The sequence below is a fragment of the Mustela nivalis genome, assembly GCF_964662115.1.
Source record: "Mustela nivalis genome assembly, chromosome: 1".
Lineage (NCBI taxonomy): Eukaryota > Metazoa > Chordata > Mammalia > Carnivora > Mustelidae > Mustela > Mustela nivalis.
The window spans coordinates 161,625,437-161,768,644 of record NC_139020.1 but is presented as its reverse complement, the minus strand read 5'-3'; the positions used below and the strand labels follow the sequence as shown (position 1 = coordinate 161,768,644).

The 143,208-nt window shown below is 44.1% G+C and overlaps 4 protein-coding genes across 8 annotated transcripts; 2 read left to right on the top strand and 2 right to left on the bottom strand.

Annotated features, from left to right (window-relative positions):
• Positions 1-33,814: 33,814 nt before the first annotated feature.
• On the bottom strand, positions 33,815-47,645 carry LSM3 (LSM3 homolog, U6 small nuclear RNA and mRNA degradation associated). Its single transcript, XM_082747993.1, has 4 exons — positions 47,539-47,645; positions 44,660-44,770; positions 41,964-42,059; positions 33,815-34,239 (listed from the first exon to the last, which is right to left on the bottom strand). The coding sequence occupies exons 1-4, from the start codon at positions 47,557-47,559 to the stop codon at positions 34,159-34,161; spliced, it is 309 nt and encodes a 102-aa protein (XP_082604119.1). The 5' UTR covers positions 47,560-47,645; the 3' UTR covers positions 33,815-34,158.
• Positions 47,646-47,686: 41 nt separating this feature from the next.
• XPC (XPC complex subunit, DNA damage recognition and repair factor) lies at positions 47,687-99,135 on the top strand. Of its 5 annotated transcripts, none has more exons than XM_082747915.1 (16): positions 47,687-47,737; positions 53,759-53,954; positions 62,059-62,177; positions 72,044-72,167; positions 73,118-73,202; positions 74,962-75,119; positions 75,616-75,736; positions 86,080-86,169; positions 87,034-87,903; positions 88,742-88,902; positions 94,402-94,483; positions 95,389-95,523; positions 95,608-95,777; positions 96,296-96,389; positions 96,946-97,035; positions 98,158-99,135. In XM_082747915.1, the coding sequence occupies exons 4-16, from the start codon at positions 72,070-72,072 to the stop codon at positions 98,368-98,370; spliced, it is 2,367 nt and encodes a 788-aa protein (XP_082604041.1). In that variant the 5' UTR covers positions 47,687-47,737; positions 53,759-53,954; positions 62,059-62,177; positions 72,044-72,069; the 3' UTR covers positions 98,371-99,135. The 5 variants fall into 5 exon arrangements, with proteins under 5 accessions (XP_082604041.1, XP_082604039.1, XP_082604040.1 ...); XM_082747913.1 differs by having other exon boundaries at positions 47,725-47,949; XM_082747917.1 differs by lacking the exon at positions 47,687-47,737 and adding an exon at positions 47,754-47,810.
• A 1,028-nt stretch (positions 99,136-100,163) lies between these two features.
• Positions 100,164-116,613, bottom strand: TMEM43 (transmembrane protein 43). Its single transcript, XM_082747977.1, has 12 exons — positions 116,375-116,613; positions 112,170-112,319; positions 111,209-111,343; positions 110,494-110,588; positions 109,729-109,778; positions 109,393-109,462; positions 108,559-108,629; positions 107,648-107,769; positions 107,286-107,360; positions 106,698-106,799; positions 104,023-104,140; positions 100,164-102,161 (listed from the first exon to the last, which is right to left on the bottom strand). The coding sequence occupies exons 1-12, from the start codon at positions 116,384-116,386 to the stop codon at positions 101,959-101,961; spliced, it is 1,203 nt and encodes a 400-aa protein (XP_082604103.1). The 5' UTR covers positions 116,387-116,613; the 3' UTR covers positions 100,164-101,958.
• A 33-nt stretch (positions 116,614-116,646) lies between these two features.
• On the top strand, positions 116,647-129,868 carry CHCHD4 (coiled-coil-helix-coiled-coil-helix domain containing 4; the record flags this gene model as incomplete). Its single annotated transcript, XM_082747987.1, has 3 exons — positions 116,647-116,956; positions 122,723-122,821; positions 128,738-129,868. 3 exons carry the CDS (start codon positions 116,647-116,649, stop codon positions 129,037-129,039), a joined length of 711 nt encoding a protein of 236 aa, XP_082604113.1. The 3' UTR covers positions 129,040-129,868.
• Positions 129,869-143,208: the final 13,340 nt, after the last annotated feature.

Below are 143,208 nucleotides of genomic sequence, written 5' to 3'. Positions count from 1 at the left end.
AGTCAGGCCAGAGCTGATCCTGGGACTTTTGCTGGAACTATTGGGGAAAATTGCCCTCTTTCTGTTGAGGCTACTAAGCACTTAAAAGGTTAGCCTAGAGGTGCTGGGACACCATGGCCACTCTATGGGGGAAGGATCTACTTGATATGGAGCCAAACTAGGGGAAAGTGGCACCAAGATGTGAAGAGAGACTAATTTCTGACAATATCCTTTGAGGCTCTGGATCCAGCCATGCCTCCATATGCTTTTACTTACACACTGCCCTTCACTCAGAGCTCATCACCTTCCAAAGCAGCCCCTTTTGTTCCTAAGCTGAAACCTACCTTGGTGGAGCTTACACTGATTACTCTAGTTCCACCAATCTGAGAGGCAGGGAAAGACTCTCATGGTTTCAAATCCTGATTCCAGCATTTATTCTTCAAATATCAATTTAAAGTTGGAACGATGATTCCCATGTGAGAGGGATGTTATAGGAATGAAAGAGCCATTACAAGTGCTTTGTTTTTGTTTTGCCATATTGTCGCTGCTCTATTTGTTACTGGACTGTGAGGCCCCAGACAGCAGGGATCTCGTTTTTATTTATTTATTTTTAAAAAATTTTATTTATCTATTTGAGATAGAGTGAGAGTGAGTGAGAGAGAGAGAGAGCACAAGCAGGGGGGAACAGCAGGCAGAGGGAGAAGCAGGCTCTCGGCTGAGCAGGGACCCTGACGTGGGGCTCAATTCCAGGACTCCGGGATCATGACCCGAGACAAAGGCAGATGCTTAACAGACTGAGCCACTCAGGTGACCCTGGGGAACCTTGTTTTATTCAACCTAGATTCCCCAGCACTTAGCAGTGGTTGGCAAAGAGTAAGTGCTCAGTAAATGCTTGTCAAAATAAATTTGAAGTACATTCTGCCCATCCACCTATAGTGAGCTACTTAGGGATAGTTGTTCTGTCACCCAGAATCTTCTCTTGTCCCTGCCCTCATCTTCACCATTTCTTTATGTAACACAGATGGCTTTCTTCCTGAAAAATGTACCAACTCAATTATTCTGTGAATATTTATCAGTTACAACCAAAGGAATGAAAATAAGCTCCCATGGTACAAAGAACCCAGATGTTTGGGGTTAGTTTTTTAACACAATGCACAACTTATTTCACTTATTTGATGTTTTTCTCAAGAAACAAAACAAAACCAATCTGCCCTAAAATTTGGAAATGAGATCCCTTTCTCATAGTGTCTCTCGCTCTCTGTTGGGAGTGGTGTGGGCATGCTTGGCAGTCACAACAGGCTGCTGAAATGGGACAAGCAGGTAATGGGAAACAGCTGCTTGGCCTGCACTGTCTCTAAGCCCCAAATTGGTGACGAGGTGCCGCAGACAAAAGACAGGCAGTTATGGTTTGGGTGGAGGCCCCACGAGCAACGATTAACTCCTCTTGCCAAGTTCACCAGGCAAAGCAGAGTCGGCTCGGCTGGCCACAGTACACCAGGCAGCATTCCCTGTGCAGACATCATCTCTGTCTTTAGAGCAGTGTGCTCTCAGAGTGATGACCCCACCAGTCAAGCCATATCTCTCTGATGTTGGAGAGAACATCAGCCAACAAGGGCAGATGCTAACTAAAGGCGTCACCTGGGGTGCCGGGTGGCTCAGTCAGTTAAGCAGCTGACTTCAGCTCGGTAATCTTAGGGTCCTGGGATTGAGCCCTGCATCTGCTCTGTATTCAGCAGGGAGTCTGCTTGAGATTCTTCTCTCTCTCTCCTTCTCCCTCTGCCTCTCCCCCTGCATTCTCTCTCTCCCTTTCTCTCTTAAATAAATAAATAACTTAAAAAAAAAAAAAAGTCCTCACCTTCCTCTGTGTCCTGCAGTACCTTGAAGCCTTATTCCATGGCCCTACCTCATAGAGGAGCTGAATAACCTTCTGAAAACATCAGTTAGATCAAGGGTTAGCACACTATTCTATTAAGGGCCAGAGACTAACCATTTTAGGTTTTGTGGGCCAGGTGGTCTCATTCCCAATTTCAGCTCTGCCTTTTAGCATGAAAGTAGCCATGGACAATATGGAAATGAATGGGTCAGTCTGAGTTCCAATAAAACTTAATTTACGAACAAATAGGCAGCAGACTGGATTTGGTCCGAGAGGGCTGTAGCTCGTTGCTCACTGGTGCCTCTGTTTGAAAGCCTGTAATGGCTTCTCATCCTCACAGAATAAAGCCTGAACTCCTGTCTTTTTTGTTTTCTTAGGTAGGCTACATGCCCAGCCTGGAGCCCAACCTGGGGCTTGAACTTACAATCCTAAAATCAAACCTGATTGGAGATCAAAAGTCAGAAACTTAACCTAGCCATCCTGGCACCCCCTAAAGGCCAAGCTCCTAACCACGGATGTCAAAGAGCTTCCTGGACTGGCCCCTGCCAACCTCTCCATGCTTGTGTAGGACCCAGTCCTCACTCACCAGCCCCCAGTTGCACATGGGCCTTTGCACTAGCTGTTTCCTCTGCCTCAACCAGCCCACCCTCATCCCCACTCCACATTGTCACATGACTCACTCATTCCCATTATTTAGGTCTCAGCAAGAATGTCACTTCCTCAGAAGGGCCATCCCTTCTACCCCCTAACATGACTGTCGCCTCCCGCCTTAGTCATTCTTTATCATAGCACGTGTTTTATTTTCTGAAGAACATCTATCCCAGTTTGAACTGATCTCTTTTCTTTGATTGATGAATTTTATTCATTTGTTTTCCTTCTGCCTTTTGTGCTACAGGAAGGTAGGGAGACTTATCCCCAGTGCCTTCTGCCCACAGAGCTGGAGTACAGCACCTACTTGGAGAATGAATGACTCTCCTCCTCACCACTTTCCCTCATCCGCTTGTTCCCTCCAGTCCCTTAGCCACTCTGCTGACAGAAGCATCTTTTAAAAATGAGTACCAGATCATGGCCTGTCACTGCTTTAAACTCGCTAATAACTTTCCATTGCTCAAGATTCAAACTCCTCACCATTGCCTTGGAGGCCCCACAGAAATGGACTCCTGACTGCCTCTGCTTGCCCACCTCTCTCCTTGTGAAGAGCAGGCTGCCTGTTGGGTCCACTGATGTGACCCCAAAGGACACCACTTGGCTCTGAAGGTGTTTTTGCATTGATATCAGAAAACGGGTTACGTTCCAGGAATTTACTTTGAACAAAAGAATGAGGCCATGAACACCTGACTCATGAGAGGCTGGGCAGTCATCCAGCTTCCTCAAATCACCCCACCCAGGTCAGGCTTTCTCCTGGGACATGCTCTGAGTAGAAAGAGAGAACAGTATCTTTTCAGACTGATGTCAAAGCCCCAGCGGCCTCAAGCTATTGGGCAGGGTGGGGGAAGAGCTTTTAATGCTCTTACTGGCCAGCCCGAAAACTTTGAATCAACAGGAATAAGATTAGGTGCGGAGCCATCAAGAGAATATGCAAGCTGAGTGGGTAGGGTCAGAGTTGTGGGCTCCTTCCACAGCCATACAGCTTACACACTTTCTCCAGGGCTGCAGTTCAACTACCTGAAATTCTGTGGGAAAGAGAAGATCACATGGATGGCCCAAAGGGGCCTGAGAGAGCTTATTGCTTGGGCTATATTGAGAAGAAAGATTGGAGAGCTGCCACTCTATGACTTCTTCTCAAATGGGCCTAGAGAGCAACACTCAAGTGGTTAAAAGTAGTTCCGATTCTCCAGCGGGTATGGTATAAAGAATATAATTGAAGTTAGAAGAATATTCTTTTTTCTCGTGGGAGTTAACAAGAGGTATTTTCATTTTAAGTTTGTGTGTGGTTGGGGTAGTAGGAGGAACGACCCTTAGGCATCTCCATTTTTCTGAATGAGCCTTCCTGAGCAGGTGCTCACCGGTCCTCGACAGTTAAGTGTTAACGGCAGACACAATAAGTGCTCCACTGCTGGGCATTTTTAAAACACACCAGGCATCTCATCCAGTCAGGCTTATCAAAGTGACCAGTTAGTATCTCGGTCCTCCAATCTGATTTGATCTTCACTTCTTGTCAGCGTATCTCCTCTCCCCCATGGTGAATTCTTCTCTCCCTTCCCTGAATTCCTTCCTCTTTCTGGTCATATCTGGATTTGTCCCCTTCCTGACTCTTGGGTCCTGGCTCTCCTTTTAATGGTTAGACTACCTTGCTCTCTACCTCCCTTTTGTTTCACTGCCTCTGTGGCCCTAACTGATGCCTGGTAGATAAGCCTTGGCCCCAAACCTCTGAGCAGGAAGGGGAGGTGCTGTGCTCGGTTATGATAGCATCATGGAGAACATGACAGTCCCTGTCTCTCCACTTGGTGCATTTGCAACCTCTTTTACATCCCATCCATGGCTAGGAAGCTCTCAACTTCCTAGGACTGTCCTTTTCATCTTCTGACAGCCTTATCAGAAAGCTCGAGCTGTCAACAAGCTTGAGAGCTGCACTGAAATCATCTGTTTCCTGCGGAGAGCTGACGGTGTGGTGTGAATTCCAAGGCAGCTGTCAACATACATTCTGCCTATCACTTGCTAAAGACCAGCACTGGAGCAGGCGACATAAATTAATCACTTCCACTTCTCAACAGCACAGGCTCCTTGTGCTTTTCTGCCTCTGGTCATTCATGTTCAGCAGATAACGGATAGCCATAGCACTCTGGGGAACATGGGCAGGATTCCGGACGAGCCAGATATAGCCTGTTATCATTGCAGTTACAGTGTGTGGGCTCATTGAGAAGTTATGGGACACTTTATCAATGAGGGAGGTTGTCCCAAAACTCTGGCATTGGGTTTCATGTGAGGGAATGGAGGTGAATATGAAGGTTGTAGAGATAGCAGGGCCTCCTTATCTGACATATTTTCCCAGTGAGGTCAAATATCAGTACCATGGCCATCTTCCCAGGTGGAAATAAACCACGAACACCAGAACTGGAAGACCTTGGAGGCTTTACAGAGGGAGAAAATGAGGCCCAACAAGAAGACAGGACTTGCCCAAGGTCCTACAGGGAGATGGCATCAGAGACTCAGGTCTAGAAGAAAAACAAGGGCCCCTTTGCCCTCTACTAACAAGACCAGGCTTTAAGGAGGAGCAAATCTTTGGGGATGTGAATGTTTTGCTTTTCTGCCTTTAAAACATAAAGGGGTGAACAGGAAGTCAGAGATGATGTATTTCTGTAAAATCCCAGTTGAAACATGATTCTTTGTCTATATCGAATGTTTGTATTTGAAAAATAACCTCAGTCATTTTCAGTTTCAGTTTTCTTGGTGTGTACATGTGAAAAAGAAAATGACAATGATAGCTATTAGTTCCATTAGAAAAAGAACATTGTGGGGCATCAGGCTGACTCAATTGGTAGAACATGTGACTCTCGATCTCAGGGTTGTGAGTTTGAGCCCTACAATGGGTGTAGAGATTACTTTAAAAAAAAAAAAACTTAAAAAAAAAAGAACACTGTGAACTATTAAATGATCATGGCTTTTTAAAAAAAAATTGTTTATTTTGGGAGACAGAGAAAGAGAGAGAGACAGAGCATGAGTGGGGGTGTGGGGCAGGCATAGGGGCAGAGGGAGAGGGAGAGAATATCCAGTAGACTCCACGCTCAGTGTGGAGCTGGTGTGGGACTCAACCTGACAACCTTGAGATCATGATCTGAGCAGAAACCAAGAGTGGGACGCTCAACCAACTGAGCCACCCAGGAGCCCCAAATGATCATAGTTTTCTATCGATGGCATTACAAGATTCAAATAGAAAAGTGCTTGGTTCCAATGGTGTTGGTTTTTTTTAAGTCGAATTCACTGAAGTTCGTTCAGCCAAAGGTACTATGTTTGACATTGTGAAGGCTATTGGAAATTCAGTTTAAAGTTCCACTCTGAAGAAAATGTCATTTCTTCTTCAGGTGATAGTCACACAAAAATTAAACTCGAGCACAACATCATGATAAAACAATGTTTTTACTAAATAAAAATAAGTAAAATAAAAAGTTTAAGGAAGGGATGCCTGGGTGGCTCAGCTGGTTAAGCATCTGCCTTTGGCTCAGGTCATGATCTCATAATCCCAGGGTTCTGGGATCGAGCCCCGAATTGGGCTACCTGCTCAGCAGAAAGCCTGCTTCTCCATCTCCCTCTGCTACTCCCCCTGCTTACACACACACTCTCTCAAATAAATAAATAAATAAATAAATAAATAAATAAATAAAATCTTCATTAAAAAGCCCAAGGAAAAGTGTACTTAGAATTAATTGTGACACACACATACTTCATAGTTGTCTCCAAACAAGCTATAATGTTAAATATATGAATGTTTATATAACCCCATAGTTAGAGTAGCAAAACTACAAAGTATTTTTTCCTCTTTCTTTCTTTCTTTCTTTCTTCCCAAATCCTTATGCACAGGCTGATTTACTTTCCTTCCTTCCTTCCTCCCCCTGCTTCTTTCTTCCTTTCTCTCTCTCTCTCTCTCTTTCTTTCTTTCTTAGATTTTATTTATTTCTTTGACACAGAGAGAGAGAGCACAAGCAGCAGGGAGCTGGAGAGGGAAACGTAGACTTCTCACTTAGCAGGGAGCCCAGTGTGGGGCTTGATCCGAGGACCCAGGACCATGACCTGAGCCGAAGGCAGATGCTTAACTGACTGAACCACCCAGGTGCCCCATGCGCTGACTTTCAATGAATCACAGTAACAAAGCTGCTCTGCTACATATGAAATATAAAATATTTTCATAACAGACAAATGATTAAGAAAAAACAGAAGCCTATTTCACAACTCTAATTACTAAATGATTTCCTTAATATATTCCTGAGGTCCACATGAGAATGATGATAAATCCACTTATTCACTGGATTTATCCAATTACTCATTGATTTATTCTATAAATATTGATCACAGCCTGATTCATTCCTTTAGCAGACTCTGCTCCAGAGGGCTATGGAGGTGAACCAGACATCTAGCTTCCATTTTCATGGAACTCACATTCTAGCCTGGAGAAGAGAGGATGGATAATAAACCAGGATGTGGAATGTAGAGAATACAGAACTTAATGAATACAGAACAAATTAGAATATTGAATATAAAGAATAGTAGATGGTGAGAAGTGTTCTGAAAAAATAAAGCAGTGGAAAGGCATGGGAGGTTCTGAGGATGTGGGATGCGGGAGGAAGGTGTAGTACAAAAGATGGCATTTGGGCAGAAATCTGAAGAAATAAAGGAGCGAGCCTTGGAAGTATCTGTGGGGAGTACTGCAGGCAAAAAAGAAATAGTGCAAAAACCCTGAGGCAGAAGTGAGATTGGTATATTTAAGGACCATCAGGGAAACCATTGGGGCTGGAGTTAAGGGAGAGAGGTAAGAGGGATAGGAGGCAAAACAAGAGAGATGGGGGCAGATCATGCAGGGCCATGTGCACTGGTGGTGGGACTTCAGATTTATTCTGAATAGATGGGAGTAGCTAGAGTTTTGTGGGCCAAGAACTGACATGGCTGGACTCCCCTTTTGAAAGGTCACTCAGGCTGCAGGGTTGAGAAAGGACTATAGGAAGGCAAAATCAGGAGAAACTCTTAGAGTGCTGGTGGACTGGTTGTAGGGAGGAGTCAAGGGAGACCACAAGTGTTTTGAGCTAGTGGACAGATGGGGCTTCCATTTGCTGAGGTGGAAAAAAATACAGGAAGAACAGGCTGGGGTGAAGAGAGAATTGGGAGTTTGGTTTGGACATGTTAAAGTTGACAAAATATACAATTATCTAAGTGGAGATGGGAAGCAGGCAGCTGAACACGGGGTATAGAGCCCAAGGGAGAAGGTCCAAGATAGTGATAGTGATTTGGGAGTTGTCAACTGATAAGAAGCACTTAAGACCTACACGAGGCAGAATGAGATCACCAAGGGAGTGAGTGTGGTCATCTGGAAGGAGAAAGAGTGCTTCAGGAAGCAGGGAGTCAACAGCATTGTCCACTGATGCTGATCAATCAAGAAAGAATGAGGAGTGACCACTGACCATGTGATTTAGCAACTTGGAAGCCATCGCTGGCCTTGATGGGCAGTTTCAGTGAAGTAATGGGTATAAAAGCCTGATTTTGAGACTGGGAGGAGAGCAATTTGAGAAAGGAGGTGAAGACAATTTTTTTGTAGACTTTTTCTGTCAAGAGGAACAGAGAAATGAGGCACTAGCTAGAGGGACTTATAGAGTCAATACAGAAGCTACCTCTCAAATCTTCTGAAGGGCTGATCCACCCCCACCTGAATATCCCCATCACCAGGAGTAAATGCCAGGCCTCAGAGTTCTGTGTGCTCCTTGCAAGGCCCCCTGCCTCCTTTTGAATACTCAGAGCCTCGTCACTGCCACCCATCCGCTTTGGAGACTTTCACAACCCATCTCAACAGTCTGTGCACTTTGGTTAAAAGAAAGATATTAATCAGGGGTGCCTGGGTGGCTCAGTCAGTTAGGTGTCTAACTCTTAATTTCTGCTTGGGTTGTGAGATTGAGCCCTGTATCTGGGTATGGAGCCTGCTTAAGATTCTCTTTATCGCCCTCTCCCTCTCCCTCTGTCCCTACCCCCTGCTCTCTCTCTATAAAAAATTTAAAAAAGATAATTAGATAAATGCACCAAAAAATATATGAAGACAACTTAATATAAGCAGAAAATGGAGAAGAACAATGCTCTTTGAAAGAGAATAATGAAGGGAAATGGTTTATATTAGAGGTTTGGAGAAGACAATTTTTTGGAAAAGTGGTTTTAAAGCTAAAATCTGAATTTACCAAGTGGTAAATGATGGAAAGATCATCGCAGGTGCAAGAACATGTGCAAAGGCTCTGCAGTGGAACAAGAAACAGTATCTTATAAATCTAGAGGAAGGCTGGATGGGGCTGGGTCCAGTGAATGAAAGGGACAGGGGCCTAAGGGGGAATGGAAGGAAGCTAAGGTCAGATCGTGCAGGGTCCTGTAGACTGTGTTAAAGAGGCTTTTGGTTTTGGCTTTTCATTCAAATGCAATGGGCAATAAGCAAATGCAATGAGCAAAATATTATGTCCATCTAAGTGCCCACCATGTTTAGGCTTAAAAGGAAAGGAAAATAGTCAGAAGGAAGAGACTAAGCTTTTTGAAGGAAAAAAGACAGACATGGTTTGTCTTAACCTGGGTTCTCTGAGAAGCAGATCTTGAGCCAAGGATTTGAGTGCAAGTAGTTTATTTCATCCCAGGAATCACTTGCATGAGAGTAGGAACTGAGATAGGGAGGGAAGGAGCCAATAACATAGGTAATATCACACAAGTCACACAAGATCTGTAGGCAACTAGAGCTTAATTTCACAGGGAACTCTGGGAGCCAGCATAGAGTACAGTGGTGTCCTGATATCTTTAGTGATATCCTATCTGGGGAGGGGGAGCAGCTGAAGGTTGGGGATATTTATTAATATTCTGGTAGTAATAGACCACCATGCTTATGGTTAGAGCAAGCTTCAGCAGCCAGAGAAAGCTGCCAGGTAGAGATGTAGGTGCTGGTAGTTGGAAGTCAGGGCAGCTTGCACTAAAATGGTAAGACCTGGAGAGGTTTGGGTGGGGTGCTGATGCCCTACATTAAGTTCCATTCCTTGCTGATACCAGTTCTTCTAGCTGGTTGCCAGTTATACTTTCTACAAAGAACACAAAAGGGTTTGTGGGACAAGCTACAGGCCTCACTGCTGCAGTTGTCTCCAAGGTCATAATTGGTGTTCATTATCTCCTTGTATCACTACTCATTCCAGACAACCCTCACCCTTGAACAGCACTCCTGCATATTGAGGTTGCTAGTCTGGTGAAATAACTGGACCCACATCCCTGGAAGTTCTGAACCCCTGGTCACTATAGACTGGCCAAACTATAGTTGCTACAATTGCCCATATTGGTAGTCTCTGGGCAGTCTCTGGGCTCCTCCACCAAGAGCAGCCCTAATGAATCCCCTGAGTTCTGGACATATTCTTCCCTGATTCTACTATCTATGAACAGGCCTATCTCTTCATGATAATTAGGATCTGATATCCTTCTCAGTGTAGAAACTCCTTTCTTTGCCTCCTGCTCTGTTGGTATGAGGAGGCTAAAATGACATAGGGCAGCCATAGCTTTAGGTGTCCTTGGGAGAAGTTCTTCCTCCCCATTAATCCATCCAGCCAGGAATAAGACTACTACTCTAGCAGAGCCAAAAGTTACAGGAATTCCTGAAGTGAGTCATTGGACATGATGGTGACAAGGACCCTTCTACTTCCACTCCTTGGTTCCCATGTATTCTACCTGATGGAGTCCCAGCACCATATAATGACTGCTATTTCAAAGTACATGTTGAATCTTCCTTTAAAAAGATTGATTTATTTATTTGAAAGAGAGAGAAAGAGAAAAAGAGAGTGAACATGAGCAGGGGGAGGGGTGAAGGGAGAGACAGAGGGGAAAAAGACTTCCCTCTGAGCAGGGAACCCAATGTAAGTCTCTATCCCAAGACCCTGAGATCATAACCTGAGCTAAAACCAAGAGTCAGATGCTTAACTGACTGAGCCACTCAGGTACCCCTTGAAGTACACATTGAATCTTAAAAGACAGCACCCTGGAGTGAAAATGGCAGAGTAGGAAACTAGAAAATCTCATTCCTACATAAAAGGAGCAAATAAGCTGGCAAAAGTTGTGAGAATCCACCTTATTGGAACTTGAGAAACTAATGAAAAGTTTACAGCAACCAGGAGAATGCTTAATTGAGGGGGGAAAACCCCCCAGAATCTTGATAGTAAGTGGAGCTCTGGGGTAATTTGACTTCCCTGACTCAGCAGTGGCTTGGAAGACAACAGCCTACATTCCTGATATAGGTGCTGAGTATATAAGTGAGCAGAATGGATCTAATTCTCAAAGAATCCTGGTTGTTTTGTCTGTCTTGTTGCTACCGGAAAGACTAATCCAAAGGACTTACCTTTATTTCACCTGCTATTAAATTCTCAGGACCGAGGGACTACCCAGGGGACATTTGTCAAAAATATTTAAAGGCAAATGTAAAACATGCTGCCACTGAGGCAAGTGATAATAGTTGGAACAAACGGGGTGGCACCTGGGTGACTCAATGGGTTAGGCCTCTGCCTTCAGCTCAGGTCATGATCTTGGGGTCCTGGGATCGAGCCCCATGTCGGGCTCTCTGCTCAGCGGGGAGCCTGCTTCCCCCTGGCCCCCGCCTCCCTCTCTACCTGCTTGTGATCTCTGTCTGTCAAATAAATAAATAAATAAATAAATAAATAAATAAATAAATAAAATCTTTAAAAAAATAGTTGGAACAGACTATAGACGAAACTGGAGATTGAGACACTTTGGGGAATAAGAGTTTTCAAAAAGCTCTCACATATAGCTGGGAATCTAGAAGACCATCTCCATGCCCAGGGCTGGGTGCATGCTAAGGAAAGATCTGAGAAAGCTCTAAGCTCTCACCTATGGCTGACCTTGAGGTTCTCCATAACAGAAAGTGAACACTAAGGCACGATAATGAAATGCCTGGCTGAGCATTGAAGGTATGGCCCAACATACACACAAGAGTCTATTTATATACATTAGGAGATTTTATGTTATTCCAGGCAAAAGATAGAAATCTTTGTCATGTATAGTCATGGAAATCTCTGTCAAATCACTAGCTTAGGACAAGCTCACAGAATAGAGATTTCAGTGGCTATAGATAACAAAGAAAATAGACTTTACAAAATTAATTCAGAAAGGAGAACCGAGCATACAAATAACAACTGCAACAGGCAGCAATGATAAACCTTAAAGAATGAGAATATGATTTTCAGAGTTGCCACATTATATTCAAAATATCCAGTTTTCAGCAACAACAACAACAACAACAAAATGAGTCATACAAAGAAACAAGAAAATGTAGCCCATACACAGGAAAAAAGAAATTAACAGAAATGTGCTCTGGGGAAGCCAAGATATTGTGATTACTTAAAAAAAAAAAAAAGCCAAAAATTTTTTAAAAACCTACTAATCAACTATTTAAAATATGCTCAGAGAGCTAAAGGAAACCATGAGAATGATGGGTCAACAAATAAAGAACATTAAAAAAGCCCAACAAATACAGAATATCAATACAAAAATAGAAATTATAAGAGGGACTAAAGAGAAATTCTAAAGCTGAAAAGTACAATAATGAAAATGAAAAATCCTGAAATAGAATAAATAGAATATTTGAGCGGGCAGAAGAAAGAATCAGCAAACTTGAAAACAGGTCAATGAGATTTCCCAGTCTGAAGAGAAGAAAGAAAAAATAATAGACAAAAATGAATAGAGCCCAAGAGACCTGTGGTACAGCATCAAGTATACCAATATATGTACAATGGGAGTTCCAGAAGGAGAGCAAAGAGAAAAGAATGGAAAGAATACCTGAATAATGGCCAAAATCTTTGCAAATTTGATGAAAAACAGGAATATACATATCCAAGAATCTCAATAAACCTCAAGATCCTCAATGAAACACATAAACTGCTTAAAGCCAAGGATAGAATCCTAAAAGTAGCAAGAGAGATAATTTATCACATACAAGGCATCCTCAGTAAGATTGATTGCTAATTTCTCCTCAGAAATCATGTAGGCCAGAAGTTCATGACATAACATACTCAAAGAATTGAAAGAATAAAATGGTCAACCACAAATTCTATACCTAAGAAACCCGACCTTCAAATTGAAAGAGAAATTAAGACTTTCTCAGATAAACAAAAACAGAGTTTATTGTTAGTAGATCTATTCAACAAGAAATACTGAAGGAGACCTCTCAGGCTTAAATGAGAAAACATTAAATAGCAACTGTGTCAACATGAAGAAATAAAGATCACTGGTAAAGGTAATTATAGGGGTAAATATAAAAGTCGGTATTAAGATATTTGTGGTTTGTAACTCCTCATTTTTTTCCTAGCTAAAGATACATAAAACAACAATATAAATATATTGATGGGCACACAATGTATAAAGATGTCATTTGAGACAATAACAACATAAGTGGGGGGACAGAATTATGTAGGATCAATCTTTAACATACTATTGAGATTAGTATTAACTTGAAATAGATTTTTATGAAGTAGAATGTTAATTAAGAAAATAATTTAAAAATACATCTAGTAAGATAAATGAGAGAGGAATCAAAATGGTATACTAGAAAACATCTAACACAAAAGGTAGTAATGTAATGGAGGAAATGAGGAATAAAACATACTGACATATAAAAAATAGCAAAATGGCAGAAGTAAGGCCATCCTCATCAGTAGTTATAACAAATGTAAATGGTTTAAACTCTATAATTAAAAGACAGACTTTGGCAGAATAGATTTTTTTTTAAAGATTTTATTTATTTATTTGACAGAGAGAGATCACAAGTAGGCAGAGAGGCAGGCAGAGAGAGAGAGAGGAGGAAGCAGGCTCCCTGCTGAGCAGAGAGCCCGATGCGGGACTCGATCCCAGGACCCTGAGATCATGACCTGAGCCGAAGGCAGCGGCTTAACCCACTGAGCCACCCAGGCGCCCCTGGCAGAATAGATTTTTAAGAATGGTCTATATGCCATCTGCAAAAGACCTAATTTAGACCCAAAGACATAAATAGGTTGAAAGTGAAAGGATGGAAAAATATATTTTATGTAAACAATAACCAAAAGAGAGTTGGAGTGGTAATACTGATATCAGATAAAATAGTCTTTAAGATATAAATTGTAACTAGACAAAGAAGGATGTTATATAATGATAAAAGAGTCAATATATTAAGAAGATATAACAATTTAAGCATATATGCACCTAACAAAAGAATTCTAAAATATAGGAGATAGAAATTGACAGAATTAAAGGGAGAAGTAGATTGTTCTACAATAATTTGAGATTTCAACACTTCACTTTCCATAATGAATAGAATGACTAGAGAAAACATAAAAAAGAAATAGAAGGCTTGAACAACACTATGAACCATCTAGGAAAAGAAGAGAATCTAAACCAAAACAAGTAGAAGGAAGAAAATAATGAAGAGAAGAGATGAATGAAATTGAGAATAGAAAAATAGAATGAGGGGCACCTGGGTGGCTCAGTGGGTTATAGCCTCTGCCTTCGGCTCAGGTCATGGTCCCAGGGTCTTGGGATCCAGCCCCGCATCCGGCTCTCTGCTCAGCAGAGATCCTGCTTCCCCCTCTCTCTATCTGCCTGCCTCTCTGCCTACTTGTGATCTCTGTCTATCAAATAAATAAATAAAATCTTAAAAAAAAAGAAAAAAGAAAAATAGAATCAATGAAATCAAAAGTTGGTTCCTTGAAAATTTTTTTAAAAATTGACAAACCTTTGGCAAGACTAAGAAAGCAAATGGATACAACAAATGGCATGGTGGTTAAGAGTCGGGACTGTGAAGCCAGATTGCCAAAAGCAGGAATGAAAGTAGGGACACTACAAACAACTTTACAGAAATGAAAAAGGATAATAAGAGCAAACAATGAACACCTTCAAGCCAACAAAGTAGATCATTTAATGAAATGGACAAACTCCTAGAAACACACAAAATACCAAAACTGACTCAAAAAGGCATAGAAACTCTCAACAGACCCATTACAAACAAAAAGATTAAATCTGTAATTAAAAATTTCCAACAAAGGAAAGCTCAGGACCAGATAGCTTCATTGGTGAATTCTACCAAATGTTTCAAGAATTAACACCAATCCTCTCACTCAACTCTTCCAAACAATCAAAGAGGAAACATTTCTTAACTCATTCTATGAAGCCAGCATTATTCTGATTGCAAAGCACTCAGATATCAAAGAAAACTAAAGACCAATATCCCGAAGATATAGATGCAAAAAATCCTCAAAAATTACTAATAAACAGATTTTAGCAGCATATACAGAGAATTATATACCACAACCAAGTGAATTTATCCCAAGAATGGGAAAGTAGTTCTACATATAAAAATTAGTCAATATATGGGGATCCTGGGTGGCTCAGTGGGTTAAAGCCTCTGCCTTCGGCTCAGGTCATGATCCCAGCATCCTGGGATGAAGCCCTGCATCGGGTTTTCTGCTCAGCAGGGAGCCTGCTCCCCCGTCCCCCACTGCCTGCCTCTCTGCCTACTTGTGATCTCTATCTGATAAATAAATAAAATCTTAAAAAAATTAGTCAATATAATATACCATATTAATAGAATGAAACAAACAAAAACACCTGTGACCATCTCAGTTGATGCAGAGAAAGAATCTTACAAAATTCAGCAATCTTGAGAAAGGTACAAAGTTGGAGAATTCACACTTCTCAATTTTAAAACTTACTAAAATGCTACAGTAATCAAAACAGTATTCTACCAGCATAAGGATAGATCTAACAATCACTGCAAAATAGAATTGAGAATCTAGAAATAAATCCATATATCCATGGTCAACTGATTTTCAAAATGGGTTCCAAGACCCTATTCCAAGAAAGAATAGTTTTTTCAACAAGTGGTGATGGAACCACTAGATAACCACATGCAAAGAATGAATTAGATCCTTACCTCATGCAATTAAAAAATTAACTCAAAATGGATCCAAGCCCTAAACATAAGAGCTAAAACTATAAAATTCTTAGAAGGGAACACAGGGGTTAACCTTCATGACTTTGGATTTGGCAATAAATTCCTAGACATTGCAGCAAAGCAAAAAAAGAAAAACAGATAAATTGAACTTGATTATGATGAAAACTTCTGTATCAAAGAGTATAATCAAGAAAGTTGAAAGGGTAACCTACAGAATGGGAAAAAATATTTGTAAACCATGTATCTGATAAGACAAAATCTAGAATATATGAAGAAGTGCTATAACTCAACAACAACAACAAAACAACTCAATTAAAAAATGGGCAAAAGGCTTGAATAGACATTTCTCCTAAGAAGATACAGCAATGGCCAATAAGCACATGAAAAGATGCCTGCTATCATTAGTCATGATGGAAATACTAATCCAAACCACAATGAGATATCACTTCACACCCTCTAGGATGGCTATAATTTGAAAAAATGAGAAATATAAAAAAATAAAGAAAAAAAAAGAAAAAGAACACATATTGGCAAAGAAATCAGGAAATTGGAACTCTTAATATACATTTCTGGTGGGAATGTAAAATAGTGCAGCTGCTGGGAAAGAGTCTGGCTATTCCTCTGAAAGTTAAACATAAAATTACCATGTGATCTGGCAATTCTACTCTTAGGTATATAAGAGTAGAAAATAATTGAAAGCAGATGTTCAAACAAAAGCTTCTACGAAGATTTCTTGGCAGCACTACTCACAATAACCAAAAGGCAGAAACAACCTAATATTTATCAGTGGGTAAGTGGATAAACAAAATATATATCCAGACAATGGAATACTATTGGGCCATGAAAAGTAATGAAATACTGACTCCATTTCAACATGGATGGATGTTGAAAATATTATGCTAAGTGAAGGACACACACAAAACCCCACGTCTTGTATTATTTCATTTGTGTCAATGTCCACAATAGATGAGTCCACAGAGACAGATAGCAGATTAGTTGTTAGGGGCTGGGGTGAAAGGGAGAAATAAGGATGGACTGCTCTGCTGAATGCATATGAGGTTTCTTTGGGGGGTTCTGAGAATTTTCTGGAATTAGATAGTGGTGATGGCTGCACAGTATTATGAATGTACTAAAAGCCACTGAATTGTAACATTAAAAAGGCTAAAACAGTGAATTTTATGTTTTGTGACTCTGACCTCAATAAAAAATACAACACTCCCAATTTTAAACGATATCACTCCTAGGATGGCATCTTAACTTTGCTTTTAAGATGCCCTTCCAACATTCTAGCAGATCAACAGTAGCTTCCAGGGATACATTCCATGGGAAGATCAACAGGTCCTGTGATTGTGTGCCCACTATCATCCATCCTTTGCCATTAAGTGGGTCCCTTGGTATAAGACAAGGTCATGTGGGATCTTAGGAAGATAAGTCAGACCCTTTGCAAGTTCTCATATGGTGGTGCTGGCTAAGGTGCTGTTGGCAGGAAAGGCAACGAGAAGTAGATGCTGGCTGCTGGAAGTTGTGCCTAGATGCAGTGAACCTCCAAGGCCAGTTGAGATAAGGATATGGAACCAAGAGTGCATCTTTCAAAAAAGAAGTTCAAACCCTGAAAATTTTCCTAACTAAGATTTCATAGGCAATTTTGGCACTTTTGAGAAGAGGCCCCTGGAAAAATGGGATGACTTCCTACCTCTGTTAAAAACCAAAGCCTCCATTTGTGGTGCAACATGGTCAGCACCTCATGCACACTATCTCTATTGATTCTTTTAGGAGCTCTTCAAGATAAACATTCTCATTGTGCAAATGGGGAATTATTGCTTATAAGGCTAAGTCACCACACTGTGATCACAGGACTAAGAGGCGAAGGTGACTATGAACAGGGCTGTTGCACTCTGTGATTCATGCTGTTTCTTTAATGAGGCTTGGCAAATACATTGCATGTCAGCCACAGTTACCTATTTTAGTGCTCCTGGCAGGAATTATTAATCAATCATGGCTTCCTTTCCCTCTGAGTCTAGACAGCCGCTCCTAATTGTAATTGGTGCATAAAATAACAACTCCTCTGCCATCCTGTTGTCACACACCACACTGTCCCCCTTTATTGGAACTGGTGTCTCCTGAATCTACTTTTAAGCCAACAGAGAGGCCCCAGTCAATTTAGAACACCTCTCTAGATGATGTGGCCATTTCTTCCCTGGAGCTAGAATGAGGTGCAGCTGCGAAGCCTAGAAAGGTATGGACCAGCTGAAGATGGAAACAAGGATCCAGAAACTGAAAGAAATAGGAGGAACTAAAGGCATCTGGCCATGGGCTCAGCCCCATATCTGTTTTCTTTCCAAGTGACTTCAGGCCTGACCAGTCAGGCCTCGTAGTTGAAAGGGGCACATGATGTGGGCCAGGCCCATCAGAAATCCAGGGAGCTGGGTTGAAATTTTGGGTGAGAGGCAGGATGGCTAAACTGTAGAATGTCCACTTGGTGCTGCTGTGGTCATTTTGCCACCATTGAAGGGAGCACCTGGCCCAGAACAGAGTCAACAGCAAGTAAAGCAGTGCCAGGGTTGTAGCAGGGCAGATTTCTGGTGCTCTTGCTTGAGCTCCTGGATGCAGTCTTATCTACAATCAGCTCCCTCCCCCACTCATTTTTTCCCCTAAGCCAGTTGAAATTACCTTTTGCCCACTGCCAATGAGTAGAATCCCGTTTAATAAATCTATTTGTCTTCTATAACTGCTCTTTGCCTCAATTATTGTTTAAAAAATATATGCCCTTAATTCATGTAACCTATAGGCGCTTCCTGGGCAGTCTGCTCAAACTCCTACAGGGTTTGTGAGAGATAGTTGCCAGGCAAACCTCTGTGTATCTTTTGCAAAACTTCTCTATTAAAGATAGGAACTACTGTGTTTGTTACCCCATAATCCCTGTGAAGAAATCATGGCATCAAATCCTCTGAGTGCAATACCAGGAAAATGCAGGTCTATTATTATTTCCTCTTCACAGTGAGAAACAGGGACCCTGAGAGATTAAGTTTCTTGTCCAAGATTGCACAGTTAATTCATGATGGATTTAAACCCAGGGTATGGGGCTCCCTAGCTCACTGTCACCACTGAAGTAGACTGCTCCCATTCAGTAAGTGGCTATGATTGCTACCACGAACAGTAATAATCAATCACTCCAACAAGGCTGATGATGTGATGGCTTTCTTTCTTTCTTTTTTTTTTTTTAAAGGTTTTATTTATTTATTTGACAGAGATCACAAGTAGGTGGAGAGGCAGGCAGAGAGAGAAGAGTAAGCAGGCTCCCTGCTGAGCAGAGAGCCTGATGTGGGGCTCGATCCCAGGATCCTGGGATCATGACCTGAGCCGAAGGCAGAGGCTTTAACCCACTGAGCCACCCAGGCGCCCCCAAAACTCATTATTTTGACTTAGCACTCTGTGAGATGTGAAGCTACATCCTGAATCATGAAAGCAAAAAGCAATTATAGCCAGTAAAGTTTAGATGCAGTTCTATTGTAATTTGTAGAATTCCAGTTGAAATGAGAGTTCATGAAAATGAGAGTTCATGAGTAGAATGGATGGTAATGATCCAATAAACAGAACATTCATGAACTTGGACCATGCTGGGCAACAGAGGGAGCTATATTGAAGACTGACCCTGCTCTGAGTTTCCTTTATGGAAATTCTAGGATGCACGGATTACCGTGCATTACTCTGTACCACCAGAGTCTGCGTGCCTAGGGCCTGGCACTTAAGTGGCTTCTAGAAACAGCAGACAGCATTATGCTTTTGCAGCCAGAAGGAAAGAAGGGAGTTCAGGGGCACCTGGGTGGCTCAGTGGGTTAAGCCTCTGCCTTCGGCTCAGGTCATGATCCCAGGGTCCTGGGATCGAGCCCCACATCGGGCTCTCTGCGCTGCAGGGAGCCTGCTTCCTCCTCTCTCTCTGCCTGCCTCTCTGCCTACTTGTGATCTCTGTCAGATAAATAAAGAAAAAATCTTTAAAAAAAAAAAAAGAAAAAGAAAGAAGGGAGTTCAGATAGATTCAGAGAGGCTTCGCACTATAGGCAGAGCTTTCAAAAAGGAGCAGGATGAGCAGGGGCATCTATTTCAGAGGTAATGGCTTACATTCCCAAATGAAGTTTTACTTTTGTTGTTTGCCCCCACTTGATTTCCCCCTAGCTTTCCTAGGTTCACCAGTGTGGGTAGCTGCTGGGCCGGTGACCTTGATCCCAGGGCCCTGCCTGCTGGTTCGTATCCCCACACAGAGAGTCAGCTTCCCTGCCAGACATCCAGCCTACACTAGCCTCTTGGATCCTCTGTGGTGACATGCCTCCATCCCAGCCTCTGGGCAGGGCTTCCATACCAGGCCCAAAGACATCCAGAGTGTGGTCAGCACCTATCTACCCGAAAGCAATTCACTTAGCACAGCCCAGAGTCCGGGGACAGGGGCTCTTTGTCCTGCCTGCCACTGCCTTGCCTTGTGCCCCTGAGCTGCTCACTTCCCACCTCTGAGTCAGATTCTCCTTCACAGACTGAAAGCATGTGATCAGCCAACCCTAGGGGCTGCCCCCAGTTTCGGCATTCTACAAAGTACAACAATTCCCCTCACAGGCCATCCGGTGGGGGTCTGGAGCCAGTCAGTTTTAAGTTTGTTTGATACTACCTCCACTTTCTGAGTTGTTTTTCTATCAGCAAAAATGGAGTTAATAATTCTTACCTTTATTTTATTTTTTAAAATTTAAGTTCCTAGCTTTAAGTGAAGGCTGGGGACACAATGGAAAGAACATGAATCTTGAGTCAGACAGGCTTGAGTTTGAATGCTGGTACTGCCGTTGGCAAGGCAAGGCACTTCCTCTCTCTGTATGCCTCAGTTTCCCCATCTGTCAAATAGGCAGATAGCACCTGGCTTGAAGAACTATGCAGGTGAAGCAGACCATGCGTCACGCCTGCACATAGCAGATGAGCAACAATTGGCAAATCTTACTGTTATTGTGGTTGTAATTTATTCTAAAAATAAGTGCCTGATTAATAGCTGATACTGCCCCAGTGTCCACCACTGTGTTCACACTCTCTAGATCTTTGACACTGGGGGTCCTCCTCTAATCAGTGATGGGGCATCTGTGGCTGAAAACTCCAGAGGAAGCTCCAGAGAGAATATAGTGGCCACACCAAATTCCTTTTAGGCTGGAGTTCATGGTCCATGCTGCATTCCCTATTGAAATGTGTGTCCTCAAATACACAGTACCCTACTTAGCCTCTTCTCCTGGGATCCTAATTCTAGTTCATGCTTTGTAGCAGATATAAAGCCATCCTTTCTTTCAGGGATTTGAATCTCAAATCTGCCCATGAGCTCACCTGTCATCACCTTTGTCCCCATGTGCTGCTGCACAGCTCCATCTATTCAGAAGAGCTGTGACACTGAAAGGGACCAAGATCCCTGAGTCTCAGGGTTGGATGAGAAGGAATGTTACTTAGCTGAAGCTCTCTCCTGATGCTTAAACTTTCTCTACCCAGCCCTCTGCTGAGAGTACATCCAGCTTATTCTTACCTCTAACGACAGGGAACTCACTAAATGCAAAGGTGGGTCATTTCATCATCCACCCAGTGGTCAGTTAGCTGCCTGGCTCACATGAAAAAAGGTGACTCAACAGCAACAAAAAAGCTTCTCGTGGGTAAGCAAACTATGAGTCGTAGTTTTAAAGAACAATACTGCTTTCTTGTCCACCCCTCTCCCTAACTCTGAACTTTGTGGCCACAAAAAAATGGAGATAGGACATTTTCTGTTGGAATAACAAAACTCTGTTAATGTGTCTCTTTTATTCACTCACCCGCTAGACATTCCTGAAAGGAATCTACTTTAGATGCCCATAGAGAATGCGTTTTCAATTCTTAACATAATTAGGTAACTTACAGAAGAAGGAGAGCATTTATGGACATAGATAAATCATATCCTTGGCCAAATACCCTCTTCTACTTTCCAACAGGGAACCCAGAGCAATTTCAGGACACGACTCAGGGGGTAACATTGTTTTCCTTGTGTAGTTTCAGAAACCAAGGCAGAGAAATGAAGGTCACCCAACAAATCAAGGGCAAAAGCATGCACTAAATCCCAGGAATTTGAGACCTCCCAGCATAGTAATTGATCCTCTAAGACAAATGTTTGTCTTGCTAACCAGGAAAATTTACTGTGGTCCTTACAGAGGGATTCTTGAGGCTGAAAATTATAAACAGGGAAATAGGGCCTGGTAATGAGTTGAGTGATTAATTGGCAAAGAAAGCTTTCAAGGAGGGAAAGGATCAATGAGCTGAAGAAAAATTAAACACCCTTCAGGAAGTTTTCCCACTCCCTTACATTGTTTTAATTCTTCATGCTCAGTCTCTTCATTAAACATTCTTTGAAGTGGGTTTTAATTTTGTTTCTGAGTTTTTGCTTTTTCAGTTATTTTTCTGGCAAGGTTATTTGATCACATCTCCAACTTAGATGATTTCTTCGGCTGAATTTATCTTGACCTTTGGCCAGTGAAGCAGAACAGGCTCTTGCTTGTCTGAAGTAAATGGGACCAAGAGGCTATGGAATGATCAAAAATGTAATCAGCAATAGCTAAGATATAGCACGCTCTGTTTCCGTGCCGATGAAAGGGGCACTGTGAGAATTAGCGTCGAGGTCACAGGACATAGGTGGTGTGACAGCTCTGAGGGAGCCACCTGAGGAGTGGGCTGACTCACAGAAACTTCCTTCCCTTGAGGTGGCTTGTCAGCAGTAATCGGAGAGCTTGGGCTTTGGACCGAGATGTTGGTCACCTTCTCAGCTGTCCCTGTGCTGGCTGTGTGACTACAACAACTTGGGCAACCTTTCTGAGCCTTGGTTTTCTCAGTCAGCTCTTGTGAATGCAGCATGCTACATGGGACTAGGGCGGGGGACTGCTGTGTTAATTACTGTTTCCTTTGTACCTCGTAGGCAACTGGCACTCAGTCCACATCTGTCAAATGAATCAGTGGAACAAGGGTACCATCACCAGTGCTGCAGGATTATTGTGGAGGTTAAGTGAGAGCCTGTCAATAAAAGCCTAGGGCATCTTCAGGGTGTCTGGCTGGCTCAGTCAGTAGGACATGTGATTTGCGATCTCAGGGTTATGAGTTTGAGCCCCATGCTGGGTACAAAGATTATGTCTAAAAAAAAATCTTAAAAAAAAAAAAAGCCTAGGACATTTTAGATGCTCACTCTGTTATTGTCAGGGCTGGGAAGGAGTCTGGGTTTTGAATTATAGAGCCCCCTTGTCCTGCAGATGAAAAAATGGAGACTCAGATATATAGATCTGTTTGGTTGTTCATTCATGGAACATAAACCTCCAAGGTGCCTCTTACATGTTAGGCACTCTATTGGGGGATGTATTAAGACAGAAAAAAGATGTCTATACTTACAAAGTTTACATTCTAGTGGGGGCAGAAAATAAAGGAGAGGACAAATACATGAACAAGGATAATTTTACATGCTAACAAAGTGCTATGAGAGTAAGAAAGCAGGTAATATGATGGACAGGGTCTGACAGTGGTGTTTGGGGGCTATGTTAGAGGAGGGGACCAACCAGGACTCCTCTGACAAGGTAACAGAGGAACAGAGATCTGAATGACTGGAAGGACAGAGTCATACTAAATTTATAAGCAAGCGTTCTGGAACACTGCTTTTTCCTGGGTTTATTTTGGTGTTTGTTCCCATAGGTCTTTTTTCAAGGTTGGGGGCATGATTTTTATTTTGATATAATTTCAAACTTACGGAAAAGTTCCAAAAAAGTACAAGAAACTCTCATCTTCTAGAGGCACCAATTGTTAATGTTTGCCCCACGCTCTCTCCCTTCTCCTCCTCTGTATAAATATATAATATATACACATACTTTTACACATACACACATACTTTTTCAGAACTGTTTGAGAGTTCATAATGCAAACACACAGCCCTGTAACCCTATACTTCAGGATGTATTTCCTAAAATAACGAACATTCTCTTACATAACCACCATCTGTATTTAAATTTCGTTGGTTTCTCCAACAATAACTTTTTGAAATTACATACATTTTTCCAGGTCCAGGATCACATACTGCATGTAATTCTCATGACTCTTTAGTCTCCTTTAATCTGGAACAATTCCTTAGCTGCTGTCTTTCTTGACCTTGACATTTCTTTTTTTTTTTTTTTTAAAGATTTTATTTATTTATCAGAGAGAGAGGGGGAGAGAGCGAGCACAGGCAGACAGAATGGCAGGCAGAGGCAGAGGCAGAAGCAGGCTCCCTGCTGAGCAAGGAGCCCGATGTGGGACTCGATCCCAGGATGCTGGGATCATGACCTGAGCCGAAGGCAGCTGCTTAACTAACTGAGCCACCCAGGCGTCCCAATCTTGACATTTCTTAAGAGTGCAGGCCAGTTATTTTGTGGAATGTTCCCCTTGGGTTTCTTGATGATTCTTGAGGAGTAGATTCAGTTAATGCCTTTTTGGCAGAAGTAATGCCATGTCCTCCTCAGTGCATTGTGGTCCATCCCAATATGGGTGATGTTAAGTTTGACTGTTGGATGAAGGTGGTCTCTGCCAGGTTTCTCCATACCACGCTACTATTTTCCTTCTGTAACCAAGTCATTTGTGGGGAGGTACTTTTAGAATGTAAACATTCTTGTTCCTCAAACTTTCACCCATTAGTTTTAGCATTCACAAATGGTTTTCTTACCCATCTTTCCTTCTACCCCTGTTAGTTAACACTCTATTGTAAAGAAGAGTTTTTCCTTCTATCTCTCTTATCTATACAATCATCTATTTCTTTATAACACCATGAACTTATCCATTTTTATTTTATTCAATAGGTTATAATCCACTGCTATCAGATTCTTCTCAGATTTGGCTTGTGAGAGCCCTTTGCAACTGACTCCCGTGTCTTTCTGACATGTTGCATCACCCTCAAGAATTGCCTTGCTTTCTGGCACAAGATATTTCAGGCTCATCTTGCACCTTCCTGGCACTAGGCCTGAAATCAGCCTTTTCTCTAATGAGCCCAGTTCCCTTCGATGTTAAAAGGTATTTAGAATCTGAGATTTAGAATCTAGGCGCCAGGCAGGCTCCTACTACCAGTGTGTCATTGCTCCTAGGCTCTCTCAGGGGACAGACATAGAAAGCTTCACAAACTTTAATGTGCCTAGGAGTCATCGGGGATAAAGTTAAAAGTACAGATTCTTATTCAGTTGGTTGGGTTATGAACTGGGATGGTATCAGAAATTCTGCTCTTCTAAAGAACTTCCAGGTGATATTGACACAACTGATCCATAAGCCACATCTTGAGCACCAAAGATGTAGGGCAATGGTTCTCAAGCCAAGGCATGCTTTGGAATCACATGGAGGATCTGTTAAAATACGTATTCCTGTGCTCTACTGCCAAAATTTCTCATTCCCTGTGTGGAGATGGAGAATCGGCACTTCTAACAAGTTCCCAGGTGATGCTGCTACTGCTGATCTGGGACACTTTGAGAAACACTAATCTAGACACTGGTTCTCAAATGTGGCTGCATATTGGAATTTCTGGGTTGTTCTGTTTTGTTTTTGTTCTTTTGTTTCTTAAATACTGGCCCTTAAGGCCCCAGAGATTATGACTTAATTGGTGTAAGATGTGGCTTGGGCACTGAGAATGTTATAAGTGGTTATAAGTGGTTCTGTTGCTTAGCAAAAGTTCAGAAGATTGTTCTAGAACAGGTAGGGGTAAATACAAAGGCCTTTAAGAAGGATTAACCTTGACATTTTTGAGGGACATCAAGGAGGCTGGTGTGGCTGAGCAGAAGGAGGTAAAGTCAGAGAGGTAGGCAGGGATGGGTTCAGGAAGGAATGAGATGGGTCAGACTGCAGAAGTTTCTGTGGTGAGATGGGAAGCCATGGAGGCTTTAAGGAAGGATGATATGACCTGAATGCTTTAATCATGACCTTCATCCAACAGTCTTGTGGCCAGCTCTCCTGCCAGGCCCTTCTACCCAAATCAGTTTGGCTTGTGACAGATAAAATATGAAATGGCTTCACAGCCTTCTCTACATGCTCCCCACATACATTTTAAGTATTGCCCATGAATTGTGTTTAGAATTATTGTCCAAGGTTTTGAAATCCTTGAAAGGTAAGTTCAGGTACAATAATAAAGTATTATGTCACTGGAGAAGGACCTGGCAGATAGGGGATGTCTCTATGGATAAAGACATCTAGGAGTGCTTTGCTTCAAGAAAACCAATGAATATTGCACAACAATGTGAATATACCTAACACTACTGCTTAAAAATGATTAAGATGGTAAATTTTATGTTATGTGTTTTTTTTTACCACAATTTAAAAAATAATATTCATCATATATGTGAAAGACAAATCTGCAAAGTACCAAATTCTTCAATTTGTTAAATTTTTACTTGCTCTTCAGGTTACCATAGTATTTCACTACTACATGGAAAACTATCACATACCATTAAGAATAATATAGTAGAATTTAAACCAATAATGAGAAAAAGAGAAAAGAAAATATATAGAACCATGAACTTGGTAAAGGGACAAAGTTGGGAAAAACTACCCACTTTAACACCAAGATTCTTTTTTTTTTTTTTTAAAGATTTTTATTTATTTATTTGACATAGAGAGATACAGGGAGCCACAAAGATTCTTGATGTGAGGGTTTTTGCGTCAAGTTGACCTAAGTACTAGTGTCCCTCTAGGGCACTAAAAACATGATTCACTTGACACATAGCATTGCAGAAACATAACTAGCCTGTAGAGAGAGGATGGCGAGGGGCCTTCTGAGATGTCAAGTCCAACAAAGTGATAATAACTTTGAGATTTTGCTTATCTGTTCTATCCCCTCGAGGCCATTGCACAATATGAGTGTGCTTGGATTGGACAGGATTCCTGTGACACAATTCACATTCTATTTTCATTCTGGCAGTTGGTAACCTTTCTTCTAGGAAATGGAAAAAAACCTGTTGGTGATACTCTGTTGTCCTGAGCATGTGAGGGCAGCATAGCTGCCCAGGGCAAACTGAGCAAAGGCAGGTGTGGCCCCTGGGTAATTTTTAGCAACACTCCCAGGCCTGATATTTGATGGTGGCCTGCAGCTGACCCTGTCAACCTGCCATGAAGATGACCTGCCCTTTCCCTCCATCATTTGAGCCCTGGGTTTTTCCTGGGCAGGAGCTGACAGTGATGTCATCATCTCGTGATATTTTTGGGTGACCTTGCTCACCAAACTGGTTCCACGTATTTCTCTTATATCCTAATGTTGAACTGTGAAAAACACTCCTGAGAACCAAGGACAGGGTGGGTCAAGACTCTGCAAAAGTGAAGTCCTCTGGCCTTCTCACCTGATTTCCAAACACTTATCATGATCAGCTTTTATCTGACCCAGTTTCTAGCAATCCTCAGACTGGAAAAGCCAATAAAGGAAAAACAATGTGAGAAGAGATCACTGAGATTAGTTTTTAAACATAGTGGACTCAGCAAGGTAGAAACTATGGACTCATAAAAAGGACTTTGATCCTTGTTATAAAGACAGATAAGTATTTACAAGTAGTCTTTTTGCACTATAGGCCAACCACAGAGGCCTGAAAGGCAGGAGGAGAAAGGAAGCACATTATACGGAGACCCTGGTTTAATGAAAGGAAACGATGATATACTGAACTCCTACTGTATGCCAGGCCCTGAGCTTGGATGTCTGTTAAGCTGCAGCCCCTCTTTGGGAAATGGGTACTGCCGTGGTCCTCATGTCATGGAGGAAGAAAGGATCAGAGAGGCTGAGTCTGTTGTTCAACTAGTAAGTAGTGGTGCTGGAATGAGAACACAAAATTTCTTGACTCCAAATCGGTATTCTTTACCTAGTACACAATTGACTAGTTTTCAGATACTGTTACCAAGAATTTATCAAGACTCCACACTTGGGCTCTTTTCATTAGTAACAGAATTATCCCAGGCCTTCCTCCATAACCCAAAGTTTGAACTGAAAGGACACGGTACAGATGAAGACACTGAGGCTTCGAGCAGGTAAAAGAATCTGCTCTGCGGAGGGGTAGCATCCGGCCTCAAACCCTGACCAAAGCGCTCTCCAGCCGCCAGTCAACTACACGCTAAGGACAGAGAGCTGACAACAGCCATCTCATCTAGAATGTGGCCTTGTCGGCAATCTCATTTTAGCTTGACAGGATGTGGGCACAATCAGAATGGCATTTCACCTTACAGCTTGCTCCCCGGGGCCTAAACAGCATGTTGTTTTCTTTCCTTCGTTGGAATTCCACAAACTGTTTAGAGTTAAGAAAATAAATGGCACAGACTTTGCTGGCCAGTATTAACACACACTGCAAACCAAGAAGAGTTGCAGTTGAAAAGCGTAGAGTGCAGTGCCACCTGGTGTTGACAATCAAGATAGGTAAGTTTCGGTGCCCTGGCTCCTCTGGAAGCTGCTCAACTACAAGTCCCTCAGGGGTAAAACTCTCCCCTGCATTTCCCTTTGGGTGAGGAATGGAGACTCGAAAGGCTAAAAGGACCCCCAAAATTAGCAGAACAGGAGATGAGAGCCAAGTCCTATTTTTGATTTCTAACTCTGTCTTTTCCCGACTGAAGGGGAGAGAGCACCGTCATTTTGCCCTTGGTGGAGATGGCCTACTAGCTCCTATAGGGACTAAATGGCAGCTGGCCCTCAGCAGGAAGACCTCTCCCTTTGAAAAGGAGAATGACCTTGCTGGCAGTGATGACCTCCCACAAGAACATGCCTCTTGTAAAGATCTCCTTCATCCCTCTCCAGAAGAGAAGAAGAAAAACACAAGTGCCAGCCCCAGTTCCTACACTTCAGGGAAGGAAGAGCCCAGCATGCTCTTAAGTCACCGCCCTCTGTAGCTGGGCACAAACAGTAGTTGCTCCACTCTGCTCTGCCAGCTCACGGGAGGAAAGACAAGTCTTGCAGAAGGTTGCTGCTTCAGACACAGGCAGCCTTCTGAACCAAGATGAGTGGAAAACCATCCCAAGAAACACATTTTGGATAAGAAGAAAAAAAAAAAAAAAAAAGAAGGGATGTGACGTAGCACGCAAGTAGAAGTTAGGGGACCCTGTACTGCTGCACAAATTAAACCTTGGGTAACTCCAAGGACTACAGTGTGAGCAGCGCTTGCCAGAGTGAGTCACACAGTGGCATAAGTTGAGGTTCTAGAACTAGATTAGCTTGGACTTGCTTGTGGTGGTCGGCAGGTCTTTTTCAATCTTGGCCTCTTCCTCCCCATGTGTACAACGAAGGTGCTGAATTACACCTGGACCATTGAGGTCGCTGGGATCTGGTCCCTCTCTGACCTCATCTCCTTGGCTCACTCTCCTCCCACCTACTGGCCTCCTTGCTGACCCTCTGTTCTTGCCTCAGAGCTTCTGCATGGGTTCCAATGCTGTTTTGCCAATTCCCAACGGGGCCAGCTCCCTCTAGCTCTGCAGATGTCTGCTCAAATGTTACCTGGTTGGACAACCTTTCTCTGAGCCTCCCTGATATTCTGCCTTCTTCTCTGCTACTGTCATGCTCCTTTTCCTTACCATCCATGTCTTTCGTAGCACTTAGCATTGTGTACTCATTTTGTTTTGTTTGGTCCTCTATTGACAGAGCCTGGCAGTTAGTAGACTTTGATAACAATTTTTAATTGATTGAATTAAATTATTTCACATTCATGATCCTCCTGCAAACTATCTAGGGAGAAAAAGAGTGGGGATAGTTGGACTAAGATGAATGAGTGACCTTAGAAAACGGAATGGGCCTCCAATACAGTCTCCACTTCTGTGGTTTCTGTAACTGGTGCGTGTGATGTGTCAAGGGACATTCCAGGCACTATCCTAGGCCATTTATATAAATGCTTTCCAGTCCTTACAGCTTACAGCTTCAGGCATATATAATTTGCCTAGCTGGTACATGGCACAGCTAGAATTTAAAGCCAGGTTTATGACTCTACCACACTTCCAGACTCTCTGGTTAGTTTTCCTACCCACCAAGGGCAACTCTGTGGAGATGCTGTCAACATCCAGAGCCCAGATCCCCACAGGCTTGTAGGTGGGTGGGATGGGAGCCAAGAAAAGAATTTCTCTGGGGTCATCAATACCAGGAACTGCAGTGGGGCATGTTGCTTCCACATCCAGCAAGCTTCGAGAAGCAGCCAAGAAAATAAGAATCTACATGCTCTGGGTATTAAAAGTGAGCAATGGATCTAAAAGGAATTTAAAACACTTGGCCTTGGCTTCCTCATTTCTTGGTGTTAGGTTTCCATGTAAATTGATAACTAGTTTGGTGTCTATAGTTGGCACATACTGTTATTCTCAGGTAAATGGTAATGGAGACGAGATGACTGGGGCAAAGAAGTGGGAAGCATTGTCCAGTTCTATGGAGGACATCACAACATCTGGAAAAGTGTGCCAAGTTCACCTTGGAAGTGTTATTTGCCATGAACAGATAAAGAAATTGTGGTGTATATGTATATGTGTATGTGTGTGTGTGTGTGTGTATTAATCATCCATAAATGGAAATCCTTTCATTTGAAACATGGGTAGACCTTGAGGGAGTTACACTAAGTGAAATAAGCCAAAGACAAATACTACATGGTACCACTTATATGTGGAACTTAAAAGAAAGAAAGAAATCAAACCTTTGGAGATTAGAATAATAGTTTTCAGGGGCTGGGGTTGGGGAAATAGGGAGAGGCTGGTAAGGGTGAGTAAGGTCTGAGGATCTAATGTAATACATGGCAACTAGAATTGATGACCCTATATTGTATAACTGCAACGTGCTCAGAGAGAACTTAAATGTTCTCACCACCAACAAAAAACAAAACCCCCAAACAAATAAATGAAACAAAAAAACTGTGAGGTGATGGATGTGTCACTTAACTACATGGTGACAGTCCTTTCACAATGTATACATCTATCAAATCGCACAAGCATTTTATGAGTCTTGTAATTTTTTCAATAATACCACCATAAAGCTGGAGAGAAAATAGTACCATTTGCTCCTTCCACCCAGAGTGTTGTCACTGGTTTTCCTGTGACTCAATGACTCATTTAGCATTTACTAAAGACAAACTCTTGGCCAGGTCCCATGCCAGGGGTTGTGGGTACACTGTCCTTGCTCTTAAGCAGCCACCTGTCTTGTGGGGCTGTGTACTTCACTCACATCCTACAAGTAACCCACCTGCTTCAGAGCTCAAGGACTCCAGTACCTCCACTCAGCCCAATACCCTCCTGTGTGGCAGTTCCCGCCACACCTAACTCCCAGAGGAGACTCCAGCTATCATCAGGCCCAGTCATGGAATAAGTCTAAGCTCCACCCACGCTGACTTCCCCTCAGGATCCAGGACCTCCTACTAGATTCCAGAGCAATGGCTTCAAATCAGGGTGTCCACTCTAGGGTGTGTTCCAAGAAATCTTACCAGTTATCAAGTAAATTAAAGGAGTCTTTTGTCCATAAATTAGGAGACTATAAGTCACCTCTATCTAACAGGCATTTTTTGTCCTCAGCTCCCATCCACCCTTTCCTCAGGTTCCCTTTAGAGAACTACCCCCTTTATGCACAGGCCATAGGGCTCAGGTAGGGCTAATCTTGCTTATTTCCAGTATGGGGGTGTGGCTCAGGCCTGTCAGAGCCCTGCATTCTCATGACCATGATGACTGGCTGTGGACCTGCACATGAACCAACTGAGAGTGAGACCACTGCTATTGGCTGGTAGGTTGTAAGCCTGCTCTGCTACAGGGTAGCGCTTGTCCATATAGTTCATTGGAACTGAGTGGCAGAAACACCACCTGGGCCTCTTGATTCTGCCAGAATGACTCCTGGAATTTCCAGTTCTTTTCCTGGTTCAACACAGGTGAGCATTGCTCCCTGGCTGGCAAACACTCCCAGTGGAACATTCCTCTCCTGACTATAGGCTAAATGCATTGTGGGTAATAGGTATTTTTGTAATAAAAGGGTGTATGAAACCAGTTTCTCCCTTGGGGTACAGGAAGAGTTTATGCAGATCTTTAAAAAAACCACTATTTGAAATGTATGAAAATTGTCCACTTGTACCTAATGATTTTAATCTAACTCGAGATACTTGAGTTACTTGGGTTTCAATTTGGGCACATTTCATCTCAAAGATAAATGCATGGTCCTATATTTTGTCTGTCCATCTTCCTTTGTAGGAAGCAATGACAATTCGTAACAATCTCCTTCAGGAAACCACCAAGACAGGGATCTAAGTATGGCATCTGCTGGAGAGACTTCCAAAGGAGAGATGGTCAGAAGGCTCCTCTTGAGCTATGTGACACCATGTTGCAGAAACCTCATCACCAGCTCCAATGACCACAGGATGTCCAGCTGGCTGGAGCTCAGAGTGCTGTGCGGAATGTGAGTCCAAGGCATGGCTCCAGGGTGCCCTCATATTGTGTAAGCCCTCAGAGGGCAGCACTGTGCAGCCTTGATGAGGGCTGTGTCAGGATGCTGCTTGAGCTGTCCCTGTTGCAGAATGAGTGCTGACATACCCTCCAGGTAGGTAGCAAGAACCACGAAAGTGCTCCCCAAACGCACACTGCCTCCTTTTCCTCTGTCTGGTAACATGCAAGTGGTTATCCTGCAGCTGATCTTTTATGGTCCCTCTCCCTGTATCTTAGCAGCCAGGAGGTGGGTGGATGTTTGTTATGTTGCAGCTGAGTCTTACTGGCACATGACGGCAGCAGTGTGATTTTAAAGGCCCACGGTTTCTAGAAACCTTGGTATGTGAACAACACCCCTCACTGCCAAAAGTTCTAGTATAATCTATCACTCTAGGAAAAAAGGAGAAAGATGATCAAGAACAGAAGTATCCAGGGTCTAATCATGGATATCAGAAGCCACTAAAATAAACACAGCCCTGGAAAGAACTAGACGGTGTGGCAGAGCAAGAGGACCAGATGGCCAGTCATGTCAGGGCTGTGGTGGGCATTAGGTGCAATATACTACCCAGAGCCAGGGGTGTCCACAAAATGCTTGATAAGAGCCCAGCAGATTCACACCTACTGCCCCATGCTAGCTATAGGACCACAGGCAAGCAACACGAGCTCTTTAAGTTTCACTGTCTTGTAACATTCTGTAGGAGAGTTGTCATAAAGACTAAATAGGGATACACACACAAACCACTTTTGCCAGGTATACTTCGTTCAGTACATTATGGTAATCATCCTAGATCATCATCTAGGCAAGAGTTCTACTAGGAAAGGGTGATCCAAAGGATCGGCCATTTGCTACCACCAGAAGCACAGGTCCCATTTTTTCCTATACTGAACAGGCTAATGTAAACAGGTTACCTCCCGGAATACTGAAGCCCAAGGACAAATTGTGGGGGTAAGCAGAAGCAAAGGAAGGTTCTCTCTTGTCTATTCACATAAGATAAAACCTGCCAGCTTGCCCACACTTGTCTTCCCCCTTCCATTAACTTGTAGGGACAAGTACAATAAATAATGAAAATAAAATCTTTTTACACAATGTTTAACCAAAGTGTCCTTCCTGCACATGGCTTAAAATATTGTGCGTAATTAGCATATCGTGCTGGGTAATAGATTAACAAACACACATCCAGCATATTTACAGGCAAGCCATCCACATTATCAGATTTTCTACAGTTCAAAATGGTACAACCTACTAAGTAGATGATGTCAAGTTCTAATTCCTGCATAAATAAAGTTTTAGAGACTGCAAAACATACATACTTTCCTCTTTCCCTTTCAAGCATGAACTGCTGACTGAAGCTAGAAATAAAAGGAGCTTTGTTTTATTGTGCAACTCAGGTATGTTGTTGTAGACCTGTCACCAATAATGGCCTGTGATCCAAGAGGGGAAAAATGTTCTGTGAGTCTTAAAATATGGGCAGCATTGGTAGAGAGGACCAAGCTGAACCACACTGGTGTATAACTACCAGAGCCTGACCTTAGAGATCAGTCAGACTGAGCAGAAGTAACAGAAATCATGCTTCACAGCTCATGGCCACATTAACATTTACAATGGCATGATACCTCCCCCACAGCCACCTGCCCACTCAACATGTTCTTTGGGCTCTCTTCTCTATGCTCTTATGACATCCTATATATGCATTATTACATCAGCACGTATCTCCCTGTCCTCCAATTCTTGGTTTAAAGAACTGCTTACCCAGAAGACTCAAGGAAGGACACATATTGGCAAAACTGTAGTTTTCAATACTCCCCTTGGTGTCTCAAACCTAGTGCATGCACAGATAAATGTGTACAAATTAAGTCAATGTAAGATGTGTGCTTAAAGAATTCACAAGACAGGAGACTGCATGAAAAAAAATATGTATCAAAAAAGGAAACCATAAGTTTAATTTAAAAGAAAAGCAAACCCAGAAATTGTCTGAGAAAACAACAGAACAAATTAATTCCTGAAAAGAGTTCTGCATCTTGGCGATCACATTTATTGAAAGCACTGGAAAAAAAATTAAAATGCCCGTTAGCGTGCAGAATTTTTGAATTATCTGTAAATCAACTCATTTCAGGAGTGGAAGAATCCTTGGTCACTTCTTAATATCCAAATTTACGCAGGTTTCTCTTTTGAATGTCTTCTACATTTAAAGAGGCAATCATACAAAAACTCCTATATTCCAGACACGATAAATTCTTTGTTTCAGCCAACTCTTAATGGAGGGGCAACTAGTACAACACCATCTCCCCGGACAAAAAGCATCGGAATATTCCGTTTTGTTGACTGGAAGAGGAAAACAAAAACACAAGACATTTATAACAAATACATAGTAGCATTTTTATTTTTTGAGAAATTTGAAAACAAAACAAAAAATAACATAGATTCACCATAACACAAATTGATTTGAAAACCTGACCACTTACTTACCTTTGTAGCACAATGAACCATTGAATTAACTGTTTACTTGTTTCTTCTAGATGTCAACAATTGGGGCAAAGTGGAGCTATCCACCAAAATCCATTCTCTTCCCCTTCCTGGCACACAGCTACATTAATCATGTTCCCCTGCAACCAGGTGCAGCCATAGGATTGGGTTTTAACAAATTGGAAGAAAACACAAGTGACTGACCCATTAACCTTTTATGAATGTCTCTCTGTGGTCTTCCCCACATGACTAGATGGGACTCAGATAATGAACTCTGAAGATGGCAGGGCCATAGGACAGAGGAAGCCTGGGTCCTTGACTGAGCATGTGGAAGAAAGCAATGCTAAACTCAAACTCCACTCAGGACTGTTATGTGGGTGAGAAATAAAATTCTGCTGTGCTGAGTCATTTGCTGGTGCTTCCATGTGCCATTGTACTCACACATGCGGAATGAGTACCCTGGGGGCACTAGCCTACAGGTTGAGACTTGGGAAGTAAGGAAACAGATAACGAATATCTAAAATCCTCTTATGCCTTGGCAAAACGTGGGGTACAACTGTTACCTGCAATGACTTGGTAAGTAGTCTAAGGGCCTCCTAAACCTAAAGGTTCTAGGGAAAGAGGTTGGAAAAGCCAAATGTTAGTTGCTGATGCACTCAGCAGGGTAGTATAAGAGATAAGCCCAGGCAAGACTGAGCTGGTTTTCAAGCAAAGATTACAAGAAATAGGATTCACTGGTTCAAAAAGCCAACTGCCTTTAGATCCAGAACTATAGACAATAAACAAGAACAAAAGCTTTGAGGACCAAGCCTAGTAAACCTTCTCAGTTAAACAAACTCAGCCCTGAGGCAAGGATCAGATTAAGGGTGCTGCCTTCCCACCCAAATTTAGGCAAATTGCGTTAAAGGCCAATGTTAATTAGAGAGAGGAACAGGGGGAAGAAACTAAATTGCGGCATCAGCAAGCCACGTATAGGCAAGAACTTTGAGGTTACTGGCCCATAGAACTGTCTGCAAGTGAAAAGATCAGACACAGGTGAAGTCCTAAGCTTTTAAGAATTTGCATTCAAAGAAACTAAACCTGGCTAAAAAAGCCCTTGACTATTTGTTTTCCACCAAAAGCAAGAACTTGACTGTGAAAACTCTGCAGCCCCCACTTAGGGTTGCCAGATTTAGCAAATAAAAATACAGACTGCTTATGGGACGCCTGAGTGGCTCAGATGGTTGGACGACTGCCTTCGGCTCAAGTCATGATCCTGGAATCCCAGGATGGAGTCCCGCATCGGGCTCCCAGCTCCACGGGGAGTCTGCTTCTCCCTCTGACCTTCTCCTCGCTCATGCTCGCTCTCACTGTCTCTCTCTCAAATAAATAAAATCTAAAACAAAACAAAAAAAACCCCAGACTGCTTAATTAAATTTGAATTCCACATAAATAGAAAAGAATTTTCTTGGTGTAAATATGTTCCAAATACCACATGGGACACACTTGACCTAAAAGACATTACTTTTACCAGCAGGTCAGGAACAATTCTCCAGGGGATTCTGCTCTGTTTCCATTCCAAAGAGAGGTTTTTTTTGGGGGGTGGGGTGGGTAGGAGGGGGCAATTATCCTGTCCCTGCTCTGCTACAGAGGATGTGGGAGGGGCAATGGTAATTAATTCATTCTTTTTAGGTTCTAGGAATACCACAAGTAAGCACATGTAGATACCTGCCTCTGCCAGGCAGAAAGCATTAGTAAGAGCAGTTGTAGAGAGCAAGATGGAGTCCTTCATGTTGCGCGGGGGGGGGGGGGGGGGGGGGGCGCGTCAAGCAGTGACAGGAGCTTAAGTGGACTGCAGCTACCTGATATTACCGACACCAGAACCAGATGATGATACCCCAGAACTGACAGCAAGCAGAAGCAGAGGAGATGTACAGGGGCCCAAGACTGATCAAATCCCTTCAAAACGGAAGGAATTTTGCAGCAAACTGTCAAGACGGCCTCAGATAAGGGCCCCTCCCTCCGTCGTCTGACCACTTCAAAAGGGCAGCTGCCGCCAGAGGCTCTCTGTCCGACTTATCTCCACACAGAACTGAGAACCTTTACTGAACATCAGAAGCAGCAAGTGCCAAGAGCTGACCTGGACTGGACGAGCTTTTATCTCCACTGTGCCTCCACAGACTCACTTGGCGTTTGGTTTGTTAACTTCCGGCCCTCTGTGTTATCTTGTTTGCTGTGTGGCCTGTCTTGTGCTCTGCTTTGTGTACTGTGTAAGAAGCCAAGTTAATCACGGGGTGAAATGTCATTGAGTTTGGAATCCCGAACCTGCTTTATAATTAAGTTAGCCTTGCTTCGTGACTGAATAAAGCTGACATCGGGGAGAGACACAACTCTTGTGTCTTCAGTGTACACGTTCATAGTGTGCTCATGATGACTGTGTTTTCATAACTTTTTTTAAAATGTGAAAACCACATTTTACGAGCTTCTTGGGTACTGGAACTAACGTAAAAGGAGAATCCCTCACTAAATTTCTATATTTACTAGTATGCTAAACTCAAGTACACTTATCTATCACTGAAAAAGTAATCTAACTCTTCCCTGTAACACTCAGGACGGTGGCTCTCAATCGTGCATAAAGAATCACCTCTTTACCAGCTCCTAAGACAGTTTCCTAGGCTCCAAGCCCAGAGTCTCATTTAGGAGGTCAGGGTGTGGCCCATGAGTTTGCATTTCAAACACAGTGGAGGGTGATGCCAAAGCTCCGGCTTTAAGGTGCATACTCTAAGAAGCACTCTCTGAGAAACAAGTATCATGTGACTGCTGTTATGAAGCAGTTATTCCTTCTGGTTTCCTTCCACTTGCAAAAGGTATGCTTAGTTCAAGGGCAGCAAGTTTAGTGAAAGAGTCCGTGTTCATCAAAATAATTGATATATTTTACTTAAATTTCTTACTCAGTGGTCATATTTCTGAACTAAAAAGTTCCTTCCCTTCCTGTGGAATCCACTTCATCTGTAATGATTCTCCATTAATTCAATGATAGTTTTCTGGAGATTCAGTGAACAGAAATGAACATGGCAGCATCTTCCAAGACAAGTAGCTTCTACGATTGCCCTTAATGATTCTCATGCTTCCTGGTGTTCACAACCTTGTGAAATCCTCTCCTTTTGAGTGTGGGTGAAACTTATGCCTTGCTTCTAACCAACATAATACAGCAAAGGTAATGGGAGTCACTATCATAATTAGATTCCATAAAAAAGTTGACTTCCATCTTGCTAGCCAACTCTCTCACTAGGTTTGATGAAGCAAGCTGCCAAGTAGTGAAGACCCAATGGCAAAAATGGAGGCTTTCAGTCCAACATCAATGTGAATGAGATTGGAAGCAGATTCTTCCTCAGCTGAGCCTTTAGATGAGACTCCAGCCCTTGCGTAGCCTCATCAAAGACCCTGAAGCAGAAGACCCAGCTATGCTGCGTCTGGACACCTGACCTATAGAAATGGTAAGGTAATAAATGTATGTGCTTTTAAGCTTTTAAGTTTTGGGGTAATCTGTTATGTAGCAATATGCATTCTTAAGGCAAAAAGTACTATGCTTATTTAAGTTTGGGAAATACTGCATACTATATACTTTTCTGGAGATAGTACTGCCAATTAGCTTTAACCTAGGCCTATTTTACTGAGCTATTAGAATTATACATGATGTATATAAAATGCATGGCACAGCACTTGACATATAGCAAGCATTCAGCAAAGGTTAACTCTCCAATCCCTCTCATTTCCACTTGTTTACTGTTAGAGTAAGTTTACCTTATGACAGAATACTTGTCCATATTCTAGTGTTATCTCTCTGAAGCTATTTTGCCTAACTGCTCACATTCAAGGCACCCACAATTTTTCTGTATAGTGGGCACTTTCTAAGTTAGATTTTAAAGCACACCATAGCAGGGACAGAGCATGGTCTGCCAGATCCTAGAGATTTATAGAACGGGCAGTCTACCCATGTTAGCTCAGCTACTCCTGAGCTCTCCAAAAGAACTAGTGCCATACTGCTAACTTGAAGATACCACTGTCCATCAATTCCATCGTCAACTACTTTGAGCCCCAGGCCCTAATACATAGAAATGAACCCAACAGGCTTTGAAGGCAGTTAGGCTGGTATTGGAAAATCTTACCATATCTCTTCCTAGCTGAACCTGGGTTTCCTAGGCTACAAAGTTGGAATAACACTGCTGGCCTGTTACCGGATTAAATGTAATAAAATCTGTAAATCTTTGGCTCACAGCAATTATTCAACATGTCTTAGTTTCCTTTACCCCATTTCTCTGTTCTCTTCCTGGATATTTTCCCCTCTACTTTTATCTCTTTTTTGTTCTTAGACTTATTATCTTTTGACTTTGCTGTGGTATAAAAGCAAAAAGCATTCACAAGTAACTGTACTTCAAAATTTGAATTTTGATCTTTTCCTGGTCTTAGTTATATGCAGTACAACACTCTCCCGTCATGCTGGGCAGTGGCAGCAACCACAGCTCCCAGTCAGCCATATGATCAAGAGGGTCAACAACCAATATACTTAACAACCATTCTGTTTTTCACTTTCAGTACTTTATTCAATAAACTACATGGATTATGCAACACTTTATTAAAAACTAGGCTTTGTGGTAGATGATTTTGGGCAACTACAGGCTAACGTAAGTGTTCTGAGACATTTAAGGTAGGCTAGGCTAGGCTAGGCTAAGATACAATGTTTGGTAGGTGTATTAAATGTATTTTCAACTTAGAGTGGGTTTGTCAGGCTGTAACCCCACTGTATGTTAAGAAGATCTATACTTTATCTCTGTTATCTCTCCTACTGCCCTCTCCCATACTCCTCTAACAATCTGCACATATACTCGTCACCTGTAGCTAACATGGCACTACTGGGAACAGTATGAGTAATGTCCTGGGCTCTGCTATCAAATAGCTCACAAGATGAAAAGGGTTATAGAAATGAAGAGTCAGTAAGATCAGTGTCAGCTGAGAGTACCAAAGGTTAGACGACCCAACCAAAGGAGGAAATGACCAAAGGAAGAAAGAAGGCCCAGGTGGTCAGAGATAAAGTGTCACTGAGGAGTTGGGACTGAGGCAGTTCTTGAAACAGGCTTTGCAGAAAAAAAGAAAAGGGCAACGTTCCAGTTAGGGGGCACATTATGGGAAAAAAAATAGAAGCAGGATTACAGAGAGCACACTTTGAAGACTCAAGTGGACCACTATGGCCAGAGGAGTCATCCGAGAGGAGACTAGAAAGTTTCAATCACACTGAAGAGGGTCTTAACCTAGCCTGAACTTGTGCTTTGCTCTATAGGCCACAGAAAGCTTTAAATGTCTCTAAGCATGAATGTAACAAATGAAAGCATTGTGTGAGACAGTTACTTTGGCACTCAGTTGTGCATGGGCTGAAATGGAGGTGGACATAAAGGGAAATACCTAAGTGAGTCATGGCAATAGGAAAGAAAATGACACATTTAAATCAGCATGAAGGAAGAATCAACTAATTAGTTATTGATCAGTGTGACTGAAAGAGAGAAGTCCAAGAAAATTCTGCAATTTATGGTCTAAATAGTAGAAAATAGTGAACAGAAACAGGGAATTGAAAATGACTTGTTTTGAAGGTGAAGAACACCAGCAATTTAGCTTTAGAGGCACCGAGTTCAAGATAACATCAAAAGGGAAAATATTTTCAGTTAGAATACTGGATATGAAAGAGTGAAGATCAGAAAAAGAAAGTAACTGCAGATACAGATTTATCCACAATCACAATGGCCACCAATCACCACATGCCAGAGCTTTACACATACCAAATTTAGTGCATTTTGTTGTTATCCTGGGAGGTGGGCATAGTTGTCACTTTACAGAAGCCTCCGAAGCTTAGGAAGTTTCTCTAGCTTGCCTAAGGTCATGAAACTAATCACCAGCAGCAAACATTTGAGCCTAGATCTATGAAGAGCCCAAGCTTTGGTGCTGTACTGATTATTGGTATGGACTCCGGGCTTATCACATAGGATAGTGACTAAATGATGGATCTGAGGGGAAAAAAAACGTAGATCAAAATTTAAAAGCCCATGTTTACAGGAAGAAAGGAAGAAAATTTGTAAAGGAGTCAGCAGTGGTTGAAGACAGAAAGCCAGGATAAAGCAGAACTACAAAAACCAACAAATGCTAACAACTGAACACTTACTATGTGCCTATTGCTAATCTAAAGGCTTTTCACATAACCTCTCAATGAATCCTAAATAGCTGTATAAAGTGGGTCCTATTACCAACTCCATTTTATAGGTAAGGACACTTGTCACAGACAGGTTGGGTAGTGTAATAAAATTAAATAGCTGGTCTGCGAAGGAGTCAAGATTTAAATCCAGTCCTACACTCTCAGTCTATGTTTTAAACCACTATGCTCTAGGAGCATCAGACTGGCTTCCCAATACTTAGAAGATTTAAGTGTAATTTTCTTCTTTTATATTGAACAATGAAATATGCCAACATTCAGAAGATCTGCATAACTTCACAAACTAATATTTTCCAAATGATAAGTGTCATGCCTGTTGTTACAGAATCCTGCATTGTAACAAATCCGCTGAAAGGACGAAAGTAGACCAATGAATTTGCATATAATAAGAGTATGAGAAGTTCACTGATAATGGTCTCAGATGCCACAATGCAATTAACTTTCTTTTTTCAAGATTTTATTTATTTGTCAGAGAGAGAGAGAGAGAACACACAAGCAGGGGAAGTGGCAGTGGTTGAAGGGAGAGAAGCAGGCTTCCCACTGAGCAAGGAGCCCAATGCAGGACTCCAGCCCAGGACCCTGGGATTATGATGTGAGGCAGATGCTTAACCAACTGAGTCACCTAGGCATCCGGCATCTAAGCTTTAAGAAACTACCACTTGTTGAGTTTTAACATAGCATCAAAGGCGAATATCCACAAAAAATACTCCTCCTTTTTCTAACTACCTCTCTGTGAGGCTGCATTTTCTTCAACAGTAACATACATAACAGATTAAGTGCAGAGAAAGGTATGAGAATCTAGATGTCATCAAATAAGCCAGGTATGAAAGAAATTTGCAAACAGGTACAATAAAGATGCTTCTCACCATTTTTAGTTATTGTTAAATAAGAATGTTACTTATGCTAACATGTACTAGGCTTACTATTAATTTTAAGGAGTACTTTTAGAATTTCTCAGTTTTAGTTTTTATAGCTCAGATCCATATCAAACATTAGCAACATTGTCCAGCATTACTCTCATATATTAGCATACATAGGCATCTTACACTCTCATGTATCCATGAACCCTGGCAACCCTATGAGGTAGTGGTAGTATTCCCACTTAAGAATGAGGAAATTAAATCTCCCAAGTTAATTCCCTGGCCCAGTGTATCCTAGATAGGACATGGCCAGACCAGTACTAGAAACCAGGTCTGTCTGACCCCAAAGCTTTTACATTTGATTGCTATACTTTACTGAGCCCTATTAGGTATCCAATCATGACAGGCTTCCTGTAAGTGTGAAGCTGCTGGAGACTAAGAACAATTGACATTTTAAAAGTGAGGAACAGAACTGCATGACTTACTTTATATATCTCTTCGTATGTTTCCTCGTCAATTTCTATAGTAGTCACAGTTTCTTCCACATCTCCCAATATCATATTTAAATGCTGATCATAAGCCTGAAGTGGAAAGGTGAGGGACCAAGAAATTTAATAATCAAATTAAGAAACTATGAACAGGTCTTTTGCACAATACTTATACCACAAATTTTATATGCAAGCAAAGAATAACTCTGCTAGTAATATACTGTTTCTTCACAAATTATTTCCAGTGATAATTTAATTAACCTGATAAAAGTACAAAGCTGTTTATATGAGTTTACGCAAAATAACTTGAAATTATTTTTTTTAAAGTATCCACCTTACTGGTCATCCAAGGCAATCACATCATTTCTAATATTTAATTATGAAAAAAGGGAAATTCATCACTTTTCAGTAGACTTCTTTCAATTCCCTCTGGAACAGCATGACAGGAAAGAGACAGTAAAGGAAATAAAATTCTTCAACTGCTAAGACGATGGCACTGCAGTCTCCCAAAGGCACAGGATACTACCCTTCAACCCTCCCTGTCCTAACCACCACCATGTAAAGTAAGTAGAGCAACACCCTGCCCACTGAAAATCTAGCCAAAATAAATTGTGTTTGGCACTTGTGGGCTCAATCAATAAATGCTGCAATTCTGATATTCAGGGATGTCCTCAATCCAAACTCCAAAGCTCATGTATTTTACTGAAAGGTGAAACTCCAGGGGCCTTATTCAGAACCCACTGAGGCTTACCTGTAACAGTATTAATTAAATGGCTGACCAGACTGTATGAAAATAAAAGCAGCCAATCAGCCACGTGGGGAACTGGTAGCAAAGCACACTAACAGAGCAAAAATCTATACGAGGGCCAAAAAACAAACACACGAAGTTTGAGGGCCATTTAGTATAGAGGTAATCAAATCTAGCGGGGAACAGAAGCAGCCTCTGAGAGCTCAGACAACATAACAGACCGGGAGTGCCTGTCCACGTGCCACCGGCCCACATGATTAAGCGCTATTCTATTTTTCTTGGCAAAATTGCCACTATTCCATTTCTGGGGGTCCCTCTTCTCGTAAAGCTAGCTGTGTATTAAGGCTACTGTCTCCCTAGGTCCCTACTTCCTCTCCAAGTACAGGAGGTCCTTCACTTTAGGTTTTATGGAAAGTAAAAATCAAAGTACTTAAAAGAGTAGGGCTGCAGTCAAAAGGCCTAGTTCCTATTCTGGCCCTTCCTTTACTGGCTGTTAAACTTCAAGCAGGTAACTTCACCTTTCTGAGCCTGAGCTTCTTCAAATGCAAAACAGGATTAATAAGTATCTACTCTCACAGAATTGTTCTAAAGGTTAAATGAAGTATTGCAGACAAAACACTTATTTATTTATTTTTTAAAATTTTTTCATTCGAGGGGCACCTGCATGGCTCAGTGGGTTAAAGCCTCTGCCCTCGGCTCAGGTCATGATCTCAGGGTCCTGGGATTGAGTCCTGCATCAGGCTCCCTGCTCAGCAGTGAGCCTGCTTCCCCCTCTCTCTGCCAGCCTCTCTGTCTGCTTGTGATCTGGCAAATAAATAAATAAAACCTTAAAAAAAATATTTCATTCATTTATTTGAGAGAAGAGCAGGAGGAGAGGCAGAAGGAGAGGGACAGACTCTGTGCTGAATGTGGAGGCTGAGGTGTGGCTCAATCCCATGACCCTGAGATCATGACCTGAGACAAAATCAAGAGTTGAACGCGTAACTGATTGAACCACTCGGGTGCCCCCATACAAAACATTTATAATAAATGCACTTGGCATGTAATTAATGCTCAATAAATACTAGCTATTTTAAATCACTTTAAGGCAGAATGGCAGTAATAAAAACAATATACTCAGGAAACGAACGAGTTGCCAAGAAAGGGCAAAAGGTTCAGTATACTCTCTTTTGAATAAATAGCGCCACTTCAAAGGACCAAACCTGTAGAAATATTTGCGGACACACACAAAGAAATATGTATAAAGATATATACCGCAGCATTATTTGTAGTAGCAAGAAATAGAGAACAGTCTTAAAAACTCACTATTACCATATAGAATTCTACGCTGTCATTAAAAAGAATAAAGATTTATATACACTCATGATCAATAATCTCCAAGAAAGATTAAGTGAAAAAGAAAGGGGCTCAAAAACATGTATAGTAAGATCCATTTTTATTTAGAGTTGGTGTATACAGTGCATATATATGCATGTGATCACATATATATGTATATTTGTGTAAATATACAGAAAAGATCTGAAAGACCACAGACCTGATTTTTAAGTGGTTAGCAAAAGAAAAAATGGGATTATACCTTTCACTCTATGTACTTCTATGCTATTTAATTTTTGTCACAAGAAAACAAAAATTTATGTACATGTCAGTAACTGAAAGAACACTGAAGTAAGAATGGAGAGTAAATGCTATTTACAAATAAACAGAAGGAAAGAAATGAAAATGTTCTTTAATAAACACATCATTTCTGTGAGGGGAAAACATGTTAAAAACATAAACAAAATGCAGTTCCATTTGGCTTGTACAAATATGGATGACCTACCTTTCTCTTATCTACACTCAAAATACTCCTCTACACTGGACAGTGTTTATATTTCAAAGGGGTTGGGTTAGTAAGGGATGACAAGGAAATAATCTGATTTCAAGGTAATTTAATAAATTTACTTACATGTAATCTGCCTCGAAGCTCTCTGTCATTTCTCATTTTCACATAAATTCGCTCATCCAGGCTGAGCCTGATGAGATCCAGGGGCTCTTCTACGGTGTTGGTGGTTTGTTGCTGATGAAAGAAAACAGGCTTAGTAATACAGAACTAGGGAGTGCGGTGTTCAAATCATTGCTATACTGTGTGATTGTGGGCAGGTTACTTGACCCCTGTATGCCTCAGTCTCCGAATATGTAAAATGTGAGTAATAATAGTGCCAATCTAATACTGTTGTTGTGAGGCTTAAATGACATGTATGAAGGCTTAGAACAGATCCTGGATCATAGTAAGTGCTGTATAAATGAAGGCTGAAACATACATACACAGGAAGTAGTTATATGGCAAAATAATCATCACTGTATTTGTTGCCTCAAAATCCAAACTGCCTAACCCAATTTCAGTTATGGGAAGTTAGTCTCTGGGACTTTAGCCTTACCTCAAATATCACTTAGTGATTTGAAAAACATCCACTTAATGATTACCACACACACTAGTCAGAATGCTAAGGAAACATGAATGTTTGAGGGAAGATTATGGGTTCAGTTTGGGTCAAGGTTGAGTTTAGGGTACCAACTGGTCACAAGATGAATATACAGAATACTGGTTGAAGGCACTAGCTTTGAAGTCAGGCAGTATGGGTTCAACTCCTGAATCTGATACTTACATGAATTCAAACCTGTATTATCAATTACTTAATTTATGAGACAGTACGTGCTGTCACTTACAGAGGGGCAGAGGGAAAGTCAGAATCTTAAGCAGGGTTCATGCCCAGTGCGCAGCTCCATTTGCAGCTTGATCTGACCCCACCCTGAACCAAAATCAGGAGTCAAATGCTTAACTAACTGAGCCACCGACAGACATCTTGTGATACTTATGAATTCAGATTAAAAATCATGCCATCTCTAATTATCAGCTTCTCTGTTAGTAAAATGAGGAAGCCATGTCTTCCCTTCATAACTTGTGAGTGTAGAATGAGCTAATATACGAAATCAACATATTTAATGTATTTAAAATAGTACCTGGCAATCTGAGAGTACTTAGAAATGGTTCTTGTTATTAACAATTAGAGAACTGTGACGGATCAGGGCTAAGATGACTCTGAGTCATCCAAATGCAAGGGATGGTTGAAGCCAGGAGTTGGTAAGATTATTCAAGGAGTGCTTCTTCAGTGAGTACATTAGGCTAGTGGAGGTATGTGACTGAATGCTACAGGCTCTCAGCTTAAAAAGCTAGATTGGGGTGTGGAGGGGGGTGGGGAACCAAACTAGTTCCCACTCCCAGAAAAACAGGTGTTTGTTAAGGAAGAGCTAACCAACTACGAGATGATAGAGAGGTCAGTCCCTGCCCTCAAGTTCATTCTAGTGGGGAGAGGCATATTAACAAATATACAGTAATACTATAAGATACACACCACAGAGCCCTAGTGCTCCTTTAGGCTTAGTCTAGAATGCCCACTAGCCACATACTCTTCCTCCTGCAGCTTTAAATACTGCCATTTCAAAGAATTAACCAATTCATCTGTTCAGTAAATTATTTGTTCAGTGTTTCCAGCACTGTTCTAAACAGGATGGTCAGGACGGTGCCCAGAACTCCTGTTTTTAAAGAACTCATATTCTGGGTGCCTGGATTCAGTAGGTTAAGGATCTGCCTTCAGCTCACCTCATGATCGCAGGTCCTGGGATCATGACCCACCACCGGCTCCCTGCTCAGTGGGGAGTCAGCTTCTCTCTCTACCTCTGCCCCTACCCCTGCTGTGCTCTAACAAGTAAAATCTTTAAAAATTAAAAAAAAAAAAAACCAACAAAAAACCCCCTCATATTCTGGAAGGAAAGATAAAACACTGAATAACGAAGAGTATATTTAATATTAACAACATGTTATGAAGAAAAATCAAGGCGACTAAGAAAGAGTGCTGTTTTACGTAGGCGGCCACATGAGTCCTGCTTAAGGCGGAGATTTCAGGAGAAAGCTTAAGTTGCAGCCTCACCCATAGATATATCTGAGGAAAAGGATTTTGGGGGAAAAGAAGAGCAGATGAGAAAGCCTGAAGGACCATCAACTTATTTTATAGACCGATTCCTTGCTTGTTTTCCTCATACCACATTACAGTTCCTACCTATTGCACATGTTTCTATTATCTGCCATTCCCCAGAATATAAGCTCCAAATGGGGATAGGGATGTTCGTCAATGCCGGTGTCTCTGGTGCACAGAACGGTATCTAACCATATAAAGCCGATGTTTACTACGTATCTGTTGGATAGATGAAACTGCTGCGCTCAATAATCGGAACTACTGGGGCGCCTGGGTGGCTCAGTGGGTTAAAGCCTCTGCCTTCGGCTCAGGTCATGATCCCAGGGTCCTGCGATCGAGCCCCGAGTCGGGCTCTCTGCTCAGCAGGGAGCCTGCTTCCTCCTCTCTCTGTGTCTGCCTCTGCCTACCTGTGATCTCTGTCTGTCAAATAAATAAAATCTTTAAAAAAAATAATCGTAACTAGTAAGCCTTATTATCACGCTTTCTATCAGAATCAGTAAGGCAGGCAGGGATAATAATTCTCACCCTGCAGACGAAGATGAGATTCAAGAGAAAGGAAGTTAACAACATGAAGAATAACTAGTTTTCAGGCTGGCTTCGGAAAGGAAAACATCTCAGGGCCTGAGACAAAATTCGGAGGGGGCGCGGTTACCAAGAGGCAGCTTAAAGCCGGGATAACCCAGAAACAGGCGGCATGACAGGCCACCTTCCGGGGAGGCTGGAGAAGGTAGCCCTAGTACGCAAAGCCCAGCGGGGCCAGGACCCATAGCGAAGAAGTCCTCCTGGAGCGAGCGACTCAGAACCCACTCACCTGGTCCACGTCGTCCGCCATGTTTCAAACCCTGCGCCCTTTCCCGCCTCTCGCGGGAGTACGCGAGCCCCTCGTTATTGTCTCCGGAAATGCGAAAACGCAATGCGACGGAAGGAGAACATACTGCTACGCGCCGTCTTGCTTCGTAGGGTTTGTATTGGTCATTTGAGGCTGGGCGGAGCTTCATGGGCTTAATTAGGTCCGTAAGGCAGGGGCGTTGCGGCGTCTTTTCCCCTGTGGGGCGGAGTCCGCTTTCAGCTTTCCGTGGTGTGGTGCGTCACTCTCTAGGGGAGTCTTGCCTGGGCAATATGGTTCGGAAGCGCGCGGCCGGTAGGGAGCCGCAAGGACGCGAACCCTGCGGCCGGAAGGCCAAGGGCGAGAGCATGGCCGGGCGTGAGGAGAAGGAGGCGGGTGAGAGCGAGATCTAGCCGGGCTTAGGGGGATATGCTGGCGGAGGGCAGGAGGCAAGGTGTGGGGAGCGGGGAGGCCGGGCTCTGGGAGGTGGGGGGCGTAGGCTGCCCCGTGTCCATCTTCCCGGAGGAGACGACATTACGCTGCAAGGGGAGACAGGCGGTTGTGTCGGTGCTCTGGTCCTTACCGACGTCGCTGCTCATTAGTCCTCGTGAGGAGTGATGCACCCTAGGCGTTCCCCCTGGAGCTCTGCCTGGCCATTGGCTCTCGCGCGTAGCTTCTTTCTTCCTCCCTGTTACCCACAGGATACGGTCCAGCCTCCTGCAGATGCAAACAGCTGAATAGGGAAAAAGGCATTGCAGTTGTTTGTGGTCCCAGAAGACGGATGGACCCGAGTGCTGTAGTTTGCAGACTCCCAGAATAATATCTTCAGTTAAATCTCACCCCAGAGTTCCAGATTCGGATCCAATCTGACTTCTCCACCTGGATATCAAATATATTTCTTATATTTGTCAAGGGCAAAGCAAAACTCCTGATTTCCCCCTTTAAACCTATTTCCCCACCTTTTCCCATTCTGAATATATGGCAGTTCAGAAATTAAATTAGCTCTTAAGCACACCTTTCCCTTACAGGTACACATCTAATCCATCTGTATCTCAAATCTCTTCACCTCACTTTGTTTCCACAGTCACAATCCCTGCCTAAAGCCACCATTACTTTTCAGTTGAATGATTACAGATCCCTCTTTACTGGACTCCCGAGTTTCTTTTATCCCCCTGCAGTGGTTTTCCCACCCAGGAGCCCAGGTGATTAAAAAAAAAAATCGAATCATGCCATGTTCCTCTGATAGACCTGTGGCTTTCCATTGCTCTTGGCCTAAACTCCAAATTCCTTACCATGGCTTGCAAGACCTTACATGATTTGGCTGCTGCTGCTTCTCTTGTAGTCTCCTATGACTCTGCCAGATACCCTCTCTACTGGCTTCCTTTCTATTCTTCAGACATGCCATGTTGTTTCTCACCGTGAGCCTTAGGCTTTGATGTTCCTTTCTCCATGGCTCTAGGGTGGCAGATTTCTTCTGTTCCTTCAGAAATCACACCACTTGGAGTGCCTTAGCTAAGGTGATCTTCCCCAGGTACTCTTTACCACAGGCCCTAACAGCCTCTGTCACATAATGTAATGATCTTGTTAATTTACTTCTTTTTTGCTTCCCACAATTTAAGTTTATGAAACATGTTTTATTTTTGCTGTGTCCTATATTGTTCTCTCTTGCTGTGCATTTATTAAGTGCTCAGTAAATATTTTAAATAATTGCATAATGCATGCTGTAGAAGGGATTTCTGGGGTTCTTAAAATAATCTGTGTGGATTAGGTAACCAGCAAGGACTCCTATGACCCTAGATTTAATAATCCTGTGATTCTTTACATAAGTTTATCATCCATTAGTACATAGGCAAATGGAAGTCATTTCTAAACTTAGAAGGTGATTTACCTCATGGTTAATGCTATGAGTTCTACTTTATTCATTTACTCATTCAGATGACATTTTTGGGATACCTGATATGTGCTGTGCACACGCTAGTTGACGTGAGAGAGATTACTTGGAGGAGCTTAAAGTTCCGTAGTGTTGATGTTTACAAAAAATACTCAAGACAGTGTGATACATTGGAAGAAGCTAGCAGGCTTTGTGGCTTCTGAAGGAATAATAAATTTGGAGAGATTGGGAAATGCTCTCTAAAGGAGTTATGTTTGATCTGCGACTTTGAGAATGAGTAACATTTCAGCAAATGGCTATGAAAGGGGTTTTTATTTCCAGTCAGAATATATTCTGAATATGTGGCAGTTTAAAAATTAGAAGAAGTTGTAATCTGATGGAAATTCCTCCTGCCTGGGTACCATTCCTTCCTGCTAAACACTTTATCTGGATGCCAAATCCAAATGCCAAACACTTTATTTGGTGCAGCTCCAACAATTAGTTGTTCATATGTACTTGTGTAAATTATTTTGGACAAGTAGTTTAGCCGCTCTGAAACATACTACTGTCTTTCAGGGTGGTTGTGAGTTTTCAGTGAGATAGGCACTCCTGCCATGGTCCATATCAGGCAATCAGATGGGCTAGCTTCTATCAGTTCAGCTTAGGTGTAGGCAAGGATGTTCCCAAGCTTCACTGAAACTCAGCTGGAGGAGCTAACCGGTGAGCAGCTTCCAGGAAGAGTTACTACTTCTGCTGTGCTTGGGTGGAGGAAAAATTTGGCTGTGGTTTGGGCTACAGGTGACACTGACTCAGTGACCTTCAGTGTGGTTTCTAGCAGCACCTCAGTGCATGCCAAGATGACCCCTGGCATCATTTAACATTTAGGTTCAAAGAAAATGGTCTTCCACAGTATTTCCGTGTTTCTATTAGGGCATCTCTAATTTCTTTTTTTTTAATTTTTTTTCAAAAGATGTTATTTATTTATTTGACAGAGATCACAAGTAGGCAGAGAGGCAGGCAGAGAGAGAGAGGAGGAAGCAGGCTCTCCCCTGAGCAGAGAGCCCGATGTGGGGCTCGATCCCAGGACTCTGAGATCATGACCCGAGCTGAAGGCAGAGGCTTTAACTCACTGAGCCACCCAGGTGCCCCTCTAATTTCTTCATGTTTCTTCATTGTGTTAATGCTTTCATTGATATGACTCATTAATTCCTTCAACAAATATTTACTGAGCACCTGCTATTTCCAGAGACTGTTCTAGGCACTAAAATTCTAGTAGTGAATGGGTCAGGCAAGGTCCCTGCTGTCACGATGCTTACAGTTTGTGGGGAGGTCTTGGTAGGGCAGACAATAAAAAGTTAAATAAGTTCACATGGTGATGAGAGTTATGAAAAGACTTAAAGGTGATAGAACTGACATGGGGGTGGCAGGTTCGGGGGGAAGTAAGTCAGAGTCAGTGGTCCAGGGACACCTATTTTGAGGAGGTGAAACTTTGAATCAATTAGGGTCCTGAAGGAGCTTTTCAAAGGAAGTTCTCAGAGAAGAGTTATAGGCAGAGGAATCAATATGTTTAAAGACTTAGGAGGAAAGGAAATGTGGTTGGCACACGACTGGTCACAGTGAGAAGCAAGTAGTAGGAATTGAGGCAGGAAAGGTAAGCAGGACCCTTGTCTGGAAACCAAGTTAAGGAGTTCATATTTTATTCTAAGTACTTGCAGTTTTAAGCAGGTATTTAAAAACCTCAATAGAAGGCTAAGAAGACCAAAGTGATAATTCCTGCCCTTCTAAAATTAACATATTGAGCTCAAGGAGACTGGTTAGGTAGCTCTAGATCTTAAGAGAGGCCTAGAAAATAGCCTCTGGATTCTCTGGGACCCCAAAAGTGTAAAGAATTAAAAAAAAAAAAAGTAACCTGTATTTCTGCTATCCAGAAATAATGGCATATTTCCTTCTCATCTGTTTCTCTAAGTAGTGGAAACCATACTGTAAAAACAATTTTGCATGTTTAACATTTTATCATGTCATTTCCTCTGTCTTAAAAGATGACTGAGTTAATATTCTAATGTATGTGCATAATGATTATATCATGGTTGGGCATGCAGATTTTAAAAATTTTACGGGTATTAGAGTAGTCCCCCCTCTTATTTGCAGGGATATATATTCCAAGACCCCCCCAACCTAGTGGATTCTTGAAACATGGGTGGTACGAAACCTTGTATATGCTGTGTTTTTTTCCTATATGTTCATACCTATGATAAAGTTTAATTGACACATTAGGCACAGTAAGAGATTAATAGCCAATAATAATAAAATAGAACAGTTAAAGCAATATACTATAGCCGAAGTTATATGAATATGTTCTCTTTCTCTCAAAGTATCTTAATTGTATTGTACTCAGCCTTCTAATTCTTAAAGTGAATGTGAGATGATAAAATGCTTAGTGACTGAGTGAATGACTTAGGCATTGTGACATAGTCTTAGGCTACTCTTGTCCTTCAGGAGAGTGTCAGAAGGGGGATCATTGGCTTCTACCCTGGTTGGTCCCTTCCCTGCACCAATTGAAACCACAGATGGGGGGAATGATTGAAAATAATCGTGTGGAAATTTTTCTTGATTCAGAGTTTTTTGTTTCCATTCTTGCCCGCCTTCTGACTCGTTTAACTCTTTCTTCAAAGCACAAAAATGGACACAGTTGTACTTTTTTAACCAACTATATAACTTTGGTGTGGAAGAAATGGTGCTTTTGAGTTATCCTCCCACCTGTGTTTTTAGATTAGTAAAAATGAAGCATTTCACACCTTTGTTTCACATGTGTTCATAGAGGGCTAAAAAGTGTAAAAAGATCCAAAAATCCTGATGTCAGGAACATCCTACTCAAACTGTCAAGTCATAAACCTTTAAGCAGCTTCTGGCCTTAGAATAAGAAGCGTCTCAGATTGGAAAGAATTTTGAAATTGTTTGTGTTTTGGTAAGAATGTTTATTTTTATTTTTATTTTTTTAAAAGATTTATTTATTTATTTGACAGAGAGAGATTACAAGTAGGCAGAGAGGCAGGCAGAGAGAGAGAGGAGGAAGCAGGCTCCCTGCTGAGCAGAGAGCCCGATGCGGGACTTGATTCCAGGACCCTGAGATCATGACCTGAGCCGAAGGCAGTGGCTTAACCCACTGAGCCACCCGGGCGCCCTGGTTAGAATGTTTAAAGCATGAGAATGCCTGAATTCCTTTTATAAAACATTGTAAAGAAACTGAACTGAATTAGTGATTTTATCTAGTGTTAGAACAAATGCCCTACTACTAGGAGAAATCTATTAAAATTATTATTTTATTTAGATGGAAAGCTTTTCTCCCATGCAAGAGTATATTCTTGGGGAATAGAAATATCTATCAGTAGAGTCAGTAGGACAAAACATAAATGAAAGGAATGAACAATCTGATATTAGGTTAGTATTGCTGCTCCTTTTAGAACCTCAAAAACAACTAAAGTATTTTTGTTTTCCAAAATTAACTGAAGTGGTCACCCAAAGACAAAGGAAGATGCTTTATTTCAGATTCAAGATTATTTTTATGAATATATTTGCAAAATAGAAGATATCTTTCCCTGCTGTGTTATTCTTTATTGAAAATTGATTTATCAATATATTAAGAAACAGACCATACCTTTAGTTACCCTAATTTAACTAAAGCCAGCAGCCTGTACATTTTTAAAATCTCCCTTTATCAAAACAATTGTTTTAAGGAAATAAAGGTATTTTTGAATTACTACTATCTTATTCCAACCCTAAGCTTGCTGAGATGGATGGTATATGAGTATACTTTTGGGTTAGATTAGAAAGGTTTTATGAAGTATATTTTGAGCAGGATTTGGTTTTGAAAGATAGTAGAAGCATGGATTAGTAATAGTTTGTGATAAAACTTGGACATGTTTATGAGCTCAAAACATTTACTTAATAAATAGGTTTAGGTTACTCCTAAAGTAACTAGTCTTGGCAAGTAATAAGTAAGCAAGGTATTACTTAGCAGATTGATGTATTTTTCCTTCCTGGCTATTCGCTGAAATTTGAGATTTGGAAGCCAGGTTTTACTAGGGTTATGTGGCATTTCTTGTAACCTCACGAGGGAATGGAATAAACCCCGATAAAGGAAGCTGGTTTTTACTGGGAGTGCAGGGTGTATACTGGGCTGGAGGCTGGTTGTGGAATAAGTGGAATGGTGTCCCAGCGATGGAGATGGGGTCTGGAGGGAGGTGACAGAAGAGGGATTTCCATCACCTGCCTGTGAAGGCACACTGCTTCTGCCTTTCCTGTGTTTCTTACCTTGTGTTCTTTGTGGTCATCTAGATGTCTTGGAAGACGACAAACCGTTAAAGACAAGCCTTCTCTCCAAAGTCTCACAAGGAAAGAGGAAGAGAGGCTGCAGTGATCCTGGTGGCCCTGCCCACGGTCCAGCCAAAAAGAAAGTGGCCAAGGTGACTGTTAAATCTGAAAACCCCACAGTTGTGAAAGATGAAGCCCTCAGCGATGGGGAGGAGTTCAGGTGAGATGGCTGAAAAGCTTCCAGCCAGGTCTTGATTCTGTCCCTCTGGAAGTGTGAGTCTCTTTTTGCTGTCACTGGTATCTGTGCCCAAGATGGCATCTTTAAGCTCCTCCAGCTGGAGCTCAGACCACTAGTAAGATTCTTCACAATTACAGTAGACCCTTGACCAACCAGGTTGGAACTGCATGGCTCCACTTCTACATGGAGGTTTTTTTTTTTTTTGTCAAATACCTTAGTAAGTATTGTAAATGTAGTTTTTCTTGTAACTTTTAAAAAATGTGTCCTTCTCTAGCTTACTTTACTGGAAGGATACAGTATATAAAATGTATAACATACAAAATATATGTTCAATCAACTGTATGTTATTGGTAAGGCTTCCAGTCAACAGTAGCCTAGTAGTAGTAGTTTTAGGGGTATCGTAAGTTCTGTGCAGATGTTTGATTGTGCAAGTGGTCAGTGCCCTAACCCTGTGTTATTCAAGGGTCAGCTTTGTATTGTTTGCCTCCCAGACTTTTTGGATGACAGCGATGGTCAACAGAAAGGCATTTATCCGTGGTTACACAACTGGACAGTGGCAAAAACCAGATGAGATTTAGGCCTCTGACTTGGTCCAGTGCTCTTTATACTACACAGTGATACTACATACCTAAGATACTGGCCTGCCATTCCAGCTTTCACCTGTACTGCTCTCCACAAGTTCTCTCTGCTCCCACCCAACTGGACTTCTTGTCGCTCTCTTGCCACATGCTCAGACTTTTCTGCCTCTGAAGCGTGCTCGTTCTTCCTGCTATAGGAATGCTTTCTTCCACCTGGAAGATGTGGATCAGAATCCGTCCACTCGACAGTTTTCACTGATTCTTCCCCTTTTTTCTCCTCTGATTTCTTGCATTTATTTGTGCCTAGGTCATGTATCTTGGCTTACTACCCTGCAGGCTTTCTGAAGCCTGGAGCCAGCCACACCTGGTTTGTTTTTGTAGGCCCTGTGGCATCTAGGGCAGGGCCTTTTGTTGGGCTGAATTTGCAGTTGAGTAAACATGCATAGTAATGTGTGGTGAACAGTAACTACAAGCCTTGTGAACACTTGATTGTTCACCTTTCAGGAAAGTTGTGGGGAGGGGTGGAAGAGGCAGAACAGAGAGGTAGTAGTTCCTTCAGAAACCAGTCTTCCATCTTCATGCTGGCTTTCCCTGCAGCTTGCAGTCCTGGCAGAGGAAGGCAGCCCAGGAGAGGGCCAGCAGTAGACAGGCCATGGAAGCATGGGAATTTTGCACTCAAGTCACCTCTTCTTTTCCCTTAGACTTTTCCTGAGAGTGCATGCCTCTGAGCTTCCTGCTTCCCAGTTGTCTCTTCCCACTAGTTGAATTATCAGAGAAATCCATGTACACATAGACCAGGATGCTGTGCTGGTAGGTAAAGCTCTGGGCCCCCCTTCCCCTCTACATTGATAGTCAACTGCTGTCAGATCCATAGTGCATGGACATTTTCACTACATTTATTCTAAGGAGAAATTTTTGTTTCTCTGGTGCTGAAAGTGGTTGACCGTAAGGGGAATGCATGTAATTTTAGAGCTGAAGACCAACTGGTTATTTTAAAAGTCTGAGCTCAAATCTTGGATGATGTTCTCACTTGATACCACAGGTCAGACCTTATGAAAGCAAAAAGTAAATGTGCTCTAAGCACATTTTTTTTTAAAAGATTTTATTTATTTATTTGATAGAGATCACAAGTAGGCAGAGAGGCAGGCAGAGAGAGAGGAGGAAGCAGGCTCCCTGCTGAGCAGAGAGGCTGACTCGGGGTTCGATCCCAGGACCCTGAGACCATGACCCGAGCTGAAGGCAGAGGCTTTAACCCACTGAGCCACCCAGGGACCCCTCTAAGCACATTAAAAAAAATTTTCTTTTTTTTAAACATATAATGTATTAGTAGCCCCAGGGGTACAGGTCTGTGAATCACCGGGTTTACACACTTCACAGCACTCACCATAGCACATACCCTCCCCAATGTCCATAACCCTACCACCCTCAGTAAGAGTCTCTTATGGTTTGTCTCCTTCCCTGTCCCATCTTGTTTCATTTATTCTTTCCCTATCCCCCAGACCCCACACGTTGGATCTTCACTTCCTCATTATCAGAGAGATCACATGATAGTTGTCTTTCTCCAATTGATGTATTTCTCACAGTTCCATCCACGTCATTGCAAATGGCAAGATTTCATTTCTTTTGATGGCTGTGTAGTATTCCATTGTATATATACACCACATCTTCTTTATCCATTCATCTGTTGATGGACATCTAGGTTCTTTCTATAGTTTGGCTGTTGTGGACCTGGCTGCTATAAACATTTGGGTGCACGTGCCCCTTTGGATCACTATGTTTGTATCTTTAGGGTAAATACCTAGTAGTGCAATGGCTGGGTCGTAAGGTAGCTCTATTTTCAACTTTTTGAGGAACCTCCATGCTGTTTTCCAGAGTGGTTCCACCAGCTTGCATTCCCACCAACAGTATAGGAGGGTTCCCCTTTCTCCACATCCTCGCCACCATCTGTCGTTTCCTGACTTGTTAATTTTAGCCATTCTGACTGGTGTGAGGTGGTATCTCATTGTGGTTTTGATTTGTATTTCCCTGATGCCAGGTGTTACAGAGCACTTTTTCATGTGTGTGTTGACTATCTGGATGTCTTCTTTGCAGAAATGTCTGTTCATGTCCTCTGCCCATTTCTTGATTGGATTATTTGTTCTTTGGGTGTTGAGTTTGCTAAGCTCTTTATAGATTTTGAATACTAGCCCTTTATCTGATAGGTCGTTTGCAAATATCTTCTCCCATTCTGTCAGTTGTCTTTTGGTTTTGTTGACTGTCCCCTTTGCTGTGCAAAAGCTTTTGATCTTGATGAAGTCCCAATAGTTCATTTTTGCCCTTCCTTCCCTTCTCCTTAGCAATGTTTCTAGGAAGAAGTAGCTGCGGCTGAGGTCGAAGAGGTTGCTGCCTGTGTTTTTCTCAGGGATTTTGATGGATTCCTTTCTCACATTGAGGCCCTTCATCCATTTTGAGTCTATTTTTGTGTGTGGTGTAAGGAAATTGTCCAATTTCATTTTTTTGCATGTGGCTGTCCAATTTTCCCAACACCATTTGTTGAAGAGGCTGTTTTTTTTTCCAGTGGACATTCTTTCCTGCTTTGTCAAATATTAGTTGGCCATAGAGTTGAGGGTCTATTTCTGGGCTCTCTATATTCTGTTCCATTGATCTATGTGTCTGTTTTTGTGCCAGTACCATACTGTCTTGATGATGACAGCTTTGTAATAGAGCTTGAAGTCCGGAATTGTGATGCCACCAACTTTGGCTTTCTTTTTCAATATTCCTTTGGCTATTCGAGGTCTTTTCTGGTTCTATATAAATTTTAGGATTATTTGTTCCATTTCTTTGAAACAGATGGATGGTATTTTGATAGGGATTGCATTAAATGTGTAGATTGCTTTAGGTAGTATATACATTTTCACCATATTTGTTCTTCCAATCCATGAGCATGGAACATTTGTCCATTTCTTTGTGTCTTCTTCAGTTTTTTTCATGAGTACTTTATAGTTTTCTGAGTACAAATTCTTTGCCTATTTGGTTAGGTTTATTCCTAGGTATCTTATGGTTTTGGATTCACATGTAAATGGGATTGACTTAATTTCTCTTTCTTCTGTCTTGTCATTAATGTAAAGAAATGCAACTGATATCTGTGCATTGACTTTATATCCTGACACTTTACTGAATTCCTGTACAAGTTCTAGCAGATTTGGAGTGGAGTCTTTTGGGTTTTCCACATACAGTATCATATCATCTGCAAAGAGTTTGACTTCTTCTTTGCGAATTTGGATGCTTTTAATTTCTTTTTGTTGTCTGATTGCTGAGGCTATGACTTCTAGTACTATGTTGAATAGCAGTGGTGATAATGGACATCCCTGCCGTATTCCTGACCTTAGTCGAAAAGCTCTCAGTTTTTCTCCATTGAGAATGATATTTGCGGTTGGTTTTTCATAGGTGGCTTTGATAATATTGAGGTTTGTGCCCTCTATCCCTACACTTTGAAAAGTTTTGATCAGGAAGGGATGGTGTACTTTGTCAAATGCTTTTTCAGCATCTATTGAGAGTATCATATGGTTCTTGTTCTTTTTTTTTTATTAATGTATTGTATCACATTGATTGATTTGCAGATGTTGAACCAACCTTGCAGCCCTGGAATAAATCCCACTTGGTCATGGTGAATAATCCTTTAATGTACTATTGGATCCTTTTGGCTAGTATTTTGGTGAGAATTTTTGCATCTGTGTTCATCAAGGATATTGGTCTGTAATTCTCTTTTTTGATGGGATCCTTATCTGGTTTTGGGATCAAGGTAATGCTGGCCTCATAAAATGAGTTTGGAAGTTTTCCTTCCATTTCTATTTTTTGGAACGGTTTCAGGAGAATAGGAATTAATTCTTCTTTAAATGTTTGGTGGAATTCCCCTGGGAAGCCGTCTAGCCCTGGGCTTTTGTTTCTTTGCAGATTTTTGATGACTGTTTTAATCTCCTTACTGGTTATGGGTCTGCTCAGGTTTTCTTTATTCCTGGTTCAGTTGTAGTTTGGTAGTTTATATGTCTCTAGGAATGCATCCATTTCTTCCAGACTGTCAAATTTGTTGGCGTAGAGTTGCTCATATTATGTTCTTATAATTGTTTGTATTTCTTTGGTGTTGGTTGTGATCTCTCCTCTTTCATTCATGATTTTATTAATTTGGGTACCTTCTCTTTTCTTTTTGATAAGTCTGGCCAGGGGTTTATCAATGTTATTAATTCTATCAAAGAACCAGCTTTGTTTGATTTGTTCTATTTTTTTGGTTTCTATTTCATTGATTTCTGCTCTGATCTTTATTATTTTTCTTCTCCTTCTGGCTTAGGCTTTCTTTGTTGTTCTTTCTCCAGCTCCTTTAGGTGTATGGTTAGGTTGTGTATTTGAGACCTTTCTTGTTTCCTGAGAAAGGCTTGTATCCCTATATATTTTCCTCTCAGGACTGCCTTTGCTTTGTCCCACAGATTATGAACCATTGTGTTTTCATTATCATTTGTTTCCATGAATTTTTAAAATTCTTCTTTAATTTCATGGTTGACTCACTCATTGTTTAGTAGGATGCTCTTTAGCCTCCATGTAGTTGAGTTCTTTCCAAATTTCCTCTTGTGATTGAGTTCAAAATCAGAGCATTGTGGTCTGAATATATGCAGGGAGTGATCTCTTTCTTTTGATAGCAGTTTTGATACCAGTTGAGACCTGATTTAGGACCCAGGATGTGATCTGTTCTGGAGAATGTTCCATATCCACTAGAGAAGAATGTATATTCTGTTGCTTTGAGATGGAATGTTCTGAATATATCTGTGTGGTCCATCGGGTCCAGTGTGTCATTTAAGGCCTTTATTTCCTTGTTGACCTTTTGCTCGGATGATCTGTCCATTTCAGTGAGGGGAGTGTTAAAGTCCCGTACTATTATTGTATTGTTGTTGATGTGTTTTTTGATTTTGTTATTAATTGGTTTATATAGTTGGCTGCTTTCATTTTAGGGGCATAGATATTTAAAATTGTTAGATCTTCTTGTTGGACAGACCCTTTGAGTATGATATACTGTCCTTCCTCATCTCTTATTCTAGTCTTTGGCTTAAAATCTAATTGATCTGATATAAGGATTGCCACTCCTGCTTTCTTCTGATGTCCATTAGCATGGTAAATTCTTTTCCACCCCCTCACTTTAAATCTGGAGGTGTCTTCGGGCTTAAAATGAGTTTCTTGGAGGCAACATATAGATGGGTTTTGTTTTTTTATCCATTCTGATACCCTGTGTCTTTTGACAGGGGCATTTAGCCCAATAACATTCAGGGTAACTATTGAGAGATATGAAATTTGTGCCATTGTATTGCCTGTAAGGTAACTGTTACTTTATATTTTCTCTGTTCCTTTCTGATCTACTACTTTTAGGGTCTTTGCTTAGAAGACCCCTTTCAATATTTCCTGTAGAGCTGGTTTGGTGTTTGCAAATGCTTTCAGTTTTTCTTTGTCCTGGAAGCATTTTATTCCCCTTCTATTTTCAAAGACAGCCTAGCTGGATATAGTATTCTTGGCTGTATGTTTTTCTCGTTTAGTGCTCTGAATATATCATGCCAGCTCTTTCTGGCCTGCCAGGTCTCTGTGGATAAGTCTGCTACCAATCTAATATGTTTAATATTGTATGTTACAGTCTTCTTGTCCCAGGCTGCTTTCAGGATATTTTCTTTGTTGCTAAGCCTTGTAAATTTTACTATTAGATGATAGGGTGTGGACCAATTCTTACTGATTTTGAGGGGGGTTCTCTGCACCTCCTGGATTTGATGCTTGTTCTCTTTCCCATATTAGGGGAATTCTCTACAATAATTCTCTCCAGTATACCTTCTGCTCCCCTCTCTCTTTTTCTTCTGGAATCCCAATTATTCTAATGTTTCATCTTATGGTATCACTTTCCTCTCGAATTCTCTCCTCATGGTCCAGTAGTTGTCTCTCTTTTGCTCAGCTTCTTTATTCTCTGTCATTTGGTCTTCTATATCACTAACTCTTTCTTCTTCCATATTTATCCTAGCAGTAAGAGCCTCAATTTTTTTTTAAAGATTTTATTTATTTATTTGACAGAGAGAGATCACAAATAGACAGAGAGGCAGGGAGAGAGAGAGGGAGGCAGGCTCCTTGCTGAGCAGAGAGCCCGATGCGGGACTCGATCCCAGGACCCTGACATCATGACCTGAGCTGAAGGCAGCAGTTAACCCACTGAGCCACCCAGGCACCCCAAGAGCCTCAATTTTTGATTGCACCTCATTAATAGCTTTTTTGATTTCAACTTGGTTAGATTTTAGTTCTTTTATTTCTCCAGAAAGGGCTTTTATTTCTCCAGACAGGGTTTCTCTAATGCCTTTTTCGAGCATTAAGTAACCGCCAGCTGAGAGCTCACTCCTTGGATCCGTCTCTGAGCCGGCTTCCCCGCTTTAATACCTGTAAGCTCTGCAACACTCAGACAGCCCTGATACTTCTGTGACCCTGCGGGACCTGAGACCACGCTGTCCCCATGTAGGCTTCACCCCAGCTTAACCTCCGGAGTGAAGTCCCACAGTGGAGCAGACTTCTGAAGGTTCTGATTTTGTACTGCGTTGCTCTGCCGCTGGCTGAGGGTGGGCCCTTCCCGCCGCGGTCTATCTTCCTGACACTTGGATTCACTTCTTTGCGGGTCCTACCTTTCAGAAAGTGGTTGATTTTCTGTTTCTAGAATTGTTGCTCTTCTTCTCTTCGATCTCCTGTTGGATTTGTAGGTGTTTGGAATGTTCTGATAAGCTGTCTAGCTGATCTCCTGCTACCTGATGTTGTCTCAGCCTGCTACTGCTCCACCATCTTGACTCCTCCCCCACCAAGCACGTTTTATATATGAAATTGTGAAAATGGATTACATATTAGCAACCATTGCATCTTCAGTCAGTATTCAGCTTGCTGCTTATCTGTGTTGGTACCTATTTAACTAGCTAGTTATCTGTGTTTTTGTTGTTACTTGTGACATACCTATGTATGGACACATCTCCACATACTTTGCGGTTAGAATTCTACCAGCTTCCATTTCCTTACATTGTAGAGGTGGGGAGAAACAGTCATCTGAGTTGGCTCATGGTATGATCAGCAAATGTGAATGCCCTCTTCTTCAATGTGGTGTCCACCTGTGCATGTATTATCCATATCCCAGCTTTTATTTCTGGAACTTACAATGTTATTGTGGTTTCTTCTTACTCCTGTACCACTTCAAGGCACAGCTCTGTTTTCCCTCCCACAGCTCTAGGCTTTAGGTCCATTGCATGCTTTCTTTTTGACAGCACATCTAGTATTAGACTGATGATCAGAGCTCATCTCCAGGAGCCCTTGAGACCTTTAGTGGAGGGAATGAGTCTCAGAGCTCACCCATTATCTTTACATAATTGCAACAGTGTCTCGATAAATAGAAGGAGTCCTTAGGATTCCGTTTAGCTTAAATGTAGCACTAGGATGTGTGAGCCTTCTTCACCTTCCTTCCTGTGATCTTTACACAGGGACTTCACAAAAGGTGGCAAGAAGGCACAGCCCCCACGGAGAGAAGCTGCTGTGGACAAAGGCAGCTGTGAAGGAGAAGATGAGGAAGAAAGTGAAGATGATTGGGAAGAGGTTGAAGGTAAAACATTGCTGTGTGATCCTGTTTTTCTGTTTGAATCTGCTTGGAGTCACATCATTTAGTTGCAGTTCTTTTGTTTCCTTGTGAAACTAAGACCAAATAAGGTTACAGTAGGGACTTGCTTTTGATGCAAAGACAAATTCATGACCAGGTTACCAAAGATGGTTGTATATTCTCTTCCTCTTGTGGCTGTCAGTGGAGGAGATTGTGAAACTGAGAGGCAGTATTGTCTCAGCACATAGGCTTTGAGAGTAGTGAGATCTGGGTTCAGGGTCCAGCCTTGCTACTTGTATAGCTGTGTGAACAAGTAAATCTACTCTGAAAAAATTAGAGATTTTTCACCAATAGCATTCAGTAAGCATTGACTGCTCCGTGTGAGCTGTTTACAGGCTAGGCTGTAGGATTGTAGCAGAGGAAGAAAGGTCTGCAAATGTAACGGGCCTAAAGCATCATATGCTCACAGTAATGTAATCATCCCTGATTCCTTCTGTCTGTGCTAATTTTATCTCAGCTTTTGATTTTGAAAATGATTTTTGAAAACCTACAAAATGGAAAATGTAGTACATGGACTCTTCACTTAGATTTAGTAACTTTACTATTTGCCAGTAGTGAATGTATCTTTCTCTGTAAATATGCAGTGTGGAATCATTTGAAAGTAAGTTGCAGACATCCTGGTACTTGACTAGTAAATACTTCATCAGTTCCCCTAAGACTAAGATGTTCTCCTGAATGATGAAATAGTTTCACACTTAAGAAAATGAAAAGCCCCTAATTGTTGCAAAAATATCCTTCATAGCCATTGTTTGTTTCTAATCCAGGATCTAATCAAAATGTGAGTTATACCTCTTTAGTCTCCTTTAGTTTAGAACAGTGTGTCCACCCCCCAACACCTTTTTTTTTCTTTTTTTCTTTGTGGCACTGCTGTTTTTGAAGAGTCCTGGCCTATTCTCTTATGGGATGTCTTTGATTCCAGTTTTGTGTGATATGCATCTCAGGGTGATGGTAAACTTGTTTCAGTATCCCCAGGTTTCTTATAAACTGTAAGTGAAGGCTTGATTGAATTTAGGTTAAACTTTTTTGGGGGGGCAAGTATACTTCATAGCTTTGTATTTCATACTGCATCCATTAAGAGACTCCTTATGTCAGTTTGCCCCACTAGTGATGCTAAGTGTGATCCTACAAGGTGGTTCTGCCAGTTTGTGAAAACATAAAGGTACATTTTCCCTCTGTAATTAACCATATCGGGTGATACTCTGATTCTGTGTGAATATCTTATTCTCTAGTAACTTTTTACTTAACAGTTTTTCATATGCTTTGATCTTTACTGAATCAGATTATTATATTGCGCATCATGTAATGGGACTCTCTGATTCTGTCATCTCATATGCATTTCTCAGGTGACTGTGATCTGTAAAGAAGAGCTCTCTCTTTTAAATTATATTTATTTTGAGTATCACTATAGACTTAGAGAGATTTTTAAAACTCTTAGAGAGATTTTTAAAACATGTTATCAGTTATCATCATTATACTTGTTGATCTTCAGATTGTCCCAGATTTGGCTAGTGAGAGCCCCTTTAAGCCTTGTGCCTTACAGTGTCTTCTGACATGGCCTCATTCTCAAAAACGTTTTTCTTTTTTAAATTTTTTATCTTTATTAACATAAAATGTATTATTTGCCCCAGGGGTACTGGTCTGTGAAGCATCAGGCTTACACATTTCACAGCACACACCATAACACATACCCTCCTCAATGTCCATAACCCCACCACCCTCTCCCTACACACCTCCACAGCAACGCTCAGTTTGTTTAGTGAGATTAAGAGTCTCTTATGGTTTGTCTCCCTCCTGATTGCATCTTGTTTCATTTTTTCCTTCCCGACCCCTCATAACCCCCTCCCTGCCTCTCAAATTCCTCATATCAGAGAAATCGTATAATTGTCTTTTTCTGATTGACTTATTGTGCTTAACATAATATCCTCTAGTTCCATCCATGTTGTTGCAAATGGCAAAATTTCATTTATTTTGATGGCAGCATAATATTCCATTGGAAAAAAGAACACACACACACATACACACACACACACACACACACACACACTACAACTTCTTTATCCATTCATCTGTTGATGGACATATAAGTTCATTCCATAGTTTGGCTATTGTGGGCGTTGCTGCTACTATAAACATTCGGGTGCATGTGCCTCTTTGGATCACTACATTTGTATCTTTGGGGTAACTACCCAGTAGTTTGATTGCTCGGTCATAGGGTAGCTCTGTTTTCAACTTTTTGAGGAACCTTCATGCTGTTTTCCAGAGTGGCTGTACCAGCTTGCATTCCCACCAACAGTGTAGGAGGGTTCTACTTTTTCCATATTCTCTGCTGTGAAGTAGTATCTCATTGTGGGTTTTTGTTTTTGTTTTTGTTACATTTCTTTTCAGCGTAACAGTATTCATTGTTTTTGCACCACACGCAGTGCTCCATGCAATCTGTGCCCTCTCTAATACCCACCACCTGGCTCATTGTGGTTTTGATTTGTATTTCCCTGATGCCAAGTGATGTTGAGCACCTTTTCATGTGTCTCTTGGCTATCTGGATGTCTTCTTTGCAGAAATAGCTGTTCCTGTCTTCTGCCTATTTCTTGACTGGGTTATTTGTTCTTTGGGTGTAGAGTTTGATTAAGTTCTTTATAGATTTTGGATACTAGTCCTTTATCTGATATGTCATTTTTGAATATCTTCTCCCATTCTGTCAGTTGTCTTTTGGTTTTACTGTTTCCTTTGCTATGCAAAAGCTTTTGATCTTGATGAAGTCCCAATAGTTAATTTTTGCCCTTCCTTCCCTTGTCCTTAGTAATGTTTCTAGGAAGAAGTTGCTGCGGCTAAGGTCGAAGAGGTTGCTGCCTGTGTTCTCCTCAAGGGTTTTGCTGGATTCCTGTCTCACATGGAGGTCCTTCATCCATTTTGAGTCTTTTTTTGTGTGTGGTATAAGGAAATGGTCCAGTTTCATTTTTCTGCATGTGGCCGTCTAGTTTTCCCAACACCATTAGTTGAGGGGACTTTTCTCCAACAACTGCGTTGTTGAAGATTAGTTGACCATAGAGTTGAGAGTCTGTTTCTGGGATCTGTGTGTCTGTTTTTGTGCCAGTCCATACTGTCTTAATGATTACAGCTTTGTAATAGAGCTTGAAGTCGAGAATCGTGACATCACCAACCTTGGCTTTCTTTTTCAACATTCCTCTGGCTATTAAGGACTAACCATATTCCATATATATATATAAATGGGTTCCATGCCTATTCCATATATATGTATATATGGCATGTGCATATATATGTATATATGTATGGCATATATATATATATATATATATATATATGAGTGAATATACACACACACACACATGGTATATACATATATATGTATATATGGAATATGCATGGAACCCATTTCTGGTTCCATATAAATTTTAGGATTATTTGTTCCACTTCTTTGAAAACATTTGATGGTATTTTGATAGGGATTGTATTAGATGATTGCTTTAGGTAGCATAGACATTTTCATAATATTTGTTCTTCCAGTCCATGAGGTTGGAATGTTTCTCCATTTCTTTGTATCTGCCTCAATTTCTTTCATGAGTACTTTATAGTTTTCTGAGTACAGATTCTTTGCCTCTTTGGTTAGGTTTATTCCTAACTATCGTATGGTTTTGGGTACAGTTGTAAATGGGATGGACTCCTTAATTTGTCCTGTCTTGCTCTTGGTGTATAGAAATGCAACTGATTTCTGTGCATTGATTTTATGTCCTGACACTGTACTGAATTCCTGTATGAGTTCTAGTAGTTTTGGAGTAGAGTCTTTTGGGTTTCCCACATAAAGTATCATATCATCAGCAAAGAGTGAGAGTTTGACTTCTTTGCTGATTAGGATGCATTTTATTTCTTTTGTTGTCTGATTGCCATTTGTTGTCTGTTGTCTGATTACTAGGACTTCTAGTACTATTTGAATAGCAGTAGTGATAGTGGACAGCCCTAAGGTCGTGTTCCTGACCTTAGGGGAAAAGCTCTCAAGTTTTTTCCCCATTAAGGATGATATTCAGTGTGGGTTTTTCATAAATGGCTCTGATGATATCGAGGTATGTACCCTCTATCTGTACACTTTGAAGAGTTTTGATGAAGAGAGGATGCTGTACTTTGTCAGATGCTTTTTCAACATCTATTGAGAGTATCATATGGTTCTTGTTCTTTCTTTTATTAATGCATTGTATCGTACTGATTGATTCGTGGGTGTTGACCCACCCTTGCAGCCCAGGAATAAATCCCACTCTTCGTGGTGAATAATCCTTTGAATGTACTGTTGGATCCTATTGGCTAGTATTTTGGTGAGAATTTTTGCATCTGTGTTCATCAAGGATATTGGTCTGTGATTCTCCTTTTTGATGGGGTCTTTGTCTGGTTTTGGGATCAAGGTAATGCTGGCCTCATAAAATGAGTTTGGAAGTTTTCCTTCTGTTTCTGATTTTTGGAACAGTTTCAGGAGAATAGATGTTAATTCTTCTTTAAATGTTTGGTGGAATTCCCCTGGGAAGTCGTCTGGCCCTGGGCTCTTGATTGTTGGGAGATAATTAATGACTGCTTCAATCTCCTTACTGGTTATGGGTCTGTTCAGGTTTTCTACTTCTTCCTGGTTCAGTTGTGGTAGTTTATATGTCTCTAGGAATGCATCCATTTCTTCCAGGTTGTCAAATTTGCTGGTGTGTAGTTGCTCATAATATGTTCCTGTAATTGTTTTTATTTCTTTGGTGTTGGTTGTGATCTCTCCTCTTTCATTCATGATTTTATTAATTTGGGTCCCTTCTCTTTTCTTTTTGGTAAGTCTGGCCAGGGGTTTATCAGTCTTACTAATTCTTTCAAAGAACCAGCTCCTAGTTTGTTTGATTTGTTTTAGTATTCTTTTGGTTTCTAGTTCATTGATTTCTGCTCTGATTATTATTTCTCTTCTCCCGCTGGGTTTAGGCTTTCTTTGCTGTTCTTTCTCCAGCTCCTTTAGGTGTAGGGTTGGGTTGTGTACTTGGGATTTTCTTGTTTCTTGAGAAAGGCTTATATTGCTATATACTTTCAGGACCGCCTTTGCTGTGTCTCAAAGATTTTGAACAGTTGTGTTTTCATTTTCATTTGTTTCCATGAATTTTTAAAATTCTTCTTTAATTTCCTGGTTGACTCACTCATCGGGAGTAGTAGTAGGATGCTCTTTAGCCTCCATGTAGTTGAGCTCTTTCCAACTTTCCTCTTGTGGTTGAGTTCTAGTTTCAGAGCATTGTGGTCTGAAAATATGCAGGGAGTGATCCCTGTCTTTTGGTACCGGGTGAGAGCTGATTTGTGACCCAGGATGTGATCTCTCCTGGAGAATGTTCCATGTGCACTAGAGAAGACTGTGTATTCTGTTGCTTTGGGATGGAATGTTCTGAATATATCTGTGTGGTCCATCGGGTCCAGTGTGTCATTTAAAGGCTTTATTTCCTTGTTCATCTTTTGCTTAGATGATCTGTCCATTTCAGTGAGGGGGTGTTAATGTCCCCTACTATTATTGTATTGTTGTCAATGTGTTTTTTTGGTTTTGTTTTTAATTGGTTTATATAGTTGGCTGCTCCCATGTTAGGGGCATAGATATTTAACATGCTCCCATGTTAGGGGCATAGATCTTCTTGTTGGACAGACCGTTTGCGTATGATACAGTGTCCTTTCTCAGCTCTTATCATAGTCTTTGGCTTAAAATCTAATTTATCTGATATAAGGATTGCCACCTCAGCTTTCTTTTGATGTCCTTTAGCATGGTAAATTGTTTTCCATCCCCTCGCTTTAAATCTAGAGGTGTCTTTGGGTCTGAAATGAGTTTCTTACAGATAGCATCTCAGTGGGTCTTTGTTTTGTTTGTTGTATCCATTCTGATACCGTGTGTCTTTGATTGGGGCATTCAGCTCATTTACATTCAGGGTAACTACTGAAAGATACGAATTTAGTGCCACTGTATGACCTGTAAGGTGACTGTTACTGTATGTTGTCTCTGTTCCTTTCTGGTCTGTTATTTTAGCCTTTCTCTTTGCTTAGAGGACCCCTCAATATTTCCTTTAGGGCTAGTTTGGTGTTTGCAAATTCTTTTAATTTTTGTTTGAACCTTTTATCTCTCCTTCTATTTTCAGTGACAGCCTAGCTGGATATAGTACTCTTGACTCCATTTTTTCTTTTTTTTTTTAATTTTATTTTTTATTTTTTTTAAAGACTTTATTTATTTATTCGACAGGCAGAGAGAGAGGCAGGCAGAGAGCGAGGGAGAAGCAGGCTCCCCGCTGAGCGGAGAGCTCGATGTGGGGCTCGATTCCAGCACCCTGGGATCATGGCTCTTGTTTAGTGCTCTGAATATATCATGGCAGTCGTTTCTGGCCTCCAGGTCTCTGTGAATACGTCGCTGCCAATCTAATATTTCTGTCATTGTAGGTTACAGACCTCTTGTACTTAGCTCCTTTCTGGATTTTCTCTTGTCACTGAGACTTGTAAGTTTTAGTATTAGATTATGGGGTGTTGACCTATTTTTATTGATTTTGAGGGGGGTTCTCTGTGCTTCCAGGATTTTGATGCTTGTTCCCTTTGCCATATTAGGGAAATTCTCTACTATAATTTGCACCCATATAACTTCTGCCCCACTCTCTCTCTTCTTCTTCTGGGATCCCAATTATTCTAATGTTGTTTCGTCTTATGGTATCACTTATCTCTCGATTTCTCTCCTCATGGCCCAGTAGTTGTTTCTCTTTTTCTTAGCTTCTTTATTCTCCATCATTTGGTCTTTTACATCACTAGTTCTCTCTTCTACCTAATTTATTCTAGCGGTAAGGGCCTCCATTTTTTATTGCAGCTCATTAATAGCTTTTTTGATTTCAATTTGGTTAGATTTTAGTTCTTTTATTTCTCCAGAAAGGGCTTGTATTTGTCCAGAAAGGAATTCTTTAATATATTCCATGCTTTTTTAGAGCCCAGCTAGCACCTTGATAATCATCATTCTGAACTCTAGTTCTGACAACTTACTAATGTCTGTATTGATTAGGTCCCTAGCTGTTGGTACTGCCTCTTGTTCTTTTTTTTGTGGTGAGTTCTCTGCCTTGTCATTTTATCTAGATAAGAATAGGTGAATGAGAGAATAAAATACTGAACGTGTGGCAAAGACCCCAGAAAAATATACAGTAACCAATTCGGAAGAGACCTAAAACTGGGGGGAGAAGAATGGGGAGAATTTATTAGACTGGTGAATAGAACAGAGCCACACACTTGATTTTGGTTGTATTCTGGTCTTTTAGAAGAAACTACCTCCCAAAATTTTAAAGAAAGAAAAACTTACATATATGCAAAAAAAGGGTAAATGCAATGAAGGGATTGAATATGAATGTAAGGATGAAAATTTAAAAAGATTCTAGAAAAGGAATTGTTAAGTTGGTTTGAAAAAAAGTCAGAAAAAGGGGAGAATGTGATTAGGTTGGAGACAAGAACAAAGCCATGTGCTAGATTTATGGTATATTTTGATCTGTTAGAATAAATTGTATCCCAAAATTTTAAAGAAAATAGCCTATAGTATACAAAAAAGGTTAAATATGAAGGGATAAAATATGACTATAACAGTGGAGATTTAAAGTTTTTTTTAAAAGGTATCAATAAGATAAAATAGTTAAAAAATGTTAAAAAGGGAAGAGGAAAAGTTAATATAGAATAAGAAAAAAATAAAATTACAAAAATTTACCTTTGAAAAACTAAAGAATCATGGGAAAAAAGCCACGAATTCTGTGTTTTGCTTTCCCCTAGCTCTTGAGTTCTGCGGTTCTCATTGATCAGTGAATGTGGTCTTGGCTGGATGTTCTTGCTGATCTTCTGGGGGAGGGGCCTGTTGTCATAATTCTCAAATCTCTTTGTCTGTGGTGGAATTGCACCACACTTGCCAGGGGCCAGGCTAAGCAATCTGCTTGGGTTCACTTTTGGTAGCTTTTGTTCCTTGAATGCTTTCCATACAGCTTTGAAGGATGGGAATGAGGATGGCAGCCTCCCAGTCTCCAGCCCAGAGGAGCTAAGAGTTTGAGGCCCCATTCCTCAGTGTGCCCAGAGAAAAGCATTCAGTCCCTCCTGTCTCCCTGGTCTCCAGCTGCACTCCATGCTCACCCAGCCTGTGACTGAGCATTTCTATTTCTGGTACATGGCCCTGTTTGGATTCTCCAAACCCAGCAGATTCCTGCTCCGCACTCCCGTGCTGCTCCTCCTGGAGGAGGAAGGAGGGAGTCTCTCCAGATCTGTCACTTGTGGGGTCCCTCCTGGAAGAGCAGTGGTCTGAGTGTGCCTTGGATCACAGTTTAAGTTAACCCTGAGCTGAGAGCCCACTCCTTAGTTTGTCTCTGTAGCCAGTTTCCCCTCTCTCTAATACCTGGGAGCTCTGCCACACTCAGACACACCTAGTCTTTCTGTGAGCCCACGGGTCCTGAGACTACACTGTCCCCGCCAGGGGTCCACCCCCTGCTTAGTCTCTGGAGCAATGTCTCTCAATGGAGGAGACTTCTTAAAATTCTGATTTTGTGCTGCTTCACCACTTGCCAGGAGCCAACCTGTTCCCCTGGGGTCTGTCTTTCCATTGCTTCGGATTCACTTTTCCCCCACATCCTGCCTTCTGGGAAGTGGTTGATTTTCTGTTCCTGGAATTGCTGCTCTTCTTCTCTTCTATCTCTTGTTGAGTTTGTAGGTGTTAAGAATGGTTTGATAACTATCTAGCTGAACTGCTGGGACCTAATGATATTTCAGTCTCCTACTACTCCGTGGTCTTGCTTCCTCTGGACCTCAAAAACGTTTTTGAGTACATTTTTGTTCTCTGGCACAAGAAGATATTCCAGACCCATCTTGTATTCTTCTTGCTCCAGACCTATGATCAGCTTTTGTTTCTCCAGCAAGCCCTCGCTCATTTCATCAGTGACTGACATGTAGAAACCAAATCTTGGCATTAGGTGTGTTCATTGCCGCCAGTGGGGTGTCACTGCTTCTTGGCCCAGAGCATCTTTGACGAGGCCTTTGCTAACAAAGTTTACAGTTAGATCCAGTTCAGCGAATTCAGTTTATTTCAGCTAGTATTTATAAGCGATATAGAGGATAAAGAGATAAAAAGGATGTATTCCTTACCATTATAAGATTGCGATTGGGGCTGCAAGACCCCTAAATTCATGCCTGTATATGGTGCAAATTGTGATATGGGTTATTGTAGTAAGAAGAATAGGTAATTATTCTTCTTTGTTGTTGTTTTTGTCTCTTGGAGAAAGACTAAGTCTCTACTAAAACACACACGTTAACATCAGATCCTTAATATCAGAGGTCTGAATTCAAGTCAGTATTTCTGTGCCTCCGTTCCCTCCTCTAAGGGCTGTTTCTCTGTGTTGTTTGAATTAAATGAGAAGTAAATGTGAAACAACAGTCTGTCGCATTTTTGAGATACTCAAAGCACACTGCAGGAGTAGGGGTCTCCTACGTTTCATCTGTTCTTCACTCCCCTCAGAACCTCCATTTTGTTTAATATGATAGCGATCATAATAATTATTATTATTACAGATTTTTAAAACATATTTTATTTATTTTGAGAGAGGGAGAGAGAGAGATTGGAAGAGAGCATTTGGGGGAGGCATTAGGAGAGGAAGAGAGAATCTCAAGCAGACTCCACACTGAGCATGGAGCCTAGTGCAGGGCTCGATGCCACAATGCTGAGATCATGAGCTGAAACCAAGAGATGGCCACTTAACCGACTGAGCCACCCAGGTACCCTTATTATTACTGATTTTATAAAAAATTATTGTTGATAGAACTTGGTGAGCCTGTGCCAGGTGACATGGGAGAAAACACAGCTTTCTCTGATTCTGTCCTGCCTGTGGAACCAGTGGAGATAGAGATCGAAACACCCCAACAGGCTAAAGCAAGGGAAAGAAGGTAAGATTAGGCCCTTCTCTCTAAGTTCCTGTCACACATATTGAACAAGAGCTGATACTTAATGAAAGGTTTTGAGAAACACATAGGAGACTGGGGCTGAGTACCAGTGTGGTCAGCAGGCTTAGGTGAGAGAGCCCTGGGTTTACCTTGAGGACTTGAACAAGAATCCTGGTTTGTTTTATGGCTGTGGCAGGACATGGGAAGAGGAAACGTGAATATCTGGTATATGCTGAGGACTCTGCAGGTTGTCCCTTGTTTAACTTGAACTTGAAGATAGTGTGTGAATGAAGATGTGGAGGCTCAGAGATGTAACATTTTAGGAGTCACTCAGCTAGGAAGCAGTTGAGCCAAGACTCAAATCCCTCTCCTGCCAACTCGACACTCATGCTTTCACATTACATCACACTGCACGATTTGAGGCAGTGCCCCCTGTGGTAAGGAGCCCCCATTCCCAGGACTGCGCATCTGCTGGCGGCTTGGGAATGTGAACACAACGCCTGGTGGTCAATTGGCGAATGAGTTCCACTCTGTGATGGGTACATCATTAGGCATGAAGGAGGAGGGTAGATGTCTGGATGCAGGCATGAAAGATTTCACGGCACCATAGAAATGTGTGTACACCAATTTAGCCCGGAAGTACTGGTGCAAAGGAGGGAGTCAGTAGTCGGGAGGTCAGTCAGGCAGGGAAGACTCCTTGAGGGATGTGCGCCTCAAAGCACGTGCATGAGGCCTGATGGGTGGAGAGTGTCCTGAGCCAAGGTGTGCAGGTGAGAAGGAACAGAAAAGTCTGTGGAAAATAGCCAGCTTGCAGATATGCCTGAGTAGCACGGCCTTGTATAAGAGAACCAGAAGAGTGAGTCACAAGCCATGATGTGTGATTGGGGGCCTGGGGTCAGGGCCCAGGGGTCAGTCTCCCACTTCATTCTTGGATTTTTCAATATGCATGGCAGTGAAAGGATAAAAGTGGAGTTTGAGACCTATCTTCGGAGGATGATGAAACGTTTCAGTAAAGAAGTCCATGAGGACACACACAAGGTAAGGAAGGGTGGGAGGCGAAGGGACAGGGTCCTTTGTGTCATGGCGGGGTAGTGTGGTGCACACAGCTTTGGTTCTCAGTCAAGCCTGGTTTTATTTGGCTCTTCTACTCACTCTGTGACTTTGGCCAGTTTCTTTGTCTCCCTGAGCGGTTTCCTCATCTTTGAGGTGGGGTGTGATAAGTGCCTGCTTTGGAGGGGGTTGTGGGGATGGAGCAAATATGACATGCAAAGTCCGGAGCACAGACCCGGCACAAAGGAGGGCCGGACCCATGGGTACGCTCCCTCCATCCCTTCTTCCACCTATCTCATAACCTCCATTCTTTTTTTTCTTTTTTTTTAAGATTTACTTATTTATTTATTTGACAGACAAGATACCACAAGTAGGCAGAGAGGCAGGCAGAGAGAGAGGAGGATGCAGGCTCCCTGCTGAGCAGAGAGCCCGATGCGGGGCTTGATCCCAGGACCCTGGGATCATGACCTGAGCAGAAGGCAGCGGCTTAACCCACTGAGCCACCCAGGCACCCCTCATAACCTCCATTCCTACCACCGCTGAAGAGACGTGTATTTGACTTCAGCCAGCAGTTAGTGAACCACATTATAGACCTAGCAACGTACTTGGCGTTGTGGGGATGGAGACTTGTAGAAAGCTTATTTCCTACCATTAAGGAGTGTCTGTTCTCACAGACGGAACAAGACAGATGTCAAAACTGGAAATTCAAGGCTCAGAATGAGGAAAGGGAATGGTTTGGGTTGAGTGGCTGAGGAAGGTGGCTTTCTTTAAGAGTAAGGCCACTGGGGAGAGGTGGGAGGACAGAAGCTGGGGAGGCTGCCTGTGACAAGTTCAGAGGGCCCTCTAGTTCTCTGTGTGTCTGTGTAATGGAGGGTGCATGCATTGGTGGCCTGTGAGAGTGAGGGAAGGGCGCTCAGCTTTCCCTCTGATGGGCAGCAGGCAGCCAGAGTGAGAAGAGCTGACAGGGCTGGAAGAGACAGTACGTCTAGAGCAGCTGCAGAGATCTGAGAGTGAGATGAGCTCAGAGCAAGGACAGTGAGGAGATGAGACACCCACCTCCCTGAGGCCTTGAGGAATACGTGGGATAGCGGTGCTGCTTGTACCTTTTGGAAGAGATGGAAGGAAGGGAAGAGTTCATATGACTCTAAGATCGGAAGCTTAAGTGAGGGGAGAAGAATGGAGCTGTTGACTGAAATGGGGAGGAGGTGGGGAAGGAGGCAGACAGTTCTGAAGGGAAAAGGATGTAAGATTTCGGAGGAGGCGGTGAGGAGTCACATTATCATCTCCGGAGGTTGGGGAGCGGTTGGAGCTTGGGAGCAGGGCCAGCTGGCTTTAGGGTCTGCAGCAGAAGTAGCTGGGTCCTGGCACCCAGGGAAGGGCAGAGAACCCTGTGGTGAACCCGCGCCATCTGCCAGCTTGGACAGCTACTGGCACTTGCGCAGCCTCTCCCTTCTCACCCGTGTCTCACTTTTCCTCCTGATCTTATTGGAGTAAATCCTAAACAGCAAGGCCTCTTAAAATATAGAAGTTTATATGCTGCAGTTTTGAGATTTGGTTATTTTGTCGAGGGAATAAGTATCTAGGGAGAGCACAGGGTGAAAGACAAGGTCTTGGGAAATGGCTAATGTTGGGATTTTTACTTTCTTGTGTATAGAAATAATAAATACTTCCTGCCCACAAAATATCTCTCAGTTTGGCAGCAGAAAACCCTCTAGTTCTCAGCCTACCATCTTCCCCTTTTTCCCAGGTTCACCTGCTATGCCTGCTGGCAAATGGTTTCTATCGAAGTAACATCTGCAGCCAGCCAGATCTACTTGCTATCAGCCTGTCCATCATCCCAGCTCGTTTTACCAGAGTGCCACCTCGGGATGTGGATGCCTGCTATCTGTCAAACCTGGTGAAATGGTATGCCCTCTGGCCTGTCCTGCAGAGCCCTAGAGTAGGACTTGTGTCTCTAAGAGGTTGGGGGCCGGGCAGTTGCACAGACTTTCCTGAGGGGACCCCTTATGCCGGGCCTTGAGTGCACAGCCCTGAAGATAGACACACGTCAGGCACGTTCTCTGCCCTGGAAGAGCTCCCAGCCTGGCTGAGGAGACAGATGCACCCCAGGTAATCAGGGTAGTGTGAGGAGTGCTTTAGAAGAGAGCTGCTGGGTACTTTAGGTGCATGGAGCACCTAAGCATGGTCCTTTAGATGCACCTCCCAAGGACGTGTGAAGTCTGCTGGGCTCTTGAGTGGAGCCGGGGTCAGCCACACAGACTGGGAAGATGAGAGCAGAGGCAAGCAGGACTCCCGATTCCCTCTTGAGACTCTCCCGTCTGATTTTCTTGGCTATAAGAGGATAGCGAGTGTTCCTCTTGGCCCTGACTTGTGACATGGGGAATGTCTGGTTTCTCTCCAGGTTCGTTGGTACATTTACAGTGAATGCAGACCTCTCAACCAATGAGCGAGATGATCTGCAGACAACATTGGAAAGGAGGTTTGCTATTTACTCTGCACGGGATGATGAAGAGTTGGTACATGTAAGTGATTCCTCCTGGCATAGTTTTTTGTTTTGTTTTGTTTTGAATTTCTTTTCAGTGTACCAGAATTCTTTGGTTATGCACCATACCCAGTGTTCCATGCAATACGTGCCTTCCATAATACCCACCACCACGCTCACCCAACTTCCCACGCTCGCCCCTTCAAAACCCTCAGATTGTTTTTCAGAGTCCATAGTCTCTCGTGGTTCATCTCGCCCTCCAGTTTCCCTCAACTCCTTTCTCCTCTCCATCTCAAAGATTTTATTTATTTGTTTGACAGAGAGATCACAAATAGGCAGAGCAGTAGGCAAAGAGGGTGGGAAGTGGGCTCTTTGCTGAGCAGAGAGCCTGATGCAGGGCTCGATCCCAGGACCCTGAGATCATGACCTGAGCTGAAGGCAGAGGCTTAACCCACTGAGCCACCCAGGTGCCCTGGCACAGTTTTTTAGTGCTGGGAGCTAATGGCCATGGCAGTCATGTGCCAGATACCATTCCAGAGTTTTCCATGTTCTTCCTTATTCAGGCCTTGTGAAATAAAAAATACGTTTAGAAGCTCAAGGAGGCCAAAGAACTTTCTCAGGGTCATTCTTCTGGTAAGCAACTAGAGTCAGGTTTGGGACCAGTATATGGGTGGAAAGCCTGCACTCTTTCAGTTGCTTGGTGTCCTGTGATTGTAAACACTTATTTTTTGGTCAGGTGCCCTAGCCTTGTTTCCCTTAACTATTCAAAAATTATGTTCAGAAGTCCATAGGAAATGTTTTTTCAAACCTTGTCTGCTGAAATCCATCAGGAAGCATTTCCCTACCTTCCGATTTGAGAAATGATATTGGCTGGCAGTGGTGCAGTCAGGAGAGTTCTGTCTACCAAAAATAGAGATAGAAATACGGCTTTATTTCCAGAAGGTTCCTATTCATTACATACGTTTTCTGTTTGTTTACGGAAGGAGACCAGGCTTCTTGGATCTTAAAAGCCCAAACAACTGGCATCTTTACCTCTCTTCTGATTCACTTTAAAAAAGTCTAAGATGGGGTACCTGGGTGGCTCAGAGGGTTGAGCCTCTGTCTTTGGCTCAGGTCATGGTCTCAGGGTCCTGGGATCGAGCCCCGCATCGGGCTCTCTGCTCGGCGGGAAGCCTGCTTCCTTCTCCCTCTCTGCCTGCCTCTCTGCCTGCTTGTGATCGCTCTCTGTCAAATAAATAAATAAAATCTTAAAAAAAAAAAGTCTTAAGATATCTGACATAGCCAGTGATGATGCCGTAATACCACCATCCAGGGAAAAGCATTAATATTTGAGTATCATTCTCTAAAATTCGGTTCCTGTGTGTATTTCCAAATTATTTTACCCCCTAAGAGGCTACCGTGTGCCCATTAAATAATTACTCCCCATTCTACTCCCTCCTCTCTCTCCCTCAAGCACGTGGCAGCCACAATCTGCTTTCTGTCCCTAATGGATTTATGTATTTTGGATGTTTTATGTGGAAGAAGTAAGTATCCTATGTGACCTTTTGTGTCTGGCTTCTTTCACTAAAACCTTTTCAGGGTTTATCTAAGTTGTAGCTTATGTTAGCCCTTTGTTCCTTTTTATGGGTGAATATTATTTTATTGTATGAATAGACCCATTTTGTATTCGTCAGTTGATGGATGTTTAGGTTGTTTTCACCTCTTGGCGGTTGTAAGGAGTACTACCATAAACGTGTATGTACTTGAGTTAGTACTTGTTTTTGATTCTTTGGGTATATACCTAGGAGTAAAGCTACTGGGTCATTTTATGTTTAACTTCTGAGTAATTGTCAAACTTTTCCATGGCGGCTGCCCCATTTTACATTCCCACGAGCAACATACAAGGGTTCCAATGTCTCCAGATCTTCTCTAACACTTGTATTTTCCTTTTTTATTTTTTATTCTAGCTATCCTAATAGGTGGGAAGTGCTGGCTCATTGTGGATTGGATTTACATTTCCCTGTTGACTCATGATGTTACCATCTTCTGTGCTTGTTAGCCATTTATATATCTTCTCAAGAGAAATGCCTGTTCAAATTGAAATGCCTGTTCAAGTCCTATGCCCATTTTTTGGTTGGTTTCTTCATCTTTTTGTTGTTCAGTTGTGAGGGTTCTTTCTATATTCGAGATGCTAATCCACTCTCAGATATATGCAAATATCTTCTCCTATTCTGGAGGTTGTCTTTTCCCTTTCTGGAGAAAGTCTGTTGAGCCACAAAAGTTTTAATTTTGATGAAATCTGCTTTTTCTATTTTTTTTTTTAAATTTCTTATACTTTTGGTGCCATATCTAAGAATCTAGTGTCAAATATAATTTTACCCTTTATGTTTCCTTCTAAGAGTTTTACAGTTTCAGCTCTAACATCCATTTTGAGTCTTTCATCCATTTTGAGTTAATGTTTATATATGAGTTGAGGTCTGTGTTTGACTCCCTCGTTTTTGCATGTGAATATCCACTTGTCCCAGACCCCTTGGTTGAGGAGACTATTCTTCCAGTTATTTATTTTGTTATCTTCACTACTGGTTGAAGACAAGTGTTTCAACGGGAATTGCATGGCCTTGGTACCCATGTCAAAAAGCAGTTGGCTGTTGGTGTCTGGCTTACTTCTGATTGCCTTAACCATCATGACTCCTTTGTCTCCTCCATTCTGACAGTTTCTGGGTCTTCCCTCATCCTTCCTGCCTTGACACTTTTCAGAGTACTGCTGAGGAATTTTGTAGAGTGTCCTTCAATTTGGGTTTCTCTGTTATTTTCTCATTCTCCCCCCAACATGGAACTCCAGAATAAATACGCAAAAATTATTTTTTTTGCTATGACACAGTGTCTCAAAGAAAATATGCCCTCCTCTTTCTTGCCTTCTCAGTGAGGCATTATAGTGACTCAGGAGACACTGATGTCTGCCTGGAAGTTCTTGCTCAGATGCTTTATTGCTTGCTATTTTGGAGGTTCATTCTGATGAGAAGACTCCCCTCCTTAAAGGATAGCAGAATTTTTAGAACTGCAGCTTCTGGTGGAAAGACTTGTTTATGGGGAAAAATTATAAACGGAATAGGCTTTGGAGATCTGGTGATAATGATGTTTTGTACTTTTTCTTCTCAAAGTGATACTTCATTTAATTCTTTAATTTTATTTATTTTTTCTCACCATAGCATGTACCCTCTCCAATGCACATAACCCAGTCACCCCAACCCTCCCATTCCCCTTCTGTCCAGCAACTCTCAGTTTGTTTCCTGAGATTAAGAGTCTCTTATGGTTTGTCTTCCTCTCTGGTTTCATCTTGTTTCATTTTTTCATCCCTTCCCCTATGATGCTCTGTCTTGTTTCTCAAATTTCGCATATCAGTGAAATCATACGATAATTATTTTTCTCTGATTGACTTATTTCGCTTAGCATAATACTGTGTAGTTCCTTCCATGTCATTGCAAATGGCAAGATTTCATTTTTTTTTTGGTGGCTGCGTAGTATTCCATTGTGTATATATATATATATATATATATCTCACATCTTCTTTATCCATTCATCTGTTGTTCTTTCTTTAGTTTGGCTATTGTGGACATTGCTGCTAGACATTCAGGTGCACGTTCCCCTTTGGATTACTGCCTTTGTATCTTTAGGGTAAATACCCAGTAGTGCAATTGCTGGGTCGTAAGGTAGCTCTATTTTCAACTTTTTGAGGAACCTCCATACTGTTTTCCAGAGAGGCTGGACCAGCTTGCATTCCCACCAACAGTGTAGGAGGGTTCCCCTTTCTCTGCACCCTCGCCAACTCCTGTCATTTCCTCACTGGTTAATTTTAGCCATTCTGACTGGTGTGAGGTGGTATCTCACTGTGGTTTTGATTTGTATTTCCCTGATGCTGAGTGATGTTGAGCACTTTTTCATGTCTGTTGGCCATTTGGATGTTTTCTTTGCAGAAATGTCTATTCGTGTTTTCTGCCCATTTCTTGACTGGATTATTTGTTCTTTGGGTGTTGAGTTTGATAAGTTCTTTGTAGATTTTTGGGTGCTAGCCCTTTATCTGATACATTATTTGCAAATATCTTCTCCCATTCTGTCAGTTGTCTTTTGGTTTTGTTGACTTTCCTTTGCTCTGCAAAAGCTTTTGATCTTGTTGAAGTCCCAATAGTTCGTTTTTGCTTTTGCCTTTGAAGATGTGTCTAGGAAGAAGTTGCTGTGGCTGAGGTTGAAGAGTTTGCTGCCTGAGTTCTCCTTAAGGATTTTAATGGATTCCTGTCTTACATTGAGGTCTTTCATTCATTTTGAGTCTATTTTTATGTGTGGTGTAAGGAATTGGTTCAGTTTCATTCTTCTGCATGTGGCTGTCCAATTTTCCCAACACATTTGTTAAAGAGACTGTATTTTTTCCATGGACATTCTTTCTTGCCTTGTTGAAGATTAGTTGACCATAGAGTTGAGAGTCTATTTTTGGGCCCTCTGTTCTGTTCAGTTGATGTATATGTTTCTTTTTGTGCCAGTGCCATATTGTCTTGATGATTACAGCTTTGTAATAGACCTTGAAGCCTAGAATTGTGATGCCACCAACTTTGGTTTTCTTTTTCAATGTTCCTATGACTATTTGGTTTATTTTCTGGTTCCATTTAAATTTTAGGATTATTTGTTCCATTTCTTTGAAAAAAAATTGATGGTATTTTAATAAGGATTGCATTAGATGTGTAGATTGCTCTAGGTAGCATAGACATTTTCACAGTGTTCTTCCATGAGCATGGAACGTTTTTCCATTTCTTTGTGTCTTCCTTAATTTCTTTCGTGAGTACTCTATAGTTTTCTGAGATGCTTTGCCTCTTTGGTTAGATTTATTCCTAGGTATCTTGTGATTTTGGGTCCAAAAAATGGGATCAACTCCTTAATTTCTCCTGTCTTGTTGTTGGTGTATAGAAATGCAACTGAAGGGGCACCTGGGTGGCTCAGTGGGATAAAGCCTCTGCCTTCGGCTCAGGTCATGATCCCAGGGTCCTGGGATCGAATGCTGCATCGGGCTTTCTGCTCAGCAGAGAGCCTGCTTCCCTTCCTCTCTCTCTCTCTCTGCATACCTGTGATCTCTCTCTGTGTCAAATAAATAAATAAAATCTTTAAAAAAAAAAAAAAAAGAAATGCAGCTGAATTCTGTGCATTGATTTTATGTCCTGACACTGTACTGAATTCCTGTATGAGTTCTAGTAGTTTTGGAGTGGAGTCTTTTGGGTTTTCCACATAAAGTATCATATCATCAGCAAAGAGTGAGAGTTTGACTTCTTTGCTGATTAGGATGCATTTTATTTCTTTTTGTTGTCTGATTGCCGTTTGTTGTCTGTTGTCTGATTACTAGGACTTCTAGTACTATTTGAATAGCAGTAGTGATAGTGGACAGCCCTAAGGTCGTGTTCCCGACCTTAGGGGAAAAGCTCTCAAGTTTTTTTCCCATTAAGGATGATATTCAGTGTGGGTTTTTCATAAATGGCTCTGATGATATCAAGGTATGTACCCTCTATCTGTACACTTTGAAGAGTTTTGATGAAGAGAGGATGCTGTACTTTGTCAGATGCTTTTTCAACATCTATTGAGAGTATCATATGGTTCTTGTTCTTTCTTTTATTAATGCATTGTATCGTACTGATTGATTCGTGGGTGTTGACCCACCCTTGCAGCCCAGGAATAAATCCCACTCTTCGTGGTGAATAATCCTTTGAATGTACTGTTGGATCCTATTGGCTAGTATTTTGGTGAGAATTTTTGCATCTGTGTTCATCAAGGATATTGGTCTGTGATTCTCCTTTTTGATGGGGTCTTTGTCTGGTTTTGGGATCAAGGTAATGCTGGCCTCATAAAATGAGTTTGGAAGTTTTCCTTCTGTTTCTGATTTTTGGAACAGTTTCAGGAGAATAGATGTTAATTCTTCTTTAAATGTTTGGTGGAATTCCCCTGGGAAGTCGTCTGGCCCTGGGCTCTTGATTGTTGGGAGATAATTAATGACTGCTTCAATCTCCTTACTGGTTATGGGTCTGTTCAGGTTTTCTACTTCTTCCTGGTTCAGTTGTGGTAGTTTATATGTCTCTAGGAATGCATCCATTTCTTCCAGGTTGTCAAATTTGCTGGTGTGTAGTTGCTCATAATATGTTCCTGTAATTGTTTTTATTTCTTTGGTGTTGGTTGTGATCTCTCCTCTTTCATTCATGATTTTATTAATTTGGGTCCCTTCTCTTTTCTTTTTGGTAAGTCTGGCCAGGGGTTTATCAGTCTTACTAATTCTTTCAAAGAACCAGCTCCTAGTTTGTTTGATTTGTTTTAGTATTCTTTTGGTTTCTAGTTCATTGATTTCTGCTCTGATTATTATTTCTCTTCTCCCGCTGGGTTTAGGCTTTCTTTGCTGTTCTTTCTCCAGCTCCTTTAGGTGTAGGGTTGGGTTGTGTACTTGGGATTTTCTTGTTTCTTGAGAAAGGCTTATATTGCTATATACTTTCAGGACCGCCTTTGCTGTGTCTCAAAGATTTTGAACAGTTGTGTTTTCATTTTCATTTGTTTCCATGAATTTTTAAAATTCTTCTTTAATTTCCTGGTTGACTCACTCATCGGGAGTAGTAGTAGGATGCTCTTTAGCCTCCATGTAGTTGAGCTCTTTCCAACTTTCCTCTTGTGGTTGAGTTCTAGTTTCAGAGCATTGTGGTCTGAAAATATGCAGGGAGTGATCCCTGTCTTTTGGTACCGGGTGAGAGCTGATTTGTGACCCAGGATGTGATCTCTCCTGGAGAATGTTCCATGTGCACTAGAGAAGACTGTGTATTCTGTTGCTTTGGGATGGAATGTTCTGAATATATCTGTGTGGTCCATCGGGTCCAGTGTGTCATTTAAAGGCTTTATTTCCTTGTTCATCTTTTGCTTAGATGATCTGTCCATTTCAGTGAGGGGGTGTTAATGTCCCCTACTATTATTGTATTGTTGTCAATGTGTTTTTTTGGTTTTGTTTTTAATTGGTTTATATAGTTGGCTGCTCCCATGTTAGGGGCATAGATATTTAACATGCTCCCATGTTAGGGGCATAGATCTTCTTGTTGGACAGACCGTTTGCGTATGATACAGTGTCCTTTCTCAGCTCTTATCATAGTCTTTGGCTTAAAATCTAATTTATCTGATATAAGGATTGCCACCTCAGCTTTCTTTTGATGTCCTTTAGCATGGTAAATTGTTTTCCATCCCCTCGCTTTAAATCTAGAGGTGTCTTTGGGTCTGAAATGAGTTTCTTACAGATAGCATCTCAGTGGGTCTTTGTTTTGTTTGTTGTATCCATTCTGATACCGTGTGTCTTTGATTGGGGCATTTAGCTCATTTACATTCAGGGTAACTACTGAAAGATACGAATTTAGTGCCACTGTATGACCTGTAAGGTGACTGTTACTGTATGTTGTCTCTGTTCCTTTCTGGTCTGTTATTTTAGCCTTTCTCTTTGCTTAGGGGACCCCTCAATATTTCCTTTAGGGCTAGTTTGGTGTTTGCAAATTCTTTTAATTTTTGTTTGAACCTTTTATCTCTCCTTCTATTTTTAGTGACAGCCTACCTGGATATAGTGTTCCTGGCTACATGTTTTTCTCATTTATTGCCCCGAATATATAGCCCTTTTTGGCCTGCCAGGTCTCTGTGGACGAGTCTGCTGCCAATGTAATATTTCTACCATTGTAGGTTACAGATCTTTTGTCCAGAGCTACTTTCAGGATTATCTCTTTGCCACGGAGACTTGTAAATTTTACTCTTAGATGACAGAGTGTTGACCTATTTTTATTGATTTTGAGGGGGGTTCTTTATGTCTCCTGGATTTTGATGCTTGTTCCCTTTGCCATATTAGGGAAGTTCTCTTCTATAATTTGTTTCAATATACCTTCTGCTCACCGTTCTTCTTCTGGGAATCCAATTCTTCTAATACTGTTTTGTCTTATGTTATTGCTTATCTCTGAAATTCTCTCCTCATGGTCCAGTAGTTGTTTCTCTGTCTTTTTCTCAGCTTCTTTATTCTCCATCATTTGGTCTTATATATCACTAATTCTCTCTTCTGTCTTATTTATCCTAGCACTAAGAGCCTCCATTTTTTATTGCACCTCATTAATAGGTTTTTTGATTTCAACTTGGTTAGATTTTTGTTATTTTATTTTTCTAGATAGGGATTTTTTAGTATCTTGTGTGCTTTTTTTCAAGCCAGCTAGCATCTAGATAATTGTCATTCTGAACTCTGAACTCTGGTTCTGACTTCTTACTAATGTCCGTATTCATTAGGTCCCTAGCCATCAGTACTGCCTTTTGTTCTTTTTTTTTTTTTTTTTTTGAGGTTAGTTTTTCCGCCTTGACATTTTATCTAGGTAAGAATAGATGAATGAGAGAGCACAATACTAAAAGGGTAGTAGCAACGACCCCAGAAATATGTACACTAACCGTATCAGAAGAGACCTGAAGCCAGGGGGAGAAGAAAGGAGAATAAAATATATATGTATTCATACACACACACAAACACACACAAGATTACACTGGTGAATAGAATAAAGTCACACACTTGATTTTTGGTATATTTTGGTCTGTTAAAAGAAACTGCCAAAATTTTAGAGAAAAGAATATATATATAAAATTATAAGGGAAACACAATGAAGGGATGGATTCTAATTGTAAAGATGAAAATTAAAAATGATTTTAAAAAAGGAATTGATGAGAAGTCACTTAAAAAAAAAAAAGAAAAACAAAAAAATGTTATCAGGCTAGAGAGTAGAAGAAAGCCATATGCTAGATTTAAGGTATATTTCGATCTGTTAGAAGAAACTGTATACTAGAATTTTAAAGAAAGGAAAACTTACATGTATCCAAAAAATAAGGTTAAATACAGTGAAGAGATAGAATATGAATAAAACAATGAAAATTAAAAAAGGTTTTAAAAAGGTATTGATAAGATAGAGTAGTTAAAATAGTAAAGAAAAAATTAAAAAACAATAGAGTTAGAGAAAAATAAAATTTAGAACATTTAACTTGGAGAGACTAAAGAGTCCTGGTTTAAAAAAAAGCCAGGAGTTGTATGTGCTGTATTCCCCTTACTCTGGAGTTCAACAGTTGTCATTGATGGCTGAACTTGGTTTTGGCTAGGTGTTGTTAGTGATCTTCTGTAGGAGGGGCCTGTTGCAGTGACTCTCCAAAATGTCTTTGTACCGCCCTTGCCAGGGGCCAGGCTCTGAGAGCTCGGGGCCCCACTCCTCAGTGCGCCCTCAGAGAAAAGCAGTCAGTCCCTCCTGTTTCCCTGATCTCCGGCTGCACTCCAGGCTCACCCATCCTGTGGCTGAGCGTTTTCCAGCTCTGGTGCATGGCCCTGCTTAGAGTCTCCAAACACAGCAGATTCCTGCAGCATGCTCCCGTGCCTCTCCTCCTGGTGGAGGAAGGGTGGGTTGTTCCCCGGATCTGCCACTTGTGGGGTTCCTGCATGAAGAGCAGTTGCCCGACTGTGCCCAAGATTACGGTTTATGGCAACCCTGAGTTGAGCACCCACTCCTCGGCTCTGTCTCTGTAGCCTACTTTCCTACTCTGATACTTGGGGGCTGTGCCACACTCAGGCACCCTGGGTGATTCTGTGACCCCACAGGACCTGAGACTACACTGTCCCCGCGAGGGCTACAATCCCCCCACTTAGCCTCTGGAGCATCGTCCCTCAGTGGAGCAAACTTACAAAAGTTCCGACTGTGTGCATTGGTGCTCTGTGGCTTGCCGAGAGCCGGCCCCTCCCCCCCTATCTTCCCTTCTGTCACCTCATATTCATTTTTCCATTTTTCTGCACTTCCTGCCTTCCAGAATGTGGTCGCTTTCTTGTTCCAAGAGTTATTCTTTTGTCAGTTTTTTTTTTTTAAACAATTACATTTTTTTAAAGATTTTATTTATTTATTTAGCAGATAGAGATCACAAGTAGGCAGAGAAGCAGGCATAGAGAGAGAGGGGGAAGCAGGCTCCCTGCCGAGCAGAGAGCCTGATGTGGGACTCGATTCTAGGACCCTGGGATCACGACCTGAGCCAAAGGCAGAGGCTTTAACCCACTGAGCCACCCAGGTGTTCCAGTTTTTTTTTTGTTTTTGTTTTTGTTTTTTTTAATGAAATTTAACAACACATTAAAAACCAAACTTCTCTGAGATGTAGTGAATATCTTTCCATTTTTCTATAAAAAGATACCTGTTTGGCATCATTTTTAGTAGTGTTCAGGGTTTTAGGCACCTATTTGGTGGTTTCTAACTTTTCCGTATTCTAAAAAAAAGAACTACCACAACAAATACCATGAATTTTGTTAAAACCTCCATTCTTTTCTTAGGATAAATGCATCATTCTTTTTCCCCACAGATATTTTTACTGATCCTCCGGGCCCTACAGTTCTCGACCCGACTGGTTCTGTCTCTGCAGCCGATTCCTCTGAAGTTACCCCCAGCAAAGGTGGGGTTCTCCCAAAGGGCAGTTGGCTCAGCGGGGAGGGAGAAATTATCATATAACAAAATAATTGGTCATTGGACTATTATGGGTCGGCCTTTATGGAGCGTGGGCCCCTTGGAGCCTACCTTGCTCACCCCCATGTTTGGAAGACTGGTCGCCAGTGGCACAGAGGGCACAGAGGGGCCCAAGAGAGGTCCTGGCTGCCTGGTGGCTTAGTTTCTGCCTTGTGACACAGCAGAATGGCCCTATCCTCCTCCTCCTTGGCTGTGCTGAACAGTTAGGGATGAAAGACTCTGCCTTCTGCTGTCATCAGAGGAGGAGGGTTGGCACTAGACGAGCTGCACTGTTGGTACTGTTGAGACTTAGTGGTCCAGAGGTGGATTTAATTCCATCATCTTAATGCAGCAAGTTTTTTAAGTCCATCAGTATTTATTTGCAAGGCATGTTATGTGCAAGGTGGGTACTATTACCGAGGAAACTGATGCAGAGTTTTACCCATATGTAATAAATAAATATTTGAGAAAATGTAAATAAATGTATATATAGTTGACTGGAACACATAATGGATGAGAAGCAGCACTGGAGTTGGAAACCAGGTTCCTGTGTTTCCTGTGTTCACACCCCTGCCCCTCCCACCAGGTTCTAGAGTGCAAAGAGTTTACTTTGTGGCTTAGCTAAGATACCACAGATTTTAGTGAATACATTCTTACATTCCTAAAGGATTGTTGGCCCTGCCCTACCCTGTCTGAGCTGGGGACATCCTTTGTGTGTGCTGGTTCTGTAGCCAGTGATTTAGCCCTGGCAGAGTATAGGATCTCTATCATATGAGCACAGAAAGGAAAAACATAGTTTCCTCTTCTGTTTAAGGGAAAGAAAGCTCCGAAGGTGACATCTGTGGAAGGTGCTGGAGGCTCCTTGGAAACTTGCAGCCCAGTTCTAGAAAGCCAAACCAAACCCAAGACCAGCCAAGGAACCAGACAAGAAGTCACATCATCTAAGGGCCCTGGCCGTCCAAGTGCCAAAGGGAAGAGGAGCAAAGCAGCTACAGTCAGAAAGAAACAGAGAGAGCCCTCCAGTGGGGAAGAAGAGCACAAGGCAGGAGGGCAGCAGGAGGATACCCAGAGACGTCGGCATGGCCGAGAGCGGCAGGTGGCCTCCAGGGTGTCTTATAAAGAAGAGAGTGGGAGTGACAAGGGTAGTAGCAGTTCTGAGTTCGAGCTCTCCAGCGGGGAAGCCCATCACTCATCTGATGAGGATTCTGAACCTGGCCTTCCCAGGCAGAGATCAAAGGCAGGGTCCAGGAGTGACTCCAGGACCCAATGTGGAAGGCACCCTAAGCACCCTGGCTTCCTAGCAGCAACCACGAGCTCTTCAAGCAGTAAGAGTAAACGAGGCAAGAAAATCTTAAGTGATGGTGAGGGGGCAGAAAGAGGGAAAGCAGCTGGTGTAGACCAGTGGCTAGAGGTGTTCTGTGAGCAAGAGGAAAAGTGGGTGTGTGTGGACTGTGTGCATGGTGTGGTGGGCCAGGCTCTGTCCTGTTACAAGTATGCCACCAAGCCCATGACCTATGTGGTGGGCATCGACGGTGATGGTTGGGTCCGGGATGTTACCCAGAGGTACGATCCAGACTGGATGACTGCGACCCGCAAGTGCCGGGTCGATGCCAAGTGGTGGGCTGAAACCTTGAGACCATACCAGAGCCCGTTGGTGGAGAGGGAGAAGAAAGAAGACTCAGAGGTAAGGCCTTGGCTGCTGTGGACTTGAAGGCCCATCTTGGTGCCCCTTATATATGCCCAGTCCCATGTGGTGGGGGTATCTTTGTGTGTGATCTGGAATTTTCACAATACTATAGACCTGTGATGGCTTTTGCCTTGATTTTACCAGTTAAAAATGGAGGCTCTGAGAGATTAACTGCTTTGGTATTTGAGCCCACATCTATCTGGCCGTTATGCAGCACACTTTTAGTTACCTTCTATTTGTAAATTTGGAGCTTTAAAACAATTTACACAGCCATATAAATTGCTCTGAGTGAAAGAAGACAAAACTCATGAGTGTGGTGGCCGTGTGTCTCCCTGCCCTATTTGAGCCCCATGTGGAATTGTCCACTGAGAAATCAGAATCCTGAAAGAACTACTAAAAGAATGAGTGTTTGTCACAGGGAGCACAAGGGCAAGGAGAGACATGGTGCCAATGGCCCATTGGAGTTTCCTGGGAGAGTAGGGTCAAGTAGACCCAAGTAGACCCCCATCACAGAGCAGGTAAGGCCTTCCTGAAGAAAACCTTGTTGTCTTCCCTGAGGACAAGAGCAGGCACTAACCCGCTTGTGTTGGCCAGGGTGTCCAAGCACTGAGAATGAATAGGTTAGATGACTTTTCACAGTTGCCACAAGCCCCGGGATTCCATGCTTTATCTGAAACCTGCCTAGAACCAGACTGCTGGCGCAATGTTATGGTTATTGGTGCTCACGAAACCTCTGCTTCACTGTTTTGCTGAACAAGGTGGTCTAGGGCTCGCCTGCCTCAGACCTCCACTCCTCTTCCAGACATGTTCAGCATTATCTCTCTGGCCTTTGCAGTTCCAGGCAAAGCACCTGGGCCAGCCTTTGCCTACTGTCATTGGCACATACAAGAACCACCCTCTGTATGCGCTGAAGAGGCATCTGTTGAAATACGAGGCCATCTACCCTGAGACAGCTGCGATTCTTGGCTATTGTCGTGGAGAAGCTGTCTACTCCAGGTGTGTGAGGCAGCTTGGTGGCCCTGTGGGCTTCCCTATGGCCTGGGACTGTCAGGCTCCTGGATGGGGGCGGGGAGTGCTGCTTATGTCAGCCCTTATGTCAAACGGGATGAGCTTTATGGTGTGTGTATGTGTGTGCTGTTTCATGGGGGCACATGTAGAAGGGATTTAGGCTTGAAGATGAAAACAAGGGTTAAAAGACCAGCAGGTGCAAAAGAGTTATGGGGGAAAAATTGAAAAGTATGACAAGGCTTATATGGGACAATAGGAAATACATCCCTAAAATGTAAGTTACAAACATACAAAAGAAGAAAATAAAAGATTTGATCATGAAAATTAAAGGGAGTGGATATTTTAATGGGGACGGAGCTTCTGTTTGGGAAGATGGAAAAGTTCTGGAGGTGTGTGGTGGGGACAGTTACTCAACAGCATATATGTACTTAACACCATGGAACTGCACACTTAGAAATGGTTAAAATGGTATATTTTGTATATATTTTGTTCACACTAAAAAAAAAGGCAGAAGAAGAGGGGAAGGGAATAAGAGAAGAACGTAAAGTACATACAAAATTAAAACAGATACTTTTTTAAGATTATTTATTTATTGAGAGAGAGCATGCACGCAGGGTAGGGGCAGAGGGAAAGAGTTTGAAGCAGACTCCTTGCTGAGCACAGAGCCCAAAGCAGGGCTCCATTGCACAGCCCTGAGATCATGGCCTAAGCCGAAATCAAGAGTCGGACGCTTAACCAATGGCATCACCCAGGTGCCCCTAAAACAAAAAATTTTAATGTCAATTTAAGGTGAGAAAGAAAGAAAAGTAGAAGCAGACCTTTTAAGAAAATAGCAATAAAAAGAAATTACAATGGAATACTACTCAACCATCAAAAAATGAAATCTTTCCATTTGCAATGACACGGCTAGAACTAGAAGAATACAGTAAGCGAGACAAGTCAATCAGAGAAGGTTATCATGTGATCTCACTGATATGCGGAATTTAAGAAGCAGAACAGGATCATAGGAGAAAGGAAAAAATAAAAGAAGACAAAATCAGGGAAACAGATCATAAGAGACTTAATCATAGGCAACAAACTGAGGGTTGCTGGAGGGGTGGGGAGTGGGGTAACTGGGTGATGGACATTGAGGAGGGCATGTGATGTTACACTTGATCTTAGCCAAAAGGCTGAGAAACGATAGAGTAGGGCACGTGATGTAATGATTACTGGGTATTATGTAAGGTTGATGAATCACTGACCACCACCTCTGAAACCAATAATACCTTATGTATTAATTAATTGAATTTAAATTTAAATTGAATTTAAATAAAAAACAGATAACAGTTTTGTTATCTAAAAAAACAAAAATGATAACTAAAATGTGGCTTTTTATTTTTTATTTTTATTTTTTTTTAAGGATTTTATGTATTTATTTGTCAGACAGACTATGTACAAGTAGGGGGAGCGGCAGGGAGAGGGAGAAGCGGGCTCCCCGCTGAGCAAGGAGCCCCCTGGGGGACTCTATCCAAAGACCCTGGAATCATGACCTGAGCCGAAGGCAGACACCTAATCAACTGAGCCACCCAAGTGTCCCAAGAAGTGGCTTTTTAAAACTGGAATAAAAGACAAAAAAAATAGAGTAGAGGATTTTTTAAAAAAATTAACATATAATGTATTATTTGCTTCAGGAGTACAGGTCTGTGAATCATCAGTCTTACACAATTCACAGCACTCACTGTAGCACATACCCTTCCCAATGTCCATCATCCAGCCACCCTATCCCTAACCCCAACCCCCGAGCAACCCTCAGTTCCTTTCCTGAGATTGAGTCTCTCATGGTTTGTCTCCCTCCTGATCCCATCTTGTTTCATTTTTTCCCCTCCCTGCCCCCCACAACTCCCCACCCTGCCTCCCAAATTCCTCATATCAGGGAGATCATATGATAATTATCTTTCTCTGATTGACTTATTTCATATGGCAAGATTTCATTTCCTTTGATGGCTGCATAGTATTCCATTGTATGTATGTATGTATATATATATATATATATATATATATATACATATATATATACCACACCTTCTTTATCCATTCATCTGTTGATGGACATCTAGGCTCTTTCCATAGTTTGTCTATTGTGGACATTGCTGCTATAAACATTGGGGTGCACGTGCGCCTTCAGATCACTACATTTGTATCTTTAGGGTAAATACCTAGTAGTGCGATTGCTTGGTCATAGGGTAGCTCTGTTTTCAACTTTTTGAGGAACCTCCATGCTGTTTTCCAGAGTGGCTGTACCAGCTTGCATTCCCACCAACGGTGTAGGAAGGTTCCTCTTTTTCTGCTTCCTCACCAACACCTGTCATTTCCTCACTGGTTAATTTTAGCCATTCTGACTGGTGTGAGGTGGTATCTCATTGTGGTTTTGATTTGTATTTCCCTGATGCTGAGTGATGTTGAGGACTTTTTCATGTCTATTGTCCATTTGGATGTTTTCTTTGCAGAAATGTCTGTTCGTGTCCTCTGCCCCTTTCTTGACTGGATTATTTGTTCTTTGGGTTTTGAGTTTGATAAGTTCTTTGTAGATTTTGATACTAGCCCTTTATCTGATCTGTCATTTATGAGTATCTTCTCCCATTTTGTTAGTTGTCTTTTGGTTTTGTTGACTGTTTCCTTTGCTGTCCAAAAGCTTTTGATCTTGATGAAATCCCAATAGTTCATTTTTGTCCTTGCTTCCCTTCCCTTTGGTGATGTTTCTAGGAAGAAGTTGCTGCGGCTGAGGTCAAAGAGGTTGTTGCGTGTGTTCTCCTCAAGGGTTTTGGATTCTTGTCTCACATTGAGGCTCTTCATCCATTATGAGTCTATTTTTGTGTGAGGTACAAAGAAATGATCTGGTTTCATTTTTCTGTATGTGGCTGTCCAGCTTGAAGTCTGGAATTGTGATCCCGCCAACTTTGGTTTTCTTTTTCAACATTCCTCCAGCTATTTGGGGTCTTTTCTGGTTCCATATAAATTTTAGGATTATTTGTTCCATTTCTTTGAAGAAAATGGATGGTACTTTGATAGGAAATGCATTAAATGTGTAGACTGCTTTAGGTAGCATAGACATTTTCATAATATTTATTCTTCCAATCCAGGAGCATGGAACATTTTTCAATTTTTTTGTGTCTTCCTCAGTTTCCTTCATGAGTACTTTATAGTTTTCTGAGTATAGATCTTAGCCTCTTTCGTTAGGTTTATTCCTAGGTATCTTAGAGTTTTGGGTGCAATTGTAAATGGAATTGACTCCTTAATTTCTCTTTCTTCTGTCTTGTTGTTGGTGTAGAGAAATGCAACTGATTTCTGTGCATTGATTTTATATCCTGACACTTTACTGAATTCCTGTATAAGTTCTAGCAGTTTTGGAGTGACATCTTTTGGGTTTTCCACATAAAGTATCATCTTATCTGCAAAGAGTGTCCTACCTGGTTGGGGCCTCAGCCCCTGGCAGTCAGAGCTTGGAAGGCATAGGCTTCCTCAGGTTGTGGGAGGAAAGCAGGTCTAGTGAGAAGGAAGCAGACCTGGTCCCCAGGGACCAACCATGTCAGTCATCAGAAAGAGCATTAGAGGCAGACGTGTTTTTTTGGATAGTAGAATAGACAAAACCAAGTTTACCATGTAATCATTTGTAAATGTATGGTTTGGTAGTGTTAAGAACATTGGCTTATACGCCCATCCCCACCATCTGTCTCCAGGACTTTTTTTTTTTTTTTTTGGTTTAAAGATTTTTTATTTATTTAACAGACAGATCACAAGTAGGCAGAGAGGCAGGCAGAGAGAGAGAGGAAGCGGGCTTCCCACCGAGCAGAGAGCCTGATGTGGGGCTCGATCCCAGAAGCCTGGGATCATGACCTGAGCCGAAGGCAGAGGCTTGAACCCACTGAGCCACTCAGGCACCCCTCCAGGACTTTATCTCCAGAACTGAAACTCCATCCCCATGAAACACTCACTTTAACCCCTGTCCCCCCACCTCTGGCAGCCACTGCATTGGTTTTTACTGGACTCTTGTGGGGACCTTACGTAAATATGACCATGCAGTATTTGTCCTTTTGTGACTGGCCTCTAGGGACGGACGCTTCATTGCTTCCCCTTTTGGCTGTTGTGAATAGTGCTTCTGTGAACATGGGTATACAGATAATCTCTTTGAGCTTCTGCTTACATTTCTTATGGGTACACGCCCAGAAGTAGAATTGCTGGATCATATGGTAATTTTATGTTTAACTTTTGAAGAACTAGGCTCCTGCTTTCCACAATGGCTGCATGGTTTTATAGCCCTACCAGCAACACCCAAGGATGCCAGTTATCCCACAGCCTCGCCAACACTTTTTGAGTTTTTTGATAACAGCCATTCTGAGGGTGGAAAGTGGTTAGAAGTTGAGATTTAGCCTGACAGGGGTCTGTCCACTTCCCCACCGTGCTCGTTGGAATGTTCTGACAGTGTTCAGCCTCTCCCCAGCCCCCATGTGAAGATCATGACTGTGACATAATGGCTTCTTGGGGCGATCAGAGCTGTGTAGCCTGCCAAGGGGTGGGGGGAAGTGCAAGTGGAGGTCACAGCCCCAATCAGGATGCTCTAGCACCGGGAAAGCGTCTGGTCCTCCCTCAGCCTGGCAGAGCAGAGAGGACAGAGCTCATATCATGACAGATAGAGGATGCCCCCAAGGCTCCAGAAGGGACAGTGGCTCATGCAGGGTCTCCCCGGTAGGCCGTGGCACAGAGGAGGCAGGAGCAGAGGGTCTGGTTTCTGCACTGGAAGGGAACTTCATGCCCTCACTCTGCGGAGCCCACTCTCTGGCCAGAGTGCAGGGCTGCTGACTGAGGAGGAGAGGAGCATGTCCTGTCACAGAAAGCTCAGCAAGGAAGGCAGTTGGAACTCTTGGTGGGGTAGCCTTGCAAGGCTGGGCACCTGCCAGGGTAACCCAGTGCTTACCCTGGAAGGAGAGTGAAGCCAGAGGCGTGCTCTGCAGTCACTGGCTGCCAGGAATTAAGACTGTCCATGTGCGTGAGTCGTCATTCCGTGCAAACTCCCTAGCTCGCAGTTCTGGTGTGGTCTTTTTGGGGGTTCCCTGCCCCTTCTCTGGATACTCGGTCCTTCCCCCACCTCTGTGTTTAGTAGCAGACCGGGCCTTGGGCAGCCAAGTGCTGGCACGGTGGTGTGGAGGGTACCAGTACTACTTTGCCTCCCACTGTGGGAGGAGTGGGGGAGTCCTGGCTTGCAGTCCAAGACAGACAAGACAACTCTGTTTAGGTCAGATTTGTAAACGGACACATTTTTGAGAAGATAGGAAGTCCAGATTAGCTGTTTGTATAACCCAGGTCTCCTGGTCCCCCCAGGAGCCCAGCCTGAGGAGAGAATGGAGGCCTGAGCCCTTCCTTCTGGGGAGCCTTGTGAGGCATCTGTGCGGTGAGTGCTCCAATCTGGGTATGCACTCAGTTTGTCCTGTCTCCCTCTGTTGGCTCCCTCAGGGATTGCGTGCATACCCTGCACTCCCGGGACACGTGGCTGAAACAGGCCAGAGTGGTGAGGCTGGGAGAAGTGCCCTACAAGGTAACCATAGGGGCGGGGAGGAGGGGAGGGTGCGGGGGCTGCGGCGCACTGGGGACAGAGGCCTGGGCACTTCGGGCTGCTGATTGCACACCCGGGAGAGGAATCCAGGGCTGACTTTTCTAACCTGAGAAAGACCAAAGGAAGAAAAAGCATTCAATTATGTCTTAGTCTAATGGGGGAATTTGTAAGATGGATCTTTCGAGCATGCAAGACATGTGACATTTTTTAAGGGTTGTAATACAGGCTAGGCTGTATATGGCCCTTTCCAAAAAAACGTGCTGAGTCCTGAGCCAGAGGCACCCAGTGTGCCCATCCTGCTCCTCCTTGTGACACGTATGCAGCTTTCTTGCTCATGCTCCCCAGTGAAACTTCTGGGCACTAGACATGGTCAGGTAGTGTGCAGCGGGTCCCATGCTGTCAGTGCCTTCCAGAATGCATGACACAGCTAATTCCTGGGTTTAAATCCCAGCCGTGTCACTCACTGAGCGATGGGACTTCAGTGACTTCATCTCCAGGCCCCAGTGACCCTGTCTGCGATGAAAGTAGAGCACGTGGTGTGGCTGGTAAAAGCCTGGTTCTGGCCCTCTGGCCTGTGGCTGTAGGCAGTGGCTTGCAGCTCGCGGGTCACCCATCTGTCTGCGCAGTGGAGACAGTGGTGGGACCGCCCTCTGGGGCACAGTGCATAGAGCAGGGACCATCTGCAGGTGTTGGCTAGCAGCAGCTGTCCTTGGGGCCACGGTGGTTCTAGGCACTGTAAGCAGGTGGGAAGTGCGTGCATCTTGGGCTCATGGTGGAGGTTAAATGAGGCCATGGGTTCAGGAAAGCCCTCAGCACAGTGCTCGGTATATAGTAAGTGCTCTGAAAGCGGTGGTCCTCCTCTAAACTGGCTGTTCCCTCTGGTGCAGATGGTGAAAGGCTACTCCAATCGGGCCCGGAAGGCCCGCCTTGCTGAGCCCCAGCTGCAGGACCACAACGACCTGGGCCTGTTTGGCGAGTGGCAGACGGAGGAGTACCAGCCGCCTGTGGCTGTGGACGGCAAGGTGAGGGCAGTGTTGTGATGGGTCAGGACCGGCCTGCTGCACACTGCTGCTGGCTAGACCGGCTCTGCTACCCTCTCTCTGCAGGTCCCCCGGAATGAGTTTGGGAACGTGTACCTCTTCCTGCCCAGCATGATGCCCATTGGCTGTGTCCAGCTCAACCTGCCCAACCTGCACCGCGTGGCCCGCAAGCTGGACATTGACTGTGTCCAGGCCATCACCGGCTTCGATTTCCATAAAGGCTACTCCCATCCCATGTGCGTGAGGGTCCTTCTGCAGCACCGGCAGGAGGGCTGGGCTGTCCTAGAGGAGGGGCAGGAAGTCGATGTGGGGGTTGAGGCCATTTTCTGGGTTTTACTCTGGATTTGCCAAGTCAGCCTTAACTCTTTACCTTTTCCTTTCACACTTTTACTCGGGCTGACTGCCTCCATCCAGAGGCAGCAAAACCAATGACACCACATGCTCGTGATGCTAGATGAAAACCATCTCCTGGGGGTTGGGGACAAGGGACCAGGCGAGGTCAGCACGTTTCTTGGTTAGGTGACCTCTGTCATCCCAGCGGGTGGGGCTGGGTGTAGGGAAGATGCAGGGCCGGAGTCCACAGGCCTGCCTGCACGGGTGCTGTCGGCAGCTAGGGCTGGGACTGCAGATACCTGATGCTGGAAATTCTTTGGGGAGCAGCTGGTTGGCCTCTGCAAGGGGGAGGCGAGGCCAGAGGGAGGCGAGGCTGGAGGCGGCAGCCTCAAGTAGGGCCATCCTTGTTGCATCCTTACAGAACCGACGGGTACATTGTCTGCGAGGAATACAAAGATGTGCTCCTAGCTGCCTGGGAGAAGGAGCAGGCGCTCATTGAGAAGCGGGAGAAGGAGGTGAGCCATGTGGCCAGGGTGGGCTGGGTGGGGGCCTGAGGTGAAAGCAGTGGGGCAGGGAACACGAGCCCCCACGTGGGGGCAGGTGCCTCACTTGCACTGTGGGTAACAGGAGGGACCGTGGGCCCCGAAGCTCTTTCCAGCTCTCAGATGCCAGAGGGCACCCTAGGGAGCCAGCCGTGGATAAACAGGGTCCTGTCCTTACCTCACCATCCAGCATCCCTGTCCACTGTGTACCTGGATCCCGGCTCTGGTGGCTGCCGCACCTGCCATCCACCACTGCCTCTACTGAAAGGCATTGCCTGTGATCCAAGCCTCCACCTTAAAGATGTTCAAGTTGCTAACAGTTAAAAAGAGGCTTCTGTTTTGGTGCCTTTTACATGCATCACTTTATAAAATCATGCTCCTTTAAAACAGACATGGCATGGTTGAGAAACTCTTAACCGAAGAATCTGATTTTGGATCTTTAGATCTTCAGATGTTCATAGGTTCCATCTAGACACTTTTCCTGAAAGTGATAGTACTTAACATTTTGTGTTCTTTGTTTTGCCTGCAGAAAAGAGAGAAACGGGCCCTCGGGAACTGGAAGCTGTTGGTCAGGGGACTGCTCATCAGGGAGAGGCTGAAGCTTCGCTATGGGGACGAGGTCAGTGTGGCTTTTTTTGGAAAGAGACAAGCTCAAGTGGAAGAGGGGGACTCAGAACCCTGGGCCTGGATTCTGCCCAGAGATGCCTTGTTTTGTCACCAGAGTCCTGTATCTCTGAGGCACCTGTGTCCTTAACTTTCCTTGTTGGGAACCGGGTCCCTGGTGTGTACCTCAGCTGTCCTTTCAGCCCTCAGCCCAACAACCCCCTTTCCTGCTCCCATCTGCCACAAGCAGGTGCCTGCTGGGGTCTGAGCTCATGCTGAGCCCATCCAGGGAGGGACAGGCACCCTGTGTGTCTGTGTTTGACGTGCCCTCTGTAGCCTGGCTGCACTTCCTGTGCCTGTGACTATCCTCCAGGGCCGGGGTTGCTCACTTAAGTCGTGTTTCATGGTACCTTCCCTGGGCTGGGCCAGCCTGTGCGAGGTGGATGTGTCGCCCTCAGAGGGTCTCCCAGAGGGGCAGAGGCCCCTCCACATGGTTATGTGGTGAGATCAGTATTGGGTCAGAAATGTGCTCTTGGCACAGCTATAACCACACCCATTTTCTCCCTGTCTGCAACTCCACATGCTGCCAGTTTGCTTTTAAAACTGGCAAAATATTCTTGACACGCTCTTCCCTCAAATCCCCTGGGTGACGTCTCACCAGGCTCTATGTTGATTTCGTCCACCCACATGCTCTACCTGCATCCAAACCCTCCATGCCCAGCTCCCCAGTGGGTCCTGGTCAGGGAGTGCCTCCTTGGAACATTTGGCACAGAAAGCTGGTCCTGTGCAGTTGATGATAGTGCGCTTTTGTGCAGGAGTGAGGTAAAGAGGTGCAAAGCACCAGTCCTGTGATCTACATTTAGTTGTACGCTCCCTGAGCGTGGTCCCCTGCATAAACATTTTTGTTTCCCAGCACTGAGCCCAGAGCAAGTTCTCCAGTCCCTGCTCGGTGGAGTCCCCAGTGTGAGGCAGGCTCTCCCCCAGCCCGGTGTGGTGGCCCTCCCTGCCCTCCCAAAGCCACTGGCTGGAGGAGGGGGGGCGTCGGGGTGGCTGCTGCTGGGGGCTTGACTGCCCTCTGGCGGTGCTCCCTGCCATCTGATGGCTGACTTGAGGCCCACCATTGTCCCTCCCCATCCAGAGAGAGGAGAGAGCTCTCCAAGGACCTGCTGGAGGTGGACTGTCTTCTGATGAAGAGGAGGGGACCAGCTCTCAAGCAGAAGCATCAAGGATCCTGGCTGCCTCCTGGCCCCAGAACCGAGAGGCTGAAGAACAACAGAAGCCAAAGTGCCCTAAGACCAAAAAGGAGAAGGCGGCTGCGGCCTCCCACCTGTTCCCTTTTGAGAGGCTGTGATGGGAGTGGCCACCTGTTGAACCCCACACCTGCCTTGGGGGGATGTACCGGCCCTGGTGGCTGTGGTATCTCCTCTGAGAAGGCAGAGAAGAGGCGTGTGCTATGGATGAGGGCCAGGGGACAGAGGGGTTAAGCTGAGGGGGTGCTGTGGGTCTGGTCTTGCCCGGGGCCTTGTCGGATAGATGTGGGGTAGGGCTTTCGGAGCTGTCCATCTCTGCACTTTATACTTTGAGCTCTGGGACACTTCCCAGGAGACTCTCCCACCACCTTGATGTCGCTTAGCCGCCTTTGGAAACAGGAGTCCATTTTCTTATAGAAACCACTGGCTGATTTAGAAATGCACAGTTCCTTCCAGGTGAGTTCTTCATCTGTCAGACCCTCATGCTTTTGCCTCTCCTGCAGCTGGTGGAGCCTTTCTGTCAGGGCCATGCCTTTTTCTCTCAGCCAGATGTACTAACACTGCCTAATGATGCCTCTTCATGGGTTAGGGAGAGCAGTTGGGAAGTATGGGCATCTCCAGTTTTGATGGTAGCGGGACCCACTTTTGGAAGTAACGTTTCAGGGTGGCAGAAGACTCAAACCAAGAGCTGAAATCAGGAAAGGAAACACACTGAGAGTTAAAGAAATGTTAGTGAAAGTGGGTTAGTGTCAACCAGATTTTATCCACTGTGGATAAATTTATAAAAGCTCTATGCATTGTAGATATTCAGGAGAAATAACTTTTGTAACATTTTGAGAAAAAAAAATAAAACATTTACCTAAAAAGACTCAGCTCTGCATTTTTCTTTCAGATTTATGGTCGGCTAAGAACACCCGCATGACAGAGTGATTTGTCCACATATGAGACTAAAGACCAGGTTTTGTTCTCAGGTAGATGGTGAACTCATCATTCCACACATGGAAATTTTTCTTCCTACGTTCAAGTGAGGAGAGATGTTACTTAACCTTTGACAGGAGCCCTTAAAAATCCGGAGCCAGTTCTATCCAAGGGAAACAAACAAAACACTTGGGGTGTGACTCATCAGCAGTGAGAGCTTGGCTGGAGGGCTGGTGTGGAACAACAAACCGGGGTTGCCATGGAAACTGCAGAGCCTTGCACTTCCGGACCCTAGAAGCAAGCAACCGGTTACTCACTCCGGCCCATGTCTGCTCCTTAGAGGCATTATGGAACCGAACCTCAGGTCTGACAAAGAAGAGGTGGTTTTGGGAAATCACCTGCTTTAGAGCTTGTCGCAAAGAGTACACAAATTGTCAGCTCCAGGGCAGACAGTCAACAGCTCTGCTTCTGAACAGGAGGCAAAAAGGGAAAAGGTGCTGTGCCACAAGGCAGGCATGTCATGGGCTTGAGTTCACTGAGGCCTCACCATGGTGCTGGAGGGAGAACAGCCTCACCGCCATTTTCTAGATGAGGAAGCTGAGAGGCAGGGATCGCAGACGCGCCACTGTCACACAGCCAGGCTTGGGGCTGGAACTCGGGTCTGTGTTGACCTAAAGCCCCGGGGTGGAGGGGTCCTATCACATGGTGTCACACTGTGGCTCCAGCCACCTTTTCTGACGCATTCTGAAGTTGGGGGAGGTTTGAGTACTTTAAATCAATCCAAAAACAAAGTGGGCTTTGGTAAGTAAGGCTTCAAAGTGCTAAAAGTATCAAGCTGCCTTTTTAAGAAAAATAGAAACCTATTTTAACTACTAAAAGCTACTTAGAACTGAATTCTAAAAATTCATTTGGTTCTTAGTTCTGTGGCTGAATTGTTTAAGAGAAATTTCAAAAAAAGAGTAACGGCAAGGTCCTATAAAAGCTATTTTAAAATTTATTTTGAATTCTTATCAAAAAATACGAAGATAATACAAATTTCATGATTTCCCAAAGACTTCAAATATTTAACATTCTTTTGCTCTTTAAAAACATGACTGAAATTTGTAGTAATTTAAAATCTGTACCAGAACAAGTTACACAAACCAAATCCCACAGATAGCTACCACCTAGATGTACTGTTTTCCAGAAGCATCCTTTAAGAGTTTAGAGATTCAGTGACAACTGCAGCAGTGAATACTGTATCAGTTCTTAGATCGAGAGATGTCATCTCTGGGACCAGCTGTCGGCATGAAGAATCTCAAGCCACCACAGGCCTTGCAGGCTAACGAGATTGTCAGGGTGCTAGTTTTGCGAGTTCCGATCACTTATTCAACCACCAACCAATTTCTGAAAGCAGCCATTCCCAGCCAGGGAGAGTAAGTCCAAGTCCAAGTCATAAAAAGATAAAGGGTACACAAAAGATCTTTTAAACCATCAAGGTGACAACATTCTCGATCTTTCAGCGGGGGGTGAGAGGGAAGAGGGTGAAGTACACGTAGATTGTACATAGCAGTGAAGCTATGGACGTTCTAGGAGTCACTCAGCGGCAGGTGCCCAGTGGCTTAAGGGAAAGTCTCACCCCTCTGCCCCACAGCGAAAGGAATGAGGCCTGAGAGCTGCACAAGCCTCAGGCCTCCAGTTCCTGATTCAAGTTGATGGGGGTCACGCTGAGGGAGACCACTTAGGAAAGCTTCCCACCTCTTCCTTTAATGGTTAGCTAAAAACTCAAAATTCATCTTCAAGGAAATCGGTTGTTTCTGATGCCAGAAGGATGAAAGGAAAGGCCTTTCCCCGCCTTGTACAAATTCCCATTTCCTCCCAGAATGGAAGCCCTTGGCAAGCGCTAGCTTCAAAAGCATCTTCGAGCCTTCCACTGGCCCCAAGTACTGACAGAGCAAACTTTCTTAAACCAGGAAGTCACACCCCCGTTTCATACATTGCTGTGCCTGAATGAACTTCAATGGACAGATTATAAGGAGTTTTTCTGTAACAGTCTGAATGGTTCATCATTTAAGCAGGGCTTTGTTTGTTTGAATCTGATTTGAAACAATTCCCTTTTCGGGTAGGATTTCGGGACCTCTGGAAATCCTACATACGAAGTTTCTGGCTAAACCACAAAATACACATCAAGCCCACCAAATGTCTCATTTTCCTTACCATGACCTCAGGGGAAGTCCTCTTTTTTGAGTACCAAGGTGGGTTCTGTGCCCAGGCTGGATGGGGGGCGCCTGTGCACGGTGGGAAGGGGAGTGTGCTCAGTCTGTCCTGGCACTCGGCCCTGCTCAGGGACAGCGAGAACGCTGGCCCTGTGGGCTCACAGTGGACACCAACTGTGACAGAGCCCTGGCACTTGTCTCCAAGGAGAGGGGTGCGGTAAGTTATCAGGCAGCAGTCTGTGCAGTGTTACCACCTCCCTGTCTGCAGATTTCAGCTAAGTGAAGCACGTGAACCGGCCACACAGTCCCAAGAGAGGGGAAGGAAGCAAGGAGGACACCTGTGACCCTGCCAGATGGGGACTGCCTTCTGCTCACCAGAGCTGCCCACTGGCAAGCAAAACGGGGGGAACACATAAACCAGTACCTGACACCTGTGCACAGAGCCAAGTGTGGCTCCTCAAGAAGCAGAGCAGGCGCAGAATCCAAAATTGACTTGGGGTCAAGAGGGGCAGGGGGAGAGGGAGAGGAGCAGGATCCTGAGGCTCATACGGGTGGGGCTGGGCACCAGGGCCTGATTCACTCCAGCTTCTTGGCTGGTACCCGCGTCCGAGCAATGATGATGGGCACCAGGGCCAGGGAGCCGATGAAGAGGGCCCACAGGGGCCGGTAAAAGAGCCAGCCGGCAGCTATGGTTAGCAGGGTCAGCGACGTGGCCACGCAGAAGGCAAAGGCTTTCAGGCCAATGTTCACCAGGTCTCGGAAGACGGGAAACCAGTCCACTGTGGGGAAGAGAAAGGTGGTGAGGCTTCTGAGGCCACCAGGCTCTGCATCACATGAGGTGAGCAGGTCGCTCCTGTCTGTAGACAAGGATGGGCCGACGATGTCCAGTCTGGACAGGCAGGGGTTTGGGGTGGAAGGCGAACAGCCTCCCATGAGAGCTGGTGGATCCAGAGAAGGTGTGTGCCCCGGGTACCACGCACCACTCCAGGAGCAGGCAGGTGGAAGTGCCTTGTAGCCTTTAAGACTGGATGTCACTCTCAGTCAGAAGCTAAGAGAAGACATCTGGTCGCAAGGGTGGCGTGTTGCATTTGCCACACTGGCCCAGTATGGTGAAGTCTAGGACCCAGCTAATCCATCTGGACTTACTCTGTCCTTGGCCTGTCTATCCCTCCAGGTTGGCATTCCCTAGCTGATGTCAGTCTGTGGGGGGAATTCCCCCTCAGTTCTAGAAGGCCCCCGCAGTCTGTTGCCACTGGGTTTGCAGAGCAAGGCCTGCTGCCCTGCCATGACTATAGGACCCTGCAGGCCACTTCTTGGCTCCTCTTGGTCTGTTCCCACCAATACCCCACCATAGCCCTCCTAATAAGCAGAGTTCATGTTTTTGTGCATTGACCATATGTAGGGCACCGTGTGGACCATCTCTTCAAACCGCCTGGGGAGGCTGGTATTATTCTTACCCTCCTTTTACCCACACGGTCACAGGCCCAGGGAGTTCAACTTGCCCAATGTCCTGCAGCTAGAAAGTGCCAGACCCAGGTTTTAAACCCAAGACTGTCTGAGGCCAGAGCCTGAGCTCTTAGCCGTGGTTCTGAGCCTTGAGAGGACAGGGACTTTGTTCTGCTCATTGCATTTCTCTCTGGAGCTTAGAGTAGTGTCCTAAACAGCAGGCACTCAGTAAGTACTCACTGCCTGAAGAGAACAGTGAATGAGGGCTTCTGCCTTGTAACTTCCCTAGTCACTCCACCTGCACTTCTGACCGACTCCGAAAATGCCTTGGAGGGGAGGAAGTGTCCTTTTTCCTCCTAGCCTGGGAGGTACTGTGGCCAGACTTCTTCTCAGCCAGAAAGGGTAAAGAGGGGAGAGGTTTCTGTGCGGCCCAGCACAGGCTGGACACAGTCAACAGACTGGGTATAGACACACTGGGGTAAAGGCTTGCCTGCGAGTCCCCTGAGATGCCATCCTCCCAGATCAACAGTGTGGGGCCAGCACTTACTCAGTCACCCAGGGCCTCAGTCCTACACCAGGCCGGGTCACCTGGCAACTGCTAAGCTCACTGGTGCCAACTCTGGCCAAGTGTGTCACCCAGTACTCTACCTTGTGCTCCAACTTGTTGGTTGCCCCAAACTGGGCCCAGGTCTTGGGGTGGGGAGGGAACCACCATGGTTGGGGGGGGTGTGTGTTTCCTATTAGCCAAACATCCACAAAACTCTGCCTACAAGGTGAGGTAACTGAAGCTGAGACAGAAAGAGCACGGCCCCAGTGTCCCAGAACTCTGACATAACCGATTCCAGGGGCTGGCTAGCCTGCTCGCTGTGCTTCTTTACTTGTGGAGTAAAGGGCTAAAAGAAGGAGCAGGTGGGCTGGGGACAGAAGGCTCTCAGATCCCCAGGCCTAGACCAGCCTCCTAGGAGCTGGAACTCCCCACCCCACCCCTGAAAGCCTTTATCCTTCGTATCTGTCTTCCTCAGCCCATTCAGCCCAGTGCTGTGGAGCAGGACACAGACATGGACCAGTTGCCCGCTCTTGGCCCTGAAGAGCACTGCGGGCTAGAAAGGGCCACGGGCGCGTGAGCAGCACAGAGGCGGCACACGGGCCCACACGAGGGTGAACTAGATCCCCCCGACCTGTCTGCACACCTACCCAAGGTGTAGAGGATCCGGGTCATGAGGGTGAGGCCCATAAACATGGCCATCCAGCCAGCAGCCCGCAAGCCCCACGTCTTCATGGAGTTGCTCTTCTGTTCTCTACGAAACACCTCCTGCAGGACAAAGCCGGGGAGAGGTGTCACGTCTCCGGTCTCCCAGGGGCCGCCGTCTCGCCGGTTGGCAGGGCAGGTGCCAAGGGGTGCATTCCATGCCCACCTAGGAGCCGCTGGCCATTTCCGAGCAGACAGGATGTAAGGGCACCTTGCCTGCCCAGGCCTAAGCGTCTGCCCCATAGGTGAAGTAAGAGTCTTTAGCCCATCGCCTTGGCTGGCATGCCTTGCCCGGCCCTTCCTCTGATAGCAGTGTGCGTGGTGCTTCACCTCAGATGCTCTTCCTGTGACTCTGGCATGCCTCACCTTCCACGTCGCCCCTGCTTCTCCGGCACCTGCAGCTGCCCCCTCCCTCAGGCTGTTCTCTGCACCTCAGCGGCAGCGTCAGTCCCATGTCCTCCCCGCCAGTGACCCCTCTCCCCCCAGCTTCCAGCTACAGCCCTGGGCTGGGCCTTCGCTGCCCACATGCTGTCCGACACCAACCCTGTAGCCTCCCTGACACCTGGTCCTTTCTGTCGCATCCCCCTCAGTGAGTGCTACAGCCACCTCCTGCCTGCACAGGCCACGACTGGGGTGTTTCACAGCTTGTGCCTCCCCACAGGGACCACCGAAATCCAGGGACCACCTAAATCCTATCAAGCTGTGTCCCCGTTTCCCCAAATCTCTCACCACAATTACACTTTCTCACCAGGACCACTCCAAGACCCTCCTCCCACTGGTCTCCCTGCTTCCGTCACCTCCTCCCCCATGGCCCCCAGCCAAGGCCCTGCCGCCTGTCTGGGACCCGGTCAAATGTCCACCTCCTGCCCCTGGGCCTTTGCACGTGTGCTGGCTCCACCTAGAGCTGGTTTGCCCACAGTCCTGCCCAGTCAGCTCCCACACTTCTTCCAGTGTTGGCCTGAATGTGTTTCTTTGGAGAGGCCCCCGTCGTTATCTAGGACAATAACAGCAACAGCAGCGAACACTTAGTGTCTGCCATCTATCAGTCACTGTCCTCAGTGCTTTCCAGCATTGCTTTACTTAACCCTGAAACTAACTTCACAAGGTAGACATGCTCATCTCCAGTTTACAGATTAGGAAATGGAGCCTCAGAATAAATGGATGCATAATCTTTACAACAACTAAATAAAGTAGGGATCATAATTCTTATTCTCCAAGAAGATAAACAATGGGCCCAAGGTCCTGTAGCCCACGGAAGGCAGAGCGGGGCTTGACTTGGGCCATGTCCGGGGTCCATACTTGTCCATGCGCAACCTTCCTGCCTCTGGGACTGGAATCTGGGCATCCTGACTCACAGGGGCTGGGTTCCTCCTCAGGGCCCTCACCACCTCTATGGCTTAGGACCTTCTCTCCTGGCTTGGCAGAGACCCCAGACCCTGTGCCAGAGGCCCAGGGTGGTCAGTGTGGTCCAAGACTTCCCGCCTGGGAAGTTTGGAGGCCACTCCTCTCTGGGGGGACAGTGTGGAGACCCAGGCCTCCACTTGCAGGGGGCTGAAGTGCACAGAGCTGCTGGAGAGAGAGGTGGCCTCAGCAGGGCCTCCTAATTTTAGAAAGTCCCTGAGAGCGGCTGATGGAAAGGGTGACTCATCCCCGCCCAAGTGGGAGGTGGCAGCTGTGCCCCAAGGCTGGTAACCGACTGCCACACCCTGGTCCTGGATAAAGGAAAAGGCCAGGCCCATCACCACCTGGAGCTGGGGGCTAAAGTGAGAAAGACTGGCAGTTGAGGGCCTAATAACAGGGTTGGAAGGCCACAGCTACGCCTTATTCCCCCAGCCACTAGCCCTTTCTCTTATGGATTGGAATCCTGCAGTCCTACTCCAGGCAAGCACAGAACTTCCCATCAGTGACACACAGTGTTCACCAACAACGCAAAACAATTTTTTCCATTAAAGAAAAGGGTTTCTGCCTAGAGAAGAGAGGCTAAGTTTTAGGGCCTGCAACAGAACTACCCATGATCAGCCAAGGACAGGACTCCAGTGACGCATGACCCTCCCCAGTTTACAGATGGGGATGGGGTACGGCCCTCACTCCCGTCCAGGACTCTGTGGCCCTAAATCCCCCCACTTTCCTGAAGCTCTGAAAGAAGTCCCACACCCCTATGGAGGCCCCTGCCCACTGGGTAGCCCTGCCTCCTCTGGGCAGCACCTGCCAGGGGAACCCTTGTGCTCCCCCGTTCCTGCCTTGGTGACCGCCTGACCCCCGCATGCTGCTGGCTCTGAGTCCACCTTCTTCACTCGTGATGCAGCCAAACTGTCACTCAGCAAGGCCTCTGCTGACCCCTCTGCTGACCTCCTCTGCCCCCACATTCACAACACTCAGTACAAGGGTATCCTCCCTCATTGCTTCTTCTGGCGAGTTGCCCCCACAGGAGACTAGAAGCCTGAGGAGTAGGAGGGGTGTGCTGTGCCCCCTCTTCTCCCCTTCGTGCTGCACATACACGGAGACTTACTCCTTCCGTTTGCACAGACCATGCTCTCCGTGTAGGCACGGACTGAACAACTCTGGGCGGGGATGGGGAGGGAGGGAGCTGCCTTCCCTTCCCTCACACAAATGGACTCACCTCTGCCGAGAAGTCCCCATGGTGCAGGAGAAGCAAGGTATCCCCAGACTTGGTGGAGTAGGGAAGTAGCTGGTCACCCCGCTGCCGGGCGATCACAGTGACCTGGTCAGAGACCTTAGTGTCAGAGCCGAGGGGATCAGCTGGCCCTGCCCAGCACCCCTCGCGCTGTGTGCCCCCTGGGGCAGCTGGGCTGAGCTGCTTTGTTTCAGGCTCCAGGGAGGACCCCTCGCAGGGGAAGGGCTGGGACTTCAGGTGACAGGGTCAGGCACCTGAGACCAAGTAGTTATAGGGCAAAAACTAGGAGCCAGGGGGAAGAAAAGCTGCATGCAATTGGCAGAACTCTCACCAGCATCACTAGGCAGTCTCTGCAAAGCTGCCTGGGAGCAGCCCCGTAACCTGCGGCCCACGGACGCCCGCAGATGGCTGTCCAGCACACAGGCTCTGAAGCCGCTCAGAGGCAGGGCCGCCCAGGTACGGAGGGGAGTGCATGCACGCGTGGCCTAGAGGAGGGGTCCCCCCACTCAGAGCACTGTGCACAGTGGGAGCTGAGGAGGCCCTGCCTGGCTCGGCCCTGGGGAAGCTGGTTACCACATGAGCTGGGCCCAGGTCAGGGTCGTCGCCACTCAGCCCCGCATAGGAGAAGGACACGCGCAGGTCTCCAACCTGGGGGTGGAAGAAAAGTGGGCTGGGGTATGCCAGGAGCAGCCAGCCTGGGCCTGTGTCCGTGGCCCCATCGAATCCCAAAGCTCACACGCTCTTCCCGCCTGCACACTGTTGCCCAGGTGCTCCCAGCACCTCGAGGCTTCTCCTTTCCAATCTCATTTGGCCAAGCAGTTCAACTGAATCGAAACCGTGTCCCAAGCAGGAATGTGTCCCCTGTGTGTTGTCCAAGGGGCGGTAATCCCAGGGCCCTAATCTCTGCTGTGTGAGCAGCCCAAGCCCCTACGTACCTCCGGATACTTGGGGTTTTCACTGTGGTAGAAGTAGTCTCCCCGGCGAATGATATCCACATGCGGGTCCTCCAGCTTGGACAGGCTCAGCGGTTTGAAGTTGTCTACTTTGTCAATGAGGCCTGGGAGTGTGCAGTGGTCACAACAGTGGTGTGCAAACAACCTCCCCCAGTTGGCACACCCCTTGACCTGACCTCCTTCCCATTGGGAGCACCCTTCTCCAACCCCTCCTTCTGTACTGCGGGGGTCCCCTTCAGTCTCTGCCTTCTCCAGGAAGCCTTCCTGTCTGCCCTCATGGCCAGCAGGAGCCACTGCAGCTCCGGGAACAGCCTGAGCCCTGCACCCCTTCTGCCTCGGATGCTGTTACCTGTCCGTGCCTGGCTCCCCTGCTGCGTGCAGTACCCTTGAGGCTGGGGCTGCCTGGCACAGCAGCCACCAGTCAAGCGACAAGGCAGATGGCAGACAAGCTAGGCCCTGGAGCTTCCTGGCGGAGCGCTGGGGCTCCACCCTTCCTCCCCTGCCCTGGCTACTTGGTGCCTGCATGTTTTCTCTCCCATGCCAGGTGCTGCCTTGTCCCTGAAGAACCTCTCTTTGGAGTCACTTGGGGGTGGCTTCCTGCAATGAACTGCTCACCCCTTGGGGGGTGGTCTTGTCTCTACCACTGACTCTCAGCTTTGTCTGATCAGATCAGGCACCAGCAAGGCCTGGTAGTTATTCTCTAGAAGAGACCGTGTCTCAGAGGAGCCGGCTGGGGTGGGGCTCTTCTGTACAAGTCCCCCTACTCCTGGGCCCCGCCTTCCCTCCGGCAGGCTCATCCCGCACCTGTACCCGCACCGCTCCTGGGAGGAAGCCAAGTAGAAGCACAGGGCCTCTGGGTGCTGCTGGCTCATCTGAAGGGGCTAGAGACTCACCTGCTGAGAGGAAGAATCTGCCAATCTGGACGAAAGGGGCTGTGGCCGTGAATGACTCCACCGCCATCGCGCTGTGGGAGAGAGAAGGCGCTACTGGCAGAGTACGGTGCCGGCTGGGAGCTCTGCGGGTTTCTTTGGGTTATGCCCAGCAGGGTTCCCACCCAGGGGGCTCCTGCAAGTCCAGACCAGCCTAGGCACTTTGTCTTCACCACACCTACCCCCAGGATGCTCCTGTCCTCCTCGCCCGAGTAAAGCACCCTCCTCCTGTCTCCTATAACCCAGTGCTTCGTACTTCCTTGCCTAGGCCCCTACCGGCCTCCCCCTCCCCAGCCACCTATTGTCAGATGGAACTTCTGTGGACTTCACAGCCTCCCTGACCCTTCCCAGCCCCAGGGAGCTCCCAACCCATCCTGGCACAGCCCTGCCCAAGCCATGCTCCAGCGCTAAGACCAGCTCACCACCTCCATTTCTCTGACCTAGCCGCTCTCTGCCAAAATCCTACAAAGGCCCACATCAAATTCCATTGCCTCCTGAACACCCTTCTTAATTATCTTCCCACCCACATGGCTATTCCCACCCTGGCTCTGGACATGCAAGTTCCTTCAGGCACTCGGTCCAGGCCCTTCGTTCTTGACTAGTGTGAGGGGAGCCTGTGTGGGTTCAGGAAGTTGGGTCCTGCCCAGCCTGGGAGTTGGCCTCAGAACCAAGTCCCCGACTTTCATCAGTTCACAAGGCAGAAGGAACTCAATCCCATCACTCAGATGAGGAAGCTGAGGCTGGGGACCCTTGAGGAGCAGCCAAGACTGTGCTCAGGCCTGGGCACCCAGCTCTCACCTGGGATTCTTGTGGCCAATCTCCCGGTCGAAGTTTCTGCTGTTGACGATTTCTGACCTCCATTCGGTGTCTGTCACAGGGAGAGGGAACAACTCAGAAACATGGTAAGAGTGGCCACATGTCTGAGGCCCACTGGCTCTGTCCTTTTATCTACACCTGTGGTCACTTCAGTGCTGGAACGGTGGCTCCTAGAGCCTCACTGAATGGAACAGGAGGACCCTGAGGACCGGCACCCAGGGTTTCCGATGCCTGGTTCCACGCCTTTCCCACTGCCGTCAGTCTCCGCTAAGGGCAGAGACCCCATGTATGCGGAGATAGGGGGGTGGCGGTACTCACTGTAGGAGTACCTTGTCTCTGTCTTCACCTGCCCATCTTCAGTGTACTCCCTGTGGGGAAAGCACAGGCAGCCCCAGAGTTAGCCTCTCACCCCAGAAGCATTCCCATCTCTAAGCATCTCTGGCTGGAAGCAACTTGGGCCACCAGGTCAAAATCCCTAAATGAGAGCAGGCCTTGTCTGGAGCAGCCTGGTAAGAGGGTGCTGACTCCCCACCATGCAGTCTTCTCCACCCCTTGAAGGCCCATGCTGAAGAAAAGAGCTTTCTCATCCTGAGTTGAAATGTGCTTCCACTAGGCCCACACCAAGGGTGGCAGCCCTGCCTTGAGCTCAGAGACCTGGCTGCACCCTCTGTGCTGGATAGCCCCACGGAGGCCCCCCTTCTCCAGCTGCCTCGGCTCCCCTAGCCACCTCTTCACCCCTCACTCACAGCCCATGCTGCTCAGCTCCAAGGGGCCCCTGGCTGCCTAAGGATGCCTGCCCTCAGACTCGTACTAGGACAGGACTTAGTTCGGGGCCATCTCTGCTCTGATCTGGGAGAGGACACAGAGCCCACACATAGGAAAGCACTGTCTGCAGCCTGGATCCAGACATGTCTTGAGCCTGGGCATCCCCCGATGGGGTAGTACACAAGGGGGCTAATTCGTCTTCCCTCCTTCTTGGAGCCACTCTCATTAGAAGCATCAAGATCAAAAGCCACCTGTGTTGTATCCCAACACCTGTCACTCTAGTATTCCTGCCTGAGGATTCAGTCCCTGGCCACTCACCTGGACTCCTCGGTTTCCACCCACTGGTACATTTCCACATGCCGGCGTAGCTTCACAGCTGGGAGGCGGACCCCATAGTTGGGATCAGACAAGAGCTTCGAAAAGAATCACACAAGTCAAAACACAGAACAGAGGCCAAGGCTCCCATGAGCCCAGGATGCCAGAGAAAGAGGGACTGGACAAGAGACCGGCACAAAGGACAGGAACACAGCGGAGACTACCATGGCTATCTTGGGCGGGAGAGTCGGGTGAGGCTGCCCATCCTAAGTCCTTCATACCCACTGCCCGGGGACCGGGAGCCTCATGGTCCCGGCTTGGTTGGCAAGGTCCGATGGCATGGTGCCAAAAACAGTGTACTAGGGTTCAAACACAAGAGATCAGACAACTGGAGTCCCTTTCAGCCCTGTGCCAGCCACACACGCTGAGCCTAACCGCTAAAGCACCTTGTTGTAAGGCTCTGGCCATGGGCCAAGCACCGTGCCAAGAGGTGAGTGACCTAATCCCACTGACTGCTCAGAGCAGGTATACTCTGCATTTTACAGATAAAGATGCTGAGACTCAAGTGATTGGTCCACACAGCTGCTGAGTGATGCAGCAGTGGAGTCACACATGTGTGCCCATCTCCAGAGCCCACGTGCTCAAAATCCTCACCCAGACAACATCCAGCCATGTGCCCTGAGCATCTGGTGGGGTCAGCAACCTTTCTCAAATGTACCTTGGATGTCCGCAGGGCCCCAATGATGTGTACCAGCCTTCCCTCGTTCTCTGGGGCCACGGTGTGGATGCTGTCAGGGGACACCACAAGTGAGAGCCCCTCAGCCAGGGAAGTTGCTGTCTTCAGTGCACGGCCCTGTGAGCAAAAGGGAGTGAGGCCACCTTTCAACTTAGGTGTGGTTCAACAGTTGGGCTCATGGCAGTATATCCCAGCAGTCTGGGACCTTGGGAAGCATGGAGACTCATCTCCCCATTTTACAGTTGGAAAACTGAGGCCTGGTGAGTGGCACAGTTGGAACTGGAGCCAAAGACTCCTGCTTTCCCAGGCAGCCCTCTTCTTGCTGCATACCCCAACTCCCCTAATTCTCAGCACCACCCCATGCTGGGAACAGCTGGTGCTTTTGTCTGTGTGCCCCCCCCTCATCTTACTCTGCCTTTTTCCCTCCACTCCTGAGTCCTTATAGCTTCTATGGGCCCATCTGTACTGCTGCCCAAAACATGTGACCCAGGCCTAGCCAATCAGAACATGGGTCCACTGTCCACAGGGATTAGTTCAGAGAGAGGACTGAGACAAGCCGGGACACTAACCCATTTCTCTGCAACTGTTGCTAAGTTGATTTTGGAAGAGATGGGGCTGCTAAGTTAAGAGGCAGCAGATGGAAAAATGGAGACTCCTAGTGACCCAACATGAACACCTGGATCCAGCCATGCCTGAACCTGTTGCCACCCCAGGATTTCAGGCATGTGAACCAATCCATTTGTCTTCCTACTTAGGGCAGTTATAAGACAGGTCACAAGAGAAAGAATTCTGATTAATTCAGCACCATCACCCTCCCCCTCCACCCTACTTGTTGTAAAATCTAGGTAGGCTCTATTAGCACATCCAGCCTCTGGATTCATAGCCTTTGCTCTCTGATACTGCAGGGACCCTCACTCTGTACAGAGGGAAGCCAGACATTTACCTCATTGGTGAAAATTAAGTAGAAGGAGAGTAGGAAGGTCATGAGCCCCACAAACATCCCACCCGAGGTCTCGCTGAGCCGTTCCAAGAAGCCTGGCTGGGGGTTGGTTGTCATTTTGACATGTTCTCTCCTGTTAGTCGTACTGGAATACTGAGGAAAAAATATTTTAAGAAATCAAAATGAAAATCAGTTTTTTAAAAAGTAAATTGAATTTTGCTATTTGTGTATACTAGTTTCAGTTATATACAGTAAAAATGCACAGATATTAAGCATAAAGTTTGATGAGTTTTGACAAATGCTTATCCCATTTGGCGGACACCCAGATCAAGATACGGGACACTTCTATCATCCCAGAAGTTACCTTGTGCCTCTTTCCTGCCAATACTCTTCTCTTCCCACCTCCTAGTGGTAACATGTCCTTGAGTTTGTATCATTACAGATGACTCTTGCCTCTTACAGAAGCCAATATAAATGGGGCCATCATACAGCACAACCTCTTTTCTGTCCAGATTCTGAGACGGGTCATCTACACTGCGGTGGTAGCTCATTCCTTTACATGGCCCAGTAGTACTCTGTCTAGGAGCATACAGCATTTGCTGACTTGGCCACCAGTGGATGGGTATTTTGATTGTTTCCAGTTTTTAGCTATTATAAACAATGCTTCATGAACATTCCTGTAAAGTCTTTATGAAGACATGTGCTTTCATTTCCCTTGGGTATTGGGTAACGAGTACCCATGGAGGAGGGAAATTGCTGGATCACAGGGATGATGTGTGTTTTTAAGAAACTGCCAAACTGTTTTACGAAGAGGTTATCAGACATACACAATTAATTTGATTCAACAAACTTGAACAGCACTTGAACACTTCTGCTTCCCAAGGGCTGTGCTGGGTCTTGCAGGGGTGAGGGGAGGCTGCAGGGCCACTGAGCTGCAGGCACAAATAGTACTAAGCTGTGCTGAGTGTTCAGTGAGGAGCAGGTCCAGTGCCAAATGAGGGACCCCTGCCAGCTGGGGGATCCCAGCAAGTTCCAGGGCCTGAGCAGATGGTGTTGAATACAGATCTCAGAGGCAGACCCTGGAGTACATCCCTAGTATGGTCGGTGGGTCAAGTTTCATCCAGGCAATAACAGAAGTATGGTTTGAAGTGTGGCCATTGCGGACTATCATTGTCAATGGCAGAATTCCAGAGTCACAGGAGTGGGTTTCAATTCAGGCTACGGGACCTGGGGTGAGCAATTAACCCCTTTATGCCCTTCATTTCCTTGTCAGTAAAATGGGTATAAAAATCCAGTATACAGTATTCTGGTAAGAACCAAAGGTCTTAATTATCAGACAGCTCAGTGCCTAGGACATAGGCCATAATGTACGGGTGCAAAGGGTGGGAATGTTATCACCTTTCTCTGCAATGGACAGCAAGACCAGTGCCATCCATGGCTGGGGGTACACTGACAAAAGTCACAAAGGTGTAAAGTGGTTCTGAGATGCGCACTCAGAGTGAGCCAAGCCCCTGGCACAGGGGCCCAGAGGAAAGATTCGGGTTAATCTCTGCCTGAATAAGGCTGATGCCATATTCTCTGACTGTCCCCCAATGCCCCCAGCCCAGGCCTGCCAGAGTCCCGATGTCCATTAGATTCAGAAATGGTCTTAAATTTCCATACCATTGGGAAACATTAGTAGAGCAGTTCACTGCAGGCAGGTAGGTGACCATCAAACATAATGATGACAGTGGCAACATGCCAGTCTGTCACAGGTCAGGCACAGGAAAGCTATTGCTATCCCATTTCATGGATGAGGAAAACAAGGCTCATCAGTTACGTCATCAGCCCAGATCACTCAGCCTCTAAGAGGGAGAGTTAGGTTTCATATCTGGACAGACCAGAGGTCATTCTCCGACCACTTTACTCCAAGCCACATTCCTCATAAGGAGGAAATGAACACTGGGCCATAAGGAGAGCTGAACACTGGAAGCCAGCTGCAGAGAGCGTCAGGAAAAGGAGTCCGTTCCGCTATTAGAGCACAGCCCCCAAACTGGAAGCCAGCAGGCTATGATTTCCTTCTGGGCTTCCCCTCAGCATCCATCCGGGAGCCAATGTCAAAGAGAGGAGCTCATGGAAGGGTTTGGAGGGAAGAAAGAAAGGCTCAGGAAGGTGTACTTCAGTCTACGGTGGGGGTAGGGTGGGCTATGACAGGGCACACTCTGTCCACATTCCAAAACAAAATCCCAGTAAACATGGAGGTCTTGGAATGGAGGACGACGGTGATTTCCTCCACCCATATCTCCCTAAAGGACTATTTCCCTATCCTGAGGGAGATCTTCCAGTGCCTCTCTTCTTCCCCTTCAAGGTCATCTTTGAGCTCCTTATCTTGATGTTGGCTCCTTGATATGTGCTGAATATATACATGGGTCCTCAGTGAGCACTCTAGGCTCAGGAGCGAAGAGCAATGAGTGATGGAACAGAAACTGACACACAGACCCTGAGAATTACTAACTGTGTAACCCTGCGTTAGTTGCTCTACCTCTCTGATCCAGTTTACTCCCATACAAAATGGTGATGGTTCACAGTACCTCTGTCACAGGGCAGTTCTGTCGTTATACCAATTAAGAAATCCTGTCGCCTCCCTGCTCCACCCCACCAGCTTCAGAAATTTCTTCCTCACCAGGTCTGGTGGCTCCAGTAAGCGTGCGCCCAGCTCCTGGGTGACTCAGCAAAGGTTTGGCTGCAGAAGATACCTACATTCATACACATTCCTTGGCAAAGAGCACGTGCCAGTATACCCAAGACGGTCTGTGCCCACCGGGGCCATCTGTGTCAGACTGTGAATATAGTTTTTTTTTTTTTTTTAATGTATTAAGCTCCCTCTATGCACCAGGCACTGTAGGAAGCACAGACTAACTCCCTTAAACTTCACACTAACAGATCCCCACGAAGAAACACAAACCCAGAGTGATTAGGGCCACACCACTTCTGACAGGAAGAAACTGGATTTGCCCCCAGAGCCTGCTGTCTTCAGTATCTTTCTGTGAAGTAGCTGGCCAAGCCAGCTGTGAGGCCCTGGGCAAATGCCTTCACCTGCTGGGGGAAATTCTCCATCTGTAGAACATGGTATGGGGGCAGGCTGGTCTCTGGGCTGTCTTCTCCCCTGGCAGACCCTGGGTCCCGGACTACCTCTGAAAATTTTCCAGGGGCAGCACTGGAAGTTTCTAGGTCTCTTAGACAACTCCAATTGAGGCGGAGCATACTAGGGCTGTCAGTGATACAAACCTCCTCTCCAGGGGTATAGGGGGCAGAGAGGGATCTTGGGGACAGAGGAGGGGCTGGAAGGAGGGTGTAACAGGCCAGGGGAGAGCAGCTAGGACATTCCAGCAAAGCAGGAGGGAGGGAGCGTCCTGGGGCTGGCAGGGCACCAGGGCTGGCTCCAGAAGCACTTTCACACAGTATCGGAGTGGTGAGTCACCAGTCTCTCCCACACCCAGCACCGCGGTGGGAGGTGCTTGCTCGGTTTGTTGAATGAATGTTGGGCTTAAATCTTAAATCGAAAGGTTCCTGAGAGGGATAGGCTGCAGGGAGAAACGGCCCACAGGCTTTTGAAAGGAAGCACCTGCAGTCATGACGTCTCTAACCAAATACACCTAGGAAGACAAGGGGCTGGGCAGAGGAAAATGCTCCCTCTCACAGTCAACCTAACTCCTCCGCTCTCAATCTCGCCCGCACCCCTTTGCAGCATCACAGCTTCGGTTTAGACGCTTCCCCAGGGCGGGGAACTCCCTGCCCGTCCGCACAACCCAGTCTGTCAGTTGATGAATAAGTTCCACCTGAGCGGTATCGGCTTCCCCACCCTTCCCGTGGACCTGCTTCTTCGCAGGTCGCGTCCAGTTCTCACAGCCCGTAAAGGAGAAGCCCAAGGGCCCGGGTGGGAGCTGAGAATGAAAGGAAGGGCTGCGAGAAGGCGCCCTAGCACAAGAAGATTCCAATGCCAGGAACAACACTGTGTCTCCCTCCCCGCAAACGTGCGGCCCGACAAGAAGGTCCGGACAGACCAAGAGAGGTGAACGGACGTATTAGCGGCCGGAAACCCGGAACAAGGGCATGTAGAGGGAGAAGGGACCCGCCGCACAGACAAGGGTCAGGCAGGCAAGACGGACCCAGGCGGCCCCTTCGGGGAGATGGGGAAGATGGGGTCCAGCAGACCAGGAGACACTCACGTTCGCGGCCATGGTGGGACCCGGCTGGGGCTCACCCACGCTGTGCTCGGCTACGGAACGGGTTACCGCCTGAGTGCAAAGCCCAGAGGCCTCTCGCCCGACAAAAAGCTGCGAAAATCCGCGCGAAGCCTGGAATCAGAGACGACGTGCAAAAGTTACAGCCCCGAGAACCACAGCTTTCCTGCTCATGCGCGCCGCAGGGCCTCCTGGAAAACGTAGTCCGGGGTCAGGCGCTTTGACCACTGAGTTACAACACGTGCTGTACCTCATTGATGCGCCTGCGCATTGCAAGTCATTCCGGGATATGTAGTTCCTCCGGCCTTGAAGAGAAAACTAGCAGCGCTCGGCTTCTTGGGAAACGTAGTTCCCGGCTGTTTGGGGCCGGGCTGGGGTTGGGAGGTCGCAGAGGCAGGCGCGCGGCGGGCAGTCCTGGAGGGGGGTTTCCGCGTGGGCCTCGGAGCCGTCTGCCCTGCCCGAGAAGAGATCACAGCGTGAGCCCGCCGCCGCCTGTGCTGCCACCACCGCTGTCGCTGCGAGGTCTGAGTGCCGGGGCTGCAGCCATGGCCTACTGCCGGCAGGAAGGTAGGCAGGGCGGGCTGCCATGGAGACCGGCCTACGAGGGCCTGCAAGGGACATGCGGTTTTGCCACCCCCGGGACACTTAGGCCCCGGTGCCCCGGGGGCACTGCAGGCGCGGCCCAGGGTACCTTCTTCGGGACCCTTGGGAGGGCTGGGCAGTGGGGTCGCCACGTCCGTTTTGCAGATGAGCAAGCCGAGACTGGGACGGACGAGGCTGGTCCAAGGTCACTGTGAGACTGGAACCCGGACCTCAGAAGGACCGGCACGTGGGAGATTTAGTAAACTAGGCCAGGGGGGCACAGGAAGTGCTGAGCACGCTTCCTCTGGCTCGTAACTGGGATTTTTTTCCTTTTTACTGTCGCTCTTACCACCCACCACGCGTTTGCATTTGTACTCGCTTTTTAACTGTCCCTCCTGAAAAGTTGCCACAGGGGTTAGGGGCTGTTCTGGAGTGTAAAAATGCCACCCACGTGGACATTTATTGAGCCCCTACTACGTACCAGGCACTTGTTCAAGGGTCTTTATATGGCTTACCTCATTGATCTCGCGGCGATTTTAATAATTATAAGTGAGGCTCTTTTACCTGCATTTTATCAAAGAGTGGACCCTAAGACACAGAGGTGGCTGGCCTAAGGCACTTGACCCCGAATATCCTGGAGCTGGGATTCATCAGTCTGATCACAGAAACTGCACCATTCAGTCTGGGGCCCGCTAGATTCCAGGGAGCTCTCTTCTGGGAATCCCCCACCTTTCCAACGAAGTGCCCATCTCCACCTATTTTCTCTTTGCTTCATCTGTTCTTACCTCTACTGAAGAACCCAGGAGTCTCTTTGCTGGAGTACAAGGGCCTCCCCACACACTGCCATTAACTGGCTTTTTGGCCCTGAGCTGCCACCTAACCCTTCTAGGCCCCAGTTTCCAATGGTACAATGAAAAGTTGGTCTTCATTCATTTAACAAGGTACTCAGGGGCATCTTCTCTGTGCCTGGCAGTTATGGTGGACACATGAGAATATAAAACTACAAAGAATTGGAACTCACCCAGAAATTCTTTAGGGAATAGTCAGTCTGATTCCCTCAGTTTAATTCAGGGAATCTGAAGACCAGAGACGTGGAAGACCTACCTGAGGTCATATACCCAATTAGGAGAATAGCTCAATCCAAAATTTCAAGCCTTTTCCCAGTACCTCATGCTGCTTCTAGAACTGCTTCTTTGGTTCTAGTTTATGGTCATAAAGCCATAATACTCACTGATGTCTCTAATTACTCAAATAATTTTGAGCTTTTTAGGTATAATGAAGCTGTGCCAGATGAATAACACTTCCCCTTGCCTGTTAGGATATCTAGGAGTCTCAGGTTATTTGGGAAGGAAAGGTGGTTTCCATCTGCCACCCAAAACATGTAACTTTATCTTTTCCTGGGTCAAAGATCCCTCTCTTAGTTTGGGGATGAGAATTGAAAGCCCCTGCGTGATCTGGCTCCAGCCTGATTTCTAACTACCCTGTCAGTGCCAAGCTACACTGGTGTCTTAGTTGTTTCTTGGCCTGATACCTCTATTTCCCCAGCTCTTCCACGGCTGGCTCTTCATTCTGAATGAGTCACTTGCCTGAGCAAATTTACTTCAAGGGTCCCCCTCCGGCCCCCGCCACCACCCAGCTTTCAGGTTAAAAGTTTTGGCCTCCTAGGTGTTCCATGGCGTAGACTCAGCCTCGCTCCCTGGCCTTAGACCACCCACACTTGGATGTATTGGTGCCACACCATTCTTTTCTTTAGTTTCCTCTTTTCTGTGGCTGTCTGCCTTCTCTGGTTCCTCAGCAGACATTTATTGAGCACCTGTGGTATGCCAGCCCCTGAGCAGGTGCTGGTGAGTGCAGGTACCATCGTCTACTTTGTGGCATTGGGGAAGAGATGGGCGCTCCATCTGGGTTGGATCTGCTGAAGATTTTGACATGTCAAGATGCTCTGTATGTTCCTATTCCCATTTCTGGGGGAAATGAGACTACGTATCCAAAGTTGTTTTGTTTTGTTTGTAGTCTGCTTAATGGTAAGAACCATTCTGTGTCCCTGTTCTCTGCTAAGGTCTTCATTTTGTTTTCTCGTTTCATTTGTTCTACAAATATTGATTACCCACCATGTTCTGGACACTGTTCTAGGCTCTGGCAATACTGCAATGAATGGTATAGAGAAATTCTTGCCCCAGAAGAGCTGATCTTTCAGTGAGGGAAACAGGGAGTCAGCAAATATATAATAATATGTTAGATGAGGAAAAGTGCTTTGGAGAAAAGGCAGACCAAGGGAGATGGAGAGTGGTTGGAGAAGGAGGCATCTGAGCAGGAGGTATGAAGGCAGGGAGAGGGTGACTGTGGATCTGGAGGGTGCTCCTGGATGTGAAGACAGCCTGGGCTCAGGCCTAGAGGTAGGTGTGCCCCCAGTGTGTCCAGTAAAAGCAACGAGTTGTGGGAATGGATGGAGCAAGTAGTGGGAGATAGGGTCTTGGTAGTGAGGGATGCAGATCTTTCTGGCTGTTTTTGAAGGTAGAGCCAACCAGATTTGATGATGAAGGTTGAAAGGAGTTAAGGATGGTGTACAGAGAGTAAAAATACTGAATTGGGGGTGTCTTGGTATCCAACTGTTTAATCAGGCTTTCTGTTCTCAGCTTCACCCTTAAGTCCTGCTTTCAGAGTGGGCCCTGGGGCCCCTGATTCCTGACCCTTACTAGGTTCAGAGATGCTGAGCTGCTGGGGGACCTGTTTCCTAAGGCCACAAGAAGGTGCCTGAGAACACAGCTGTTATGTGCTTATTTTCAGATTTGAACTCTAGGTCTAAAACTCTGTGATATCAGTGCCACTGAGCCAGACCGTCAAAGCTGGGCTTCCATCTCAGCCTCAGAGCTATGCTTCTGTTCTTTCTACAGATGGTTTCTGGCCTTTACTGTTACTTGTCCATGAAACAAAAGGAGCTCCACCTGGATACCAGGATTGGGGATGCAAAGACAGATCCCTGCTTAGAAACCAGTCAGATCACCCAGGGAATCCTCTCCCCCAAGTTGGATGATAATGAATGTGTCCCTCCAGTTTCATAGGTTGAAATCCAAACCTCCAAGGGTGGTAGTATTAGTAGAAGGGGCTTTTGGGAGGTGCTTAGGGAATGAGGGTGGAACTTTCACGTATGGGATGAATGAATGCCCTTAGAAAAGAAGCTCTGGAGAGATCTCCAGCCCCTTTCACCCTGTGAGGACGCAAGGGAAGGCAGCTGCTGTGACGTAGGAAGGGGCCCTCACCAGAAGGTGACCATGCTGGGTTCTCGATCTTAGACTTGGCAGCCTCCAGAATTGTAAGCAATAACTTTCTGTTGTTTAGGAACTACCCTGGTGGTGGTATTTTGTTATAGTAGCCTGAATGGACCAAGACACCCATCCAGGATAGGAAAAGTGCCACTCAGGGAGGCTTGGAATCCTTACTTTCTCTGCCAGACAGCTCAGCAGGACCATTCCCCTCACAGTCTGTGAAGCCTCTAAGACTTAGGTGAAGCCACCATTATCAACTAAAGGTATCGATAAACTTCAGCTTAATTTAGAATGTGTAGGTAAACATCCAGTAAATTAAAAAAACGGGTGAAAGAGGCAAAGAGCAGCAAGATGCAGGACTTTGCTCTCAAGGCAAATCCGAAGAATGGTCTGGATGAAGCTATTTTTGCTCAGGTAATGACAGAACACCAGTGCTGATGAGGACACCAAACCTCAGTCAAAGACCCAGAGGGGCTGCATTGTGCTTTGGCACGAACAGCAGGCAGATGGGCCCTAGTTCTTCTTGGACACTTAACCAGCTGAGTGGCCTTGGCCAGATAGAGGAATTGAGGAACCCAGCCTTGGAGTTCACAGTCAGGGACAGGACTGCAGTTTGGCGCATGGAGGGAGACCTAGTTTGACAAGCAGGAAGGAGTTAGTCACAGGATGGCAGAACTGCAGGTGGGCTGGAGGCCTGTCCCCAAGCATGCCAATGGTCAGCTGTTCTTACTGTTTGTTACCTCATGTGGGAGACCCTGTGGAGGCATGAGAAGGGTGCCTTCCCTCTGTCCCCAGAACTGTCTTCTCTGGAGATATTGCTCTGCTTTTAGCCCTGTACTTGCCTCAAGCCTGTTCCATAAGTACTCCAGGCTTGGTGGGGGCCAACCGTTTTCCCTTGTTTTCTCTTAACAAGCCTGTGACTGAACTTCCCTAAATATAAAGGTAAAACAACTGAAATAATCATAGAAATTGCTAGCAGCTCCCAAAGAGCCACACTTCCGCAGGCCTAGCCTCTGCCCCCATTGTAGCTAACTCACTCTACGCCACTGATGAGGGCCCTGTCCAAGGGCCAGTCTGGATGGGACCTGGAGAAGTCTTCTTAAATGCCAGGCACTTCCCATCTCCTTCCAGATGAGGTCCCATTGTCCCACATCTCCTGGGTGAGAATGGGTGGTCAGTAGGGTTGTTGCATATGTCCTTGCCCTTCACCAGGTGGGTACCCAGTAGCTTAGAAGAAAGCTCCTATTCATTCATTCAGCAAACATTCTCTTGATTCTCAGCGTCTTGGGGCTTATTGTATAAAACATTCATTCCTGCTCCAAGCACACGAAGCTCTCAGGACAGTGTCTGAGTCATGCTAAGTATGCTGTGTTAGCTATTGCTTTTATTCTTTTGTGTCTTGGGGGTGGTAGGGGCAGTGTGGGTCTGAGTCAAGGATCTCCACAGCATGGCCTTTGGAGACACACGGAGCTGGGTTTACGTTCCAGCCCAGTGTGAGCTCAGGTTCGTCACTTCCAGAGCCTTAGGCTCACCACTTTAGTATGGGGCCCTGCTGGCTCCTCTCAGGGTAGTGATGGGATGGCAGGAGCTAGCTGACACACAAGACCCAGAGAGGGGCTGGCCTCAGTCTGCCATCCAGGGACTGCAGGGGAAACCGATGACATGCAGTATGTAGGGTGCCGAAGACAAAGTGCTTCTGACCACAACAGGAATATCAGACAGACACCTCCTGTGTGGTGAGCTGGTGTGCACAGGTTTTAGGATGGTGAGAGAGTGTCAATGGCTGGAAGGTGCAGGGGAGAGAGCTGGGAGGGTAGCAGATGGCAGAGGGGCCTGCCTTGACATTTCCAGCCAGTTGATAGTCCAAGTGAATTCTGAGACGGGACTGGCCCTTTCTTGATGGGAGGAAGAAAGAAGTTGTTGCATCTCTCTGCCATCAGCACATCTGGGGATTGAAGCAGCTGCATTTCATTGGATTGGGCATGTTGGCTCCTACTTGGAGGGTGCATATGGCATCTTCTCCCTCACCCATGACCTTGGTCAAGTTTTTGTTCCAGTTGCAGCACTCAGTAGAAGTGGCTGCTAGACCATCACACAGACTCAGTGATGCAGCCCAGGAAGGACAGTCTGATGGTCACCTCACTTGGGGGTTTGGCATAGGACAGTCTCAAAACTTGGTTTTTGTGCTGCTTTTGGGTTTGGGGCTGTTTGGCTGCTCTTTTTTTTTTTTTTATTTTTTTTTTTAAAGATTTTTTTTAATTTATTTACTTGAGAGAGAGACAGTGAGAGAGAGCATGAACGAGGAGAAGGTCAGAGAGAGAAGCAGACTCCCCATGGAGCTGGGAGCCCGATGCGGGACTCGATCCCGGGACTCCAGGATCATGACCTGAGCCGAAGGCAGTCGTCCAACCAACTGAGCCACCCAGGCGTCCCTGTTTGGCTGCTCTTGAGCAAAATGTATCTTTCTCTGTTCTCCAAACACTAGGGAAGGATCGAATCATCTTTGTGACCAAAGAGGACCATGAAACTCCAAGCAATGCAGAGCTGGTGGCCGATGATCCCAGTGATCCGTATGAGGAGCATGGTGAGCGACACGGGCCTGCTGGGGACCAACGGACCCTTCCTGGGGGAAAATGTCCAGAATTGTTTTCCCATTTTATTCTGGCCAAGGTCAGGTTTTTCAGGTGTCCTTCCTAGCCATGGACTATCTCCCAAGAACGAGGAGCTTAGCCAGCTTTCCCAGGTATCAGGGGCTGGCTGAGTGCTTTCCAGCCCTCATGCTTTTGTACTCCCTGGCTGTTAGGCCAGAACCTAAGTTTCTTCTGAACTGAGGTCTTCTGCCTCTTTCTCTTTTGAGGTTTTACACAGACTGAAGCTGGTTGGCTGCTTCCTGACCATGAAGGTTTAGGCAGGGGTTGTGGGGGTGGTCATGGAATCTGGTCTGGCAGGCACTTTAAGGGGACAGGGATCCTCCTGCTCAGTCAAGCTGCCAGACGGGATTCTGCCACATCTACAGACCGTTAGCAAGCAGGCCCGGAAGAGCTCTACCCCATGTTCTATGAGGTGGTGAGGTCAGCTGTCTTTTCACTGGGGCTCCAGCAAGGACCCTGCACAAAAGCTCATTCAGGACTGAGGGACAGTTTTCCAGTGGTAGGATCCAGCTCACCTAGATGGAACTGTTGCATACAACTTAGTAATGGTAAGTAGTCTTTTGGGCTTAGGATGCCATTCCGAATGCTTTAGACCACTGGGCTCACTGGAACTTCCCCCGTGTGCGTAAGGCTGACCAGTGTGTGTGTGTGTGCAGGGTTTATATACAGTCTGTATCATAAACAGTACTCAGTTGACCAATCTAAAGCCATTTCTGACACCTGTGATGATAATTAGTGACCCTTCCAGTGCTTGTCTGGTGGTAACTGTGGTCGAGAGAGCTTGTAACAGCAGCAGCCCATGGGGTATAGGCTCCCAATTGGAATTTTTCAGACGCTAATTGAAGCATCTGTTTTCAGGGAGAATGACTTACTGCTCTTGGGGTTGAGAGTAGTCGAGCCAAGGCGGCATGTTGAGCACCCCTTTGGGAATGGTGGGAGGCAAAGGTGTTTTAAAAGAAAGGCAGCTATGGAAGTGACCTTCAATCAGCACTCGGTCTGTTAGTTCCAGTGCTCTGGAAATAAGTCGCCTGTCAGTTCCAGTGCTCTGCCTTTCTTGAGGTCTGTATCAGTTAAGCACATTTTGTGGGGCCTACAGAACCAATCACGCCATGTTTTGTTTGCCTCATGGCATTTTAAAAATTGGCTATGTCTCTGCTGAGCCTGTGCATTCCGCTTCCATTCCTGCCAGGACTTACCATCCCTGCTGTTTTCTGTGCTACTCATTCTGTCATTTATAATCGATCTGCTTGGACCGTAGAGGTATATGACTTTGCAGCCCCTTCTAATGAATGATTTAACCAAAAAACTTATACAACAGAGAGCTCTGGGACCTGGGTTTGAGCCATCAGTGGCAGAACCACTCAGCAGACGAAGTAGGCCCCCGGTTCCTGCCGGCCGCCTGCATTCAAGCACCCAGCTCTGTGGCTAAGATAGCACTTCGTGCTGTTAGAGTTGCACGAGAAAGGCGGCAGAAGGAATTTGCACACACTCAAAAAGGCTAGAGGAGGGCCTTAAAGATCTCCTGGTCTGGGGGAAAACTGAGGGCCCAGGAGGAAGTGGGGACTGGTCAAGGAAGTTAGTGGCAGGGACTAGAACTGCAGGCTTTTGATTGTATGTTCCAAACCTGCAGCATCTGGGCTTAATTTGACATCTTGATGTCTGTGTATTTTTACATTTTGTCCTTGAAATGCAGATTGGCTGCCTAAGCGCCCTCTGGGAGAAGTGACCTCATTCTAGCATGCCTTCCCCTGAGAAATGACGAAGCATAGACTCCTGCAGACCTGGGCTGTTACTTTAAAAAGTTAGTATTTCATTTGGAAATTGGCTGTGCAGGTTTCCAGGTCTCGAGCCTTCCAAGGGCAGTGTTTGTATATAGGCCTTGTTTTATCACTTTTGCAGATACCGTGCTTTTTACAAATTGAAGGTTTGTTAGGACCATGCTCGAAGCCCTGTTGGTGCCATTTTTTTCAACAGCATTTATTCACTTCATGTCTCTGTCACATTTTGGTAATTCTTACAGTATTTCCAACTTTGTTATTATTATAAATTTTATGGTGATCTGTGATTGGTGATCTTTGCTGTTACTTATAACTGTTTTGGGTGCCATAAGCCAGGAAATTTAATCAGTAAATATTGTGTGAGTTCTGACTGCTCCAAGACTGGCTCTTCCTTGTCTCTCTCCCTCTCCTCGGGTCTCCCCGTCCCCTGACACGACAATACCGAGATTAGGCCAGTTAACAGCCTGGCTGTGGCCTCTAAGTGTTCAGGTGAAAAGGGGGAGTTTGCAGTCTCTCCATTCTCACCAAAAGTTAGAAGTCATTGAGCTCAGTGAAGAAGGCCTGTCAGGAGCCAAGATGGGCAGAAGGCTAGGCCTGTTGCACTGAACAGTTAGCCAAGTTGTGAAGGCAAAGGAAAAGTTCTCGAAGGAAATGAAAAGTGCTCCTCCAGTGAATACAAATGGTAAGGAAGCCGACAACCTCATCACTGATATGGAGAAGGTCTCAGTGGTCTGGAGAGAAGATAACACCAGCCACAGCATCCCCTTAGCCAGAGCCTCATGGAGAGCAAGGCCCTCTCCCCGCCATTCTGTGAAGGCTGAGTGAGGTGCGGAAGCTGCAGAAGAGAAGTGTGAAGCTGGCAGAGGTGGTTCACGAGGGTGAAGGAGAGAAGCTGTCTCCGTGACAGAAAAGAGCAAGTGAAGCAGCCAGTGTTGGTGCAGAAGCTGCAGCGTGTCGCCCAGATCTCACTGAGATCACGAATGAAGGTGGCCGCCCTAAACGACAGATTTCCAGTGCAGATGAAACAGCCTTGCAGTAGAAGAAGATGCCAATGAGGACTTTCATAGCCAGAGAGAAGTCAGTGCCTGGCTTCAGAGCTTCAAAGGGCTGACTGACTCTCTTGTTAGAGGCTAATCCCACTGGTGACTTAAAGTTGAAGCCAGTGCTCACTTACATTCCAAAAATCCTTAGGGCCTTGAGGATGGGCCTGGATAATAGCACATCTGTTTACAGTGTAGTTTACTGAATATTTTAAACCCACTGTTGAGACCTACTGCTCAGAAAAGAAAGATTCCTTTCAAAATACTACTGCTCATTGACAGTGCACCTGGTCCTCCAAGAGCATTGGTGGAGATGTACAAGATTGTTCTTTTCATGCCTGCTACCACAACATCCATTCTGCATTCCGTAGATCAAGGAGTCACTTTGATATCAAGTCTTACTATTTAAGAAGTATATTTCGTAAGGCTATAGCTGTTGTTAGACAGTGATTCCTCTGTTGGATCTGGGCAAAGTCAATGAAAACCTTCGGGAAAGGATTTACCGTTCTAGATGTCATAAAGAACATGTGTGACTCATGGGAAGAGGTCAAAATATCACCATGAAGAGGAATTTGGAAGAAGCAGATTACAAGCCTTGTGGAGGACTTTAAGGGGTTCAGGACTTCAGGGAGGGAAGTAACTGCAGATGTGGTGGAAATAGCAAGAGAACTAGGATTAGAAGTGGAGACTGAAGGGGCACCTGGGTGGCTCAGTAGGTCAAGCCTCTGCCTTCAGCTCAGGTCATGATCTCATGGCCCTGGGATTGGACACTGTATTGGGCTCTCTGCTCAGCAGGAAGCCTGCTTCCCCCTCTCTCTCTGCCTACTTGTGATCTCTCTCTCTGTCAGATAAATAAAATCTTAGAAAAAAAAAGTGGAGCCTGAGGGCGTGACTGAACTGCTTTGATATCATGATCAAGCTTTCACTGATGGTTGCAGGATTGGGGGAGTGAACTGGGAGGGGGATTAAGAGTACAGTTATCTTGATGAGCACCGAGAAGGGTATAGAATTATATATCATACACATGAAATTAATATAGTACTGTAAGTTAATTACACTTCAATTTAAAAAAAAGAAGCTTTATCGGATCAGAGGTTATTTTTGATTGCTAAGCAAAGAAAGTGGTTTCTTGAGAAGTAATCTACGCCTAGTAGAGATGCTATGATCATTGAAATGACAACAAAAGATTTAGAATAGGGCATAAAACCACAGCAGGGTTTGAGAGGATTGATTTCAATTTGAAAGAAGCTCTGTTCAGGTAAAATGCTATCAAACAGCATCACATGCTACAGAGAAATTCTTTGTGAAAGGAAGAGGCCGTTGATGTGGCAAATTTCATTGTTGTCTTACCTTAAGAATTGCCAGAACCACAACCCAAATCAGTCAGCAGCCATCAACATCATGGCAAGGCCTTCCACCAGCAAAAATTTACAACTCTCTGAAAGCTCAGATGATGGTTAACATTCTTTAGCAATAAAGTATTTTCAATTAATGTGTATACATTGTTTTTTATACATAATGCTATTATGCCCTGAATACAGGGTGGTGCAAACACAGCTTTCATATGCGCCGGGAAACCAAGAACATAATGTGATGTGCTTTATGTGCTACTAGCTTTATTGTGTCTGGAGGCTAACCCACAGTATCTCTGAGGGGAACCCGTAGGTTTCTGGCACCTGTTGGCCTGCATAGGGAGAGGTGGTACAATGTGAGGGAGACAGCTTGGGCTCTGGGAATCCTTTGGGCCCTGGCTGTAGTCCTGATTTAGACCCCACTGAACCACAAAATCTCTTGTGCGAACTGGGATTTGTAGTACATGCTGAAGAAGGTTGTCAGAAGGAGTATGTGTTTTGCTACATATAGTTCGGTACTTGAGAGCATGCCCTGCAGCTAGTGATGGTCTAGTGGTGACCTGCCTGCTGGGGTTGCGGTAACCACTGACATCTCCACTGGTAGCCCAGTTTACCAGTAAGCAACTGCAGCAGCAGATCTGTTGGTCATTGAAGTTTCCTGAGCTAGAACAAAGAGGTGGGGTTCAGCCTAGGCCTAGGACTTTGGACACTAACTCAGAGGACCACGCCTCGGTATTTGGTTAGAGCGAAAAATGTTGTCACTTCACTGGGCATCTTAGAATCTTACAGAGTGTTCTCAGTCCTGTAAAAAACTCATGTTAAGAAACTTTCATATGAATCCTATTTCCCTGTCTGTTACAAAGCTGGAAATGAAGCCGTCATCTTGAAAGCTTTTTAGAAAACTAGGAAATACTATTTAGATGTGAGTAAGGTTCAAAGAAAGTGTAAATTTCAAAAGTAAGGGGCCCTGTAGAATATTGCAACTGAATTCAGTCTGTAGTGGCCCCCTTTCCCTGAAGCACACGTGCTATTTAACAGTTGGTCAGTATGGTTAACATCCTTCTAGGTTTTTCATTGTTATAAAACTAGAATACACCATCTGGTGTGCCATTAGCTTTTTCCTCGTACAGAATACCTTGGGTAGCTCCCTGCCAATGCAGAAGGCTCAGCCTCCTCTTGACCAGTCCTCACACTGAGCTTCTGAGAGCATCTGCAGAGCCAGAGGGGCTTGAGGGGGCAAGGTGTCTTTTTTGGAGGCAGGGGTGTTCTGGTTCTGATCATTTGAGCAGGAGCTGAGCAGAGGGTGAAAGAAAGAGGTCAGTACTTCAGCTCCTTAAAGCTTCTTGCTCACCAACCCAGTGGTGGTTTCTTCTTCAGATTAAGTGCTTTACAATATTTAGCACAGCCAGAGCCATTGCACTGGGAAGCGGCTGAAAATATAGATCAGGGTAGTGCATGGAGAAAGTTGCCATTGGTGGCTTCTCTCCAGCCAAGCCAAAGGATGCTGCATTTGCACAGGCATTTGAGCCTAATCCAAATATAGAGGTAGGTCCACAGGCAAGGGCCTACCAGTCAGTATTTCCTGCTGTTCTGTACTTCCCAAGTATCTTTTGAGGACTGGACTTGGTTTTGCTTTTTCAGAAACCTTCGAGAGCCTGTCTCACATTTTCCCATTCTAGGATTGATCCTGCCAAATGGAGACATTAACTGGAACTGCCCGTGCCTTGGGGGAATGGCCAGTGGCCCCTGCGGGGAACAGTTCAAGTCAGCCTTTTCCTGCTTCCACTATAGCACACAGGATATCAAGGGGTCAGACTGTGTAGACCAGTTCCGGGCCATGCAGGAATGCATGCAGAAATATCCCGACCTCTATCCCCAGGAGGACGAGGAGGAAGAGGAAGAGAAGAAGCCAGCAGAACGTTTAGAAGAGACAGCTGCCACTGAGGCCACTGCAACCAAAGAAGAAGAGGGGTCAAGCTAATGAAGGCCACAAGGCACTGGGCTCCAGTCCTTATGCTTCAGAGTGATACGAACCTTTTGCAAAATGCCTTTTGGTCATTCTCCGAGAAAGTGTCTTTCCCTCTGTTGTTCTGTGCACTATAATGTACAAAATAACTTATTTTGATGATCAGGGATCTTGGTCCTTTGACATATACACTGGAAAAAAAATGTATGTGTGTCTCACATAAACCTATCAGCAAATGTAGCTGTCATTTTTGAATTCTCTTTTCAAATTATCCTGAATTTTGCCACTTTGAAATAATGTGCTGACTGTGTTCAGCAACCAAAAATCATTATCTGGGAGTGTCTTGTGAGTGAGCTGATTTATTCTGATTGATTATATTCCTTTTAGTAGATTTTTATACCCCTCTGGGAAATGAAATAGAAACAAAAACAGCTTCCTTTAGAGTTGCTGGAGTGGGGCCATTCCTAACACAACAAGTCAGCTGATCAGATAACATACTTCTCACGAGCCATCTTGACCTTGAGTATATGAGGAGGTGCAATATTTCATTTCTGATGCATTTTGGTTTCCATTTTTACGTTGAGCTCCAGGTTTTCTGTGTTTGGAAATTGGAGCTTTAGACCCTCTGATTCAATATCCCTTTCTGAGTGAAGAGAAAGGCTGGTTCTGCTGTTCTAGTTATTCCAAAAGCCCTGGTTTGGGGCCTGTGTTCATACTGGCTCTGTGTCAGCCTGTTCAGAATGCAATGTTCTTGAGGTGGGGACTTAATTGTTACCAAAGTAGCAACCAAGAGACGAAACGGTGTGAATTAAGTAGTCAATTAAAGGAAAACGTGATTTTTACCTGATGTTGAGTGTGTCCTTTGTTTTTACTAATTATAAATATTTTTGGTATAAGGAAATAGAAATATGAAAATTTCCCTGAAATTCTTCCTTGAAGATATTGGTAAGCAGGTTTGAATCTGTTCAAGTTTTCTGTTGAATTCCTAGCAAGCCTGTTTTTGTCAATGAGTAGATCTTCCATGCAGATACCATAGTTAATTTGTGAGGCAGGGAAGGCTCTGCCCATCTTGAAGATAAGGAACTGCCGCCTTCACAGGTTAAGTAACTAGCCCAAGGCAACTTTAGGACAAATTCCAGGCCAGGATATAGTACTACCTCGTTTGTTCCTGGTGTATTAGTTATCTATTGCCATGTAAAAAATTAACCTTAAAACTTAGAAGTTTGAAACAAACATTTATTATCTCATAGCTTCTGATGGTCAGGGGTCTGGACACAGCTTACCTGGGTCCATGGCTCAGAGTCTCAAAAGGCTGTGATCATCTGACACCCTGTGTCAGCCAGGGTTGTGAACATCTCAAAGCTTGACAGGCCTTCCAAAGTCACTCAGGTAGTTGGGGGCAAAAATCTGTTCCTTTGGGGTGGTTGGGCTGAGGGTCTCAGTTCCTCACTGCCTGTCTGCCAGCATCCTCCCTCAGTTCTTGGTCACGTAGGCCTCTGCTTAGGGCAGCTGATAACATGGTGGGTGGCTTCTGTGAGAACAAGTGAGAGCAAGGTGAAGCTGTGACCCAGAATCCCAGTGATTTGCACCAGCTACCTATACACAGTGTTTTCGGTCTGTGTTTTGTTATTTTGTGATGCAGGCTGATGTGTTGTATGCTCTCATTTTTTTTTCTCAGTAAGTTCTATGACTATATAGATTTTAACAACATTTTGGTAACCCATAAATGTTATTATAATAGTAACATTTTAGTAGCCCAAACTATTAGAAAATAGCTCTTATATAAAAATAAAAGCCTTCTCATTCTCCTGGAAGAACCAAAGAAAAATCACATGCATTAGATAATTTTACACATAACTTTATAGGTCTGCTATAGGCCCAAAATAGTACTTGTAGAAATCACTTGTTAGTGTGATATAAGTAGACCGGCTTTTCCTCTAATTAAACAAAGGGAGAAAGAGAGCACATAGTTTGTCAAAATCAGGTATTAAGAAGACCGTAGGACTGTTTGGTGCTGGGTACAGCCTATCATTAACCAGTATTATGACTGGACTGGCCCTTATGGTTCTTAGTAAATGTTTACAAGATCCCTTGCAGCAGTCAACATCAAGAAACTGAAAAAAAAGTTTATTACTTACAGGACCTGAAGTTATGTGTGCCACGCAGTGAGATTGGGGGGAAGGTTGGGGAGGAGGAGAAAGAGTGAATGAGCGGGCCTGGGGTTATGCTTTTATTGGGGTTGAGGGTGGGGCCTAGGGTTTCATGAACTCACACTTTATTGGTGAATTTAAAACGTAAGAGTGGGAATTTAAACTGCTGGTAGAGAAAAAACAAGTGGCTTAAGTAGTCCGTTACAGAAACCAACTAGGATCCCTAAAACCAAGAAGCCTGGGCCATAGGGGAGTAAATGCTGGCATCTTAGGGTATAGCTGGCAATGTGCTTATTAGAGATGGCCATCTTTGAAGTGAACGGCTAGGCAATCAAATAAGGAAAGAAAACCCAATATTGTCAGGGCTAATACTACAAGGGATATCTATGAACTATTAATTGAATAACTAATTTCATATCTTTGAAATTTTCCATAATAGAAAGTTAAAAAGCATATGCTAAGCAAGAATGTTTAAGCACTCCTTATTACCTCAAGTCAGTGGAGGCTCATAGCCAAATTATTGCTGTCCAAAATAATGGCCCTATAGATATTTCTCTAAAGATATGCAAATGGCCAACATGAAAAGGTGCTCAACATCATTTGTCTTTAGGAAAGTGCAAATCAAAACCACAATGAGATAACCACCTTGCACCCATTAGAGTGGCTATTATTTAAGAAAAACAAACAAACAGGAAAATAACTGTTAGTAAGCATATAGAAACATAGGAACCTTGGAGTTTCTTCAAAAAGTTAGCAAGTTAGCATAACACCAAGTTAGCATATTATCCCACAATTTCCTTAGGTATATTTCCTCCAAATTGAAAATGGGTATTAAGTCACTTATCATTAATGTTCATAGCAGCACTCTTTACTATAACCAAAAGGTGGAAGCCACCTAAATATTCATCAGTAGATAAATGGATAAGCAAAATGTGATACATACATATACATATACATACACATATACATACATACAGTGGACTATATTCAGCCAGAAGAAGGAATGCAGTACTGATAATACAAGTTGGATAAGCTTCAACAACATGCCCAGTGAAAGAAGCCAGACGCAAAAGGTCACAAATTGTGAGTCCATTTGTTTATTTATTTAAAAAGATTATTTATTTATTTATTTGATAGACAAAGATCACAAGTAGGTAGAGATGCAGGCAGAGAGAGAGGAGGAAGCAGGCTCCCTTCTGAGCAGAGAGCCAGATGCGGCACTAGATCCCAGGACCCCGGGATCACGAACTGAGCCGAAGGCAGAGGCCCTAACCCACTGAGCCACCCAGGCGCCCCTGTGTGAGTCCATTTTTATGAAATTTCTAGAATTAGCCAACTCCAAAGCAACAGAAAGCAGATTAATGGTTGCCAGGGAGTAGGGAAGAATTGGAAGTGATTACTTAATGGGTATGGGATATTTAGGGGTGATGAAAAAGCTTTGAAACTAGAGAGAAGTCACACAACATTGTGAATGCACTAAACACCAAGTTGTACACTTTAACACAATTGTATGTTATGTTATGTTATGTTATGAATTTTACTTCGGTTTTTTAAAAATTGAAATCCCAATTACAGGGAGAAGGGAATCAAGTACAAAATGGTACAACCATTTTGGAAAAAAGTTTGACAGTTTTTAGAAAGTTTAAACACACACCCGCCATATGACCCAGGCATTTCACACCTACCTATTTATCCAAGAGAAATGTGCACATGTCCATACAAAACTTGTGCATGAGTGTTCATACTAGCTTTGTTTGTAGTAACAAAAACCTGGAAACTACTAAAAAGCCCATTAACAGGTGAGTGATTAAACAAATTATGGTATATTCATACAATGGAATACTCAGCAATAAAAACTGAAATGTTGTTACAACATGGATGAATCTTAATTAAGGAAGCCAGATAAAAAGTACATTCTGTGTGCTTTCATTTCTATAAAAATTCTACAAAGTGCAAACAGTAATAATAGAAAACAGATCGGGATGCCTGGGTGGCTCATTCAGTTGATTTTGGCTCAGATCATGATCTCACAGTCATGGGATTAAGCCCCATGTTGGGTTGCACACTCAGCATGGAGTCTGCTTGTCCCTCTTGCTCTCTCTCTCTTTCAAATAAATAAATAAATAAATAAAATCTTAAGAAAAAAAGAATAAAATAGATCTCCATTGCCTGGGGATAGGGTTGGATCAGGAGGGAAGAGGCAATTCATGAAAATTTTGCCGGTGGTGATACATTATTTTAATTGTGAAGATGGTGTCATGGTTGCATATATATGTCAAAACTCATCCAACTGTATCAGTTATATACATCCAATAGAGTATCAGTTAAACATTAGTAAAACTTTTTTTTTTTTTTAATATTTTATCCCAAGGGGAGAAAACAAGCAGCATAATATTCTATTGCAGACATATGTACCACATCTTTATCCATTCATCAGTCAATGGACGCTTGGGCTGTTTCCTTAATTAGGCTATTGTAGATAATGCTGCTATAAATGAGAGAAAGAAAATAGACACCGAACTATAGAGAAGAAACTGATGGTCACCCAGGAGGGCAGGGATAGGTGAAACAGGTGAAGGGGATTAAGAATGCACTTACGATGAGTACTAAGAAGCATACAGAATTGTTGAATCACTACATTTTACACCTGAAACTAATATTACACTGTAAGTTAACTCACAGGAATTCAAATAAAAACTTAAAACAGAAATAAATACAAGTAGATAAGAAAAAAATGGAACACTTAGAAATATAAAAAGATCATTGAGGGGTGCCTGGGTGGCTCAGTCATTGAGCGTCTGCCCCTCTCCCACTCCCCCTGTTGTGTTCCCTTGCTCACTGTGTCTGTCAAATAAATAAGTAAAATCTTAAAAAAAAAAAAAAAGACTGTTGAAAGGAAAAATTCTTCAAAAGTCACGATCGAGTTTAAACTAGTCTCATCAGGGCACCTGGAAGGCTTAGTCAGTTACGCGGCTGCCTTCTGCTCAGGTCATGATCCCAGGGTCCTGGGATCAAGCCCTATATCAGGCTTCCTGCTCAGCAGAGAGCCTGCTTCTCCCTCTCCCTCTGCCTGCTGCTTTCCTTACTTGTGCTTTTTCTCTATCTCTCTAATAAATAAATAAAATCTTTAAAAAATAAAAATTAAAAAAATAAACCAGTCTCATCACCAGTGGTTTAATCCATCATGTCTACATAATGGGACCTTTGCAAAATCCCACAAATTAAAGATGCGCCAGCATCTTTACCAGAATGCAACACAGATTTTTTTTTTTTTTTGTCCATACGTAGAAGTGGAACACTAGCGAAGAAGTTACTGATACATCGAGAATAAAGAAAAATCTTAAATACCTTCAAGGGAAAGAGACAACTTTTCAAAAAAATCAGTAACAGTAAAAATAACAGTGGATTTCTCATCAGCAAAATAGATGAGTAATAAAGTGAGTAAATATCTCCAAAATGCAGAGAGGTCATAGTAATTGGTGGCTCCCAATAGAATCTACATACAATTAAAGATAGTAGAGGGGAAAAGGCACAAGAATATTTGAAAATATATGAAATCTTACTACTTATATAGAGCCCTGTTGAAATTTTTAAAAAATTCTAAAGGACATTTTTTCAACAAGAAGGAAAACTCTAGTCAGAAACTGCTTTCCTGCTTCCATGTGAATCTGAAAATGACTTGGCTGGAGTTTAGAGTTGGCTCTTGGGTGGCAGAGCAAACTGCCAGTTGTGCTATTTGTCATGTTGTCCCTCCATTTCTATGCCGTCCTATGGGACCAGATGAGTGGGGACCTAATAACGTATCCCTCCATTCTGAATCCTTCTGGGCCTGTTGCATCCTTTTTGGTTGACTCTGTGGAAGTATAACCAGCCATTCTTATAGCTACATAACTGATCCCTGATGCCCTGTGAGCCACCACGCTGCTGATTAGGGACTACTTGACTTCTCAACAGTGGGTGATGGAGAATGACCAAAAGTTATTGTAAACCTAGCATGGGGCAATGATTTGTAGCTATGATTCTAGGCATCTGGGTGGAGCCTGAGCACAGGGGATGGCCAGTAGAGGGGAGGCAGATGTGGTACAAGGCACATGGGGAATAGATCCAGGCATGTGTTTGATTTTCCATTCCCACTGATAATAAAAGACAAATTTGCATTTATAAGGCAAGGACAAAATTACTTGACTATTTTGCCAACTGCTATACCCATTTTCCTCCTTTGTATTATAATAAAGTCTGGGGGAGCTTTTCATCTTTGTATGCACCAGATCATCATGTTGGTTCATGACCCCATGCTAATGGGATCTGGTGATCGGGCATTAGGAAGTGATGGGGTCCGTGATCAAAGGAGTGAGACTAAAGCGAAAGTCAAGCCAAGATTATTTTGCGCCAGCATCAAGAATCAAACCAACTGGCCAGGGCCGTCTCTTACAGAGAGAGCTACCATCCCCAGCCTCACAGACTAGCTTTTATAGAGCAAAGGCCATGTGGTTGAACCTGGCCAATGAGATTGTAACATGCAGAGAAAGTTGCATAGTCATGTTAGGTCACACGTGGGTGGCCAATTGAATTATAGTTTACCCTATAGTAGCTGTTTGAACTAGCCTATCATTCTGATCAGAATTGGCACCCTAGTTTGGCACCCATAAGATGGAGTTTACATTCTTTGGTGGTTAGGGAGATAGTATGTGTGCTTTACTGATTGGATGTCTCCACCTGACCTGACCTTTCCTTGTATTTGGGCTCTGTTATCTCCACCTGACCTGACCCGTTCTTGTATTTGGGCTCTGTTACCAGGGACTGGTCAACCATATTTTACTGGTTTTCTAGATTTGCTTTTAAGTAAGTTCCTCCGGGGGTGGGAGCCAGGGTCAGTTTAAGTTTTACTGCACAAACAACAAAATGGCTGTTTAACCGAGATGGAGTCACTGGCTAAGTAGGCCCCTACAGGAAGCACTCTAGATAACCGTCCTATTAAGACGATTAAGTGTGCCAGATGGTGGGAGATAAAGTTCAGCATCATTGTCAAATAGTTGGAGTTCCTAAGAGTCCAAAATTCTGGAGCAAAAGGGGATATTTATAGGAAAGTGAAAGAGAAGTTGCTGTATATTGTACTACTCACAACAAAGAAAGAGTCATAATGGTGACTGTCTCAGGATTTTGGAGGCAACGTGCTTTACTTTGGGACCTGCAGTGCTGATCCTTTACAGGGTAATCCATAAGGCTCCCAGTTTGGAATGGGACTTGGAGCAAGAAACGTCTCTGTAACAGGACTAGTTGCTCTGGTTCTTGGTCCTTAAGCTTCAGCAAACCTAACTGTATCAGAGGTGTTCATGGCAGACAGATGGCTACAGGGTTCCACTGGTAAAACCTACAGTAGAATCAGCACTGGCCATAAAAAGAAAGATTGTGCCTTTCTCCTTTTCTGCTGTCCACTACTCTCCTTTTTAAAAGTTATTCCCGCTTTGTATGAACACTGCAAGAAAGTAGATACCTGGTCATGGGGCAGCAAGTAAACTGAATGTCTTATGAATTGGGTATAATGTGATCCACTGAATCACAAAAAATGCATATAAAATAAATATAAGTTGATTTGGGCATATACAAGTTTGGGCCAAAGCCATTTCAATAGCCACAAGTAAAGTTCATAGACTGAGAACTTAGACAATCAGTCATCTCTCCTCTGCTTTACCTTCTCTCCCTCAGTCTATACCTACAGTCTCATGGGGTGGGGGTGGGAGGGTGCAGTGGAGGTGGGAGGGTGGTAAGAGGATCAATCCTGCAGAATAGGCGGAATATGTATATACTTATCACCACACAATTGCCCAGCAAAGGCAGCCATATCAGAGGGAATTCTCCATAATCATGATCCTGTAGATATCACTCAACTTCTGGCCCAGCTTCCTCCATGTTCATTGTGACCATGCACAAAATGGCCATGGCAGAAGAGATAGCTCTGTAAGGAGTGAACACCGTGACTTCCCACTCACCAAGGCTGATATGGCTACCACGGCTAGGCACCCAGCCTTCCAAATGTAGAGGTTGATACTGAGTCTTTGTTATGTAAATATTCCATAGTGACAGATTGACTGTATTGGACTTCTCTGATCATGGCGAGGGGTGGGGAGAGAAGGTGACACATTATGCACTGGGGTAGACATAATCTGAGTATGGATTTGAATCCCTGCCCACAGATCTTCTCCCTGCACAACCATCTGTGAATATCCAAAACCTTGTGGGTTTGGGATGCTGCTACAGACAGGGTTGTATGTTCAATAAATGGATCTGCTTACCTTATCCAGAGTGCACAGATCTGGAAACCCGAGGCAAGAGGGTAGGCCCTTTTATGATTACATGTAGCAATCCACTTTGAAGAATCTTTGTTTCCTATTTTTGCAGCTTTGGGCTTGGTAGGCTTGGAGGGCTTGGTGCTTCTGTATTGGTTTTAGAATCAGGCTTCAGATAGGGACAGCAGGATCAACTCCTATGCCCTTGTTAGAGGTAAAGCAGGTTGAAAGAATAATGTCTGTTTTGGAACCTAATACAAAGTTAATTTCCCTGATAGGTTCATGATGGTTCACATGGTTATCTCTGTATCAGTCAGTGTAGATGAGATAAACTCTCTGGATTTGACATTTTTAGAGGTCTTCCTCATGATTTCATTGCTGGAGTCAACTCTGTGGAATTACATGGAGTGAAAAAGGGGGAAGGATGGTTTTTCAGTGAAGAATTGAGGTACTTTTCACTTACAGGGATCTACTGTACTCTCTGACTCACTTTTAATTTCTAAAACATAGCATAGCCTATAGTTCTCCTTTCAAATCAACTATTTCTCGATCCTGTGTTTATCTGCATGAGTTCCACACATTTTGGAATGTACATTCTGCACTTTTACACATATCTCTAAACCTCATAGGCCATTGCTCAAAATTCCTGTAATACCTTGGACATATTTATCCCTTAAACACTACATCTGTACTTCATGACATTCACCATATTTATCTTCTGCATTTATTTGCGTGAATACTTTATTAATGTCTGGATCCCCTATTAGGCTGTAAGATTTATGAGGGCAGTGATTGTATGTGTCTCGATCACAAATTAATCCTGGTTCCACAGGTGCATACATATGTTCAAACCCATCAAACTGTATACATTAAATATGTGCAATTTTTATATTAATCACACATCAATAATGCTGTTAAAAAATAAAAATGAAAAAAATTTCCTCTTGAAAGCCTTACTCAGTAGCTGGCACATACTAAGGGCTCAAGAATATTTTTAGATAAATAAATATATAAATGAAAAATATGAAAGACTGAAAATGGCATAAATTTAGAATGAGTAGGGAAGTAAGGAAGAAATGCAGGGAAATAAATGAGTTATCAGGTTCTGCAAAATACAAGATCTAGGAATGTAGCCCAGGTTTCCCTCAGTCCAAAGTAAGGTGACATGGCTCAAAGCTTCTCATACATGAGTAGGCTGACTACAGCTAAGAGCATATCTTGAAATATCATAGTGGAACCAGGAAGGCAAAAAATCTCTTCCTTGCCTTTCTGACTTCAAGAAGTAACTAGTCCAAGTTCTTATTGTAAATGGATAAGATTGTAATTTGGGATAATGCAAATGAGAAATGATTTTCATGCCTTTGAGAACTAGGAATTTTGGAAATTTAGAGAACTATTAATTCTTGGTCAATAATATATCCTACAAATATCTTCTGGTTTGCAACTTTTTTAAAAAACCATATATGATATCTTTTCTCAACTTCTTTTATTATAGAAAATTTGAAATATAAACAAAAGCAGAAAGGATGGTATAAAATCAGAAAGAAACAAATATATAAAATTGATAAAATATAGTGAAAACCCTTTGTTCTAATTCAAATTTAAGTTATCAGTGTAAACTCATATGTATTTTTTTTTAACTTTTATTTTTTTTTAACTTTTTATTTTTTATAAACATATATTTTTATCCCCAGGTATTTTTTAATAAAATGCTTTTCAGTTTTTGATAAAGAATGTCTAAGAAAAATTACAAACCCAATAGCAATGAATTTCTCTAGCATCCAGCTTGTGGTCTATACAAAGCATTCACCTGTTGGTGAAATGGCTGACTTCAAGTCTGGGGCAGAAAAGGTAGATGAACTTGGAATTTCTTATACAAAGAAGTGTGGATGCTATGCTATCAAATACTATGAGGACCCAGAAGCCACACTGAATAGACTTCTATATACCAAAGACAGGAGAGTTTGATCTTCAGTAAGGATAATAAATGTAATATGTTGAAACATATTAAACATGTTTAAGCATCTGAATTCATAATAATACAAAAATAACTCTAGTCACTTTGGATTATGCTAGCAAACAAAGTAAATGATGAAAACTGAAACTGTCCCAGACTACTTTCTTGGGATATATGGATGCTGTTTTAAAAGACATATCAATCAATCACAAGGTATTGTGGTACTTTATTTGACCAGATTCAAACAAACAAACTGAAGATATATACACAATACAGAAAACATGGCCATTTGATATTTGATGATATATCTAATTAAGTTAAATTTTGGGGTGCAATAATGATATTGTGAATATGTTTAAAAAGGAAAATTCCCTTGTTTAATAGAAACATTGACTTTTTACTGATGAAGTAATTTATTAGAGATATTTGTTTCAGCATAAGATGGGTGGGTAGGAGGCACCTGGGTGGCTCAGCCAGTTAAGCGTCTGCCTTTGGCTTAGGTTGTGAGTCCTGGGATCACAAGCCCCACATTGGGCTCCCTGCCCCCTCTTCCTCTCCCACTGCTTGTTTTCTCCCTGTCTCTCTCTCTCAAGTGAAAAATAAAATCTTAAAAAAAATAAGTTGGGATAGTAGTGGCTATAAATGAAATGAAATGAAATTGGCCATGAACTGATGATTTTTGAAGAAGGGTAATGAGTACATAGCTGATATTATACTACCCTTTTTTGGTTTATATCCCATATTTTATATAGTAAGTTTAAAAGTTGAAGAGATACCATGAACTGTGTAAAAAACAAGCTGCAAACTGGGAGAAGGTACTTGTAGTATATGTAATTAGCAAATTATTAATATACAGAATATCAAATGGACCCCTAATAATAAAGCTACAAATAGCCCAGTGGGAAAGTGGGCAAACATGTGAACAGGCTATTTAGGGAAAAATACACAAGAATGTTTAATGTATTTGAAAATGTACTTATCCTCATTATTAATCAAGGAAATACAAAATAAAAAATAAAATAAGATACAATTTCAAGTGCACCAGATTGGAAGAATTTTAAAACTTTGATTATACTGTTGGTTAGAATGAAAACTCTTACATACTGCAAATATAGAAGGTAAATTTATAGAACCATTTGGAAAACAATTTAGCATGAACTAATATAAATAAACACAGGCATAATTTAGGAATAAATAAATTCTCTCAGTTGTATGCATCCTAGAAAAAATGTTATGTGTGTGACCAGGAAACATCTAGAGTAATATTCAGAGGAGACTTTTTACCTGCACACAGTCAGATGATTGGAAAAAGACTTTTTATATTCATGTGATGCCATTCCATGGAAATGTTGATGAACTACAGCTTCATGCATCAAGGATATTCTCAAAACAGAAGGCTTAGCATAGGAACCAAGTCACCAGGAATGAATATAGAATTATCTATGGCAACCCTGAAAAAGAAAAGCAAAGCTGTGGCATCACAATTCTGAACCTGAAGCTATATTATAAAGCCCAAAGGATCAAGACAGTATGGTCCTGACAAAAACAGATCTATAGATCAATAGAACAGAATAGAAAACCCAGAAATGAACCCACAACTATATAGTCAACTAATCTTTGGAAAAGTAGGAAAGAATATCCATTGGAAAAAAGACAGTCTCTTCAACAAATGGTATTGGGAAAACTGAACAGCAATACACAAAAGAATAAAACTGGACCACTTTCTTACACCATACACAAAAATAAACTCAAAATAGATGAAAGACCTAAATGTGAGATGGGAAACCATCAAAATCCTAGAGGAGAACACAGGCAGCAACGTTTTTGACCTCTGCTGTGGCAACTTCTTACTAGGTACATCTTTCTTAGTAGGTACATCTAGGTACAGAGGCAAGGGAAACAAAAGTAAAAATAAACTACTGGTACTTCATCGAGAATTATCTACATATATAATCTGTGAAAGGAACTACATATCTTTTTTTTTTTAAGATTTTATTTACTTATTTGACAAAGAAAGAGTACAAGCAGGGGAAGCAGCAGGGAGAGGGAGAAGCAAGCTCTCACTGAGCAGGGAGCTTGATGTGGGGCTCTATCCCAGGACCCTGGGATCATGACCTGAGCTAAAGGCAGGTGCTTAACTGACTGGGCCACCCAGGTGCCCCAGAAACTACATACCTTTTTTTTTTTTTTTTTAACATGGAAACATCAATTTAATTTAGCATTTATATTTTTTAAAAATTTCTTTTCAGTGTCCAGAATTCATTGTTTATGCACCACACTCAATGCTCCATGCAATGCGTGCCCTCCATAATACCCCCACCAGGCTCACCCAACCCCCCACCACCCTCCCCTCCAAAACCCTCAGTTAGTTCCTCAAAGTTCACAGTCTCTCATGTCTCATGGTTCATCTCCCCCTCCAATTTCCCCCAACTCCCTCTCCTCACCATCTTCCCGTGTCTTCCGTGTTATTCTTTATGCTCCACAAGTAAGTGAAACTATATGATAATTGACTCTCTCTGCTTGACTTATTTCATTTACATAATCTCTTCCAATCCTGTCCATGTTGATACGAAAGTTGGGTATTTATCCTTTCTGATAGAGGCCTAATACTCCATAGTATATATGGACCATATCTCCTTTATCCATTTGTCCATTGAAAGGCATCTTGGTTCTTTCCACAGTTTGGTGACTGTGGTCACTGCTGCTATGAACACTGGGGTACAGATGGCCCTCCTTTTCACTACATCTATATCTTTGGGATAAATACCCAGTAGAGCAATTGTAGGGTTATAGGGAAGCTAATGATATATTCATATACATATATTGTAACAACTTTAAAATGAAAAGCAAGGAAAATAATTGTAATAATCAAGATAGCAATTCATTTGGGAGAAGTTTTTTATTTTTTGTTTTGATTTTTGGTTCAATGCATTTAGAGAAAGATGCACATGAGCTTCAAATATATGAATAGACTCCCATTTTTTAATAAGCTGAATGGTGATTTTAATAGGGTTAATTCTATTTAATATAATAATTGTTCTTTTACATACCACTTCCCAAATTAAGAGGTAAAAACGGAAACAGAGATCCCTGGAATTTTTTTTGAAGCATTTGTAAAGACATCACAAAATTGGTATTTCTCATGAGACACTGTGGCCTAACAAGGTATTATATAATTAGTCTAAAATTTTTTTTCTTTCATATACAAGTAGTGGTTCTTCTGGTAATAACACAGACTAGAAACACAGAAGAACTTTCCACCACTAATGTGTTATAAACCATGTACAAAGCAGACTTTTAAAAAATGTGTAACAGTTTATAAAACTGTGGGAAATCCTTGGGATAATATGAAGAGGAATCTGAAATGGAGAAAGTGGGTTCCTCTTGAGTTGTTTATTGAACCTAGAAAGGGGGATATTGACCGCTATATGCAGACAGGTGACAATATAATGAATCCGCACAAGGCATAGAGGAGGAACAGGACTCCTACATAAAGCCAGTGTGCATAAGGATTGATGTCTTTAGCAAAAATGTGAGCTTGGAAAATCTGGTAAATGAACTTAACAATGAAATTACCCCGCTGCTTTGTTGGCTTCTTTTGGAACAAAATCTTGCTTTTATGTTGGCTTGGAGTTCAAATTTATCCCCATGTGAGTCCAGGAAAATCTAAACAAAAGATTAATCTGAAAATTCCCCAGACTTGTGTCATATACTAGGAGGAAGAGAATTCAAATCCCCCTTCACTGGATAAATACATCTCAACTAGGATTTTCAGTTTCCCTATGAATTA

Coding starts and splice junctions, on each gene's coding strand:
- LSM3 (XM_082747993.1), bottom strand. CDS start 47,559: ATGGCGGACGACGTGGACCAG. Junction 44,771..47,538: donor TGGCGGACGACGTGGACCAG/GTGAGTGGGTTC, acceptor TTCTTTCATCAG/CAACAAACCACCAACACCGT. Junction 34,240..41,963: donor CATACGAAGAGATATATAAA/GTAAGTCATGCA, acceptor TTCCTCTTCCAG/TCAACAAAACGGAATATTCC.
- XPC (XM_082747913.1), top strand. CDS start 47,847: ATGGTTCGGAAGCGCGCGGCCGGTAGGGAGCCGCAAGGACGCGAACCC. Junction 94,484..95,388: donor TGGGAGAAGTGCCCTACAAG/GTAACCATAGGG, acceptor CCTCTGGTGCAG/ATGGTGAAAGGCTACTCCAA. Junction 97,036..98,157: donor AGCTTCGCTATGGGGACGAG/GTCAGTGTGGCT, acceptor CTCCCCATCCAG/AGAGAGGAGAGAGCTCTCCA.
- TMEM43 (XM_082747977.1), bottom strand. Junction 111,344..112,169: donor ACTTAATTTTCACCAATGAG/GTAAATGTCTGG, acceptor TTTTGCTCACAG/GGCCGTGCACTGAAGACAGC. Junction 108,630..109,392: donor ATTGGCCACAAGAATCCCAG/GTGAGAGCTGGG, acceptor TCTCTCCCACAG/CGCGATGGCGGTGGAGTCAT.